This window comes from Megalops cyprinoides, chromosome 15 (assembly GCF_013368585.1).
Source record: "Megalops cyprinoides isolate fMegCyp1 chromosome 15, fMegCyp1.pri, whole genome shotgun sequence".
Lineage (NCBI taxonomy): Eukaryota > Metazoa > Chordata > Actinopteri > Elopiformes > Megalopidae > Megalops > Megalops cyprinoides.
Window position 1 is genome coordinate 12,007,404 of NC_050597.1, and position 102,355 is coordinate 12,109,758.

Genomic DNA, 102,355 nt, shown 5'->3' on the forward strand with positions numbered 1-102,355 from the left:
TGCACTTACCCAGGACAACTTAGATAGCTTATGTTTGACATATGCTTTATCCCGCCAGATATTTAATGAGGCAATTTAAAAGTAAGTACCTTTCTCACAGCTGTTTCCAAATGAGGATTCAAACCTACAGCCTCCTGGTTATGAATCCAGTTTTCCTAACAATTACTCCACACCTGTGTGTTTTAAATAGAATGGGAGAACGGACCTGGCTTGACTTGGTGACCACATCTGCAGCCCAATGTCTTGCTCACAGCCCACTGCCTGTGACCCGCAGCTACTGTGCAGCGTGTGGGTTTTCACCTTGCATGGTTCAACTTACTAAAGGTTCAGGAGAGGACAATGCAATAAATTATTGTGTCTTTGCACTCCAGATCTATGATGTCTACATGTGTTCCCTTTATCACATTTATATCTCTTTTATGGTATAATGTTGAGATGGACTGCATGTTTCTTTCAACTGAAAGAAAAAAAATTCTTTTTTGCACAGCAGAATCTGTCTTGGTAGCTCTTAGCTTTCCTCCACTGGCCCCATTCTGCCCACATCTGAGAATCACATTTAGTCTTGAATTGCAAAAGGACAGTTGCAGCCTTCAAAATCATTGCCAAGATAAAAAGTAAACTTCTGATGAACATGACCTTCAATATAATGTCTTATAATTTTATATGTTTGTCAAAGCAATGCTATTTTGTCTTCTGGTCAAACAATGACATTTTACCTTTACAGTCTTCATAAAACAATCAGTAAACAAGTTAGGAAAGAAATATCTCCATAAATTGTCACATTGTGTTTCAAAGGAATACTGACTATGACTGTCTCATTTCAGAGATATTCAAGAGACATAGGATGCGACTCATTCTTAAATTCAGTTGTGGAGCAGATATCAGGAGGAGATTTACAATGACAAGTATTACAGAAAATGAATATTGCAGAAAGACAATTTCAAGGAGAAAGGACTGGGAAAAAAAGTCTTGCACAAAGAGTTTTTCACTTTTTCACAAAGTCATCGTGCAAGATCCCAATGTTCCATCATTGCTTCTCAGAAAATGTCGGCACCGCAGGGCCTGAGTGGATGGGGGTGGTTTATTTTTTTAAAATATATATTACCCTGAAGAACTTCTGTTTCAGGCCCGGTGCTGGAATTCATGTATAAATAAATATTCCACAAATATTAAACAATGGTAAATGGGCAGCTACATTACAATTACTATAAACTCCACATTCACTTTGTATTAGATCACAGTCATCTGTCAACACCCCTCTCTGCAGAGCCTTGCTTGGATCCATACATAGGCTGAGCGCATATTTAATAATAATTAGAGACCTAACATATGTGCACTTATTATGAGAGAGATCAGGCTCATCCTAACTCCAGTGTCTTCTTTCACCTGTTAAATAAGCAATCCCATAATCCTTGCCTTGATAGTAGCAAGTGGAGGCAACCAGCAGATGCCTTCTTAGTGAAGTTATCTCCACCAACTCTGCTTCTCCGCTCATTGAACCATGGTGCACCTTGCTATGGACAGAACTGTGCCATGCTGAGCCATGACATCTTTCCACCGATGGAATCATGGCAAGCAGTGTCATCCTGGAACTGAGATGAGCTTTCCTGATCTGGCTGATTTGGGTTTCCATTTCTGTGCCTTGACTATGATCAAAGACTTAACAGAAATTTGATTGATGACAGTTATAGACTGTAGGTGAACTACATTGCAAAGTAGACACCACTACAAACCACGTACCTTCTTTTTACTTGGTTGACAAATAGCACTGCATCACTGCAATCCCCTGACAAGCCTTTTCTGCCAATTTTAGAAAACATTTCTGCCCCTTTGGTTCAAGAAAAAACTGAAGACATGTATAAAATGGATAAAAGTGTCTGCCAAAGGAATAAATGTAATGTAAATGCAATGGTTGTATACTGTGTGGATGTGTAACTGTACATCTAAGTGCATGTTCATTCTTTTTCACTTAATTGTATATTGTATTTTCTGCATGTCCCCAACTGTTCTTTAGCATGGTTCAAGATCAGCTTCCAAAATGATATCAATTAATCAGCAGCCATATTGGGATTTGGGTTTAAGATCATAAACTGAGCACAAATAAAGCCTGCCCTAGTAAGACCCATTACTCTTGTGTCCAAGGATTCAGGTCTCATCAATACACCAAGTGGCCACATCCTCTTTATCCATATGACATCTCCTCCATTGCTTGTCCCTTTCACTCACACACTCTTTTTCTTATAAAAAAGCCACAAAATCCCAAGAGAATCTGCACTGCTCTGAATGGTGCTGGGGCGGTTTCTTAGGGTTAGGGGCTAGGTTTGGGGTTGGGGTTTGGCACTGGAGTGTCCCCCCCAGGTGCTTGTGCTTGTGCAGCAGCAGAAGCAGCAGCAGCAGCGAGAGACCCGCCCTGTGAGGAGATGAGTGGCCGCAGTGTTTTCAGCTGGACGGCGACGGAGGGAGAGGGTCAGGGGTTCATGCCCACAGTGCAGGCTCTCACAGGGTGCCAGCGCTCAATAGCGGCCTGATGCGGAGTCAGGAAGCCGGGGGAGCAGCTGGCAGGGGCCCCGTCCGCATCCTGTGAGGCTCAGGGCCCCCGAACAAGGTGAGCACTGTGAGCTGGACTCAAGTTACTCCGTCAGAAGGTGTCCTCCACAGAGCGGCTCAGTCTGGGACCCACAAGCAAGGGGGGTATGCACTGCTCCACCAGCAAGAGTGCCTGGGCAGGCCCTGTCCCTACGTATTTACAAAAGTTGTTGAAAATGAATTCAGAATGCACAAACAATTTTCAAACCCTTCCTAAAAATCATTGTTCTCCAAATGTTTGACTCAAAAGCCACCCATTTTGGCATTTTCCTCTTTTAATGTGGTGAATGCGTCAGTATTGTTGTGCCATAAATTAAACAGGGCCATTTCACAGGATGTCATGAAATATTTATGCAGTTGTGCGATGGCTTTCAAAACACATTTTTATTATTTTCATTACAAAGGATGCATTTATCTTTGATGCATACCCCCAAAAATCACACAAAAGGAAACATGCATGACTTGTTAAATTAATGAAACAACAGAAGACTGCCTCTCTCTGTGTAAACTGGAAAAGCTGAAACATTGCTGAATTCCATGTGTCAACATTTAAGTTTGGAACCAGGAGGTTTATAATTGTAAATTCAGCAACAACAAGCTACTGCTAGAAACCAACACACTTACAGCCAGCACACAGTCCTTAGGGGGCATGCAAAGGGGGAGAGAAATACCTCAGGGATTTCTAAAAGGAGAAAGGAAATAGTTTGTCGTCTCATTTCACTTTAATGGATTCCAAACCAATTATTACAAAACCACAGGTAGTTCATTGTTAACTGCAAAACAAAAAAGGTTCTTATTTTTATTTCTGTTCTCTCTGAAGCAAGAGTTAGGGCTCTGTTTGGAGATACAGTTATCCCTAAAGTATTTTTTCTAACAAACCTCCTGTTTGTCTTTCACATTGTCAACATGTTCTCATAATATTAAGGAACAATCAATACTATTTGATTTGTACTAAATGTTTTAATGGCAACTAAAATTTTAGTGTGGCGTCAATGCATTAAAATAAAATATAGAAAATATGAAATAGGTTTCTTGTATGGTTTGCTGTTCCCTCTTTTCCATCCAACCAAAAAGGAGGTCCCCAGCTTGAAATCCCCATTGAGCTATCCACTGAGCTATTAATGTTAGGAGTCAGGTTTTCATGTTATACCATCCATAGTGATAAATAATGATGACCGCTGGGAAGGCAGGTTATTTACAGTAAGGGAGTCAGGGGCTATCTCTCTGAGATCCTATCCCTTAGGGATGGCACTTTGGCCAGAACTTATACTCTTATTCACTAACTCTATCTGCCATGCCCCAACTCAAAGGTTATACATTCATGAAGTTAACAGCAGCAGCATGGGACCTTATGGCTGAAAAGAGACAGCTCCCAAAATGGAGTTTAGCCAAAACTCCCTATCCCTAATTTATATACATGCACAGTCTAGTGGGCTGGATTGTTCTGAATTAATCTGACACATAGCTTACATTACATGACATTATACTCATTTAGCAGACACTCTTATCCAGAGTGACTTCCAGAACAAAAGAACAGAAGTGTATCCATTCAAGCTGAACAGGTGACAGTTTCAGACCAGGCTAACAACACTCCCAGGCCAGTGAGTGTGAGCATAACACTATTTAAGCCCTACCACAAGTTAACTTGTGCAACCTGACTAGACAGCCTACAAACTAAGTACACACACTACCATACAATGACATACACATAGACGTGGTTCTTTATGTGATCAAAGGGGAAATCCCAACTCAGGATGGTGAGGACTTTGACTTGTGACAAATGTAGTAGATATCCCTTCACTCTCAACCTATGTGCATTTGCTTTACATGCCCAGTATTAACTACAATGAGGAGCCCGAGAGTTATAACGCTGTTGTTTGAGCTCACACCAGAAATGGTCAGGTGCTGAAAAGTGACGATGCAGAATACACTGAATACAGGCCCGTTTTATCACCCATTTTATGTCCAGCTGACAGAATCCTGATTTTCAGAGCACCAGAGTCATAGTGACATTTCATTTGTGACACTATGGGCCAGAACACAACAGCTACTACAGTCAGGGAATTTAATGTTGTTTTGCTTGTTATCTCGGTTTCTCAAACTGCGGCAGTACCTGGGCCACAGACACTTTCTCCAAAGGAGGCTTCTATGGGGTGGCAGTGTAGCATAGTGTTGAGGAGCAGGACTCATAACTCAAAGGTTGCCAGTTCAATTCCTTGCCGGGGCACTGCTGTTGTACCCTTGGGCAAGGTGCTTAACCCAGAATTGCCTCAGTAATTAGTGTCTGCTAAATGCCAATAATGTAATGTGATGTAAAAGGCTAGCTGGATGTTGCATGAATCCCACCACCCAGATCCCCATGGGCAGAGTAGAGGAATGCATGGATTCTGACATAGAAATGATACAGACACAAGAATATACCAATTCACTATTTTATCACACCAATGTTCTCAGATTTTCATCAGTTCTACAGGCCACTGTGGACAGAGCTCATGTTAAAGAACAATAAAAAGTTCTCAGTATTGTAAACCTCAGGACCCCAACATTTGTGCAGTGAACAGCACTGATAACAAGAATAACTGTTTATGGTAAACCTTTAAGAAAACAATCAGTGAACACATTACAATGCTTCATTAGCTTCCAGGGCTTATTGAGAATGGTCTCGTATCTTGATGACACAGAATATCGATTTGCATCCGACATTGAATGCCTTTGTCCTCATTGGACGGTAAAAGAGGTATACACCAGTGCTACTGTCTGATTAAGTTCTTGTTAGTGTTCTTTAAATATTGGTTTCTTTCAAAATATCTACCTAAATTATGAGAGGAATGGAAAATCGCTTAAGATCTAGAACAAGAGGAAGCACGGAAAGGAAATGTACGTATAGACCTGTGCGGCAATCTGCATGATAATATTGTAATGGGATTACAAGACCAAGTGGCTGTCAGCCACTAAGTCTATAACCATTTCTCTCAGCTCATCGAGGGGTAATTACATATAACGAAATTTGAGACCCGTTGGCAAACAAAACATGCTTGTGTACAATTGATTCAGTCGAGGCAGCTGGGGTGTATTTGTAAAAATGTCGTCTGGCTCCGTTCTATCTTTTGATTTTTTTAACAAATACCTCCCCCATACACAATTTTATTACACACGTTGTGTCATTTTAATTAACTCCATACATTTATAGAAAAAAACAGATAGGTGCATACAGATGCTAAATAAAAGAATATAAGGGACTCATTTATTTGCAGAACCGATTGTGTACTGGTTATACTGGGATAAACAACTGTTAGCTTGAAGCACATGTGATAGAGAAAAAACTCAACAGAATAAGTAACGGACGTTATGGATATTATGGTCGACGCTGTGATGATGGCGGTCATTACCAAAAACAAAATTAACATCATACTGAAATAATATGGTGCATTGTCCTCGAACGCGCCTTGTATTTCAGCACCTTGGACAGTCCAAAGGCGCTGGTAAATGTAGTTCAACACTAGTAGAATTATGGTGCCTAGGCTCTCAAACTGAATCCAATAACCGTATGCCTTGGGAGAAGTAAAATTTTATGATTGCATTTACGTTAGTCTTAAATGAGATGTTATTTGAACGTTATAAGGTGTGAATCAATCACATTAAATTACAAGATCATCATTCCGAGTCCAAATAAAAGAAGGGGGTGAAAATGCATTTAAGTGCGTGCCGTCTTTTGCATTCAGTTTGGTTTCATTATCGCTGTCTCAGTTTGCGGCTGTTATTATTAATAGTAGTAGTAGGCGTCATGGTAATAGTAGTAGTGGTAATAGTAAGTTTTTTTTTTTTTTTTTGTCTTGCAGACAAAAAAATTGGATTACAGACACGTCACCATTACGGACAGCAATGGTGTAGTGTTGGATATATTTAGACAGGCTTTAACCATTAAGAAGTGGTCTAGAGCGTCTCTTTTCACATGAAGCGCCTCCGTGTGTTCTCTGAACAACAGCTCCTCGGGAACAACAACGATTAATGTCGTGGCAGCTACAATCAGGAAATAGCCATGTCAATGAAGGAGCCTCTACAAGTAGTAAATATCCCATGGAGGAACAATAATTTCAGCCTCATGGAGAAAGACGCACCACTGTCGGAACAAGGAGAAACCATCATAGGAGCATACCTGTTGATCCTAGGTGGGTGCACGATTAGTTTACTTGTTTCTCCATTCACTTAGAGAACATCCGGTTTCTGTATTCAGCTAGAATGTTTTAACTCGTAGAAATAACTACGACAAAATATCTGGATTAGATTTTTGATACCATCTTAAATCTTTTGCAAAAGCCTTTTAAGAGCAGAATACTCGCAATCAGTAAGATTTTGCAGTAAGTATGGTCGTCTAAATAATAAATTATCCCTTTTCGAGTTGTTTTCTCACGTTATCAAGAGAGCCAGATTCGTTAAAAAGTTAAAAGTAATTACTGTAAACAAAATAGACGAAACCATTTTAATTATTCCCGGTTTTCGTAATATATAGGCTATGTAATAAAACGCAAGACGTTCTTTTAATTGCGTTTTGCTGTTAAGAGTATGACAGTTAATTACAGTTAATGATAACAGCAGAGGAAAAATCTGGCATGGTTACAAATCGAGTTACAGCGAGTATTCGCAGATTCACTTCCATCCATATTCTGTCCAAGTATCCATCCGCGCTTTTGAAATGGTTGGAAATATGTAAGACTCTCGGTGAGAACGGCCGTCTTGCCCTGAGAGGAAAAAGGTATTTAATATGGAATCCTTTTACTGTTAGCGGGAACAGATGTCAGAACGACTGCTTTTCAGATCCTTTCCATAACTTCCATAACGTTTCTGCTTCCAATCATTCACGAACCCCCATCTCATATACTAACAGAAAAACCTCAGGCTCTGGAATCAATGTGGTTCAGGATATTTGAACTATCCATTCATGATTCAGAATAGAAAAGAAACAGGTCATAACTATGCATGTTGACACTGTGGTCTGCTGCCTCTGCGCCTAGTGACTTCACATAAGAATTGAGTACTGCTCATGCAAATTAATTTTTAGGTTTTTACTAGTTCTTAAGCTCCTAAAATTTTGTCCATGAAGGGCCCCTCTTTTTGGTGTGCTACCAAACTCGTGATTGAGTAGCGATAATATAGGGGCAGCCACTAGTGCCATGGCAACAGACACCTGAACAATGCAGTTTGGATTTGATCCTGAAAAGGGCAGTGCATTGACTGATATGATCAGAATCATATTTTAAGTGAGCAAGGGGGATGCCAACCCCAGTGAAGGATGCTGATACCGCAGAACTTTTCAGGCAGGTACAGTAACACTGACGCTAGATTTCTCCCATCTGAAATTTGCAAGACAATTTCTTTGAAAATAACCATGAGAAATTTTTTTAAATAAGAGGGCTCAGGAACTGTTCTGGCATTTATAATACATTCTGAAGACCCTAGTATCCTCTGCTTATTAGCTTATGAAACACCCTCATCCAAGGTAATTGGCCTAGATTATAATCTTGCATTTATCAAGATGGATATTTTCCAAGATCAGTCTGAGTTACATTATTAGTAGTGGCCCATCCAAGATTTAACCCTGAAACCCTATGGTTACATAGAGAAGCTGGAAAATACTTCTCCCATAAACAAGGAGAAAAGAACAAAGGTTAAAATAAACAAAAAATTGCTTTAAAAACCAAAAGACAAAGAACCCAGCCTACACAACCCAACAGCAGGGACAAAATGAGCCTTCCTCCTGCTTGCCAGCCACACCTGTATTTAATCAGCCTTCAATTAGGCAGGTGTGGCTTGTTAGCCAATAGGCTGGTTCCCTGACAAATTACACACATGTGAACACACTTAACATTTAGTTCCTAGGGAGAGGTGAAGGCTCCCCTTCCCAGGTTACAAGTCCCATTTCCCAAACACCAATTGACAAATGTTGCATTTCACACATTTGGAATCAGTTTCTTGAATTGCTGCTTTCAGTGTGGGTACTACACAGATTACTTGTGGATTTTTCACTCACCTCATAAAGTCTGCTAACACATATGGGTCAGATGACTTTAATCAATTCACTTGCTGTCCAGGCAGGAGATTTTAAGGCACTTGACCAGGAAGAGGTGGCTGCAAGCCAACAACCCCAGCTCACAGACAGAAAATCCCTCCCAGCCACTCTCAGGACTCAGTACCAAGTACTCAGCACTTTATCTGTTCAACCTCAGAAACCAACTTAAATATGAAGCTTGCAATCACACCCAAATAAATGAGACAGAGCAAGCCATCACCAGGGTACTCTGGGAAAATTTAAGGTTCATCTGACTGTGCCTTTCTGTCCATGCACGTGATTGATTTTCAACACATTTTGTTAATGCTACACTGGAATAGAAAATTTGCACATAGATCAATGGCTCTGGACAGGCTAATGAAATACCTTTCCCCTGCCTGAAAGCAGTTTCATTCTCAGGCCACTGCCCACAGCTTCTCAGCTGCCCCTGATATACAGCCTGTGCTAGCCCCCATCGTGGCGTGCTGGCAGCCGCTGGCATATCGCTCAGGGTTTCCCAGACGTCTGGGCAGGGCTCCCCTCATGGGGAGCATCTCCAAGGCTGGACGGCTCTGTGCCTGCAATGCACATAGAACATGCTGGAGAAGGGGACATTAAGTAAAGAGGGCAGTAAAAAGGCGCTAAATGAAATCTGGGAGGGCTGCTATCAATTGAGTGGAGTAAAAAGAACTAAAAAGCCTAGAAATTATAAAGTTAAAGAGCAATGCACATAACCAAGAGGTTGCTGGCTTGATTCCCTGCTGGGGGACTGCTGCTGTACCTTTGGGCCAGGTACTTATCCCAGATTTGCCTCAGAAAATATGCAGCTGTATAAATGGATAACATGTAAAAATTGAAACCTGTGTAGGTCACTAAGGATAAGAGCATCTGCTAAATGCTGGTAATGTAATGTAATGTAAAGTCCTGAGCAGAATGTCTCTGTGTGTCTGCTGGTGCAGGTTGGCTCTCCTGGTTTGGGAACAGCATTGTGATCTTCGTCCTCTACAAGCAGAGGGCCTCTCTCCAGCCCACTGACTACCTTACATTTAACCTGGCCATATCTGATGCCAGCATCTCTGTGTTTGGATACTCCCGCGGGATCCTGGAGATCTTCAACATATTCCGGGATAATGGGTTCTTGATCACCGCAATCTGGACATGCCAGGTAAGGGTGAGGCTGGGTGCTAGTTCTGTTTGCCTCGGGTGGTTCAAGTTTTATAGAAGTAACTGGGAACAGAACAAAGGAAAGTATGGGCCAGAAACGCAAAGGTCAATGCTTTGACCGAGAATGCCAGAAAATGAATCCAAAAGCTATTCATTTAAAACTACAGTGCACTCTCACTTAAAACAGCTATGCATTTGAGCTTTCAATCCCCAGCCACTTAACCTTCATTTAAGTCAGAGATTGAGGAACTTTTCTGTTTTGGGAAGGAAAGCATACAAATAAGGGCAGCTAGCAGGGAGAATAACATCTAGAAAAACTGTAAACTCCTCTAAAGGACTGCATCTACCAAGTCTACTAACAACTGACCCCGTGATTCAGTCAATATTTATCAATTTTTTATGTATAAAGTACCATTTTTTCAATACAAACCATTTTTCTTCTGCCATTTAGGTGGGTTCAGAAGTGTTTCTGGGAAAAAAGTAACACTTTGACATGTGAGTCAGTTGAGGATAAATATTAATTGAATGCAGGAATAAATCTGACAAAATATGAAAAAAATAGTTTATTAGTTAAGAGCATTACTGTCTACATGAATTACAGGGAAAGTCCAGCAGCAGCAATGGAATTCCAGGATTTCACTCTAGCATGCCATTAACCTGAAAAGACAAACTATGTGGCACATAATCAAATTAGCAGTCACATTAGTATCACATCACCGCATTAACAGCCAGATTTCACAACAAATCTACAATTTGCTTTTGACTCTGAGTTAAGGTTTAATCATTTGCTCTGAGTGGTTACTTTTCTCAGAGACAAAAATATTCTTTGTAATAAAATACCAGACATATATGATGCACTTTTGCACTTTTTTCACCGTATTGCTTGTATGGAGATGTAGCTCACAATAGCATCATACCTATTGTGGAATATACTGATTAGCAGTCTCTCCCAATTAATCTTCTATTAAGATTCTATTAATAGCTTTTTACAGAACTAGAGTGAACTAGAGTGTTGCCATTTGGTTCTTTCTTTGAATAGTGCTAATTTCACAAAGTAGTTAATGCCAAAGAATGCCACAGAGGTACAGTAAGTAGGTTTTTTCAGTGATTTAAGTGATTACATGAGTATCCATGTGGGGTGAAGGTTAATCCATAATCAGCTTACAACAACTGGCCCCTTCAAGAGGGAAAACCATCTCCAGAGCTCCAGCCTGCAAAGAGAATCACAGTTTCACAGGATACCACCAAGAATCTTCCTGGTTTGCCAAAGAAACAACGGAAGAATTATGCCTGTGGTGAATTCTCTGACTGTTATCGAATGTAAAAAGAAAACAAGAATGGCATGGTAAGGCTTTGACTGACCAGCCCTGTGAAAGGGAAACAATGTTCATGGATTGTGTACACCACCATATTGCTACCTCAGAGAGTGTTAATTCCAGTGACACCCTTCAGGCGACTGAAGTTCAGCATCTCTTTAGATAATAATCTTTAATAAGATCTGCCTCAGTATAGCGCACAATGACTACGATGACCTGAGATCTCCGTCCTCTCTCCATGTAGATTTGTGGTTAAAGCAACAACATTCTTGGTAATCTGTGTGAGTTCTCACAGTGCTGTGCCGTAGATTCTAAGGTCACAACGCTGACACTCTACACAATTAGTGTGTGAGGAAGAAATCGCTGCAGAGTGGCAGGAGGTCATCTTTGCCTCATGGCAGCAAGATTCCAGGGTGAGGGGATGTCCATGACCATGGGCCACAGAGGGCCAATGACAGTGTTGCATGCTGGATTTTTATCTTTTCTGTTTCCGTCACATCACTCACCACCACATACCACTGTGTCACGTTTGTGTTCACCTCGGTCTTATCTCCCATGTAAAACCGAGCTCCTCTGTAATAATATATCTTTAGGATGTTTTCACACCTGGAGGGCTTTGTGCAAACTTCCTGACCATTTGTATGACTTTGCTGCAAACAATCTGCAGGTGTACATTACAGCAATGCTATTCTGTATTTTGAGGAGTGTTTTTTTTTTTTTCTTTGTGTGTGTGCCTTAACGTATGAGCATGGACTTCTTTATCAAGGTTTTCTCATGTTGTGAAGTGGCTGGCGCCTTGATATGCATTTTTTTATATTTGTTTGGAATTTTCCCTAAATTGTTTGGATTTGTGTTTCCTGCGTATCTTCTTCTGCTTGCCAAAGGCTGCCATTATGCTTCCCTCCCCATGAAAGCCTGACCTGAAGTCTCTCACAGGCACCAGAGTTTCATTAGCAATAACAATCCTCACTCAGGTATACCCCACGCTGTATTTCAACAGTGCCATGAATATAATATTTCAGATTTAGTTTCAGGAATTAAATTTGATTTGTCTATTTCAATTGTTGCAGAGGCATGGAACATTTATATATATATATATATATATATATATATATATATATTTTTTTTTTTTTTTTTTGCTCAATTCACAGTCTACATCCAGCTGTATGTTTCGTGATGTTGCTTTATCATCAAGCACATTGCTATAATTGTGGAGCTGCTTCTGGTGTGCATCTGATTTCCCCTAAAGGCATAAATACAGTTCATTCCAAACAATTCATCCTCTGTTGCACTAATATCAGATAAAGAGGTATGAGACTCATATGTTTTACATTATAGGCATGAGCACACCCTATAGACATTTCTGTTCTTCTGCCTTGTCTGAGTTGATGTGGAATTGTGTGATATCCTCTCCAAACACACAGGCACATGCCCACACGTCTACACACACACACGCACGCACACACACACACACACACACACCGAGCCCCTCCCTCTCTGCCCCTAAGAGACTGACTGGTGCGCATTCCGCGGGCCCAAGACCACGGCAGGCATGTGAGACGCATTAACAGATTACAGCATTGGCTTGATGAGACACGAACAGGTACACAACGGGCTGCACCCAGGAACCCCGCCAGCTTCCCATGGGGCTCCCCAGCCGGATGGCCCGCCACAGGACTAGACAGAGAAGCCCAATATGGGGGGGGGGGGGGGGGGGGATCACAGTGTGTCGGGCTAACAGGGGCAGAATTATATCAGACACGTTCAGTAAAATTCAAAATTAATATGAGTTTTGCTCACTAAAAAATATAAAAAAAACTCTTGGGATGACTTCTTCGATCTCCTTGCAGATCCTTCGATCCGTGCGCTTTAGGGTTTTATGATGTTTCTGGAACCTGTTTGATGGTCTTGTAAAAACACGGCGAGAGACTTGTTAAACACACCTCTCTGATCCACCTGAACCGTATCCTGTACATTCCTGATCTTTGACCTCACATTTACCATCAACAGCAGCCATATATGGTGATCCCACTTTGAGTTTAAAGCAGGAATGTATCCTGCAAAACAACTTTTAATGGCTTGCAAATCTTTATAGCATTTGTCTTTTATTTAATGTTTTTTTTTTTTCTGCCAGGTTGGCAATGTTTATGAATCAATGTAATCACAGTACATTACAGGAGTATTGGCAAAGGGCAAATTTAAGATTCCCTCAAATGAAAAGCATGTAGTGATTGTGGAAAGCAGTGGCTGTCTATGAGTTCCTCGACATTCTTATGCATCTGACTGTGATGTTTGTCAGTAATGGACACAGGGGCTGGCTTTATGCCCCAGATTGCCACCAGAGACAGGATTTAAAGGCCATAATGGGATTACCAAAAGCCGATCAAGGGCAATCTTTAAAACATGCTGTGTGGTGCTCCACACAGCATGGTCCAAAGAAATGCAGTCTGGGAGATTATTTTGTGATGGGTGCAAACAACAGACTGGCACCATGCCCGTATTTTATCATGAATGTAGAGGTCTCATAGGTTTGTGTGGATGAATCTACAGGCAGGTCAGAGGCAACTCAGCAAATGTAATTTCGGTACAATGCTCTGTTCCCTTCCAGCAGTGGCTGGAAAAATGTTCCCTCTCTGTCAGCTGGGCTCCACATGACTTGCCAGAGAGGAGAGCTACTCCTGAAAGCTACCCGATACACAGGTGAAAACAAACAACTAGATGAAGGTGCTCTGCAAGGACAAGCAGGAACTGCCTAAAGTGAAAGGCCCTTCCCTGTTACTTGTCCATTTTACAATGTGATCTCTGACAACGATGTCCTTTGTTCTCAGGTGGACGGCTTCTTCACCTTGCTGTTTGGCCTGGCCAGCATTAACACCTTGACCGTCATCAGTGTCACCAGATATATCAAGGGGTGCCATCCGAACAGAGGTAAAATCTTGTGCAATCTCTATGCAAAGCAATGAATTTACCTTAAATGAAGCACAATCCATAATAGTAATCTATAATCAAGTTTGTAACAACTGATAAAAACCAAGCCAGAAAGTTACTAAATAAACAGATAACTCACAAACTGTTACCAAAGAAAACTCATGACAAATACATTAGAAACATTTTAATCTAATGTTAAATTCAACAAACCACGCCAGAAAAAGCTAATCCATTTAACTTTGTCTTTGTAGAAAGATCCTTATAAGGAGAAAAAGTGGGAGTTGCAAAACAAATTTTAGCAAATGGATAAAATATCAGTCACTGCCAAGTAACATTCTTGGCATATGTAAAACCAAAAATACAAACCTTAATACTGTCTAGAAGGAGTAAATCTCACAAAGTCAAAAGGATTTGCCCTAAAGGAGGCATAGCATTTTTGATCTGGAACCCTTTCACATACATTTGAGCTCAATTACACATAATATAAATGACTAATAAATCATAATGTGCCGAGAATGAGCACATTACAACAATTGTCCACCGCTCTCCTAAATAGAACATTATAGACCTTCTGTCAACAAAAGGTTCTTTTCATTGCAAGAAGTTTGCAGGGTTTGCCTTGCTGAAAAAGAACTCTTTGTGTATAACAAGTCCTCAATCTAACATTCATTACTATACAACAATACTGCGCCTTTGTGTCCCCCCTAAATGATGGACTTTGCACAGAGTAATAACATTTACTGTACAAAGGCTGACCTCTTAAACAAGAGGAAATTCATCGCTCTCAGCTCAGAAATACCACCATGTTTATATTGCAGTCAATAGAAAACAAATTATTTTAATCAGCTTTCTCAACAGCACTGATTACATGCCCTACAATGCTCTGTTGTGAGAATGAGAATGTGCCATTCTCACCTTTTTGCACTGTCTGAGTATATTGACCACATTTCTCCATCAAACGTCTGGATTAATGAGGTAGACGGAGAAGACAGATGGGGGATGCTAGGAGATATTGATCATCTGCTACTTGTTCAGACTGGTTTAGACACGGGCTGAAGGTGTAAGTTTGAGTTTTTGGCAGTTGCCTCAAGCAATACAGACCCATAAAATGAAGTTCCCTACAACTTGAATATATATATATATATAAACAGCATAATAGATCCAGCACAATGCTATAACATTTATGGGGATTTTGTTTATCTTGTGGGTGCAATCACCATTTTGCAAGATGCTAATTGCGTTTTGTTTTTGTGTGTTTTTGTTGCAGCACACTGTATTGGCAAAAGCACCATCTCCATATCCCTGGTCTTCATCTGGATTGGAGCACTGTTCTGGTCAGTGGCTCCTCTGCTTGGCTGGGGGAGCTATACAGGTCAGATTACAAAATTAGAGCAAAACCCAGACATTATATTGAGTACATATACTCATTACATTTAGTGATGTCATTTAATGATGTCATTCACTTCTCACGAATCAGAAACTTTCAAATGATGAAAAGGCTGCAAGTTAATGGGAGCAGGTCAATTAAATTTCACTTTTCACTCAATGTCTCTGACTCAGTGTTGCAGGTGTATTTTGTGCACACAGATGTGCATTACAAGACATGGTAAATGTTTTAAAATTCACATTCACTTCTGCTAAGTTTCTTCTTAGTCTCATTGGTTTACTCTACATCCTAGAGGTCCTAGTGCACAAATAAAGAGCAAGAGAAAGAGAGAGAAAAAAAACAAAGAAGAAAGAAGAAGAAGGGATGCACATAACCCATCCTCTCTCATCTCTCACTTCCTACAGACCGTGGGTACGGGACCTGTGAGGTGGACTGGTCCAAGGCCAACTACTCCACCATCTACAAGTCATACATTATCTCCATCCTCATCTCCTGCTTCTTCATTCCTGTGCTTGTGATGCTCTTCTCCTATGTGTCCATCATCAAAACAGTCAAGACCAGCAATGCCATGTCAGCCGAGGGCTACTTAACTGACAGGCAGAGGAAAATTGAGAGGGACGTCACACGGGTGAGTGTAGCATCATATATCGTTCCTAAGGCAGGATAACCTACATGAGTTATACAAATACATACAGGCAGCTATGAATATCATACAATAAGGCACTGTATTTCTAGCTGACCTCTTAACAAATGTTGCCCATCACTATTAACACAGTATATCCACCAAAAAATCAGGGCTGTATTCTGAAGACCTGGCTTTAGTATTATTTTTTTGTCATATATGATAGTATCCAGTATTGCTTTGAAAAATATTCACTTCTCTGACTAGTGGCCAATATAAATGTCAAAAAATGTTGAGCAATGCCATAGAAAATTAAGTGTTAGGAGCTCCTCTAAAGTGTCAGAAATTGCTTACCGGAGAAAAACTGGAGAGCTGGAAAAGTGAAAAATGTATTTTTATGCATGTCTGACAGTTACCTTGTAATAAAATTCACAGCTCAGCAATTCTGGGCTTAGTAGGACAGCAATAAATAATGTTAAGGATGAGCTGGAGCTCATACCTGCAGTGTGTTATGATCTCCTGCACAAGCCTGTTTATTAGGGAGCATTCTGGAACATGTAACAGGATACAGGAGATAATTCAGCGGTGGTAGCGCCTCGCGGAAAACCTACCTGCTGTATATTTCAATGAGGAACAACAGTTTAATCTTCAGTTTCAACACTAATGATGACGGGGTTAAAAACACTTATGGTTTTACTAAAAAACAGCTTATGACAGTTAATATATGTTATGTTATCTCATAAATAAAAGTGACTGACTTTTGAAGCTATTTTTGCAAGACTGGCTTAACTTAATAAACAGAAACCATCAGCAATCAGGCAACCAGGTTTTAAAATAAAGTTACTAAAGTAACTGTTTCATTTTTATGGCTCCCTAAACTCAAAATGTTGATGTACCATCAGGTCAGGTAACCCCTTGCTCAGTGATCTGTGACCATCCAGTGTGGCATAGTGGTTAAAGAGCAGGACTGAACTGAAAAGGTTGCCAGTTTGATTCCCCACTGGAGCACTGCTGCTGTACCCTTCAGCAAGGTACTCAGTAAATATCCAGCTGTATAAATTGATAACAATGTAAAAAAAAAAACTGTAAATGATGCAAGTTGCTTTGGATAAGAGCATCTGCTAAATGCCAATGATTTCATGTAATGTAATGTCATGTAATTCTTGACATCCTATTCTGCTCCAGGTGTCCATCGTTATTTGCACTGCCTTCATCATGGCCTGGTCACCCTACGCCGTGGTGTCCATGTGGTCAGCCTGGGGCTACCACGTGCCCACTATGACCAGCATCTTCACCCGCCTCTTTGCCAAGTCGGCCAGCTTCTACAACCCACTCATCTACTTCGGTATGAGCTCCAAGTTCCGCCGGGACGTTAGCGTGCTGCTGCCCTGCGCGCGCCCAGGCAAGGATGTCGTCAAGCTCAAGCGCTTCAAGCACCTCAAGCCCAAAGCCGAGGCCGCGCCCCCCCAGCAGCCGGGAGCGCCACCACCGCCCCCCCGCCACAAGGAGGCAAAGTACGCCCCAGGGGCCCTGCTCCATCCCTCCCCCAGCCCGGACTCAGGGGTGGGCAGTCCGCTGGCCACCCCGCCCCCTGTCAACAAGGAGGTGTACAGCATCCCCGCCCCTTCGACCACTGAGACACCCGAATACCAAAGCGTCAGACTGTAAAGATGTGTTTGTTTTAATGAGTCATTCATGTTGTTTTTCCTTAATGACAAATGGAACCTTACTTGATGAAAAACCTACTTGAACTGTAAGGAAAAATGTATACACTTTAAACTGTGAATGTCTTTGTACGTTACAGCCTATTATTTACTGTGTTATTCTTCATGACTGGTGCTTACAGTGCTGTGGTTAATGCATATTTTTTTGTCAATAAATCATCCGCATTTGCTGCATGCCTGCATGATAGCTATGTAATCCCTCATGCGTGTAGTTATGTTATTGTCAAGACCAATATCAGTTGAGTGTACGCTGGGCCTACTTGTGAGGACAGTACTTCAGAGTACATAATTGATGTACTGAATATGCTTTAGTGTTGTCTGCTGAGCACATTGGCAAAATAGAAGACTTCCTCTGCTATAGACGGCCTTGTGAGTGCCAGCATGTCTCAAGTGTTCCCTTTTCTATTTGCTCCTCTTCACTGCAGCCACTGACAGCGTGGCCCTCCGTGCCTGTGCACGAGGGCCACTCATACCCCCCGTGACGAGACGCGACAGGTTAGATTGCGGTTAGCTCCGCGGTAATGAGGGACGCGCTGCATCAAAGAGGCTGGCGCATGCCTGCACAATGGGGACCTTGTAGAGGGGCGATCTGTGCTCAGAGGGCTTCGGTGGGCCTGGGGAAGGTATCCCCTGGGGAGTCTGGCTGATGCTATCAGCTGGATGCCCCGCATTCCCCAGTGGATGCCAACTGCTCCGCGGCTCCACGATCCAGCAAGCTGCAGAAATGAGCTACCTCACCTCACTGTCCCGGTATGAGCCATGGAGTCAGGGTCACCCACGTGTCACACACCGTCCTCCGAACTGCCATGGCATTTCTGTTTCCAAACTGAAAAATACAACATGGCTTGTATGGCATGGCTTGGCAACAAGGTCCAGACGGCCATACAACCAGGAACTACAGTAACGAAAAGAAACAGGTACTTTCTAAAGGGGCTAGATGAATGTAGATTATATGCAATTATATGGCTCCTATATCAGTTTTCAGTCATCTGTCTCTCAGAGCCTCGCTTGTTAACAGCAAGTGAAATTCCATGGAAAGGCACCTGCTTTGTACTTAAATGAGGAGGGTGGGGCTTCTGCTCCAGACATAAAACTGCAATTTAAAGTGCCTCAGGGGGGTGCTATGCTGGCTGCAGTCTCCATAATGACTGTACAATAATATCCTGACCTGGAACCCATGAGATCATTGAATTAAAATCAGATGGACCTAACACATTCCCCCACACACTTCCCACCCCTCACTGACTTTCCCTTGTGCCACCCTTATTGCATGTCACTGTGCAGTGATGGTCAGAAGAATTCTTTCAGCAGTTAATTTAGGAGAGAGGTGACTGAGGGGTCGTCAGGGGAAGTGTGTCTGTCTCCAGGCAAGGAGCATCCTTCCCAGCCTGCACGCTTGCACCTGGGTGCGGGAGAGATTACCGCTGATGCCTCACACAGGTGCCTGTGTTTATCTGGTGTTTTCACACTTGTGTGGGACTGCAGCGGGGTGTAGTCCAAACAGGGAATGCCCCTAGCATGCTTGTCCACACCTACGCGGCACCCTTTGAACCCATGGACAATAGTCAGGGCGCTTTGTTAGGCCCCCCGTGGGACTGGATGACTCAGAGCAAACAACCGACATTAGATGATCAGAGTGGAAAAATTGCACCCCCCCAAACACATAAAGACACCAGTGCTAGTGAGCCTGCCTCTGCGCACTCCCCCATAAAAATCTGCACTCTGGGGATAAAGACCTCTTTGCTGGGACTCGTTTCAACGTTACAGCCAAAATTCTGGCATTTCCCATGTGTCAATCAAACCATAATGTCACAGTTCACCCGCACAAAGGACAAAATGCCTGCTGGAAAATCTGGGGTCACCTACAATGTCTGTCTCACGATGGCCCCTTTCATTAAAATGTCACCATCATCAGTTTAATAATTAGGTAATTTGTATTATTATTATTACTAGCATCATCATCAAATACTATTATTACTACTACTAATAATAATAATATACATTTTATATAGTTGCCTTCATACATGTTTTACAGCCCAAGGTAAGAACACAATGCTATAGGTGACCTGTGTACATGGCACCCTTATTTTACAAGCGCTTACGTACAAAGCACTATCCAGTGGAGAACCTCTTTACCTATTACGAAGAAGTATTTAAAATATACACGCAAAACAAAACTGAGCGAGCTGGACGACCATGGGCATACTGTCTATTGTACATTGCTGAAAACCAAACTCAACAAATTGTGTATTGTATATTGAATTTGTAGTTTAGTATGTTCATACAACCAAGAGCTTCATTACGTTTTACTCTGATAGTGGCACACTTAAAATCGTCTGTGTCAACTTTTGTCGCGAATAAAACGTTTATCAGACCAATGAGAGCACTACAACAGATCAAAAAAAGAACAGGCTTCCGGATGGAAACAGGCTTTAGAGAGACTTTCAATGGCCTCTGAGAAACGGGCTGAATACCTAGGTCTCTGTGTCCGATTGCTAAAGTGTAGTCACAATGCACTAGCATCTATTCGCTTGGTGCACTTGAAGGCGAATGCACTTGAGGAAAGTTTTGGAGTTCCGAGTGGGACGGGCGAAGAGGAGTTACTTCTTGCTCCATCCTATATCCCCTTCATAGCGCGCTCAGCTGCAACCCAGCGCACGCAGAGGGAATGCTGAAGGTGTGTTAGCATTGTCGCTTTAGGGATCCCGCGGCACCTTTCACCTCCACTGCGACTTGGATTATTACACATAAATTTCCCGGGAGCATTTGAGCAACGGGGATTTTTGACACGCATTCAACTGCAAGGATCGAAAAACAGAGTGCAATACTTTCAGTCTCTCAAAGTAAGTTTACTTTATTTCTCTTCAGCTACTATGGTAACCGGCTGACTACTGTTTTGGCGAATCCGTTTGGATTCTCAAAGTGCGTGCCTTAGCTATTACGCATATTTTCAATTTGTTTATTGACATTGGTGATGATTGCGGCAAAGTTGGGATTTGTTTGTCAAAATGCCTGGTTGCCACTGCAACATAGTTATTGTTATAAGACTGTGATTTGTTCGTTTACGTCATCCCTACCTTAGTTATTAAATATTTGAATGAGAGCGGAAACTCCGTGGAGGATATTGTTATGTGATTGACGCAAGTATATATTTTCTAAACTTTGCTGTGCATTGCTGTATATTATGTGGTTAACACCTGGCCTGGGGAAAAGTAAAAACAAACTTTAAAAAAAAAAAGCAAATTGATTTTTTTACCGCAACAGGTTAAATACAAGCAACAGGTATAACCCGTTTTCAAACTTTGTTTTTCGGCTTGGTTTATGAGCGTTTTGACCAGATTTATGATAGTGACTTAATTCTACATTATGGAAGACTAGTGCAGACTTGAACCAATTGCCCAAGGGTATACATTTTCTACCGTCAACCACAGCAGCTCCCTATGGGTTTTCCGAAATCAATACTGTGGAAATCGCACCCCCTTCAGATTATACCAGAAACTACAGGGCAACAATGCGACTTGTGATCATATTTAAAACGTTTGCTGTACATATTTCATGGTACTAACATGATTTATTTATCGACGTCTGTACAGTTGGTAAGTATGTTAAGTTTTTAAATGTACATTTTCCTTATTTATTTCATTTTAATTTTGTATGTTTTTTGCACTTGACATGCCGAATTCATAGGTAAGATGGATAAAAGCAGCCCCGATACTTGCAGAACAGACAACGTGAAGTTCCATGTAAACTTTGTCTGAGGGCATCCATGAAAGAGCTTGAACAGACTTGTATGGTATAGCTGGAAAACTCCAAGGATTTAACATCTGGGCTTGCTCTAAACAAACAGAAGTCTTCGTGTCTCTTCAGGACAAAATGCGCACTACCTGGCATTGCGACATGTCAGCTTTTATGTCGAAGTGCTCTGGAGGTACTTAGCTGTCTTTGTTACAACGTTATTGCCAGTGGCTACGTGGGGACATTACCCTCCTTACAACACATTCAAAAGCGATTCATCTGTAGCTTAAGGTTCTTACCAGCTTTGTTCAGAGCTTTGATATCTCAGTCTATTGAATTTGGTTGTATCCTTTTGATTTTTCTTTTTGTTGCCCTTTTAATTGAGTCCAGAGTTCAGACTGTTCAGTTGAATTCAGTACTTGACAAAGAGCATGATTGGAATTGGTCTTTGCATGTCAAAGCTTGCATAATTGTCTGGATGTTTCCTCCATTAATTTATCAACAGACTATTTTTATCGTCAGACCGTTTTTTTCCACTCTAAACACAAGGGTCTCTCTCACAACATGCACCTTTTAGTAACTTTGGTAGGTGTGCTTCCTTGGCTTACAGTATATGGGAGAGATATAGTGCCTGTCCAGGCGTCTCATCTCTCATCATCCCCACTCCATCTGGGACTTTCGTCATATCAGCGGAGAAGGTTCAGACATTGTCCATGATGTATTGCTCAAAGCAGTATGTTTCAGCCTGTGATATTGTGCAGAATGCCCGTTCAGAAAATTGGCCACTGTTCAAACCACTGATCCCACGGGAATGCCTCACATGTAGTTTAGCCAGGGTATGATAATAGTGAAAGTTGTATTTGCTCTTTTTTTCAGTTTCTTTGGAATCGTCAGTGAGACTTTCCAATGGAATTTCCCGTGAGCCTACTCTCAGTGATTTAACAATAGGTTACCAGTTATGGATTTCAGAACTTAATAAGAAATTCATAAGAATAGCTGGGATATCCCACCCGGACATCTGGCATAATACCCATCATTGTCTGATTGGAATAGAAGTTTTTGCAAGTGTGTCTCCAGTTGATGATGAGTGCTGACCTGTCTGAAATATCAGATCAAGGTTACTGAGTCTCATTTGAGTGTTTTAGATTTACTGTTCTTTTGTTCAGTCCAGGCTTCATGTCTAAACAAGGAGACAATGAAGCATCCTATTTAGTAGCATGGTAAAAATGAATACATCTCCTGAAGTAGAAACTCCATTGCATAGTGCTTTCAGTTTCTCGTGTCTCCTCATTCCTGCTAAAATACCCACCTCATCTTTTGGGACAGACCATCTAAAAGATCATCAAACGTAGCTCATGTGTTGCTAATCACCAAAAATATTTAAAACTCCATTTTAAATTGTGTGCAATCACATACAAACAGGCTACAGATACTTTCTGTGTGCCCTACATTTATATACTTATCAGAATTGACCACTGTAGCACATAGGTAGGGGTGGCTATGATAGGGTACTATGGCTGCAGTATACTCTATAGGGCTTTCGGTGTAGAGCAACCATGTTAAAGCATGAGTTATTAAGAGATCAGGTACTCACAATGTGACACTTTTTTTCTGATAGTGACAGGCTCCCTGCTGTAGTTCTGGTGATCTGTCCCTGGGACTACTCTCCAGTGCTAACAGAGACTCTAACAGGAAGTTGCCAGAGGTGGACCCAGGAAGGTGATAACATGGCTCTCTATTTGACTCTCTGCCAACAGCAATGTTTACTGCAGAATTCTTCGCACCCTCTACCCTAAGGACATCATATATGTACATCCCACAAAGTGTCCTAATATTTCATGATCTGTCACGCAAAGTAAAAAGTGATTATGTAATCATGATGCTTAAAAAGGTGAAACTGTCCTACCTGATCTGATGCAGATTGATTCAGAAAGAGTTCAAAATGTGAAACAATTTCAAAAGTCATTGGGTCCAAACTCATCCCTTGTGCTAGTGTTGCAGTACTGACACTTCAAAGTGTGCTGGATTAAAGATGGCATCTTTCTGAGTGGCTGGGAAATTGTTTAAAGTTGGCCTCACCCTGTCTAAGTTAGTGAGATCTGTTGGTAAAATCCTTCAGCATGGTGGATTTGTTCACAGATACTGAAAACCAGTGCCCATCCATGAGTTGGAGGAGAGCACAAACAGGAGATAAAGTCCTTGAAGGAAAAACTCATAAACTCATGAGTTATGGAAAAAATTTCTATGTAAAACTTTAACCATTCTGCAGAGTGGCAACAAGCAGCAACAAGTCATTTTGTGAACAAGTCAAGTGATTTTCAGAAACAGTCATCCAAAGTATCACTTTTATCACAAACTATCTTGCATTTATTCAGCTTCCTCTGGTTGTATAGGGAAGGTGGAAGCTGAACAGGCCAACGACAAAGGAAACCGAGCTTGCCATTATCCCATTTGAAACCACAACTGTGAGAGGAGCCATAATTTCTTATTGTCCTCCAGAGTGTACCAGCATTGTGACTGCAGATGCAGTATCAGGTGTGTGGGGAAGGTAGTGTGATGGAACCACAGCAGCAGTGAGGAAGACCTGCCACCATGAGGATCCTGTTCACTTGAGACGGTTAGGAGCAAATGAGTCATCTGTGGCATGTCTTGCTTTTTAAACCTTCGCCTTATCTATTAATGACCGATAGACGCACACAGGAAACGTGACAGATTTACCAGGGGAACCAAGGAGAAGTGAGCTGGAAATCTGCATCCTGTGATCACCGTTTACATACGCGCTTTACATAATAGGGGAAATCCTGTAAGGAATTGTGAAACACAAGTCAGACTCCTTTAGAGATTACAACCTATTAGCACAATGGTGGTATTTAAGACACAAAGTAGTGTGCCGAAGCAAATCATAACAAGTCTGGTAGTGTGAGATTTCAGAGGAAACCCCCCTTGAAGTGAAAAATTCTCTTAATCTGTTTCTCTGTAGGCTGGTTATCTCTTCCATGAGCTGAAGGCACATACATCTTTCATTGCGTTCAAGAATCACTCATAAGTTATTGTACTGCATACTTACTGTGATGAATGCAGTGTAGAGATAAGCCCCTGTTTTACTATAGGATGTAATTTTATCAAGTGGTATGTAGAAAATGTGAGTGTTTAGGCAGTCTGTGGTTATCAATGACTAGATGGCCATGCCACTTAAATTTAATAACCTGGACCTTTAACTGGCTGGGGACAATATTTCTAAGTGAGGAAATGCAATTTTTCATTTCAAACCAAGCACTTAAACTAATTTAATTGTTTCGGTAATTGTCCAGCAAATAGACAAGTAAGGATACTGCACTGTGAGGAAAAGGGTCTCAAAGGGAGTTGTCTCTCCGAGCTATGACACCACTGGAGATGCACTGCATTAAAACTCACAGATTGTTAGGGCTTCCAGAGGGGGATGCTATGGGGCAGGGCTTCACAAGGATTCTGAAGCTCTTGAAGCAAATCGGAAGATCGCTTTCCCTTGACATGATCTGGAATTTGTGGAATTGCACCTACATTCAAAACTCAAATGCAGGCCTGGATTCTGTGGAGTTTATCTGCTCCAGCTTGTCTCGAGTCTTCGATATGCATGGTTGCTGGAGGCTTATGGGGGGAGGTTGGCCGTCAAAGCAAAACATTTTGGAGGAATGGTGTTAAGGAGTTCTAGGAGAAATTTAAGAACCTCTAGGGTGAATCAGTTAGGTATTCTAAAGTTAAGACACTCTTAATTCAGATTTTACTGGTGCTTCCATTTTATTGAAGTTACCAGAGCGTAAATGATTAAATTAAATGCTGACCTGTGGGGCTTATAATATGACTTGCTCTGTGAGGGAAGTTCAGAGTTTGTGTTTCTGCCTTTAATTGATTTTTGTAAACTGAGGACTGTGAAATCTTCCATTTCCCTAGGAGGATTAGTTTATAGCTGAAGTTGATCTTTTGCATTGGCTTCAGTCAGCTCAGTATTTTTCATGCCAGCACGTCCTCCTGCTGTTCTGCAGTTTCTGTTAGAGTCTTCGTGAGGAGGGTTCAACCGCCTATTGCTATTTGCCATTGCTTTATTTGCTGTTAATTTATTGCTTTATTTCATAGTACTGTGCTTATGATTTGATTGTTGTGTCTACTCTTAGCCTAACCTTTTTTTGTATGGACTTTTGTAATTCACTCTGATTGAGCATTTGCCAAATGAATAAATATAAATGTAAATGTGAATTGCAGTCGCCAGAAAGTGCAACATTATACCCAGGTTTCCTGTGAGTCATGCTTTAGAAATCCTGTAAGTGGGAGTGAATGGCTAAGCGTGCATGTGATGCTGCAGGCATGCACATAAACTGTATAATCAATTTCTCTTTGCGATGGGATACAGCAGTAATAACACCCCGTGTGATGGCTGTGTGCTCCTGTAGAAGACCTAGTAGCCTTGAGACCATTTTCCCTAAAGAAACATTTCAGAACTCTGCAGGTAGTCTGCCTCTTTAAAGAAGTGGTTACCTCCTGTTGATTCAGACTGGCCTGCTCTTCATCTCCATGGATATTGTAAAGGGAGTGCACCAATATATCATACAGTCAGCAGGCTGTGCTGAGCAGCATTAAGACAGAGGTCAATTTCATACCAGCATTCCCTCACAAATTCACCCACCTCCTCTGGATGCCTGGCGTGGTCATATTCGCTCTTGTATGTTTCACATCACGGTGCCATCATGAAATATATACTGCCCTTCCCATAACACACACACACACACAATCAATAAAAAGAATAATAAAAAAAACATTTCAAAGGACGCTGAGCATGCTTTTTGTAGTGGGACTCTTCAAAGGGGCCTTCACACTGGCACAATGAAAGTAGCTTGAGTAGGAAAGTTCATAAATCCTACAGAGGAACTAGTTTGATGCCAGGTCTCCTCTGAAGCTGGCCTGGGTGTGGGGGAACCAGCATGGCCAGTGAAGTACATATGTTCTACAGTATGCACGCCAAAATTGTATGTTTATTCCTAGCAACTAGTACCACTGCAACACCACTGTGCGGTACAATAATGGTAGCGCAATTATAGTAAAAGTAGTAGTAGACTTATTAATTCATAAAGTGATTTATAAAATTGTTTCATAAAGTGAAATTGGAAAAATAATCACTGTACTGGGATTTGCTACACATTACATTGAACAACCTTTGACAGCATTTGTTTAACGAGGAACGCTCTGCACATGTGCCTTCGATCCCACTGCAAGTCCTCTAAGAAAGTAAAGTGAAGCTAAGGAAGCAAACAAGATACTGAATCTGACACACATCCTCGCTTCAACGAGGCTGGAGTGTGAACAGGCCTGAAGGTCTCTTCATTGGATGAAACATGGTCCAGCCCCTCCCACCTGATCTCAGGGAGGACGAGACACCCAGGTCCTGAAATCTGACTCCCATTGTAATCATATGTGATGCGTGAAGGTGCAGCTGAGGTGGGAGCCATTAAACTCGTTTTTGACATGCATCCTAGCCGTGGCATTTACGATTAGTAATTAGACCCAAATGAAGTGTATAGGCTGCTTTAATAGCATGATCAATTAGGCTGTTGAACATTCTCTTTATTGCTATCTGTATTATTACTAGGAGACAACAACTGTCTCTGGCACTAGCTCCTGGAAAAAAAAAAAAAAAAAAAACCTTGATGGTATTCCTGTTAATACAGGCCTGACTATTGTACCACTCACATACTCAGGGCATCGGGATCACAGCAAGACGCTCACAGCCTATGTACAGTAAACGTTCCTGTCATCACAGATGTGGGGATCTGCCTCGGCGGCGTGACTGTGCATGTTGTGTGGGAGGACGCCAGCAAACGAGTACTGCACACTACGAGGGAAACTTATTTTCCATTCAGCGTCCTGTGCACAAGGAGCAAATGTGTCTGCAGCGTGCAGCAGGATGTAGCAGATTCTAGAACAGCAGGGTAAAACGAACCTTCCTGAAGGGCTGTAGTGCATGCTGGTTTTTGTTCCAACTAATTACCCAAGCTGAATTAGTCCAATTTGTTGATTACCTGTATGTATTAAAACTGCTGCATTTTCCAAATTTAGCTGTTGCAACTTGCCTGAAAGCAGGACACAAAATAAAATAAAATAAAATACAAATCATTTTATGTAAAAATGCCAAACCGGGCCAATGATGACGCTAAATAAGAAGGTAATAAGAAACGGGGTAAAACAACGTGCAGCACGCTTGCTGATGCTCCAGGTTTTGAGTTCCGGTTCCAGGTTCCATGGTAATTCCGCTGATTCTCTCTCATCAGGTGTGACTGAGGACAGGCCTGGGAACACATCAGCCCGAACGCCTGAACCAGCGAGACCCCCGACATGTACCCTGCATCCCTCACCGCCGTTTTTGTCGGTAAGATTTTTATGCATTCCGAACCGAGACCTGCATCCATAGGGGTGACATCTCAGTTGTAAACACAGAGGAATATCTGCCTCGCCATGATCCACCCCAGTTTTGACGTGAAGGACATGTTACCCATGTTACAAACCTTGGAAGTGTGCCTCATTTGAAACACACTTTTTGGCAAAATAACTGACAGTGTATTCATTTTATTCATTTGCCTCAAGGGTTTCCTGCACAATTGTTGTTATTTTTGCCCAGGAAGCACCACTCCTTGTGAGAGTAACCTGGGAAGAGCCTCTCTTGAGAGCATCTCATCAGTGCCATTATTGAACCCGTGTCACCCTCCAGAGGCTCAGAGCCCTGGACCTGACCACATTATCATTCTGCTCAAATACACACCGGATTAGTGACATCTCTGAAATGACATTCAAAGAGAGCCAGAGCCCAGCACAGCAAGGGCCACATGTCTGTGGGACTCTTTGCCTGCTGTTGTGTGACATAAGATAAGAAAAATAAGCCTAATTATCCAGGGTTGCAGTGAACCGTTGGCACTGAACTGCCGCTGAACTTGCAGAGCTCATTGCCTAGAGGGGAAGAAACGGTGGGAGGTGGCACTCATCAGTACTTGGCATAAAAATAGCTTGCACATACTAATCAGACCACAACTGTAGGGGTTCTCATATTTCCAAAATACTCAACTTGACGTATGTCATTATCTAAAGTTTATTTCGTGCGTGTTTATTCTGTAAACCCAAAGTTACCATGTCCCTTCTTTAGCCACACCCACAACTCTTTGCTTACAGTAATCTCCTAGTTAATGCTATAGTGTGTACTGTAAATTCATGCCATATGCTCCAGCGCTAAAAGCCATAGGCAGAGAATGTCTGTGATCTTTAGTCAAGCTCTTGCTCTCATCCTTTATCTGTCTTCTCCATCCCACCAGCTTTGCTGCTTACCTGTGGCAATGAGGCTAAGCCAAATGGACAGAAAAACAAGAAGCCGAAACAAGGTAAAAAAGAAAATAAGTAATGGGTAGATTAAAGTTTGGAAGCTGTTTGTTTGGACCCACCCAGAGTAACATTGCTGTGTACCTCTCCCACTTTCTTTTCCCTAGTTGTTCCCTCTATAGAGTGTGATGTAAGGGCAGGAAAGATCAATCTCCCAGAATTCATTGCAAAGTGCCCATCTCACTGCCGGGAGACGAAGCAGCCAGTGTATGGGACAGGCGTCTTTGCCTCGATCTCCAGCATCTGCAATGCTGCCATCCATGGGTAAGATTAGGCCAAGCAGAGGGGCCCTTGGGCTGATATATGACTCAAAACATCTGTTCATGTCCCTTTGTCTAATGTGAAACATAAGTTCCCATTTGAATCTGTCAAAAAATACTTGACGTACAGCTCAGCTTGCAGTAACCTACAGATACTTTAATGACAGCATTCATGCCGATGGCGCCATAGTTTTGTGAGGAATACTTAACTTTGGGATTGTTTTGCAGTGGAATCATCACCAATTCTGGAGGCAAGGTGATCGTCAGGAAGATGGCAGGACAGTCCGTCTACAAGGGCAGCTTTGCCAATGGCGTGCGCTCCTTGTCCCTGCCAAAGTGGAGGGAGTCCTTCATTGTCTCTGGTTAGCTCCTTTCTGCTCCCTACTGATTTCTCCATCCTTAAGACCGAGTTTCACACAAAACCTAGTCTGGTGACTCCTCTCTGCAGATTACATTACATTACATTATTGGTATTTAGCAGACGCTCTTATCCAGAGCAACATACATCAGTTACAGTGTTTTACAATGTTATCCATTTATACAGCTTTTATTTACAGAAGGTTACAATTCTGGGTTAAGTACCTTGCCCATGGGTACAGCAGCAGTGCCCCAGTGGGGAATCGAACCGGCAAACTTTCGGTTACGAGTCCTGCTCCTTAACCAGCATGCTACACTGCCAACCTGAGTCAGTCAGTTGACACTGAGGAACTGGGAACAGGCTTGCCAGGGTGTGCGATCACTGTGTTAAGGTCTGTGCTCATCTTTCTCAGTGGGCAAGCCGAAGAAGGGCGTGCTCTACCCATCCACTCTGGACTACACTCCAACAAGAGCCGACACAGTAAAAACAGGTGAGAGAGGCAGACGGGTTTATCAAAGGAATGGCACCCAGGGTAAAGTGTATGGTGAGAGCATGTGAAATATTATTGCATGAACTTTTTGGCCACTGGAACATTGAGTGGATATTTGACAAGGAAGGAGAGTTTTATCTCTTTTTTTTCAGCGTTGTAGCTTGGAGGGATTTATATTCTTGCTCAGCTCTGTGGCTGTGCTGATTGTAGCGTGCACTCTGCCGTGAGGGTTTCTGCTGAAGAATGTGAAAGCGGCCCGTGTCTGACGGCCTCGCTCGCTCTCAACACATCCCGGCCCGCCCGCCAGCAGCTGCCCGCTTCAGGAATGCAGTAAAAAGACTGCAGTTTCTGTAAAAGTTATTTTTCCTCTCCTGCCTCCATCCCTCCTCCTCCTCCCACAGGTCAGAAGGAAGTGAAGGCCTCCCAGGCCACCACTGTTCTGCCAATGACAGCCATCCCGGAGCCAACAACAACTCCCCCAGAGCCAGCCACCACCACTACCACCCTGCCCCCCACCCTGCCCCCCAGCACCACCCAGCCCACCACGACCGTAGCAAAGTCCCGCGCCGTGGTCCACAAGGTCAGGGATGCTGGTAAGTGTTTTACAGTCCAGTACAAGGAAGGGCTTCATTTGTTTCATTTCAAATGTTTTTCAGGAGAGCAAGGAGAACATCCGAAGGTCAATTTAGGATGACCTTCCGTTCCGATCAGAACAATGGATCTGTTTTTGAGGATTGTGCTATTACTGGAACTGACAAAGTGGCATGAATCACCGCTGTGATGCCTCATCCACTTTGCCTCCATTTAACCTGGAGGGATCTCAGCTTCCAACTCCCCACTTTGTAATACCAATCTCCATAATGATCCATTCTGGGTGCAGTGTATAAGTGATAAAACAGGGGGCACACTGGAGCCTTCCTGTTGGCAGGAACTTGGGAGGCATGCTCCATCGGCACACTGACCCTGCTGGGAAAGCTGAAGCCTCTGATGCAACCCTGGTAAAACCCAGTTCTGTGTTTCTGATCCAGGCAGCAGTCACCCGTACTTAGTGGTCGCCTCCAGTTCCAGTAAGTGCAGTCGGGCATGGTGTTGTCAGGGATTCTCAAGCATGTTGGGTGATGGGTAGTTGCTTGTGTCTTCAGCCTGTGTTAACTCTTGCTTGGGTCGTCCTACGCGACTAGCCACGTCTCTGTGTCTCTGTGTCCATCAGGATAACTCTGAATGCTTCCGAAATTTCACCATAACACAAATTTTTACTGTGCATCAAAGAACAAGTTAAAATATAACTTTCAGATCATATTAAATAGAAAAGAAATGCATTTTAAATTTACTTTACTAGGTGCATGTAAACATATACTGTATGTAGAGACATACAGGCATAGGATAGATACATCCACTTGTTTTAAGCAAAAACAAATTCTCAAAACCAATTCTTCTTTATCAGTATTAAACCACATTAACAGCGTTGCTAAAGTGGTTTACAAAACGTATAAACTATTTTCTCATTCTCAACATTGGCTGTAGGGCAAACACAGAACGCTCAAGGGAAGGGGTCCACTCAAGGTACGGTAATGTTACATGTTTAATGTTCTCTATAACCTGAGAAAGAGTACACCTAACTGTGCGGAATAAATCCACTAACTGGCCATACATTTTTCCCAAAGCATTCAGAAGCAGCTCTACCTTTGCCAGTAGATTTTCTCCTCGCACCAACCCAGGTAATTCACACTTCAATCATCCTGATGCACCTTGTTGCTCCCTGCCTCACCCTAGAACTTTTTCATGCTGCGGATGCTTGACACACAAAGCTGGAATCTATAATTCCCTGTTTCCTGCTCTTTCCTTGCAATCCCTCCCATCACCTCCTCCCATATTTCAATGTGTCTCAGATTTGTATGTGCACAGCTGTTTGCAAGAAGCCTCTCCGACCAATCACAAGGACACAGGCATCTTGGAACATCTGGGAGCGGCCCAGTTTGCTTGTCGCTGTGTCAGTCGTTTTGTCTGGGCTGTCACTAAACTGAATCAAAGCCACTCCCAAACTGGACCTTACAGTTTGTCTTCATGTGCCCTTATGTTTTCCTGGTGTAACCTAGTGCCAGAAATTTAGTCAAGTTAAGAAGCAGCAGTAATGTTTATTTATTAATTTTTCATCTCTTGTTATCTAGAGCATCTTCCTAGCCTAATATAGAATGGCACATTGAATATCAGAGGAGCAACGAGATCAACAACAGCATTGATACAGAAAGGACAGAGTTCCTGGACTAAAGTGGCCTGCAGTCATGGTTGCCAGATGTACACTGTGCCCCTGTTAGATCTTACCGTGACTGATGATAGATACTGTCATGCACTGTGTGGGATTTGTGAGAAGTGTATCAGGCAAGATTAAGTGGGTGGGCTCAGGGTTACTCCAGGTCATTGTCAGCATGCAGTCCCAAACTTAAAGCATTGAAACCTTCATCAGAGCTATTTCTTATCCACTCAGGACTGCGTCTCAGCCATGCAGGGATCAAAGAGTAGCCTGGTTTATTGTCCATTGGGCTAGCTTCAAGCCCTGCTTCTATTTCTTATGAGACAAGATGAAAGGGCAAAAAAATGCACAGTATGAAGGTTGCACGACGTATGTTAAGTTGCTTTGAAAATCACTACCAGGCAGAGGAGCCTCCATCAGAGGTAAGCACACTGTGGGCTGTGCTGCACCCGCCTCTGTGTCTCTAATGTCTTCACTGCTTCGTACAGGTGTACGCAGGCAGGAGACAGGGTCTACCATCAGGCGACAGCCAGGATCCCCCCCCATGCCAGGTCAGCCTCTCTGTCACCCACATCCTGTCTGTCACTGATCTGTAAAATGTGACAAAAATAAGGGTGGGGGGCATGGAGTGTCTTCAGTGTGGGTTAAGGGTAAGGGGTACAAAGGAGGCAGATGGATCAGGGAGAAGTGAATTGCCCAGGCAAAATTAAGCAAATGCCCTGTATGTCGCCATAGGTCGCGTTGAGTGGAGCTGCATATTGAATCTATGAACCATTGTGAACCACATGTAATGGTTAAATGATAGTCCAGTTTATCATCCATTGCGCTAACATCCATGGATGTTTGCATTTCTTACAAGGCAAGATGAAAGTGCAAACACACACGGTATGTAGCACGGCGTAGGGCGCTTTGAAAATCAATACCAGGCAGTCGGGGCCCCTATTGAAACAGCTGCACCGCAGTCAAGATGTGAACGGAAGAACTGAACTTTCCTCTCCGCCTGTTCCCCATTGTGAACCAGCTTTGAACAGGGTGCAGCCCTCACCACCAGAAAGGAGTCAGCAGCCTGCCCAGGCGAACCCCAGTAAGTAGTGTGCTGTCCAGGTGTGGCTGAAGGCCCCGCGTGCCACCGGCACATCAAAACACATCAAAACCTCATGTCAGCGCTCTCATCCTGCACCAAAATAAAGAGGTTAACCCACCATGAGTTCTTTTAAACATGGCTATAACTTAGGTGGTAAAGTCTATTTCAAATATTTTACAGAGCAGCGCTGAAATCAATCTTGTATGAGGTCCAGGGTAGTCAGAATGTTAATGTCCCGGTCTGGAGATCTTATTTAATGACAGGCTCTTTTGAGGGACAATCAAAAATAAAAATCTAAAATAATAAAATAAAAGATCATGAATTTTGGAATACTTCATGAAAAATGCATAAGCCTGTTTTTTTGTTTTGGTCACCGCCTAAAAATGTATCATGGATAAGTTTTGCTAATATAGGATCCTGGAAGATATCATGATCATATTGAATGCCTTTCCCAAATAACAGAAATACCCATGGTTCTCCTTCTAATGAGGAAACCAAGACTGTATAAGGCAAGCTTGCATGTAGTCCAAGTGCTGTGTTCTGAGTGTACATTGTAACACAAATCATGAATGGCAATATAGTTTGTGTTCAGTGTCCAGGGAAGATCAAGGCCCACAAGCAGCATTGTCCAATGAGAAATGTGTTTTTATCCTCCTGTCAAATAAACTTGAGGGATCACTTCAAATCCAAGCACTGGGCGTACTACGTTATGTGAACCCTCTTGTCAATATGGCAGAGAGGTCTGGACCAGTGTTTACCAGAAAAGATTCCCACACCTTATAAAACACATAATTTTTCATTAGAGTATCACAAAGTTATTAAGGCAAAGAGTAGCTTGCTAGGATTTGTACAGGAATAAGAGACTCTGGGGTCCTTTAAGGATCAAATTATAGGCCAAGATAGGCAGAATGCCTCATGAATGTAGTGTCTTAAGGCATTAGGATTGGTTAATGGGCCTAAGGATTCATTCAGTCTGAACTTGGTATTGGCGCGCGTCCAGCTCTCCTTGCGGCCCTTGGCACTCGACTACCCCTCCAGGCGCACTGTGTATACTGTCCTTGGATGGCACTGTGGTCTTGGAAAGGCCACAGCGGTCCTCCCACGCCTGACCGGCTGTGATTGTGACTACATGCCTCTCTGTGGGATGGCTGCTGACACTCGCAGTCAACACAAGCATGGATGACTAGCTGCTGGTGTATGGGAGTCCAAGGCTTGTGTTGTTGTAAGCCCCGGTTGAACGAGACTCCTGTCTTCCTCTATGAATGCGGGCAGCTCTGATACAGCAGATAGCGGATCTGCGCTGGGGCAACTGCAAAGCCCCTTGTTTTGTTTCGCTGGGTCATATGGCTCCTTGGGGCTCACCACAGCTTTTCATGCTTTGGCGCGGAGTGACCGGCGAATGTTTGCCTTAATCTCTGCTGAAATCGGAGGAATTTGAAGGATCACTGCCCCTTGATAATGCACTGTCTTTGAGTCGCATGTGAGGAGAAACGTGTAGACAGCTTTTGACATCTTCGTGATGGCCATTCAAGGAGATGGGACATGTGGGTCTAAGCTATGATTAGTGGCATTAGGGTCAGTTAATGCCCAGCTGATCAGTGGAGCAAAAAAACACATTTCTCATTGACCTGAATGCTTCTATGTCTAGCCAGCACTTTCAGTCTGACAGTAATTGCCCTTGAAGATAATGCTTCGTGCAGTGCATATAAGAATATAAAAAGACCCTGATTCTGCAAATTGAAACCAAGTTTGACATTTCCCTGTAACTTTTCAAGCATGCCTGCCCTGTGTGTTTGAGTGGCACAAGCAGACAGCATTTCTTGGTCGCCTTGATCTACCACCCAAAGCCTGTGAAATGCAGCTGAAGCTTCTGTGTGGGTCGGCTGAGGCCTCTGCCCCCGGCCACTGCAGCAGCCTGTAACAGATGCTTGTTCTTGCATATTTTGCTTCAAAAGCAGCTCTTAATCTCCCATGCAGCTTTTGGTAGGAGGGACTGGCCGCCTCCCTCATACCCGCACCCTGATTGGTTTTCTGGACTACGACGGCCCACAGGTACCAGAGCTGGTGATAAAGTCACTCCATTAAAACATCAGTGAGCTAAACTTGCATATAAATATGTTAAAATTCAAACCAGTCTCGGGGAAATGTACCATAAAATTCAACATGAATGATGAAGATTAACAAGGCTATTTAAATGCAACATAATTATGTTTTAAATAATAAGCAGTTGTAATGTATTTTGCCTGAACCTTAATTAAATTACTATAAACTTAAAAAAATTGATGATTGACCCAGTAGCTCCTGTATGCTTGCTCAGCTTCAAATCAGAGGGACCTCAAAACAAATGAGGGTGTCTAGTGTTACCTAATAATGTTAGCATTAATGAACACAAATTTAAATGTTAATTTAAAATATATTACATTACGTTACATTTATTCATATATGAAATCCATCTAAAGCCAGACCTAACTGTATTCTGACAGCAAGCTCCTGATCCCTCTCTCTGTATGCAGACAATAGTCATGCTGTTCCTGATTCCGGGTACACATGGAGTGAGGCTGAGACCCACGAGACAGCAGGTAAGCCAGCAAACAGTGGCACTTTCAGAGACAGGATGCACCCACAAGTGCCGCGTCCTGCTGAAAAAGTGTGGTCACTGCATGAAGTAGGGTTTAATGCTACATCTGGTGGCTGACATCAACAGTTTAATACATTGGACTGAATTAGACTCGCCCGCATATGTGGAAAAACAAGTCACGCCTGAATGACTTTGATACTCATAGGTGTAGGCTGTTCACATGTGTTCAATTTGTATCGTGGGCATGTTCAACGTGTCAATATGTTTTTAATATTTTTCTCTTAAATCCGTGGCCTATTTATGTCCAAAATGTGTGATGGTATATCTAAAACACATGTATATGCGGAACACATGGCCATGCACTTTTCTCTGGGCATTAACAGAAAAGACAGGAGAGGCAAAGCCGAGGTATGCATTAAAAGCTACTGGCATCGGGGCATGAGGTTCTGTGATTGGCAATGGATGTTTGAATGTCAAGCATAGCCAATCATAGAGATGGAGATATCTACATGCAGCAAGAATCTCCATACCGTGCACCACGATGACAGTGCTTTTGCATCCAAAATGACCTGCTGTTTCTCTCCAGCACGGGACCCCAGGCCTGACGTCTCTGAGTATGAGCGCTGGTATTATAATTTTGGACAGTACCGTAAGTACACTTTTGTTTCATTTAAGGGGGAACTGTGATGCTGTATTGGTGGGTAGCCTCTAGAATTACATGTATGAAAGATAAAACAAAGAATTTAGATTTGCATGCCAAAGTATTATAATCATTTAACTGTTTTTTAATGTATGTACAGCTGTACAAATATACATATTATGACTGTAAACATGTTTTTTTGGATTTTTGTGAGACTTTCAAGGTGAGAGAAATAATGACATTAGTTTGGAGGCACCCTTATGTAGGACAAGTTACATAGATTACATTTTTAAATAATATCCAGTACTGGTGGATAACCCTCTAGTTATATGCCAAATTCCCTCACTGTTACTAATAACTGCCACTCAGAAAGTTCCCCAAATCTGAAATGAAACAAAAACCTGCATTAGGACCCATGTCTTCTCATCTAATGAAAGTCTCTGAGTAATGGGTAAGGAGAAGAAGAGTGCTCCACACATGCCCACTGAAGAAAAAAAAAACACAATGGAAGCATACCTGGTACATTTTTTCGGCACGTCTGTACACACAAACTGTATAATGTGTGAGTCAGCGCTGGTTTTCTGTCAGCCAGCTACATTACAAAGTAGGGTGGCATGAGAATTCATGTCCTGAGGCCCACTCTGCCATGCCACTTGCATTTTGTGGGCTGATCGTAGAGTAGAACGTTTTTAGCATCACATTTATGATACCACTGAATAGGCTATAAATCATGAAACCAGAGGAAAAAACTAAGCATGGACCAGTGACAAGACACCAAATGGCATCTGCTTGCTGTTTATTTTTATTTTTATGAAAATTACAGGGCGTGCAGGGCAGCTTGTTTGTGACATTGCTGAAGCATGTAAATTAAAGAAAGCTCGTTTGGGATCCACTGAAGCAGATGCCTTGTGAGGGATACGCCTTCTCAAATAAAACGTGCAACAATGTAATTTGGAGTGCCATCTATCACGTCTGCCTGACCAGGAATGCTGCAGTGTTTTTGTCTGAGGCATGCTTGTGTCTTTTATCAGCTTCCTGTGGCTTTTTAATCACGCGCGAGATTACAGACCTGTATGAGGCTCTCACTGCCATGTGCGTTATTTCGCAGTGCCCAGAGCAGGAGAACCAGATAATGGTCGAAAGCCTGGTCCTGAGACGACACATACCAGGGGTAGGTACCAAACAGACCACCCACTCAGCACTGCTAGTCCACTGTGTTCCACAGAACTGAGGTCTGTTTTATTTAGCTTCAAATTCAGACCAGTTCAGCTCATTTTACTGCCATTTGATTTCATGCTCATCCTTAACAAAATGTCTGGCCCAACACCAACCCAGTTGCCTTTTAGGACTGCCCAGTAAGTTGCAGTAGGCTTTTTGGCTTGTTTGCGTGCTTCTACAGGTACTAAATCATTTAACAAGACATCCATCAGTGCAGCAGCTTGGCATTACCAGCTTGCTTCTGGAAAAAGGCCATGAGAGAACCAGTCAGGCAATTTTAATGGTGTCTACTACAACGCAGCCCCAGTATTCACAGAGGCGAGGGATAATCCCTCTTCTTGGAGCTTTATAATGACCCCAGTCTTTGCTAATACATTGCTCAATATAATATCTTCAACACAGTCGAGCCTGTTGATGTCTGGAAGCCAGAAGTTAACCCTTTTGATTCAGGTAAGGTAGCTTGCACTGCCACTCGCTTTTGCTCACATTGCACAAACTCCAGTATCCCATGAGATGGAGAGTTCCTGGCCTGTACTGCATCCATATGTGAATATCTGTGCATTTGTTTTATTGGAATATAAGGTTTGTTGTGGTTGAACATTTAGTTGGAATGTATTAATTTTGTACCAGGTAAGTGCAATATTTTGCTGACAAAAAGTTTCCAACCTAGAACCTGTGAAAGAGGAGGGCTGAACCTGTGAAACCTAGCTCTGAGCAGGTTTGCAATCTTTGAGAAATGTCAAATGGTGTTACTGTAGCCTAATATGAAAAACAGTAATTTCAGCAAATTTGGAACCCCAGCAAACACGAAAGTTACAGAATACTTACATACTCTCACAGGTACATCATGTGTGCTCTAGGTCACATGTAGTTAGAGCCCAATGTACATACAGTACCAGAATCTACCACAGGAGGCCTCAGGCTACATTGCTGCCCGGTCCTGTTCACTCCCACCCCAATCACCCTTTAACTCACTAATTAACACTCATTTGCCAAGTGTCAGCTGTCGCTTCCATTGGTGACTGTCACTAAAGTGCATGTCAGTGAAGAGACTGTGCTGTCCACGTTATGTCCTGGCAGGTGTCATGACATTGTGTTCACAGGTAAATCCAGCTATGCTGTGCTCTCTGGTTGCGTCTGTCTGTGCTGTGTCTGTTTGTAATGCTGCGTCCCCTCTCCCAGCCCTCAGTGTCCGAGAGCAGGACTCCCTGCCAAGAGTCCAGGAGACCGTCTCCCAGGGAGATCCAAGTATGTCCATAAACAGCACACAGCAAAAATGTCCTCCTTTCACAGCAATGACATCACAGCCTCCTCACTTATTTCACAATGCCTGCATTCCCCTGGCCAATGCCCTTCTGTGGCCTCTGAGTAAAAGGAGAGTACAGTACCTGGCGGTAACGGGGATGGTTTGGTCCTGCAGACTGCAAGGTGGACATCGCCTTCCTGATGGACGGCAGCTGGAGCATCGGGAAGAGGCGCTTCAAGATCCAGAAAGACTTCCTGGTGGAGGTGTCCCAGGTCATCAACGTGGGCATAGCAGGCCCCATGATGGGTGTCATCCAATACGGGTAAAGGTGCCGGCACCTGCAGTCAGTCACACTGAGCACTCCTGACTCCCAGTCACTGTCCACCTACAATTCTTCAGCTTAATTGGCAAACGACAGCGGAATTCTTGCACACTACATGTGAAGCATTTGTACCTATTTGTTATTCTGTTATCCTGAATGCTGACATTTCAGTCGTGGGCCTTCGCCAGCATTAGAATCAATGCATAATGATACAGTTCGAAGCTTAGAATAGCCATACAGGTCTTGCTATTACAAAACCTCCTTTGAAAAAAGATCCCCATTCTTAACGGGCTTTTTATCCTCTAGATAGATTTCTAATGAGAACAGGTGATTTCAGTTAATTAATATAGAAATCGATTGGTGGCAACAACTGATATACTTGCAACAATCAAAGAGCAAAAGGTGAAGGCCCGGTCTCAGCTAAAGGATACCAAATGTGCCACAACACACTGACCCTTGAGATGAGCTGATCCCAGAGTGTTCAAGACAAAGGACATGCAGACAGTGGAGACCACTCATGTCGTTCATATCACCATTGATAAAGGATCACCTTTGTACATACAGTGTGTGGATTCCACATAGTGTGCATTAATAATGCTGTGATGTGAGGTGTCCCATTTTTCATGGTCACACTTTGTTAGACCAATAAAGCACAGCATTTAATAATTTGGAACAGGATATTGTGTAAGTGCACCGTATTTAAAGCACTCAGTTTCAACACATTTTTCTACTGAATAGTGTGAGGACTGGAGACGCATACTGTATGCATTACCAGCAGAGGACTCTTAAATTATGATGGAAGAATAACATTGAGCAGCCCCTCCCTGCCTTTAGGAACTGTCTGGACCTGCACTGCTGAGGTCTCATGGTCTGTGGCTCTGCTGTCAGGGTGCAGGGAGCCAAACAAACAAAGCCGACAGGTCTCAGCACAGCTTCTGAGAGATGGGGCCTGTAGGGGGGATGGGGGGGGTGAGTAATGGGGTCTGTGTGGTTCCATCATGGCCTGGAAAAAGGAGCTGGCACACCTGTGTCCTCCACTGTAGGCGCTGATTCGCCAAGCGCATCTTCTCCGCGGTGTACCTGCATATCCTGTGATGGATGCTTTTCCTCTCAGGCTGTAATGGACAGCTTCTGTCAGTTTTATATGCGTCTGTTCAGAGCCGGCCAGTAAGCTCCAAACAGCAGAAGTGGAGTGTTTACCTAAGAGTGATAACAATCCTGAACTTTTTTTTTTTTTTTTTTTACTTTTTGCCAGCTGATTTTTTTGCCAGCAAGGGTGGTTGCCATTTTTAGACAGGGTAACCCAATAGTATCCATTTTCTTTTTTATTTGTGTCTAAAGCACTTAGGTAAAAAAAAGAAACAGCTGGTAATGAGTAATGCCTATAGGAGTGGTTACGCTTGCTTTTGGCAACAGTTCCCTGCCTCTGTTTGTTGCTTACCGGTCACCATTGACTCACTGTTCGTCAGAAAGAAAGTCATGGGTCAATTAAAAAATAATGACTGAGATGGAAACCACACATCTGATGGATGAGTATTTAAGGGTGGATATAGACAGAAAGGAAGGTGCTTAATGTTCCTTTTGTTTCTTTATGACAGAGATGATGCCGTGACAGAGATTAGTCTGAAGGCCCACTCCAGCTCCAGAGACCTGAAACCTGCTATAGACAAGATCATCCAGAAGGGGGGGCTGTCTAATGTTGGTGAGTGGCAGACACCGCTGTACGGTGCCAACGAGACATGTGGCACTCAGCATTCCACCAGTAATCACACACACCACTTCCGTGTGAAAGCAAAAAAAAATATATATATACACAATTATCACTTTGGGTTTCAATTTTAACTGCAGTTTAGCGTGTGGGTAGGAAGTAAATCTAAATTTGACTTACTCACTACTTGCAAATTACAGAGGTGGTACCATAGCAAAGTTTGCTTTTCTTTACAACATGACTAAGGGTTTTTGTTTTTTCCTCTTCTTCAGTGTTTATATTAATTTCATACTTCAATACTTCAGTTTCAAAGTGTTTTGATAGAATCCATGTGTGCTTTCATCAGAGCAGTGCTACACAAATAAAAGTTGCCCACATTCTGATGCTCTGTTCGTATTCTGTGGTTCCTCACATAGATTAAAATTTCCTCAGACAATAAGTTGAAACTACGTCACAGGATGCCAAATGAAAAATTATGAAAATGTACATTTATGAAACTGTTGTGACAAAATCTTGGGATTTTCAGAGAACGCCAATTTTCTTTCCAAATCATGTTGTGCTTTCACATATTGGGAACAGAAATGCATTTACAGTCACATTTTACAACACATAACCAAAATACTTTTCTGGGCGTTTTTCATACATGCCAGCATTCCCATAAACTCAGACTGTCCTGAGTGTGCTTGGGCCCAGATCTGACTTTACAGTTTCATGGCAGAACTGGGGGTCTGACTCCTGAGCAGTCAAAGCTGTTAGTGCCCAGAGCCAAAGATACTCACGTGGAGACATCGGACTTGAGCTCAATCAGCTCTGTTCGTCTGTGGGGGCCCTCATCATCTGTGCTTAAAAGGCCTCAGCTGTCAGACAGAGGAATCCAGGAGCCTTGTTTCTGAGGTTGATCCCATCCCTGTGTGTGCTGGGACATAGCCGCTGGCAGTCAGATTGAGAGACGGCACTTCTCACTCCCTGCTATTTTGTGGGCACCTCTGTCTTTAATTGAAAATCCTCTGCAGTTTCACAAAACCAGAGAGTTCAGCTGAGGTTAATCAAAGAGAAATTCAGGCAAGGAGTTTTTTGGAATTGGTTGTTTTTTGTAACAAAATGTATGGGTCATATGCAGTCAACATTGTATTAACACAGCAACAACCAAATACATTCATTTAAGTGGTTTGCTGTTTTTTGAAATCAAGACAAAGATGGGTTAGATGAATGCTTCTGACGAATCCAAAGGACATCTCCACCTACATGTGTATGCATGCATTATTCTTTTTTTTCCATGTTATACTTGTTGTTTCCCAGCATGCTCTGACAGGAAGACAAAGCAGAAAATGAGATTGGAGGGTGTGGAGGGTGTCTAGTTTCACTCCTTAAGCACATGCTTATGAATATGGGTGTTTGTGTGCACCATATGTAGCATTAGTATAGGATGGATGTATCCACATTAGTGGGACTACTTCTCCATAGATGTTGTCACATGGTTGTCTCTTGGCTGCCCCCATGTGGCCCCACAGGCAAGGCCCTCTACTACATCAACAAGCACTACTTCAGTGATGCCAATGGGAACAGGGGTGGGGCACCCAACGTGGCCGTGGTGCTGGTAGACGGCTGGCCCACTGATCGGGTGGAGGAAGCATCTCGACTGGCCAGGGAATCTGGCATCAACATCTTCTTTGTCACCATTGAGGGCCCTGATGAAAATGAGAAGGCAAATGTGGTAGAGGCCAACTTTGTGGACAAGGTACAAGGTCACTCAATTTGTGTGTGTGTGTGTGTGTGTGTGTGTGTGTGTGTATGATGACTCAAATTCATTAGCTGAACACTTCATATTACATAGGCATCCCATTTGTTAAGGAGGTTTTAATCTCTCACAGTATTTATCTGTCAGTGGAACTCTGCATTACTGTTCACATGTTCAGTAAGAATTTAATAATAATTATAAAAAACTTAATAATGTTCAATATTCATATATTTTTGTAGCATGTACCTGAAATACCATGCTACATGCAGGAGTGTAATGACTTCACTTGTTTCAACAACAGTTATTTGACAGAAATATATTCAGGATAATATCGTTTATTATTTTGAGATAATACTATGCCTCTGGAACATGGGATATGTGAATTGGCTGAATAAGTTATGTCTGGAACGAGAAAGTAATCCTCTCTGTGCTCCCCCCCTCGCCCTTTCTCCCTCTGCCACTTCCCCACGTGGAGGCGGTTTGCCGGACGAACGGCTTCTTCTCGCTGCCGGTGTCCAGCTGGTTCGGGCTGCGGAAGGCGGTGCAGCCGCTGGTGAAGCGGGTGTGCGACACCGACCGCCTGGTGTGCAGCAAGACCTGCCTGAACGCCAACGACATCGCCTTTGTCATCGACGGCTCCAGCAGTGTGGGCACCGGCAACTTCCGCACCGTCCTGCAGTTCGTGGCCAACATCACGCGAGAGTTCGAGATCTCCGACACGGACACACGGGTCGGGGCCGTGCAGTACACCTACGAGCAGCGGCTGGAGTTCGCCTTCGGCCAGCACAACAGCAAGTCCGAGCTGCTCAACGCCATCAAGCGCATCAACTACTGGAGTGGCGGCACGAGCACAGGCGCCGCCATCACCTACGCCTCCGAGCAGCTCTTTAGCAAGTCCAAGCCCAACAAGCGCAAAATCATGATCGTCATCACCGACGGCCGCTCCTACGATGACGTCAGGGAGCCTGCACTGGCCGTGCATCGCACCGGTGAGTGGGCATGGCCAGAGAGCTAGGGGGGGCTGCTATTCTTTGATGAACGAAATCTATCCCATAATTCTCAGTCTTCAAAGTGATGACTAGTTGCCGTAAAGTAAAAATGAAAACTTTAAGTGAATAAACTTTCCTCAGCTGAAGCACTTGCTTTAGTGCACAGTACATAGTAAGACACGTGGGGGACTCACAAGTAAGATGTGCCACACTGATTCTCACAGTGAGGTCATAACTGCAGACCACCAATTCTTTAAATGTAACATTGCAGCTCAGATGGCTACTACTTCATTGAGTCTGATATTTGTCCAGCCAAGTTTGACAGTGATATATGCACTATGGAGAAGTTCAGTTACTCACCAGCTTCATGCATCTCTCTCCGTGTCCAGGGGTGATCGCCTACTCCGTTGGCATCGCCTGGGCTGCCCAGGATGAGCTGGAGTACATCGCCACTGACCCAGACAAGGACCACTCCTTCTTCGTTGACGAGTTCGACAATCTCTACAAGTTTGTGCCCAAGATCATCCACAACATCTGCCAGGAGTTTAACTCCCAGCCACGGAACTGAGCAGGGCTCAGGGACTCCCTACTGCGGGGGCGGGGCAGCTGGGGAAATCTGGGAGGGGGTGGGTCACCATGGTGCTGCACCACCAAGAATCTGGGGTGGCGATAGTCTTTTACCAGAGAAAAGTATGCTAACACCAACCTTCTCCTTTCTCATTCGTGGCATTAGCCTCACTTCTGAAATACGTAGGCAAATGGTTTTGAAAGATTTCAGCTGGGATTGGTTAAAAAGCCTGTGGGTGTGGCTCTAAAAAAAGAATTTCTGCAGGAAAGGAAGGAAATGTTTATAAATCAATAATGGCGTATGATAATCAGGTTGGGTATGAAACTCACCTTTTGGGCGCTGCGGCAGCTCATCAGAATCATTGCTGAGAGAGAAAACGTGGACAGTGTGTATCTGTGGCCTGAACACTGCGCAGGGTTTTAGTGTGGGCAGGGTGTTTTAATGTAAAAAGTCCCTACAAATATTTTGTCTTGATATGTTTGAATAATTACTATAATTCCTATATATCGATGATATTTTCCTTGCAGTTGCAGGTTGCTTATTTGTTAAATGTTATCAGAGTGATGGGCAGGTTGTCAAGCTTTATCAAAAAGCAGGCAGAGAAGGCAACCAAATTCAAAAACTCAACACAGAGAATAGGGTCTGTTCAATGTAAGTTGTTAACAAGAATTTGTTCATTAAAGCAAAAAATATATGAATGGGATATCACAATATTCCAGTTATGCTGCTCTATAAACATTAATAGCACTTCTGACAGTTTCATCTGAGTTGAACAAAATCCGTTCCAGAGGGAAGATTTGAGGTACAGGTGCCCAATCGTCAGTTTTGTGAAGACAAAGGTTAAGAAGTGGTCATACTCTAAGCTCTTTCTTTTGCTGAATTAATACAGAAACAGTGCTGTAACCGTAAAAAAAACTGACTATGGTAAGATACTCTTTACATGACCTACATACCTGTACTTTAAATGCTTTTTTCTTTCTAGAGTTAGATACACACTTCAGGGTGTACCATGTGTACAGTTAACTATGCATGCTAACGGATTGCTTGAAGTATAAGGCATATGAAATATTCTGTCATGTATGGTCAAATGAGACCAGCTTTCAAACTATGGTGCCAAGAGCTGTAGTAAAGAGAGGACAGGCTGGGACTTCAGTAGGTTTCTAATGATAAACACATCCTCCTTATCCAACAGTGTTCATTGCCGAAACCAAACAGGTTCATGTTCTTTCTTGCTGTCCTTTTCCCCCCAATCTGTCACTGAGACTCCTGTTAGCTTTTGTTAATGTTGTAGTCAATGCATTTACATAACGCTCCACCTGTTCCTCATGTTTGTACATATAGATCCTCAAAATCTTTTTGCTTGTTTTTTATGCTAAACATATTTGATCAATATTTTATTGCGATTTTTAATAAAAGTTACTGAAAATGTTGTGTGCATCGCATGGCTTTTTTTCCATTTCTGAAATTGAACAAAATTAGCTTTCTGTGCAGCGTGGTAATCAAGAAAAAATAAATGCTTTAAAATAGAGGAAGCACTCCCCCCAATGATTAAAAGATGTAACTACACTTGTGTGAAATACAACTTCATTTTTTATTATTGTTATTGATAAATCTATCACTCAACCATCTGGAAAAATTATACATCAAGGAAAAAAGAATACACTATAAGGACTGTACAAGAAAATTAGCATATTTATCAAATACACATTATCTTTAAGAACTCTATACAATTGTACTTTAAAAGAGCACTGATGCTAGTTTTCAGGCAGATGTGGCATATCCCAGAACTGTTTTATTGTTATTGTTTATAATTTTGAATGCATCATTCTGTTATTTCACAGGCTTATACAGTACCAGTGAGCAGCACTGCTTCGTGACTCTACATGCCATGAATTCTGGACTTCTGTATGGGTTAGGACTGTATGCCTACGCTTCAGACTGCCTCCTAACTGTGCTGTGTGGTCGGTCATGTCAGTGGATCAGTGGGGGATGCCGATGCTGAGAAAGAGGCCTGTTTGGGGATATCTGACCTAGACATGCCAGGTTTCCTTCAGGTGGAATGCCACCTGTGAACAAAAACAATTCTTTCCTGTATGATTAGAGATGTTGCAGCTAGTTCTTGGTCTTGATTTATTCAGGCCAGGAAAGAACAAGAAGGGGATAACACCATGGCCGGACTAAAGAACAGCGGAAGCCATTCTGTCAGGTCCTCCATTCAAAGCCGTACAGCTTGCTTTTCATTACACCTGAAGTGAAAATTAGTGAGTAACATCAGAGACTTTTTTGGGGGTGTTGTTTTATACATGTTGAGCCTAAACCAGATTCAGGCTTCTGACAAGCATGACTGGACACTGCTTTGTCATTCCCCTGGTCTGCCTCTGACCAGCAGGGGGCTCCGCGCTTCCTCTGGACATAAAACATGGTATCAAGCAAGAAACAACCTTTACAAGATGCACATCCAACCGAAACCATTTTCACATCTTTTGTGTGTTATTATACATATTATGTGTATGTATATATATATATACACAGACACACACAAACACGTTTTCTTAATACATTAAATCTATACTTTTTCAATTTCCTTTTTCCCCATTAAGAAAACATATTCTCTAAAATTAAGGAATGATGCACCATACACTTTTGAAAAGATGTTTTACTATGCAAACAAACACACGTTCACAGTTCCCCCAGACATCTCCTGAGCCAGAGGCTTGAAGACGCCTCACAATTAATAGACCGTTTCAGCGAACAGCCAAGCCCCTCTGTCATTCACGGTCAACTGCCCACTGCACAAATCAAATCGGCTGGAAACCAAACTGTCTTAGTCTCTGCGGATCTGCTTTTATAGACATATACAGTGAGTCATGAGAATGACAACTCTTCAACTCTTCAACCATACAGCAATCACAACTAGCATCTGAAATATTTACTTTGTGTGTGTTCAAGTAATCACAGAAAAAAATATATTTTTAAATCAATCTGTATTAAACTTTACATGAAGAGCAACTTGTAATTGCTGCTTGTCCCTTTACCCTCTCTGTGGCTCTCTGAATGTGCCAACTGATCAGCAAGACACTGATGACTTCGGAGACACACAGGAGAGAATAATGGAACTAAATATTGCCATTTTGTAATAAACAAGACAAACAACAACACAGATGAATGGGCACATACTTTGTGACAATTAAAATAAAACAGGAAATATCCTTAAAATAAGTAATATGCACCCAATCACTGCATACAATACATATTCAAATAACTTCAGAATGGCACGATAAAAACAGACTTTTGATTCAGGGGTGCAGTTCTATGTGGCATCAGTGTTGTTCAGGTGTAGGAATGACTGAGACATTGCTAGATTCTGCATGGAGAGCAGATGATTGTGCCTCCTCAGAAGGACATGGATGTAGTTTTTACACATTCAGGTTGTATTTGTTACAAGCTTATGCCAGAGATGATCCTTTTTGGCTTAAAACAGTAGCAAGGACACAAACACAGACACAGAAAAAAACTTGCTCTGATGCAGTGGCTGAGGAGGGGAAACTGATTGTAGATTATTTCTTGCAATAAGTACATTGTGATGTAATCCAAAGTGATTGTAAGCTAGGCGACAATATGCTGATTTTTATTCCAAATAAATTACTTTTATTTTAAAAAAAAAGATCACTTAAAAATAAAATCACCTGGATAATCTACTTTGGGCTTAATGCTGCATGACTACACGTTTATTTGAGTTCAAGTCACTGACCCCAGCATGTAGCAGGCATTTTATAGGTGAAATTTGCAGTCATAGGTGTACTTTATAAATGACATATCACCAATTTACTTTAGCTGATAGCCACCTGTGAGTAAAGACAGGTGCAAACTGTGTGATAAGGCGGGATGGCTACAGCAGCTCTTACAGCATCCATGCTAAAGAATAGCTTGTGCAATAAAGAGCAGACATAGAGCAGATGCTAAGGCTACATTTTTTTTTTGCTCCATCAGGGAATGCAGAAGTGTTTGCAAGGACCAAAAAAGGCGAATGCACTTTTTTTTGTTCTCAGAGTCAAACACTGGATGCGCAAGAGCTGTGACCAATATCGCAAAAAAGAACAATCGCCACCAAAAGATGTGCTGTGTATGTTCCGCAGATTTCACTGCACAAAGGAGGTTTTGTGATGCCCCCGTGTTGCACTGCAGGTCAGTGGTGTAAGAACACACTAAAACGTCTAACAGTACGGTTACGTTTCGGTCTGCACTCCCTGCTTTCTGAAGCCCTGACACAGACACACTCCCTCCACTCCGACAGCCAGTGGACAACCCTGCCACACTAAACCTTCCACGTCGACAGTACACTTACACAGTCAAATTAAAACTGAAAATGAGCTCAGACTTAAGTTTAAGCTTTAAGACTGAGTATAGCAAACACTTTTCATTTATCTGAAGTTTTTTTTTTGCAAATTTACATCTGGCATTTTTTGTGGCAGCCCTACTCTCCCCCCCAGAAAAAAAAACGCTTGGTAAAAGATTGTTTAGCAAACCCTTTTGAAGCAAAGGCACATTTTCATTAAGTGTTTAAAAGTAAAAGCAAAGGCAAGCGAAAGTGGGTCTGAAGCAGGGGGAGAGGGGAGCTCCACAGTACACCTGACCCTCTCCCGGTTCCGTCGTGACTCAAGTCCTGCTTGAAAAGTTCCTGTTGTGGGGTAACTGAGAAACCTGACACTGAGAAGAGAAGACTAACATGACAGGCACCCATAATGGGGCTTGGAGGGGTCCTACCTTTTTTTCCAAAACATTTATTTAAGTTAGTCTTAAGTTACAGAGACACCACAGACCTTGCCTTTCCCCCTTCATTAACAGCGAACATCATCAGCCAGTCTGAGAGCGTGCCCAGTCGCACCCAGGCCAGCCTGGATGGACAGGCCCCATGCTGGAGTGGACTCTCTCCTCCTCCAATACAGCTCGCCCCTTCCGTCAGCCAAGGCCAGTCCAGGGCACCAACAGAGCCTGCCAGGCCAATGGAAAGCTAAGAGGGAGCAGGGCGGATTGGCTTGAGCAGGTGTCACTCATCCTGTCAGCCCCGCCCCTTCGCCAGCTCTGCGAATGTTGAGCAGTGACAGGGGCGGGCTGGAGGCTGGCGGGGAAGAGAGGCTCCACATCATACGAAGACTTTGGCCAGGGCGTCGGCACCAGCGCTGGCGATGTAGCACTTGGATGGGTGGAACGCGACATCATGGATGGACTCCTCGAACTTCTTGCGGTGTGCAGTGAACTCCTGGATGCAGGTCTTACTTTCCAGATTCCACAGACGGATGGAGCAGTCATGGCCTGCAGAGAGAGGAAGAAAGATAAAGAGGGAGAACAAAAAGAGAGGAAGTGAAGAGGAGACAAAGCAATGGGACTATTACACCATAAATACTTTCAATTTAAAATTACCTCTTTAAAGAACACATTTGAGGGTACACTGGAGATACATTTGTACCTGATTTATTAAGACTACCTGAGGTTCACAAAATACGAAGACTTAATCAATGATGATTAATAACGATTGTCAGGAAAGAGATTCTAGCTGAGAAAAGTTCTCATTATATGGCCACACTCAGGATCAGGCTCATTTTTTTCACCAAACTCAAAATAAGACACAATTCTCAGTCACAGCACATCTTTGGAACCCCAACAGACTGTGTGACCGCTGCTGCCACATCTACCATAAATCTGCTGCAAGCTCTGATATCCTCAACTGCTCCTGTGGTCACAGCTGTGATGCTATATTGTTCGATACCTTCAAAAAGCTATTTCAACACATGTTAATGAATTGACTGGAAAAGGCTTGTTGAACTACAAGTTGAGCTTTTAGTTGATTGAACAAAACACAGCCATCCCCATGGCCCTGTGCCTGACACGTACGCGCACGTGCAGCTAGTCAGCTTCAGAAAGGCTATAGGAACAAAGAATTCCAGCTGATCTGGTACTTACTGCCAGACATCAGGTACAGTCCATTGGGGTCCACAGCTAAACATGTGACTGCATCCAAATGGGCAACCATGGATTGGATCAGCTTTCCTGTAACAAGAAGAAAAAAGTGACACAGTCATTCAGGACCTAATGAGGATTGCTGTGTTCACTGCAGTTACATTTTTGAGAGCTTGAGGGTATTCACTGTTTTAGAAATGATACAAATGCCTTTTTTTCTGTGGCCCTTAAACCTTGATTACTAATGACAGATGAGTGAAGCTTCATGAAGGAGCCCCAGAACTGGGGGACTTCACACATGGTAATCAATGATGTGTACAAACCTATCAAAAGACCTTGCTCTCCACAACAAAACAATATGACTGGTTCAAAGTAATAAGTAAAAGACAGCACATGATCGCCCTCCTAGTTCTGACATTCATGGAGCCTCACTCTCATTACTACTGATTACTCAGTCTGAGCTTCTGCAGTGAAAACCACTGCAGATTCAAGCGCCCCCTGCTGGTGAGATTCAGGGAGAAGGTAGTTTACCTGTGTTGTTGTCAAAGAACTTTATGGTGCGGTCCTCCTGTGCTGTGATGGTGATGGGGAGCGTGGGGTGACTCAGCACTTTGTTAATCTGGCAGGGAGAGCCTGAGAGACAGAGGAACAGTGCTGTTACTAGAGTGACTTAAACAGGTTACAGTTTTACACATTATCCGTTTATACAGCTGGACATTTAATGAAGCAACTTTGGGTTAAGTACCTTGCCCAAGGGTACAGCAGCAGCGCCCCGGTGGAGGATCGAACCAACAACCTTTTGGTTACAAGCCCTGTTCCTTACCACTATGCTACACTGCCATCCCCTATAAATATGCATTCTGCGGAACACCGACACAACTGTAATTGAAACTCATTTCTGGAATGTCTGATGGACACAATGAGGGGACCTGATGAGGCACAAGGGAGTAAGTCGAAGGTGGTGAAGAGATTCGGCAGAGCCTGCTGTACCTGGCTCTGCAGCAGACTCCAGGTTGAGGACGAGCTGGCGCGTCTCCATGTTGAAGAGGCCCGTCCGGCCGGTGCTGAAGGAGCTGACCATGTAGGCTGGGTCACTGCTCACCAGGTCCACTGAGGAGGGGAGGCCCAGCTCTGGAACAGAAACACAGGCTTCTCCTTACAGACCTTCCCAATGCTCATTTACCACAGCAGAGCTGCGGCTTAGTTACACCCAAACTCAGCACAAATGTTAACTGTGAAGCTTTGGCAGACCAAGCCTTGTCCTTTTCTACACAAACAACTGCTGTTTAAAACATCAATTTATCCTTTTAAAAAAAGTAGCCAAGTGTGCATGGTGGGTTTTCTCAAGACAACTGGTGGCAAACTCCATACATTCTAAATCTAATTCTACCAGCATTGCCCTGGTAAATCTGTAGACAATAGCTACAGCTACAGCTACAGTTAAAAAACTGTAAACTTAGCCTAATCCTTCCAATTCCAAGCCAACAGTGAACAGAAGCAGAAGGAAACAAAAAAGTTCTTGGAAAAGCTCCTGGAAAGTTCTTCAGCATCTTCTAGAAAGAGGGTGTGCAGATGCTGCTTACTTAGTGCTTTATTCAGCACGGCCTCACCTCTGTTCTCATTGAAGATGGCGAGTGCTGGGGAGATGTTGGTGGCGTTCCAGAGCCGCACTGTGCCATCAGCAGAGCAGGAGAGGAGCCTCTGGTGAGCACTGCTGTACACCAGGCCCCAGACAGCATCCAAGTGGCCAGACAGTGCTCCCCGTAGCACGGAGGGCTCTATGACAGGAAAGAGAAAGAGCTCTTACTTTCCCTCTCTTCTCACTTTCATAACTGCAGTTTTTAGGAAATAACTGGCTGTGCTGACAAAATTAGATCTGACAACATATTCATAATTTTACAGTACAACACTAAGCAGATTAAAAAAAAAAACCCATGCACAAATATAACATTCCAAATGTGTTAAAAAAAAAACCCCACATAATTTCCGCATATGCTGCACACTAACAGGATCATATCATATCACGACTTCTGGAGACGAGTCTGTTGTCTGGCCTCACTTCCCCCACAGTGTGGGTAGAACAGGCAGTGCGTACCGTAGGAGTCGTAGGGGTCGATGTTGGGGCTGGGTGTGTTCCAGCTCTGGATGGTTCCGTCGACACCGCCACTGAAGCACTGGTCCCCTGAGGAGCTCATCACCACACACAGCACCGGGCCCCTACAAAGGAGGACTCCATGAGACACCCCCACACTCCTAAGCCAAACACGTGGTCTCTTACCTAATCCATACTACTGTATGTGAATGGCTGAGTTTTCTCACCCAGAGATTACAAATAAGCCTTGGTTAAAGTTTGGTGTTTGCATTTGGATCCGCATTTATCAAATTTAAGTATATATTTGAGATGGTCGCGACAAAATCAGGTTGATTCCATATAGACTGTCCCATTTGCATTTCTGTGTGCAACCTGTATGCTGGAATTCACCCTACAGTTGCAAAGGGTATCTTCTGAGAGACTTTATATTAAGAGGGAGAATAAGGCAAAGAATACTTTGGCAAAAGCTGATGTCTAGCATAGAAATCAGTCAGGTTCTGCCCAACCCTCTGTCAAATGGCCTGTATTGTTGTGCTTACCGGTGGGCCCTGAAAGTGTACACAGGCTCCACGTCTAAAGAGGCGCTCCTGCTAACAGAGAAACAGAGTGTAAGACAGTGTTGACCAGGCGTGTCAGTCAAATACTTTTCACAGGCATGCTCAAATATGTTGCAGCGTACGGCTTCCAGTTTCCTCTTGTTTCAGTTCAGCTTGGTCTGTGGCTCACCTGGCCTCAAAACAAGCCCTATAATACCCCTGTTGCAACGCTGGGACCAGGATAGTGTGAAGTAGAACTTAACTGGAGCTGACTGATCCGATATAGCATTTTTTTGCACTGCATTAACCACAAGACCCTCAGGAGATAGGAAAGCAAGGCGGAGGAGTTTTACTTTTTGGCCGGCGCAGTCTTCTGCAGGTTCCACATCTTGAGCGTGTGGTCCTCGGACGCGGTCACCAGCACCGGTTCCACCGGGTGGAAGGCCAGGCCGCGGATCCCGTCAAAGTGGCTCCGCAACGTGAACTTGGGGTTCCAGGTCTTCCTCAGCGCATCCTTGTTATTGGTGATCTAGGAGTGGGAACGACCAATAACGCTGAATTGCTTACTGAACAAGACATAGGGGTCTGAAGTCTTCATCAACAAAAGCATACTGGTATGCTGTAGATTAGGTCTGAAAACAAGTTGTCTAGGGATAAGCATGTGCTATGCATGGTGCAGCATTGGCGTAAGGAAGCCTTTAGCCTCTAGGCCCATAACCCAATACAGAAATATGAGACTACTGTCACAGCAAAGTTTTTCAGTGCTGTAAGTCACTGCTGTTGAATAATATGACACCACAATTTAGCTGTGACCCATCCGACTGCATGCATCAGTACACATTCAACTAATTCTGAAATAAAAAAACAAATTAGTATGATCTAAGCTTATGGGCATTGCAAACATTAAGCTGGTGAAATTAAGTCTACTAACACAGCCGCAGGCTCTCTGATGCAATTTTGCATGTAAGAAAGGTTGTTGCTTCTCTGCGAATTGCTGCTCGCAAGCCGTTTGTTGGCCTGGTGCATTCCAGGCTTTGATTAATTAGTAATAAATAATTAATCAGTCTTCCAACTGCTGTGCAACAGGTTTTGTTCACAATAACCACCATTTTCAGTGTTTTTTCCCTTATGCCTTTTGTTGAGCAGGAGGGAACAATTATAAAATTTAAAGAATTGTCTGTTTACTCAGCATGCATTTCACAGGTCATGACCTCAACAGACAGACTGCAGAGGACAGTGCTGTGTTTGGGATCTGTGCCTCTCAGCACTACATCATCAGGAACATGAGGCTGTGCTGAGTAATTAAGGCATGATTTTAATCAACTGCACAATATCCCATCGATGTCTCCATGGGAAAAATATGCTCACTAATCAGTTTATCCTCTTATACTATTCCATTACTGAAATACGTTTTGTTGCACTTTATTAATACATCGGTCAATCAGATGTGAAATTAACTTAAAATGCATACTTCTGCAGGACAGGTATGTATGAGTGAGTAGCACTTCCATGGGTATGCTGTGTAGGAAAGACTCCAGAGAGACACTCCCACTGACCAGCCCCCTCAGGACTCACGTCATAGGCCAGGTTATCCGCCTCGTTGGCCACGGTCAGCCCCGCCAGCTCCCCCAGGCCAAGCTCACTCTCCATGGCCTCGTCCGCACCCATGATGAAGGACTTCCCTGATGAGGGCGGGAAGGTCAGCGCCTCCACTGCAAAACACCGCAGCCAGACGTCAGTCAGATGCCCCTACACCCCGCCACCGGGGACACTGTGTAACAGGCCATCCCCCCTCACCCAAGACAGCATTACGTTACATTACATTGTCATTTAGCAGACACTCTTATCCAGGGCGACTTACATGGGTTTCAGTTTTTTTTTTTACATGTTTCTACATCTATACAAATTCTACAATTGCTGAGACAACTGTGGGATGTCCAAGGGTATAGCAGCAGTGCCCCAGCAGGAACTTGAACCAGCAACCTTTCAGTTATGAGCCATGGTCCTTACCACTATGCTACACTGCCGCCGCAGCAGATGAGGAAAGAGACACACATCCAGCATTTGCAAGGCTGACACAACGACCTAGGGTATGAGGCACCTGGAGCTCATAACATGGTGCTGTTGGGGAACAGGGGTAATGTTGCTGGAGTGTAAGGTGCTGTTAGGGGTGGGGGTGAGGGGTACCTTCATCAGGGCGGCCCGCCTCATGCTCGTTAACCCTGGCCATGCTGGGCCGCGCGGGGGGTGTGATGGACGGCTGCACAGGAGGCAGGTCCTCAGTGTCCCTCAGGTTGGCCAGCATGTCCTGCAGCTTGGACCGGTTGGGCCCTAAAGATGTAGGTGGGAGGAATAACGAAAAAAGAACACTGAAATACAGAACTGAGAGGAGAGGGCTGCCTTTCAATCGCAACAAATGGTAGCACTGAAAAAAAATGGCATTGGAAAAACAGAGGCCAGGAACCCAAAAAAAAAAAGAAAAGAAAAAAGTATGAGACCATGAGATAAAGAGAAGCCCTGGGCTGAAAGAGGAGGAGTTACGCCCTTGGAGTTTGGCACAGAACCCAAGAGCAAGCGACAGAAGGAAACCATGATAAGGGGATGAGCGTGAGGGCAGAGCTGATCCAGGACCTGTGAGGAGGGTGTCCCGCGCTGGGATAGCAGGCTGGGCAGCGCGGCAGGGCGTCTGAGGGGGAGCAGACAGGCCCCCAGCGTCCCCCACTCAGAGAAACCACACGTCTCACACAGTGAGAGAATTAACTAAAATAAAGTTTTAAGGTGTCGACACTGAGCATGTGCAACTTGAATGAAAACACAGGAAAAATCCAAAGAAAAAAAAAAATGATGACCCCACAATCGTAACACCTGAGGGGTGTTAACAACACACAGGGACAGACTTCAGATATGGCCATGAGGCATGGTGGGAATGTAGGTTATGTATTACACACATTGTGGGTGAGCTGGAGCACTGGAGAACAAGAGAGTGAGAATGAGAGACATTCCCAGTCAGTTTTAAAGACTAAAATACTGACAAGACACAATCAGAAATGAGTGGGTTTCTATCTGACTACAGCAACAGGAATGTCTTGAACAAATCACAAGCTGCTGGAGTAAATGTGTAATCCTTTGTAGGGTATGTTTATATGCAGCAGAGTCCAACAGAACTGAACTGACATGGTGCAATTGTGCTGTATACATCTTTAAAATTGTATAGACGAGATGTTGTTGGATTTGCCTGATGGAAACATTTCCAGTGTGATCAAACACAGTTCAGCTGAGTAAGCAGAGATTTGTACAGACAGGGTGTGACTGTCTGAAGGCAGTGTACTGACTAAATCTAAATTAAGATAGATGGGTATAGATGAGTGTGCATGTGGATGAATGATGCCAGTGTCTGAACGTGAATCCCCAGAGAGACTCATTCATAAAGGAACAAAAACAGACGCAAATAAAATCCTCAACATTTAGGCAGAGCAGAAATGGAGCTGGGAGAGGACACTGCCAGGTGTAGCGGCAGGTGGCTGATGGGTACACAACCCTGGCAGTGACACCAGAGCATAGAGGAGAAAGCAGAGAAAAGGAAGCATTGCACATAGGCCTACATAGAGAAAGGGAAAACACATCAGCACAGACAGCCAAGGAGAGAGGAGGGGAATGAAGAAACAGCCATGTGTGATGGAGGAACACGGAAACATATACACACGCGCACGCACACACATGCTAACAGGCGCACACACACGCGCACACACACACACACACACACACACACACACACACACACACACACACACACACACACGTGCTAACACACACAGAGCTGTGGAGCCAGAGCTATCAGAAGGAAGGGCAGAAGAGGAAATGGTGAGAGAAGGCTTGCTTGTGCTCGATCATCCTTTTTTTTTTTTGATGCGTTTAGCTCGTCTGAGGAAAGGGAGGCGGTGCCGCCCACGTGGACTTACTCTTCACCCCCTTTTTGCCCTTGCGCTCCTTTCTGTACTGCTCCTTGAGTTTGGTTATCAAGCCCTGGTCCACATCCCAGGCCTCAGACATGGGACACTGATCTTCCTTCTCTAAACAGGGGAGACAAACCAACAAGCTGGTTCAGGCTGCGTGCTTCTGCATGGCTGAGCCGGAGAGTTCTCTCTTCACCACAATATGAAGAGACCATCATTTAAAAAAAAAAAAAAAAAAAAACTGAAAAACATCCCCCGTCTTCTTCTCAAAGCCTGCATGTGCCCGAATACAGGGGCATGCAGTGGCTGTCACGCCACGCAAGAATCGCTGTGGCAACAGTGTCAGTGCGTCAGAGGTATTACTTGTCAGGAGCATGTCTTTTTTTTCTAGAGCCCACACACCACCATTAAAGCTGGAGGCCAGGTTAAGTCATGAGGACAACATCACTATGTATAACCGTGAAGAAAATTGTTCAATTCTCTTCAGACACAAACGGAAGGATGGAACAAAAGGTCTCAGTGCAGAGAGCCGCACCGAGCGCCACATGGAACACAGGCACACAACACAAAACCAAACAAAGGGAGGAGGGGGGGGGGGGAATGAACCTGAACTTCATTTCACAAAAATAATCCACTGAGTCACATACTAATTTCAACCGGGCCGTAAACTGCATTCTGAAAAGGAAAGCATTCAGTGGAAAGTGAGCCGTTTTCATTAGACCATAAAAAGAACATTACAAGAAAAACCGATGAGACAGGAACCATCATGTTGTGGTTTCCAAGTCAAAAAAATTCTATTTCTCACAGCACCTGCAGTACGATAGAACTGTGATAAACCTGACCCTCGATGTGAAGCCACAACAATTGTATAGTTTGACATCTAATGCTTTCTTGCAACTTTTGTGCCTTAGGAGACCATATAGGGTAAGAATAATTCATGATAGTACAATGTTACGGTACATTATGGCTAACAGATTTTAAGTTCATGAATAAAGTTCCCTTCACCAAGTTTGATAGTGTGGGCAGTGTGTGCCATTATATTACAGTGTGTGTTAACACATTCTGATTAGTTCCACAGATGTTTGAACATGAGGTTTTAGGACTGGTAGACTGGAAAATCACTTCTTGAAGGCAATAGGGCAGTGACCAAATAAAGGATTTAAACCCTTTTAACAATCACTGCAACCTTAATAACAAAACAAGTATTGAAACTCCTAATCTGCTACGCAACTTGACTTCTGTTCTGTATAGCCATATTTCTGAATGTTACTGTTTCTCAAAAGAAAACTGCTAATCTGACAGTACTCTACAAGGCACCCTTGAATTAGTGATATTAATGCATTAAGTATTGTAATATGCTGACGGTTCTTTGTCCTTCTGTTCTCTTACCTAAAAGATGATGTTATTGATGTCGAATGTCAGAAAAGGTGAAAATTAATCCACACACCAGATAACATAATGCAAAAAATTTAACACTAATACTAATGGTATAACATTTATGCATACTGATATTAACACATCTACGACTACTAACAACAATAATAATAATAGAATCAATAGACATATAAATATAAGCACATAGATGTTCCAGTGACTCTCAGAGACAGCAATAGAGCAGGAGTAGGACTGCATTAAAAGCCACTTAGCTTGTTGGTCATTCTTCACTGAGTACAGATATCACTGCTGAGTCAGAGCAGAGCAGATGTGCCTCTGATGACAGCCTTATTGGCTAAACCTCATGCAATTCAGCCCCTGATGGCTAATCAGGTTAATAACACGCTTAATGGACTGTCTCAGAGAAAAAAAAAATCTAATCTGTGGCACAAAGCCTTCCTTTTAACCAGAAGCTTTTGAAGTTTGTCCTTTCCACTGGCTACTTTCTCGGAAGCTGCCTATCAATTTTCCTCATTGATTTTCCAATATTCATTTAAAAGAGTAAAATAATTTACTCAAAATTCATATCAAAGCAACACAGACCTGTCCGAATCTGTTTACTTCTGTAGATTAAAATCAATACAACCAATAAGCGTACCTAGAGCTAAGCACTAAATATTTTGGACTTTGCCTTTGAACCAGACAAATTAATTCATCTTGCTGCACGGCATCAGTACCACTTTGAGCGTGAGAGGCTGTCCTTTTTTTAAAAGAGGAGGATAAACAAAATGAGCTTGTTGCTAGGCGATGGTGCTGGGGACTTGATGCATGTATATAGAGCAGTCCATTCCAGGCTATTGTACTGAGGCTGGTCTGTTACAGAGGTGGAGGCATCACCGACAAATGAAGAGTAGCATGGCTTCACAATATTTAAAAGTGATCTGCTCATTTGGTTCTTTTACTGGGTGCTAAAGACAGTTACTCTCCGCACTGTGAAGATTCTGGCATGCAGTCTGAAGCACCACAGCAAAAAGCCTCAGTTCCCACTAGCCTTATATTACACTAAATCTCTGAATTTATAGTAAAGTCTTCAATCCAATGGCTTTCCTCTGAAAGTTTGCTGAGAGCCAGAATAAAAAAATGATTGAAATAAGTGATTAGAAAATTAAAATGTAACTGTATGTGAGTGTGTCAACAGCTTGTATTTTTATATATCAAACACTCCTCTCCTATTTAAGCACGGAACACAATGATCACACAATTAGCAGGTATGTTCTTCAACAAGTGTGATGCTCCGACATACTAAAAGAGCTTTCCAAGGGTGATGCATTTGACCTCAGCGTATTTGGCCCCACTGTCTCCTCCCTGTCTCACCCAGGTCAGTGCCATCCCCAGAGCCCCTGGAATCCGGAGAGCTGTCCATCTCCTCGGGCATGGCCAGAAAGTCGAAGCCCTTCAGGGCTTCCTCCGTGTCGGGGTCATCGCTGATGTCAGAGGAGGAGGGCGATGGCGAGGACGACACCTTCTTCCTCTTAATCTGCAGGAAAGACAGGGGTTCGGTCACCAAAGGCCTTGAGTCTCTGTGTATCAGTGGTGCAAGCGGCTGCATGTTTAAGCCTTGACGTGCATTTGACATGAATCCCGCGTGAACAGTGAGTGCACTCAACATCAGCGACGAAGAGCCACACTTCAGCGCAGCACAGAGTGGACTGTGGGTAGCAAACAGGGCATGCCCACTGCGCAGATGCAGCCGGTGCACGTCTACATGCAGCGTTTTGCACTGATGCTGGACAGGTGCTGCGCAGATGCTGTCTGCATTCACTGATCTTTTTTTTGGTCTGTGGATGAGCTGATAAAGTAGGCTCACTGAACAGGATGAACCATCTGGATTATTTAAAGGTAAATATGGATCTTCACAGCATCTGCTTTGCACTCAGCCAAATAACATGTAAAGTAATCTTTATATATAGCCAGGAAGGTCAAATGAAAAATCTTCTCTCTCACATTCCCCACCTGAAGAAACAATAAAGGTGGGGGAGAGTGCAGTCAGCTGTAGGGAGATGAGTAGACATTCCAGTTTAAGACAATCATACCGGGAATATGGCCAGTATGCTGGGGAATACTCCAGTGCTCTTTGAGAAATACTACAGAGGCTTTAATGCCCAAAATGGGTCAGGACCTCTGTTTCACATCATCCAAAAGAGGGACCCTTTAAAGTGCAGTGCCTCCATCACTGCCAATACACAGTTCAGAGGAAGCGGGCCCCCTACTGGTTCACCAACACCCCTACCAGTAGCAGCCTAAGAATCTCAGGAGGGCTAGCACACAGCGGGTATAACTCGGCACCATTCTATCGCATGTGTAGGGGTCAGCCATTGGTGGCTGATTAGGGCACAGAAGGTCATACTCTGTAAATATGAGCCTGTTGCAGTATGATGGCAGCAGGCTTTATGTTCCAGACCGTAAGTTCACCCATGAGTTTTTAAGTTCACGCTGGATATTTCAGCAAGGGCTTTTTTTCTCCTGGGAAGGTCCCCCGTTGAGAGCGTTTACATATGCGAATAAATCTGAACTGAACTGAGGTTTGAGATATGTGGATCACACGCAGCTCAACAGAAAAATTGGACTGCAGAAAGCTCTAGCTCCCAGCTCAGGTGATCTGAGAACACATGGCTCACACCAGCACCACATCGCCTCCCTCCTCACCGTTACGGAGTCGATAATCGTCTTGTCCTTCCCTTCGCTGTCATCGTCCTCGTCTTCGTCGCTGAACTCGGCCGCAGCGCTTTCGATGAATTTGAAGGCCTCAAGCACGGAGGTGGAATCTGTCAGGTCAGGTTTCCTAATCGCACACAGAGAGGGAGAGAGACCTCGATCCATCAAACTGCACTCGGCTGCAAGCCCTGACCGGTGCCTCTTTGCTCCTCCCCAGTTTTACAGACAGATTGACGGTGACGGTCGTTCGGCGTGAACATGAACCTCATCCAAATTTACACACTGGAAGGGCTATTCACAGGGCAGCACAACCTTTGTTACACTCAGGCTCCTGTGCTTCTACCCAGCAGAATGTGCCTTATCCAGCACTCTGTGAGGAGCAGGAAGTATGTGAAAGAGAGGAGTACTGAGTCTGCCCCTAGGAGCCAGAACAGAACATTAAATCTCAGCAGGGAACGATAAATCTGCCGTTCTACGTCTGCAAAACTAGCAATTAAACCTCTCTCAAGACACCAGCAACAGACTATTAAACTATTACAAACCATTAGCATATTTGACAACAGACAGTACATTAAACGAGATCTCTTAACAGGACTGCATAAAGCCCTTTACACAGGATGCGAGTCTAAAGTGACGGGAAAGGAGAAATCTAATCAAACTGTTTTTTTTGTGTGGAGAATGTCTAAGCATTTCTGAAGTGCACAAGTCATTGGTTTTGGCACCATAAAACTGACCAAACACGTTTTGTTTGATATAGCCTGCTTCACAAATACAATTGTCAGAGGGCTTAACACGTACAGACACAGTACATTTCCCTTTTTTTCCCATCCGAGATGGTGAGAAAGTACATTCTCTGCTCTGTGCATTGTGGGTATGGGGTAGTGCTACTCACCCGATAATGACGCTGCCTGTCATCATTGGCTCAGCGCCGTTCACCATGGGCTCCGCGTTTTTGTGGGCAGGTCTCTCGCCTGTGTCTCCAGCCAATCCCAGCAGAGCCTTCACCCGTTGGGACTTGACATCCAGGATGGTGTCCGTGTAGCCCACCTCCTGCAGGTACCTGGGCAGAGGTGTGACAGTTCATCAGGAAGGGAGGGTGGGGGTCACATCTCTCTCTGCTTTGAAGGGTAAATATGGTTCTGGGAGACTCAGGCCTCAGGCAGGTGTCACTGAATAAGGTGTTGAACCCGCATTGCTTCACTGCTTAGGGCCTGCAGTGTAGTGCTAAAGTGCTTTAAATGTGTCACCCAACTTTAAAAAATCACGGCTGATTTTCACCATAATGTTAAAAATAATTGATCACACTGAAGGAGTGGTTAAGGAACAAGGCAAATAATCTTGAGGCTGACATAAGAGTTCCTGTTGCATGCTATCCTGTTGAACAAAGCACTCATCCTGAATTGCTTCAGTAAAAACATACTGGATAACATTACGTATTTAAGAGTGTAAACTATTCAAATAGATCTAAATACTATATTATTAATGTAATTATATCTTTTTTTATAATACCCAAACCCAGTCAAACTGAACCCTTCACCTCAGCTTTAAACATCACTCATACCACTCATGAAAAAAATACATAAATAATAATAATAATAATAAATCACAATTTTGTTAAGTTATCCTGTAAAATGATCGACTTCACCATTACCGCATGTCAACATTTCACAAATGAAGAAAGAGAATTACTGTACACCGGTGGGCTGCTTGGTAACATGTACCTGCTACACAGTCTAAAATTGGTGTGAACAGAATCAGGAGGAGCTGCAAGCTGAATGTCTCGTTAAATCTCATATGGAGATGAGCAGAGACAGGACAAAGACAGACGTGTTTGACAAGGCTGTCAGGTGCTGCTGGGTTCAGATGTGCGTGGAGAGGATGCTGAATTTACGCTGATAGATTCCACATCTGTGAGAGGACAGTTATGGCTAATTGTGGGCCAGTCCACAGCCAGGAAGAGTAGCATCTCTTTCACACTGCAGTGAGAATGTCTGTCCAGGAAGAAAAATCAATTCTCGCATGCTGACAGCGGGAATCCAGTCCTCTGGGCTGCCCTGTCTCGGGTGACACAGACTGAAGCTCCATAATCGTGCATCAAGATTGGGTGTGACAGAGATGAATATAAATGCCACTAAGAGAAAAATCAAAAGCCCATTTCAAGAGAAAATAGCATTTATGTCTGACAACCTGAAGTCTACTGAAGCACGTACATTCAGGTTGTTAAATGCGTCTCCTCGAGGCATGCCATATAATTAAGCTAGATGTCAAAATGGTCAGTTAGCCATTAACTACAAATGTGTCGCCTTTTCTTAAATGCACAGTATTGAGAACTTAATTGCGGCTTTATCTACTGAGCTCAATACACCAAAGCAACACATCCAAACACCAAAAAACACCTCTCTTCCAAGAAAGATCTGGAGTCAAATACAAAGAAATCTATGGGGGATGACCTCCCTGAACAGCACTCTAAGCTAAAAGTAGCCACTCTGAGAACCTTCCCTTCAAATACTGTCATTAGAGGAAGTGAATCACCTGAGAGAGGGGGGAAGATGGATGGAGAGAGATAAAGGCTGCAGGTCATATCTGGAGCAGAGAGAAGGAAAGAGGCAGAGGAGTAGAGTGGGAAGTTATGCACTCTCTCTGTCAGTCTCGGTATCACCTTGCATACTGAGGGCACAGAGAGGTCCGTGGCGGCCTTGGGCAGTACTGCCAGAGACCATTAGAAAAAGAGTCTGTCAGCTGTGCTTCCATGTCGAGGGTGGTGCAGTAACAGGAGGCTCTGGTGCTTTTCCAATCACTATCTGTCAGTATTCTTTCCCCATTACGAATATTCATTAATGAGGCAGCAAATCAGAACACTCTCAGCAGAAACCGAATACACTGATTTTTTTTTTTTATGATAACACAGAAGTAAATATCAGGTGTGCATAACAGGCAATATAGAACACTGTTCCATGGCAGCCAGCTGCCTGAATGGGGTACAGGGTTCATATCACTGGTCACCCCACCACAACAGATTTACCACCAACCCCACCATCTTCCCTAATTCATGTAAAGATACCCCCTTGCTGTCCCCCCAGCACTTGAAATCAACCAGTACTGAAGCAGTATAAGTCAGTGGTGAAGCAATATAAGTCCAGACCAGAAAGCGCTGCATTGGACCTGGACCATACTGTGCTGCTAATGAGAGAAAGTGACGTCTCATTCACCACCATGTCCTCAGAGACCGTGGACTATTTACCCTTCGCCTGCTGCATTAGGTAAAGGAACCTGTCCTTTAGTCCTTTATCTGCAGGGCCTGTGTGACATACAGACAAAAAGGAACCGGACAGTACAAAGACTAAATGAGGTGGAAAAAACCTGTTCTTATTGGGACTGATAAAGCAGATGCTGCCGTCCTGAAACATGGGAAATCTTTCATTTGATTCGAATAGCACGGAGTGTGCAGTGCTTTCATTATGGCACGCAATAGGAGCTGCCATGAGGCCTGCTGGGAAATCCCTTTCCCCGTCTTTCAGAATGCACAAGGGAAGAACATTCTGTCAGCACATTACTAGGAAAAGTCCCTGTGTGTTCCTGCCCACAGAAACAATCTCATCTCTGCCCAGGAGTGACGTGGCTCCCGCCACACGGCCCAGCAGTCACATTACACCCCTGCTGCCAGCCGGCACTCAGCACAACACTGCAAAATCAAAGAAATGAATGTACAGCAACATATTCAGATGATTTCTGATTTAGGGAGGGAAAAACAGCCTAACAGACATGAAGGCAGAAGACTAATTAAACATTCCTGCAAACATTTACACTCACAAGTGCCTCATCCTTTTCTGGTTTTATGCATATAGACAATACTACGCCATATGCATTCTAAGACATTTAGAGGCGAAGCGTTTACCTAATTAAAGTTCCGCTGTTGCCCTCAGGAGGCCGCTCTTTCCCATCTTTCTTGCTTCTGTTAGGCTGCCTCTGTGAGCTGCTGGCCTGAATCCTCAACAACTAGGTCTGGCACAAATCTGGCATCGTTCCGCAGAACAGCTGACCCACGCATGTTATGATCGCTCATTAGATTCTTTCCCTCACAAACAGCAGCATTTGCATCAGAGTGGAACAGATGCCGTGGGACCGCAGTGTGAGCACGTAGCCGTGTTTTTCTGGCTGTTTTCAGAGGCTGCACTCAGAATGATCAGTACAGGGCATTCCTGCTTTGGATGTGTAGATACAGTGGGCTATTTCCACCCTATACTAGCTGGCTTAGCGGAACATACACACTCTGACCCTGACAGAAGTGGACACTGCTCCTAGAAGTAAAGCATCGCGAGGGAGGCCCGTGGAGACCAGCGGGATCCAAGCTCTACTCACTGTCTCAGGAGCTGCCGGCCCTGTTTCCATGACAGCTGGCTGTTCTGTGGGCCTTGGGCCTCCTTCTCGTTCTCGTTCGCCTCATCTGAAAGGAAAGCAGAGGAGAATCACACAGGGGCATCGCACAGGGGCTCACCTGCAGAATCCTCATAAAGCCCACAGTGGGGGGGGTGGGGGGGGCCACAGGCACACCACTGCAGGCTAATTCTGCACAGTATAATGATGGCCATAATGTGAGCAACACAAAGACAATAAATGAACCACAGGTCACTGCTGAATACTGATACAGACGAGAAAAGAATGTCAGAAATGGGCTTGTGCTGTCAGCTTGGGGCATTTCATTACACTGAGAATCTGGACAGCCGCGCTTCATAGTTTTCAAATAAGCTCAGCCCTGAAGACATCCATTTATTGCACCCACAGGAAGACATCTGACCACGGCACACAAACGCCAGAGCACATGAACCATATTGTGAAAAAGGTAACTGAAGTATTTTGGGATTCATTATTATTTCCAGCAATCACATCTAGATTCAGGTAAGGCAACTGGGCCACACAAGAGCAGAACTGCATACAGAGAAACTGATGAACTGATGAATAAAATATATAAGTGGCTATACTGTGAGCAGCTCATAACTTGCATCTTCTTCCCCTTTAATCCCCCCTGTGCTGCAAATCAATATTTAATGGCAACAGAAATGTCTGACGCATTGAAACACAAATGGATTTACATGCAAATCAGGCTCCTTGACATTCTCGATGGTGCTGACAAAGTACAGACTCAGACAGCCAGTACTTCCCACTGCCCATATGGTAACCATCCCCAAGTCCCCTCTCTAGCACTGCCTTCCCATGAGGTTTTGCTCATCCGCACAATAACCCAAATGGGAGTTGCCTATTCACAGAGGGCTGCTGAGAAGGTCAGTGCTCTGCTGATGTGCTACAGACGGAGGGTACAGGGCTGCCACAGGGATGCTGGGAAGGGGCAAGGGTCAGCGGAGGACTGACTCAGAGCTGATTCAGAGCATGAGTACAAAGGGTATGCAAGCACACAGGCGCACACACGCAAGCACATATATGCACATACACACACACACATATGCGCACGCTACAAGATCAAGGAGTATGAAACAGCCAGACGACAGGGAATATTCATATAAAGGTGAATTATGCAGCCCTGGCTTTCCCCCAGTATAAACCACAAAGGCGGCTGTCAGTGGCAGGGAGCTGTTGAATATGGAGATTTTTCATATGCTCCCTAACAAAGGAGACGCAAAGGCTATGGGGCTGTGTGAAGAGTGCAGCGTGCAGATGTTGGGATCGAGAGCAATGCTGCGAATGAGCGGAGATGTGCTGCTGAAAGACCTTGCGCAGGGGACACGACACGCTCAAATACGCTGGCGCTTCTCACAACACACTCACACCGCCCATCTGCACACACACTGGCAGGAGCTGGCGCTTGGTGACACACTCCATTGCCTCGGACACCAACTGAGCCTTTTCATGGTGTGTGATGACTGAAACGCAGCCTCACTGAGGCACTGAGGTGCTAGGTAGGGCGCAGGACCACCTACACCCAACGGTCCTCCAGAAAACCCTGTCAACAGCTGGGAGCGAGGCTGCTCCGGGGTTTGCAATGTTGTGACAACGTTCGGGAGAAAGAGCCGGAGAGAGCTGGTCCTACCAACCCTCCTCCCACTCGAGCAGACCCGCAGAGCGGTTTCCACTCGCTCGGAAAGCAGGGCAATTAGACCCCTGTGGGCAGAATAGAGGCTGTCCATGTGAGGGGCTGTCACGCAGGCCCTATAGCGCGTTGCCGCGCGAGGAACTTACGGCCTGCTTGTTCTGAGGCACAAGAGACTCATTCATACAAATGTGCCTTTGATAATTTACACTTGGGGTGTGGAATCTCGGTGAACTTACCAGAGTCATAGCTCGGAGGCTTCATGTCTCCCTGATTCAGTTCCGTTCCGTATTTTAATTTGTGGTACTTTGCCCTGGAAAAGACAGAAAGAAGGATTTAATGGTGAGCTCCCCATACCAATTCTATGGCTTATTTGCACAACCATGACCTCCCAGCTGCGTACATTTTCAACCATTAATGATGAGCAAGGAAAACGGGAAAGAGAAAGACAGATTATCCAGTGACGTGCCCACTATTCGGCTGTGGACTGTGCACTAAGATGCTTTATGTGAAGGAAAAAAAAAAGTCATGTTCAGATGCAAATACTGACATTCACAGATATAACCCTAACATGTAAACATATTACCCCAAATTCATCTTCTTCAATATTCTAATAATTAAGGCAAGCTAAAGACATTATATTCCCAATCAGGACTTCCTGTTACAAGACTGGTTAAACTGGTTTAACTGGTGACTATTCCATGCTCTGCATTTAAAGATCTGAAGATTTATTCATTTAAAGATCTCACTGACATATAGAAAACAATCTTAAAAGACATGACTAGTTTCTAGGCAACCAAAGGCCTCTGATGATATCCTGAAAATATACTGTTTTATGACTTTATTTTCATTATTGGCACAGGAGTGTAAACAAAATTAAAAGATTTTAATAAGCCTTATTTTTTCTTGCAAAGACACCCATCCAAAAGCAGTCTGCTTTTGACAGGGTCTTATGGAAATAGGAGAAGTACATTTATTTCCACCATCATCATATAAGAAATGCTCTTAGACCAATTTCCATGATCTCCAACTGTTCAAAAGGAAAGGATTAATTTTGAATTTCTGAGCCATTCCCTGGTGCTGAATTCAAAGTGCCATCAAACCCCTTTCGCAACAGGACTTCAAACGCCGCATCCTTAACTTCTGAGTGTTTCCTAACCTCTCAACTGTCCTGTGCGCTAGAGCACAGCAGCACACACCGAGCTATCCTGAATTAACTTATGGCTTCATTTTGATAGTAGGCTGCCAGGTCGAATTTTACTTCCTGCAGTTTGATGTCCAGAGGGACAACAGACTAGCCCTGCACTTTTGTCACATACCAAATGACATTCTTAAAGAAAACTTTCCATAATCGCAAAGAACACTTGAGCTCAATAAAAGTAAAATAAAATTTAGTTACAAGTAAACAGATAAAAGCACAGAAGTTGTATGATTTTTGTGCCTATGTATATCTTAAATACTTCACCTAGGCCTCTTACGTTATTCAGTACTAAGTTTGTGAAGATGATGTAATACTAAATTACAATTCCCAGTGAGTTCAAAGGGTGACAAGCTGCAGTAGCTTATGGTCTCTAAAACAACTTGCAATGTCCAAACAGCACTGTGATATGACTGGCACTGATATGACTGAGTGTGAGCTAAACTTTCTGCTGCATTCAGCAGCATGCTATCATTTGTGAGTTGAATTTGCATGATTGGTTGGTTGATGAGGTCATTCCGGTTGCAAGCTTTCACAATATGAACAATATGAACAATATGAACATGTTTAACATATTGTCAGGGGTGATGAAAAATTCATCTCTCCATCAGTCACTTTGTGTCCCTGGCTTCAGAAGGCTTCAAGCTTCAGACACTAACTGAGGGTGAATCTCTGAAAACCAGATGTGCTTGTTGACATCAATGCTGAAAAAAATGGCTTGTGCGATCTGGGCTCCTTAACCCAGCAGCCATCTCTTTATCCCTCTGCAATATCCTTTCAGGAAAACAAAAACAACCTCAAGTAGAAAAGTGCTGGAGTTTTAGCTTCAAGGAGCATTTCTGCAACGCCCAAGAAACGCCACCAAACGGTTAACTCTGCCACAGGAGGGCAGGCCGAGGCCTTCTCACAGCCCATTTGCGATGTGCACGTTACATTGCTCCCTGCGCTTAATGCTGTTCTACTCAAGGCAGCCTCTGTCCCACAGATCAATGCTCCTGTCACCACGGCAGCCCACAGGCACGGCTAAAGACAGGAAGCTGGGGATATTTCAAGGGCTCCGGCGCCGGGTGAGCAAAACACAGGGGCCAGCATTAGAATAATGATTAGGCCTTTCATCCAGCCAGCCCCCCTCCCCAATCTTCCTCTCCCTCTCCCTCTCTTTCCCTCACATTCCAACTCCTCCTCCCTCTCATTCTCACCCTCCTTGGCAGAGAGGGTGACTGTGCACTGTGGGATGAGCAGGACAGAATCACTTCCTGACTCTTGATGGTGCGGTTCAGATGTTCTGAAACTGTCTCCCCTCTCGTTTCTTGGCTACGGGAGGATTTGCCTCTGCGTGCTGCTGTTCCATAATAAACACAATCCATGAAACTTTTCTGGTTGGGGCCAGTGCAAATGCTTCGTGAGCCTCGTGAAGCGGCCCGATGCTTCTGAACTGCGTAGCAAAAACAACAAGCACTGACAATTTCAGCCGAGAAAATGAATTTCCTACTGCTCTAATCCTAGTAATACCAATCCAATTTAGAAACAAGTGCCAGTAGATTAGTGCTTTGGTACACATAAACACAAACATTTCTGCTAACTCTCAGCACTTAGCTGTGCAGTGGTGGAAAGTTCAGCTGCATGAAAGAGATATCATCACCGTACCACTGCACCTGCCAAAGAGTTACACGTCTGGAGAGGGCCAGGTGACATCTCCACTCCTCTCCAAAAAAAAAAAAAAAAAACAGTCATGCTAAGAGTCGGGGAGACACCGGTCGTTACAGTTACCATGGAGACCAGCACCGCAGCCATGGAAGCGTGCCGATGAGTGGGCGATATATAAATAATTCTGTAGCTTCACCAGAAATAGAATGGTGACCTTGTCATTTTCGCATGCATTGAATTGCCCTGCAGTTGGGAGACTCTATATGAACCAAGGACAGATTTTTTTCCCCTTTCCTCTCTGTGAAGGGGAAACTGTGCAATGTCATCAGTATCACTTTACAAGACAAGGTAGATAGGACAGCGAGGGTACTTTCAGATTCTTTTAAAGGCAGAGAAGACCCAGTGTTGCCCAGGAGAAAAAAAATGGTTTTACTGTAGTTACAAAGCCTGGATCAAGAGGTTTTGTGTTTTTCACTTTACAGAAACCCTTGCTGATATCCTTGTATATTTATCTCTGAGGCATTCAATTCAAAGTCAGTCATTAGTCATCACTGGAGCACTGAAATGAAGGCTCCTTATAGGTCAATTATGTGCTGTATATGAAAAATGTTTTTCACTGCACAATAAGAGTGACTAAGCCTTCTGCAATTGGAATGTCTTGATTTAATGATGTACTTTTCATGAATCACTGAGTTACACAACAGTACACTACCTATGCAAAATAGGTCAAAAATCTGCAAAATGGGACAAAAGAAATAGTTCTGGATAGCTGATGAAAGTGTGCTCATTGTGCTTACTGAAAAGAAGCTGTCAGAATAAAACATATATGGCATGCATAATAGAGTCGACAACTGAGAAAGAATGCCACAATACTAGGTTTGCAGTGTGGTGTAGTGGTAAGGAGCAGGGCTTGTAACTGACAGGTTGCCAGTTCAATTCCCCGCTGGGGCACTGCTGCTGTACCTTCAGCCAAGGTACTTAACCTACAATTGCCAAAGTAAATATTCAGCTGAATGAATGGATAATATGAAAAAAAAACTAACCTGTGTAAGTCACTCTGGATAAGAACATCTGTTAAATGACAATAATGTAATGTGATGAAACCCCTTGGCTACTTCCTGTCACATGACCCTGTCAGTCTGATGTGTACTGAAGATGTGGCCCATACCTCTCCTGCTTCAGCGCATACTCCAGCATCTTGATCCTCCTCACCAGGTCCTTCTTCAGGTTCTCCTGGCCCCTGCGCTCGCCCTGCAGGAAGGCGATCTGTGCCTGCAGAAACACACAGTTAATAGCGTTAGCACCAACTGACCCACTGCCCACTGTCTACTGCCCACCCAGATCCCAGCCCCCTTGGCTGCACTCACTCGCAGCCAATAAATAGCAACTTTGCCCATTCCAGAGAAGAAAGCACTCACTCACTATGCTGAGAGAGAGCTTTAAGCAAGGCAGAGGGTGATTATGGGTCGGCCATGGATTTGTTTCACTTCCGATTTTCAAATGAGGCCATTCAGTGGCCATTCATCTGGAAGATGAAGGCCAACCATTTTTCCTAGCTGAAGGAATCTTCAATTAAATTTGACCCCCATTCAAAAATCAGTATCACCATTCAGCAAAACACCATGGTTTTTAAACAACATTTTAACTTTATGTATGTTATGTAACATGTATCACCTTGAGGAGTAGCACATAAAACCCCTTTGAAAGATGGCACAACATTTCTACCCTCCAAACCTTCAAATCTCCAATCCTCTCCTGGAAAATCAGCGGCATTAATGGATCACTGAATCACATGACTGCACTGAGGTGTGCAATGACAGAGCTGAAAATCAGCGCTTTCTGCATGGAGCTGTCACCTGTTCCTTTTTATCATCCGGTGCTTCAGAGAGACAGAGGAACAGAAGTCAGGGTGGCCACCCACACTGCCGTAACCTCCACCTTCAGCTCTCCTTAAGTAACAACCCTGGCACCAGGGGGAGACACTGCCCTCTACACTGTATATATACCCACACATAACAGGAAGGACTACAGATCCACTCTGGGCGTGAATCTTCCAGTAGACAATCAAATCCCCTTTGATTTAACTCTAGGGAAGGTCAGCAAACGATTTAGCAAGGATTTTCATTGATTGCCATAAGTCAGCTGAATTACTGTAGCAGCTGAAGCAGCGGGAGGCTGTCAGAACAATGCTGTCACCGCTGGAGGGACATGAAAAGACTTCTGATGCCTTCAATAAACAAACATACCTCTTCTGCTATGTGCGGTAGTTTATTTTATATTTTCACCTCACAGCCTGAAAAAAAGCGAACAATTTCCATAAAAGCAGAAGCTAAGTGGGGAGAAACCCCCCCCCCCCCCTCTCACCCTTAGACTCACCCTGCAGTAACGCTACAGCACATGGTATGGGGGTAACAGTATGGACAAGCATGAAACAGTATGTGACCATCTAAAAAGCAAACCATAAGCATAAATAGCTAGTCTTACAGAGGTGGCCGAGTTGTGCTCTTCTACCCACGCTCAGAGAAGACATAAGAAGGCGTGACTCACCACTGAGGCCACAAAACAGCGAACCAAAGCCCCCCTACCCAGTAAAAACTTGCTGAGAATGTCAAGCTAAGCTCCTCACAAGAGGTGCAGTCACAAAGAACAACCATTCAGTGAGCTATCTAATTTGCAGGACAGCCAAAACATTCCCTGAAAAAAAAAAAAAAAAAAAAAAGCTAGAGTACAAAGTATCCCCAAGGACACTGGCAGCTCCTATCTTACAAAAAAAAAGAAAAAGAAAACAAAGAAAGACCAGTATCTTTCAATCAAGTTTTTTTTTCTTTAGGTTGTTTCAATTTGATGCAGGTATGATTTATATAGAAAAATATCATGTTGACATTTACCACAGAATTGATTTATAAAGCTGATTATCAACTGAAATTGCTCATTTTAAGAAGCTCAAATGGCTATTCTAAGGACACAAGCGCAGCACTCCAAACCGAGAATCAGACCAGTGACCCCCCTGCCCCACCCCTTCACATCCCACTGCTGCGGAATTATTCTGGAAGTCAGTAAAAACGGGATCCTTCGCATTGCATTTCGACCCCTGTGTCTTTTTTAGAAAACTGGCAGCTGCCTGTGATGCGTGCCTGCCGAGTTACATCACCCAATCCCACACACCCGCGCAGCTGTCGGGCGGTCGAACAGCGAGCGGAGTGCGACCCTGTCCGAAAGAAGAAAAAAAAAAAAAAAAAAAACACAACAACAGACACGACGGTCGTTTGAACCAACTGTGGGAGACTGCCACTTCCCTACGTGACTTCCGCAAAACCGTTTGCGGTTACACTACGCTACTTTCGCTGCTTGGTAATCATGGTGTGACACTTTCAAAACAGCCACGAAGTTTATTTTAGCACATTCACATAAAGTCATTACAATATTCAGACTCCTATCTATGATCACACCAGCCCTCAATACTGAACATCCTAATTCAACTGCCTGCAATGTAAAACAGAAAAATTTTACACCCTAAAAGCAACAATGAGTTAAGGCAGAGTCCTCCTGCATTTAGTTAAGTGGTGAACATTTGTGCAGGTCCTCATGCAATGGGGTGAGAGAGTGCATGGACGTCATAAAGTACGCATTGTTCGAAGGGTCAGATCTGATGACCAGGGCTTTCCTGAAATACGAGGTGCTCCAACAATGAAGCCGGCCACACCCCGGCCAAAGAATCTGCCTAACGGCAACACCAAATACGGAAGCGAATGGCTCGCTAGGTCAGGAGCCTGTCCACAGGGCTTACAGTGCGTTCAGCAATCCGGCGCATGTTGCAGTACGCATGCCTCAAGCGGCCGTGACACTGCAGCTCCGCTGCATTGCCTAACCTGCCCAGTAAGGCAAGGCCCGTGCTTTCTGTGGTTTATAATGTCATCATTTGGTGGCATGCTGTTCGACAGTTACAGGATTTCTCCAATTTCACACCACTTACAAGGGACTAGGACATAAACCAGAAACACAGGGAGGGAGTGCATGCACAGAGGCATCATGGTTATGAAGACGACTGGCAAAGAGCGCTCGAAATTGACTCCAAACCACAGGACAGATGGGGAAATGGAGTAAAGGCTAAAATACAGCTTTCTGATTCCTCCCCTCTTCCCAATCTATTACATGTCACTTTAGAGTTCATGGCCATAAATCTCCTGGGAGCTTTGGACTGGGTCCCCACTGAATTTCAGATCAGAACCAGGAGATTGTGGACTGTGGTATGAATGCTACAGGTGGGCTGTAATCCTTGTAGAAACAAGTCTTCACCTCAGTGGGTGGTCCACATGTACACTTGCGTGCACTTTACACCTCAGAATTATTGCTGGTTCTCTTTGATTTTACATAACTCAACATAAACTGAAACCAAACCATCAACAAGGCTATCTTTGCAATTTTACTATTAGGTTCTAACAAGCCAGTACTAGACAGTGCCAGCTGTTTTTCCTTGCCAAATCTTGGCCGATCAAGCACCAGTGACATGATATTTTGCTGTTTCTGACTGAGTAAACAATTAGAGCAGACAGCACTGGGAGCACAGACCATCAAGCTGGGCAGATTACTACTGCTGAGTACAAACAATGTCCCTAATTACCACTCTGAAGCAGGAGAAGAAAATAATTAAAAAAAAAAAAAAAAAAAAAACAGACTGTTAGGGGTGCTGTCTAATGAGTCTGGCTGATCTGGCCGATTTGAGTAACTTTATCTTAACCGCCTGCCCTATGCCAATCCCACAATCCCCTCTTCAACCCACATATGCTGCTCCTCAGAGTTCAGAAACTTTGATACACAACAAAAACACCTGACAATAGGATAAATAACCTACCACACTCTCTCTCCAGCGCACGACTTGATAAAAGCTACTAGCACATTTTTATTTTATTTTTTTTTCACTAGTCAGCTGAGCATAAATCAAAGCAGGATGGTTAGTCCATGGGAATCTTGGGAAAACTAGCAGACAGAAAATAAAGGGACTTCCATACGTTTGGATGCATTCGTGTCTTCATGAAGTCCATTGAGAATCACCTTGATTAACTTCCACCACAGAAATGCATGCTGGAAATGTGGGTACTCTCAGATGTCACCATCACGGAACACCATGAGGCATTCCTGAGCGTCTGAAAATGGCTGTGGTGAAGGTTCTCGTGGGAAGAGAAAAGGCGACAGCAGAGTCTGAGAGTGGCCATGACTGAAGTGCAGGCCAACATTAAAAAGCTTTCACTTGGTAGAAGAACTTGGCCCTATAGTTGGATACTGAAGTAACCTAATGACTACACAAACACACACAGACAAGCATATATGGAGACAGGAATACACACACACACACACACACGTACACGCACACAGAGACAGTGGAAGTCATATGAGTGTTTTTGTATTTTTGAATGTACACTTAAGACGGATAAAAGGAGCCATCATTTCTTTGAAATGTTCCAGTTTCTGTTGGTTTATTTTTTTGGTGGAACACAGGTAATGGTCATCATAAAATGGTAAGTCCTCATTTGACTCTAGTGTTGTGGCATTAGCTCTCTGGGTTTGAGGAGACAGGAGTCTGTAAACAGACATTCTGCACATTCCATGGGAATAATAATGTTTCCCTTGGGCCACTGTTCCTGATGTTCTTATGCAAACACATTTGTGCTTCTTGGACATCATGGTTTAACATCATACAGACAGCGGCACTGACGATTCTGCCCGTCGATTACTTTCACAGACCTCTCTTACAATTCATATTTGCTGCTTGCCTTTCCATGTATCTGCTTATAGATGAGCAGAAACATAACAAAGAGTTCAAGGTTTTCCAGGTGATTCGCTGTGGGGAGAAAAACACATCAGTCCACTCCTCTGCGATCGATGACAAATTCCTCCATCAAAATGAGACCGACAGTATCCTCTTCAGAACGAGACTGAGAACGTGTTTGAGAGCATCCTCTGTAGAACGAGTTTGAGAGTATCCTCTTCAGAGTGAGCGTTATCTTTTTCCAGCATTAGCCAGTCTGCTCTCTTCAGGATGAGGATACCACTTTCAGAGTGAGTTTGAGGGTATCCTCCTCATAAGAACAATATCAAGATTCCCCCTTCTCAGTGTAAGATTTAAAGTATCTGCTTTAGATAGTGATTGAGAACATTCCCCTCAAAATGATAGAACAAAATGCCACAAAAGAACATCTGAAAACTGACAGCTGGCTTCAGAAGTCAACATAAAGGTGTGTTGTGTGTAAATGAAGGACTATGACTAGTGGATTTGAATAGAGCCTGCCTCAAACTGATGTCCATAAACAAACAGGGCAAGTCTTACTCAGAGTTTACTTATGCAGTCACTGATCTTTGGCATATTAATTAATTTTCCATTCAGTTAAACGTTAGCTCTCTGAAGTATTCCTCCTTATGGCCTCAGAGACAAAAACCAGTGATCACCCCCCCCCCCCCCCCCTCCACCCAAGGTGAAACAGCACAGAACCCAAAGGCACAATTTCCTTAGCACATGGATGAGACACAGGCCAGTTTGTTATTACTGTGGATAGGAACATCTCAGACTAGTCTGATCGGAGGAGTGACTGTTATAAAGACTCGCCCTGGCTTGGTTTGTGACTCAGGGCAGGACTAGCCATCATGTAGTTTGATGAGTGTCCCTCATGAAAAAAACATGAGCATCAATACAGCCCCTGTTCTGAAGTGGGAGCCTTTGGAGCAGAGCTTATACTGGATAATGACCTTCCACAGTAGCCAGGGTCTACTTTGTGACTGAGAATTTTCACTCAACTCTCTCTCTCATGCTGCCACAAAATTCCTGCAGATGCACATTTCCTTGGTATTATCAGCAATCCACTGAATCAAAGACCACTGTCAGTCTGGAACACTTTCTGAAGCCGTGGAGAGGGAGTTTAACAGTGTTCAGAAAGTGTTCCAGGTGCTGAATTAGCACTGAATGTTAAAGCACAACTCAATCGTGAGTAACAACAGGCAGCTCGGCGCCATTAATCAAGGAGAGGCCGAGCTCTCAGGCAGTCTGCCTTTGGCCACTTCTAGAAGACACCGCATTCACCATCACACTTAAAGTTTCAGTTAAAGGTAGTTGTTTCCTTTAGTGGTGTTCATGCCAAAAAAAGTGGACTATTTGCAGCATTGGAGAAGCAGGTATACTGTTGTAAGGCATTACGTATCGCATAATGCAAGATTGCTGTTTTCGACCTGTGCAATATGGTAGAGCTGCTGTTGCATGTTTTAATCTGACGTGGATGTGTACTGCAGTAGTTGATGTATAATGGCGTAACTCAACAGTGCATAACATGCATTTAACAATGTGCATTCTTTTTATCATAGTAACAGGCAGCGCTTTTTCTTGGGAGCAGCAAATCTACTGTTCACTGCACAGTAGTGTAGAGAGAAAGGCCATTAGCAAATGGAGCTATACTATAACAAATGCAGCCTTTGGTCTCAGTCATTTTTTTCCATTGCATTTCATTGTCCCTCCAATTATCAGCCATTCGGTAATACTGCAAAAACAAAAATTCCTAGAGTGAGATGGCCATTGGACTGAGCATCTATTGATTAGTGCACTCATGGGTGAATATGTCAACAACTTGGTCTCAACCTTGGATTCTACAAAAATTTCTTCAAAAAATGTATACACAAGAGAATAACAGCAATCCACAATACTGTAATACTGTACCACATTGAACATACAACAGCAAGCATTGTCTCTCCTGGTCACTTGTAGGAGAAGGAACAAGCCATACTCAGGGTCACGTGTGAACAACTGTGGTTTACTTCAAAGAGGAAACAGGGCAAATCATACTGAGGTAAAATACAGTATATAATTCAAACATATTTCCTTTAAATCATATGCCCCCCTTTTAGTCTGGGGAAGGATTGAGTGCACATGGTCACGTGATAAATCCAGAGAGGATGTGAGCTTTATGTTTGTTCATGTTGTGCCGACATAGAGGAATTACTCTGCTTCCCTTTGTCTTGATGAATTACTGTAGTGAGCGCTAAAGATGTCCACAACTCCGCATTCCGTAGCTCCAAACCCCTAGTCTCATCATACAATCGACTCTAATGGCCAACGTTGTTTCCAGTTGAGTTAAAAGTAATTTTCCCCTAGCTCCATCTAGGCAACAACACAAACCAACAGGGAGTGACACCGCTGAAAGTGCTCTGCTACCTGCTACCTTAACACTGACAGCCTAACGCATGACTCAAAGAAGCTAATGCACTCAACTCTGCTCAACACAGAACAATCTGGCCAGTCAGACGCTCCAAATACAGCCCATGAACTTCAGTAGGAATCCCTGATTAGACTGTGGCACACTCTCTTCGGTGAAACATTCCCCATCCCACACGCAGCCACAATCTGAACTGATAAAACACAGAGTGGATCTCAAAGTCAGAACACAGAAGAGATGAAAGCGGGACCTGGAAAGAGTTCAGCACGACATATTTTCAACGAGGGCCAAGACTCGAAATAGCGCCACTTTCCCCAGAGGTTTATCATCGCGCTGTTATCGAAAACACGAAGGAGCACAAGGGGGACCGCAGGGCCGAGAACCTGCCAAGTCCATCCACGCCCTCCTCCAGTGCGCACCAGGACAGGCACAGCGAGGCTTTACCAGCCGACATAGCTCCTCCTCTCAATCCCCGCGGTAACCTCGCATCCACTCAGTAACTCCTTCCTTACCCGCATCCCACTTTGAACTCTGTTGGCCGCACACACACAAACACAAAGACACATGCACTCACACATACAGATATGCAAAGAAGCACACAGAAAGCTACACCCCATCCCTCTCCCAAAACTTAGCGGACAAAATCTAAGTCAAAAAATTAAAATGAGACAGTTACAGACAGAGACAGACACAGACAGCCTTGTAAATCATCTTCTAATACAGCCCAGCACGTTCCTCTGCAAATGTGTTTTGACTGCAAGCAGAGGAAAAAAAAGACAGCAGCAGACTTGTCCTTGGTGTATAGCATTAAAATAGCAAATGTGGTTAACCACATTTTCCATCTCTATGGAGAGTTGATAGACCAAATTACTCTCAATTCATGTAACAACAGTCAGCACCCTGTTTGATCTGAAACTAAGCTCCCCTGTACAGACCATATACATCTCTCTGTCATTATTGGGTGTTAAGAGATCTCATTGGTTTGTTCCATATCTTGAGACCCACAACGATGAACCACTGGACAGTAGACGCTAGCTGTGAGGGTGTTCCAACAATGTCCAGATGACATGATACTATCTCCACCCATCCCTTCTGCAGCCTTCTGATTGGCTGCTCCTGCTTCTGTGGGCATGAGAATGGTTTCAGGATCTCAGAATCTAAACAGTCATCAGACCACGGAATGCAATGTGGGAGTGTGATGAGACACAAACAACTATGGTCAAAAAACGCTTCCATCACATTTACAATTGTCATACTTAAGAGGCAGCCATGACCCAGCCAGTCAGTTAATTTTGCGGCTGTTACCTTTGTTGAGTTCTTCAGCGGAGGCTACTGTACTGTTAATGTTATTAGTCAATTTACATGCCAATGCACAGCCTAGCCAATCATCCTCTGCCTAGCTTGCAAGGCCAGAATTTCCTACACTATACATAGACCGCAACAAATCGACCGAATCACGCAATCACATTAGCGACGGGATTCTTCGTGCTAGCGAGATATTTCAATAATGTAAAAAATGATGCCCACTCAGAACGTGAAGCTGCACTGATGACACGCAGGGTTTAACAAACGCTTTCAAGCTGCTGGGAGATATATTTAGATAGTCTGGCCCCTCAGCCTTCTCTCTGGCTTTTGAGCAAGACCGCTGGTAGTAAAAATACCGACAAGGTTACCGCTAATTGGGTGACAAATACCTTGCCTCTTCAGCCTCAGGCCGGGCAGGGCTCTGGCTGTCGCCGTCGGCCGGCGGAGGCTGGAGTGAGGCCAGCGCCGCTGTACCCCGCGGTGCGTTAGCCGAGACGCAGCGCGCCGACAGAGCCGCAGGCCCAAACAGAACACCAAGGCGCTGCTGCCTCGCTCAGCCCCCGGTAAACAGCATCGCCGCACGGGAATGCGCTGCCTTCTCAGAGTGATCGCTGTGGGCTGTGGAGGAGCTGAGGGACTCGGCCAGAATCCCTGGAACTCTCAGCTAACGTACAGGGGGCCAATACCGCAGTGCCCCCTCTCTGGTTCAGCTAGCTTTGCTCAGCCCGCACCAAGAAGCCAATGGAAATGACAGCTAAGCCTTGCACAGAGGCACAGAGACTGAAGGGCAGACAGATATGATAATATTCAGGTCACTGGCATTAACAACTTCTTCAAATGACAGAATCAGATAATTGTTGTATAAAAAACCATCATTATAAAATACCCAGAGTAAACTATATAATCTAATCTACCAACAGGGAACACATTTTCCTGATGTTTCAGGAAAGCAAACTATTTTAAGAAAGAAAACTCCAATTGTCTCAAAGCGTTTATTTTCTCATTTGTCTTTTCAATAATTTCCAATGTGTGATCCTTCCCCTCCATCTCAGGTATGAGATGGTTGCATCCATACAGGGTTCAGTTCTAGGAGGTTCCAAAATGCATGTGTCAGTTTCAAAGAAATCTGGGGTGGGAATCGAGTTTCCATGGACAAATGGAACACAGAGCTGATTCTATTTAGGCCAGGTGTAGCCATATTAGATTGTGGATTCCTTCAGCAAGGCACATCTCTTCCATTTTAACCCTTTTCTCTGGAATTTGACTTATGTTCTGGATAGTGTGTTCTGTACAATGAGAAAACTCTACACTCCCTCACGTAAAACAGTAATATCTATGATTACAATCTAACTCTCTGTACACTAACATAAAAGATAGTGATTGAAATCTCACAGCATGCCTTCAATTCTGAATTAGGCTAGTTCTTACTGAAGAACTCAGCAGACCTCAAGGCTTAAAGTTTGGCCTTATGAGACCTCATTGCTCTGATAACCCAATTTCAGGAGATGGGAATCAGAAATGGGTTAAGCAGTTAAATACCAGGGCAAACCACAGCGAGCACGAGGATTCATTTGGGGCCTAGCCATGATTCTTTAAGACATTCCAATCATGGTGAGTAGGGAAACATTAAAAAGAAAAGATTCATAATTTAATGAACTTTCCCTTCTGTTTTCTAGAGGAGCACCTTTCCAAAATACAGCGTGTCCTGCAAGCTCAGTCTCACAGGCTTATTTATTTCAAATTAAATATGCAAAAGTAATACATTATTAATAAAACATATGTTCAGATTTATGTTCCTCTTGTGCATTCATGCTCCAAATGCACACATGCCACATTCTGAAAGCATCAGACCCAACAACCTGTTATTTTCTTCTGTTGGAAATTACTTACAGTAGACTTCTACATTAGCTTTAAGGAATAAAGCTAACAATGTAATTCAGTCCTGCTGGGCCCTTTCAAGCCAACATAATTACTCTTCATCGCCCAACAAGCCCACGCATGTGTCTTTCTGCACAGCATGTAAACCCCAGAGAGACATTTCCAATAAAGTTAGCTCTTTAGGACCATAGGGAAAGTGCTGATAAATTACTGTCCCAGGTCAGTGGTAGGGTCCAGCAAACTATGGGGAAATGTGTACGGGGAAATAGATACTGTTGATACTCAATTCCTGCTTAGGACCAAATCAACACAGCCTGCCCACTCTCCAGCTCAGAGAAAGAGAGAAGAATACTCACTGCTATTCATCCTGCTCAATCATCTGGTAAGTAGGATAAATAAATGCATCTTTCTCTGACTGTCAGATACTATTAGCGTGTGAAGCTTGAAAGACTACATATCAGAAAATTCATAAAATAATCTACAAAGGTGAAATTCAATTATTCAGGCCTGTCAACCTTCATCTGAGATCAAAATAGGTACAACATTGCCAATTTCACTGGTGCTTAATATAAAAATTACTCAGTACTGCCAAGTTAATCATGAGATAAAATATTAGGCTAAACAAAAGAATGAGATACCAAAAACCATTTCATCAGCATGTACTTTCACAAAAGACAAAAATCCATTAGACTCTTATCAGGATTTCAAGGCAAGTCATTTCCAGAGGGTAATCCATCTCCCTTTTCTTCAATCGCACACACTAACACATCTGCCATAAGCCAATATAAACATTACTACCTGCCTTTCACAGGCATTGCAGATCCATATTCAAAACCTGGTTTCTGATGTGCTCCATTCCCCCATATCAGGAATCAGCCTGATGCATTTTGTCCAGCTTTGCAGCTGCCGTCACCCCGGGTACCCCGGCAGAGGTGCGGGAGCAGGTGGCAGATGGGGGCGGGTGGTAGCACGGTGACGTCATTGGCACCAACAGGACCGAAGAGCTGTGCGGAGGGGTGAGGGGAGCAGGGGCCTCCCTCTGTGATTCTGACTGGCAACCACAACCATTACACAGTACTAAAGAGCCAGCCACAGCAGGGCGTCTCAAGCTCTGCAATGCACTGCAAAAAAAAAAAAAAAACACGGCCATTTTCTAAATTTGAGATTGCACTCGTCTCATGATGAAAAATTAAAACCTCGGGTGAATGCAGTGCTGTGTTTCATCTGACGCTAGTGGGGCAGTTTTTCACCTCGTTTTTGAATGCTGAGGTTTCTCTGAGCCCACACAGCTGCTCTGTTTGAGGAGCCATGAACTCATGACCATTCTTTCATACCTTCAACATCTTAAATTAAGCAGTTAATATTCTGTAACAATACATATATCCCTTATTCCCTGTAAATCTCCTTCTGAGAAAATGTAAAAGCCATATAAATTCAGTACCACAATTATTTGCAATGAATTATGGATATGCTTAATAGGTCAGCAGTGGAGCCGACTGAGGAGCTGAATGAAGGTAATGGAGCAGTGCTCTGGGGTTGCTGTCTGATTTCAGAAAGAATGACCCCCTGACGCCAGGGAGGTTGGGATGACGCTGCAGTACATTACACCCAGCTGACGGCAGCCAAGACACCCTCTCACTGATTCAGGGTCTTCAATCATTAATAACCCTCTCTCTTCCCATCGGGGCTTCTCAAAACCACTGTGATGTCATAAAGCGGGTCCTTGGCCACGGGTATGATTATTTACAGCCTGCTCCAGATACTCTACAATCGGTCCATGGTTTGCAGATCAGAAAATAAACCTCTTTCTCTGCAGTCTGAGAACTGCTAAAATTGGAGCTCTTTCGAAAGCCTGTTTGGGTGTCTGGCACAGAGCGACATCTCTCCCTACAATATGTCAGGTTGACTGCTTTTCAGACAAATCGGCTTTCGGGCTGCTCTTCGGGACCGTTCTCTCCAATGCTGCTTTATGAGACTGCACAATTAAAATGTTTATCAAATCCTGGTTAACAGTGAACCAACCTGCCCCTGGGCTGAGCCTCCTCTTCAAAGGTCATCTTGTTCACCTGCCTTGGAAAACGAGACTGAATCGTACCAGCCAGCTGAGCAGCACCAGACATAGAGCATCATGAAAATGTTCACAGCAATCTTAATGGGTGCTTTTTAAACATTATTTTTTATTCCAACAGCGCCAATTTCCTGTGAAATGTAACATGAAGTATACTTACATATCAAATAAACATCTTGTAGTGATATCATTTTATTGCCAGACCATTTAATGCAAATTGCCTCAGTATGTACCCAGCTGTGTTTATAGATAGTGTGTGAAAATGTAAACTGTGCAAGTCGTTCTGAGCGCCTGTCAAACAAATAATGTAGGAGATTAGCTGTATAATTTGTTGATGCTTGTTGCAGTTTTTTCGGGGAACCACTGAAAACCTCTGAAAGAGGCCCTCTTGGAGCTGTTTCAGCACTTGTCAACAAGAAAAATGAGCCATGCTGTACTGCTGAATTAGGCAGTGTTTGTGTGGGTGGATGTGTGTGTGCATGTAAGTCCATGGGTAGGTCCTCATCATGCTCATTTTCCAGCATAGCCGCTTCATTTTGCAACTGAAAAAGTATGACGACAACAACAACAAAGTAATAATCACAGATGCACTAGACAATAGCAAAACATATTTAACTGAAGGTGAAATTTATCCAAAAAACAAGAATGACAGGCAAAGGACCCACTGACTCCTCCATGGCCTCTCTACCACTGCAAAAAACACAGTAACAGAACCCACATCACTAGGCATCACCCAAACAAGAGCAGAGGAAAGCCTGACCCTTATAACGCCCCCAATGGCGGTAACCCACCAATAACAACCAAAAATAACAAGAACTGTAACATTTGCATGCCTGTGTTAACATAAATTAATTTAATAGTGGAGCTGTGCTTACATGCAGAATTCACCCTCTGTGGGAGGAGAACAGGGCTGGACAAGCCTGACTTCTTGCAATGCAGCTGGCTAAGAATTTGAAAAGGTTTTATACAATTTCTAAAAACATGGGGGACTAAAAAATACACATTAGTTACATTATGCTGTTTGAATACGGGGTGCAGGGTAAAAGTGCAACAGGCCTACAGGTTACACTAGCATAATAAGAATGTTTTTTTTTTTTTTTTTTACACCATTAAAGGAACAAATAAATAAAACATGCATTCTTGGAATGCAACCCCCTCATTTCATAAATAGATCCCATCTTCCTTTCCTCCTCCATGTAAAAGCAAAGTTAGTCCTCAATATTAACAAGTATGAGCCCATTAACCACTTATCAGCTATTATAAGCCACTAAAAGTCAATCCTAATGGTTTACTAATCTACTTTTTACTGTCAAGCAGCCAATGGCTAAGATAACTTTTACTGAAAAAGGCTTGAAAATGAATGATGATACAGGCAAACTACACTTCAGGAAATCCAATTCCATACATAATTTTTTCCTCTCCGTGAGCACAATTTTTAAACTAGACTTTAACATCCAGTATTGTTCCCGTTTTTATGCATATAGCAGTGTTCCAATTTACATATGTTTGTTGTCTTATACTGTCATATCACAGTCATCAGCTGTTTTTACTTTCATGTACTTTGATCTTTGCTCGAATGTTCTGCCATACATGCTGTTTGTTATGAATATGTTCCATTGGCTGTGCGTTGTGCATGGCCGTTGCCTTACGTACACCACCCTTGTGTGCATAAAAAGGCAATTTATGAATAATTCATTCAGACTACTACTGTTATTATTACTGTAGGGACAAAGCCAACATTTTCATTCTCCTAAATGAAACCCAGCATAGAATTCTGCTGAGCTTTTTGCTCATTTCATGAGTTTGTTTTTGCTTTCATTCACTGTCACACACCGATGGTAACAAGTGGTCTTTAAAACAGATTAATATTTACGCAGTGACTCCCTTTTGGTCTAGAACTACTTTTGCGAGAAGAGGTCATTTGGACATAAAATAAATAAACAAATAAATAAAAATATATGATGGGCAGACTTAAATGACTGTAGCAGAACCCATAAATAAGTGTAACAAACTGTATATTAAGAAAGTAAAGCCCTTTTATCTACTGCAAGCATCTGAACTACACAGTAATCTTGTTAAAGGTTACTAATGCTTTCAATTTCACTACTCCATTCCACATCTTATTGCCCTACTTAAATGTATTAGTCCATTTTTTTTTTACCTTATGGAAATTACCTCATAAAAAGAGGGATGGGATCATTTTTTGGAAGATTGTGTCCTTCTGCATCTAGGATATTTTTTAAGGGAACCTATATTCTGTGCCACTTTCACAGTGAAATGCAGAGCTTGATTGGCTCCTCTAGCATATTATAGAGGCTGCTTGTCTTCTCCTCAGCAGGGCAACATGCAGGGCAGAAATGAATAAAGGCCATAAAACAGCAGCGAGGCGCTGGCACTGGCCAGCCCGCAAAGATCCGCTACAGTCAGAGATTTACAGCCAGTGCCTACCAGATTGCAGACAGAGAGACTGCAGCTTCTGCACTCACATACAGAGAGAGAGAGACCGAGAGAGGAGGAGACTCAGACAGCAAGGCAATGAGAAAGAGAGAGACGGAAGACAGAGAGAGAGACAAAGAGAGACAGGGTGGACAGGGAAGTTACCCGTGGCAGAGACAGAAAGACTGACTCAGGGAGTCGGACACAGCGGGTGAGTCACCAAAACAGAAGGGAGGCACCAAGGCAGCAAGAGGCAGAGACAGCAAGAGACACAGAGGCAGAAGGTGCCAACAGACTTTCTTCTCACTGGCCGTGTTACCAAGGTAACCCTCAAAGGTCTCTTAAGTTTGTGTGAGGTTACCCAGTGCAGTCATACTGTATCAGGTGGTGACCAGCCAATCTGCCAAGAGTACTCTATAAAAGGTTTTAGAATAGGCAGAGGTGCAGATATTGAAATGTGACCTTGCTAAAATATGCATCAATATGCAGTGTGACAGAGTGCTTCAGGAAATGGTTTTGTAACCGTAATGTTTCTGGTTAAATTCCCTGTGGGGGCAATGCCATTATACCCTTAAGCATGGTGCTGAAATTGAATTTATTCAGAGAATATCCAGCAGTGGAAATGGATGATATGTCAAAAGGGTAAGACATGTACTGCCAGTTGATATAGATAGTGTGATCTGCCAAAGATATAATAGCCTGTGGTGAGGAACATAACAGAGTCAGTATAGTGCGACACACCAATTTCACAGTGAAATGCTGTGTGTGAATGTTGGTTTAATGTCTTTTTAATCAGTGAAGGGGCAGCCATTACACTCCAGACAGTGCAAGGGGGTATACTGGAGACATTCTCCTCACTGGCTGTTAGCACAGACAACTCGCCCCAAGGATTCCTCTGGAAAACACTCTCAGGTGTCTTGTGTTTGACAGGAAGTGTTTTGGTACAAACCCAAATACGAGGATGCCACCAGCTCTGAGGATATCGCCCTAGATGAAGGTAAATTGGGTAACCTACTTGTCCACAAGTCAATTCGTCTCTCGTCCTTCCAAGGCTATTTTTTGGGTCCTTAATGAAGAGAGGGATTTGGCTCCCCGACACCTCCCTTGTCATTTGAGCTGAGGATGAATCGGTGTGTGCAACAGTCCGCTGAGAGAGGGGGACCAAAATAGGTACAGCCAACGAAGGTGGGCTGCCCTTCAGTCTTTTGTAATGCAAGCCAGCGATTGACAAGTAGCTTCACTGCTGTACGCTTGAGCAAGGAGCTTAACTCACATTGCTGTGTAAAGGGAATGTAAGCTATGTAAATTACTCTGAATGAGAGTGTCTGGTAAGCAAATAATGTAATGTCTAATGTTTAAACATTTTCAACTGTATTTAAAATATGTCAACTTAACTGATCAACATACCAGATCTTAAGGAAAGGTGACAGAGAAAACAGGAAAAAGGCAAAGAGATAGACACAGAAAGGGGGAGGGAGCGGGAGTGCTGTGAGAGAGAGAGAAAGAAAGAGGAGTGACGATACCTCATGCGGTGCTCAGTAAGCGCTGTGGACTATGGCAGCAAAGCACAGAAGCAGCTCACAGAAGCTGGTGCAACTGGATCAGCACACAATGCATCCACTTCCAGCTTCCAGACCAAGTGCTGTGTGTCCTGTTTTTCACTGTTCAACAAGTCTGCCTTGCTTATTCCTCTAATTAAAAAATGAACACAGTTACATCCCCGATAATCAGTCGCTGGCTAAAAGCAAGATGCTGGAGAGCTAAAATCTGTCACAAATTAAAAGCATCCTCCCCACTGGCATGGATTATGGAGACTACAAAGGGTTGAACTCTCGGCCGGGTTTCACTCTGTCATTACCCTTAATTCTGTGCCATTCCCCCAAACACTCAACTTTCAAAAGCACAACTTACCAATGCCCACCCACTGCTGGATGAATCCTGCCCTTTGTCTCTGACATATGCTTCTCTTGTCTCACTTAGCCGACTGGTAGCTCTGCCTTGTTCAGCCAGACTTAGCTAAACATTGTGCTAAACGCTAAACTGAGGTAACTACACAGAGACTGCTCCTAATTGCAGGGAGGGCCTTTCTTGTTTACGGCTTGTCCCTTATGTAATGAGCTGAGGTGATACAGAAAACAGATACTGAAAGCATGAGGAAAATAAATGGGGGAAAAATATTGTCCTTGGGAATTTTTTAACTGAAACATACATCAAATAAAAGAGTTTGTTTTAGACATATATTCATTCATTTAATAAACAATCAAGAGCATTTAAAACAGGTGCAAACATCCCATGGGTTCCTCACAATAAACTCATTAATATAGAGGATACTTCACTTGTGTGATATAACAGACATGATGAGGTGACCAAAGACAACACGTCTTCACTCCATTTTAATGAGCTCATTGAAAATCGGGGTCTAATGCGAGAATGCAGTGCTACTTCATCAGCTGCCATTAGTGAACCTGAAGCCGGTTGCAGCATTGACTCGCAGCGGCACCATGTCACTTCCTGTTTAAAACAAAACACGCTCGAGGCGGAACCTCGATGTACCGACCCTGCCCCCTAACCGCTGGGGCACAGGAGCCGCCTCACAACGCACAGAGCGGTCTTTATTCACATGCGCAGCTCGGGAGAAAAACAGAGAGGCACTGAACGTGATAAACGAGGAGATAACGCACACAGGTTCCCTGAGGGCCCGTGATAAATGAAGCTCCATTTTCAGGTTTCTGCCCGCTGATTACGGTGGGAAAGGGGCACGTGAGCGTTCAGACGGAATCGCGGTCGACCTGCAGCCGCATTTCCCATCACTGATGCAGCTCTGGGTTAACCTCTCCGATCATGTGCTAAAAGATTTGGGCATTGGGGGGGGGGGGAGGGGCGCGGATGGGGCTGTGGCACGGGGCTCAATCTCGCACCCGCTGACAGCTTACACTTGCACCAGGAGACGCTCTGGCGGGTGCACGCATCTGAGGGGAAACTCCTTTAATTACAGCCGGGGCCCCGTTCTTTTCTGCTGAGGGAAGCCCCTAGACACACACCGGAGATGTGAACCGCTGCCAATGAGGTTGTGAGGGGAAACAATTATACAGACGATCTGTGACAGGGGAATAAATCATGCCTCCCAGCACTGGGTGGCTTTCAGCGGTAATCAAGTGGAGGTGACTGGAATAAAGTGGGTTATGGGGGGAAAGGGAAAACCAGCCTGCGCCAGTGAGACAACAGGGCTCCAGCAGTGGGTTTCTGCACTGTAGGGTACGGTAGCTATGACTGCTCGGGGAAGTGCACACACGATGGCCTGGGAGCCACACAAGACATATTATAGCATATCAGAGGAGGTTGCAGTGCCACCTCCTAGGTACCAATATGGGAGTAGCACATGAGCACAACAGAACAAATCATTCAAACGTAGTGTGCTGCTGTTCTGAGTTCCATTCGAGACGAAGTACAGCAGCTAAATGTAACTGGCTTTCAGAATGTCAATGTTGCAATGGCTATGTTTTGAGAGGTGGTTTCCCCAGACCTGAGGGACTAAAATCTTGGACTAGCTCATGCAGATAACCTCCAATCCCAGTGTGCTCTGGGGATAATCGTGGTACCCCAAGCTGTAAACACAGGGATATATACACTGTGGTATTTTTAACAACAAAAACACGAGGGCACAGGGGAAATCGGCTTACATAAGAAGAGTACACAGATGTATGCAGTGTGGCGAGGACAGTGAATGCAGCGTGGTGAGCGGTGTGAACACAGTGTGGCATGAACTGTGAACGCAGCGTGCGCATCATGAACGCAGTGGCACTGACCATGAACCCAGCGTGTTATGAGCAGCGTGACAGCGTAGAACAAAAAGATGAAAAGTTAAAGGTTTGTTTCCAAATGCCAACAGAGATGACCGCCTAGCTGTTTCCACAGCTGTAGTGCCTGATCTCCCTGTTCCAGAAGACCTGCTGACAGATGCTGCTGCAGGGAGGATTTTAAATTCTTTCAGAAAATGTTGATCTGGTTGGTAGGCAGTGTGGCACAGTGATTAGGGAACCTGGCTGGAGCCAGAATGATGCAGGTCTGTGGGGCACAGCTGTTGTACCTTTGAGGAAGGTAATTAAAGTTGAGTTGCTTCCTTAACACAGCTAATTTGGACAATATGGAAAATGTAAGTTACACAACCTAAGTCACCCAGGATGAAAGGATCTGTGAACTCTTCATATCCAATCAAATGAAGATCCACATGCTCTTAACATTGCAACTTGCTTCTTTTTGCAATACAACTTACCTGAAAGCATTAAAAGCTGTTTTTTTTCCACTGCCTCTCACACTGAGGGGGGGATTTGGGGAGGCTGTGAAACTGTGGGGAGAGCAGGCTCACAGCAGCACTCTGCTCACTACAGACAGAGGGGGAGTATGGGGGGACCAGGTGATCCACAGCCTCCCTTCTCCCTGAGCTCAGCATCACAGCACACATCCCCTTCCCAGCCGATGCCTTTGGCTGACCGAGTGTCATGACAGAGGCCCAGACCTCTTCTCCCAAGCTCCCATGACAGACGCCATGGGCAGTAGAATTGTAAGTGTTTGTGTATGTGTGTATATGTGTATCTGTATATTACCAGTCAAAAGTTTGGACACACCTGATTAAGATAATGGGAAACTTGCATTCAAAGATATTTTAAAGACTTATGCTTAAATACTTGAAATTCAGACAAATAAAAATACTGAAGCTGATGCCTATGTATGAATTTCTTTAAAAAATATATACATAGTATTGAAAAATATTTTTTTTTGGCTATTCTGAAGAATCCAAGATAGAAGACAGCTTTGATCTGTTTAACATTTTTTGGTCACTGCATAATTCCATTTGTGTTAATTGCACAGTTTTGATGTCTTTACCATTATTCTAAAATGTGGAAAATAGTAAAAATAAAGAAATAAAATAAAGAAGTCTGAACTTATACTATATGTGTGTGTGCGCGCACGTGCGTGTGTGTGTGCGCATGTGTGTATGTGTGTACGTGTGTGTGCGTGGTGTGTGAGAGAGAGAGAGAGAGAGAGAGAGAGAGAGAGAGAGAGAGAGAGGGAGAGAGAGATCCTTCTTCATTTCTTCTACAAAGGCTTGACGCGGCCTGCCACAGAAGGCCTTTGAGCAGCCCACACAGCTAACCACACCAGCAGCTTCCTGTAGAATGAGGAAGAGCAGGACCGCACTTTCTATAGAGAGCATTACTAATTTATCATCGCACTCCTCTGGCAGCCTCCATAATGCACTGGGCTTAGCCAAGCATAGCAAGAGAGCGAAAGAGCCGGAAGCGAAGGCAATCTGACTCCCAGCGTGGCATACGTGCATGTGTGCATTATAATTGTATTTTCTATTCTTAATCAACAGGCTGTCAGTCACTGGTTTCCCAGTCAGGAGCACTGCGGTGGTGTAAGCAACTGCAAGCAGCTCCACACTACGAGTGGGCAGGCCCCTTAAACACACAGTGTGGGCTGAACTACTATCCAACAAAGAGCTAAAACACACATCATCACAAGCACTGTACAAAGACAGAAAACTCAGCTGGATCTGCCTACTTTCGGTTTCCGCAGACCAGATCATCAAAGGCTTTTTCGGAGAGGAATAGAGTGCAGAGCAGCGAGAGCTCATGAGGGTTCGGTGGTTAAACTTGAGAGCGTGATGCAGTTGAGTTCATCATGTGTAAGGAGAGACTGAAAGTGGGTTACTGCAAACCAGGGTTGATGTGGGAGGTACGAAAAAACAGTCAACGGTCCAAAGTGGCGCCAAAACTGCGCCACCAATCACCTCTCTGTGCCCACGATGCTTTGCTGATGGTAACGCTCTGCACAACCACTGATAAAGCAGACTGCTGCACACTTCACCACGCCCGACACAGGCTTGTCATGTTACATTAAAGTATGACAACAACCACATGTCAAGGGAATCAAATTACACCATTTCACTGCTACCACAACAGAGAATCTTTTAAGATGAACTGCTACAGATAATGGCCATTACACAGCTCCTGTGTAGGAGACCTGCAACTGCATTAGTTCCAGGAATCTTGATAAAGTGTCTGATGTCATAGTTCTGCAAATGTCATTTACAAAAGAAAAAAAAAGTAACATTTCAATAGAGGTAATAAATAGCAATGATGATGTCAGCGAATGGCCTTGGCCAGAACCCTGTGCACTGCTATTCCTTTGGGGGGTTGGGGGGAGGGGCTGGTATCTCAGGGAACAGGAGGGGGAAGGAGTCTGTGACTGGCAACTGGGCCAAGGTGGAGCAGAAGACAACTTCCTTTGTGCTCCACTGTGACAGATAAAAGCGTCACACAAAAGGGCCGTGGGGGCAAGGGGGCCGACAGCATGCCACCAGACAGCGCTTCTTGGTTCTTAATGACCTGGATGTCAATCAGACAGCCGAGGAGCAAAGCGACACGATTTGCTGTTTAATGACCTACACACCAGCAGCTTCTATTAACTGTGTGTTTCAGAGCTTCAGTTTGACAAGGAAAAAGGTCTAATTGGAAAGAGCAGGATAAACCAGCCGTGCCAGAAAGTGAGAGGCCAAAAGCAGCCCTGCTGTCAGTCCTTGGGCAGCGCGTGAAGGTGGACATGTCTTTCCAGAGGACAGCTCTATAGTGCAGACTGCACCACAATACCAGAGGATCAAACCAGGAGAGACAGATACTGGGGTCACTTCAGAAAAGTCAATCATTCTCATATCACTTGCCATGTTCTCTTGGTAAACAGTGCACATGTAGTTGACAGGATCAAGTCCAGTAGGCAAATTAATGGAAATGGCCAAATAAGGACCACTTTTTCCCCAAAAACAGGCCATTGCATTTGAACTGTAAGGATGTACATCGTGGAATATAATAGACTATTAAATTGTTCAAATATTTGCCAGTGAGATCAGCAATTGATTACTTGGGCCTATATTTAAAGCCTTGTTAATTCACAGAAAATTCAAGAATTATACACATTTGTAGCGTTTCTCATCAAAATTCAGAAAGAGAACATAAGAACCATGTATACAGTAACAGATAAAAATGCAGAGGGGTGTAAGCAGATCTCAGTTAGTCACTATTTGTACAGAAAAGCTGAAGCTTTTCAAAGTAAGCAGGTGAAAAAAAGGAGTTTGATTATTGAAAATTCAAGCTTGAAACCCACTGGGTATTCATATTCAGAGTTCCATGACATGCACATACCCAGTAAAAATGCTAATGTTTCAAACAGAACCTGGGTAGGAAAATACATCAGAAATGTTCTAGCTAATGAGCAAATGCAGAAGTTAGCAGTTCCTTTGACAAGACAAAGGCATACATACATACATTAACATACAAGAGGGCCTTGTCTGTGCTCACGTAGCTTTGACATGAAACAACTCACATCATCCTGTGTGCTTCAAAACCAGACAGGCATTTCCTCTACTGATCCCACATGTACAGTCAGAGTAGGTACCAAGACAGTGTGGCCCACATATTCACTATAATTGTGTCCAGATATGGTGACAAAATGGCTAAGTGACACACATGTATATATATACACTCCAACTGCCATGTTCACATTTCCTCTATAGGTTGTCAAATAATCAAGCTACAGCTTATGTTTTTCATATTAAAGGTTGCAACACTGGCAAAAGAAGCTGAGAGTGTGGGAGAGAAGCGGTGGGATTACAGGCAGGAAACCCCACTTACATGTGAAAAACAAGCTGCAACAGCCAGGGCTTCCCAGTACATTCTCTGCAGACAAAGGGCCACTTTAGGGCCACGCTGTTCTGTTCTCTCCAAACAGTAGATTGCATTACCATTTTTCGTTTTACATATCTAATTGGAGGCTGAATTTATTATTTTAACTTGGGTATTCCAGAGGCCATTGCTCAGTTGCTGGACATACAAACAAATAAGAACAATGTCCTTCATACTCATCATGTGGGCACATTATAGTATTTTTTACGTGCTGAATAGAGAAGACATATTGTGTATAAAGTGAAATTTTAGTATAATAACACTGAGACATTTCATCACATTGTTATTTTAACTGGACTAACTGCAGTGGAAATTTGTCACTTATAATCTTCCATTCCAGATTACTACTAATCCAACCACATGACCTTCAAAAATAATTATTGTACTTCAAAAAAAGGCCAATACGGCCAAAAGTAGACACCAACTGTTGTACTACAGATGAAAAAGATCACAGAAACATGAATTCCTGTCTTAAGAGAGGCACCTTGATGACAAATTGACATTTATAAGGAGCGCAAAGGGAGGCATTCCTTCCATCAAGCGTATTCTCTCAGGGCTGGGAAAACCTGCTGACTCCATGCTCCCTGAATGTCTGTTTTCAGCGCACAGACACCGCTGGGGTCACTTTAATGGTGAGGCTTTAGATTACAGAGCAAATGCAAACCACAAATGCGCCCCCTCTCCCACCGCTGCCCGGTCTCAGGTTCTTCACTCAAGCAGGCTAATTATCAGAGTAACTTGAAGTGCTGCACGATCCTCAGGGCTTTGCAGTTTCCACACCGGCTCTTCAAAGATCTCCGAGGTCAAAACGGCCTGCGTGGTTCTGCATGCATATTTAGCTTCGTCTGTCATCCTGAATCAGGTTTTCTGAGGTCCATCTGTGTGGCGCTCTTTTAAATTAACAGGGGAACGAGGGAGGCACAAAGATCAAGGCATCACATCTGTCCGAACGAGAACGAGAAACAAAACTGACCATGGTCCTATCACTTTAGAGAACAGAGGGGTCCCTGGCCCCACTGCATTACTATCGCCAATTTGTCAGTCACCACTGGGCTGGCTTGCCTTATCCCTATTCCTACAATCAGAAGACAGCTTTGGCGTGATGCACTTCAGAGCCCCCTGTCCACTAAGGCACACCGCTGATGAGAGATGGAGTCTGTGTCTGGATCACTTCGGCCCACTGATAAGGCGTTCCGCTGCGCTAAGAGGACCGCAGGCTCTGCCCCAGGCGCGGGACAGCCGAGGTCGGCTTCCTCAGGCAGGGATCTGACAGGGATAGTACTGAAGTCCTGTACTCAACGCCACGACCACAAGGTCATTATTTCAGCCAGTGGAAAAGCACCAAAAGTTTGATTTTGATAAACTGCATTTCTCCTGGACGGCACCTGCATACTTTAGGTCTTTATCACTGCAGAGGGGGTGAAAGCAATATCCTGCAGCTCTCAGGACACTGTTTGTGCAGATTCCCTCTGCATGTCACTTTAGGAGTTTTTTTGCAATATTGTGTGAGTGTTACCAGTTGTGACCAAGGACATTATCCTGTTTCTCTGACTATTACCATGGCTACTCTCTGGCTCTGCCACCATGCTCCACAGGTGTGCTAGAGAAACAGGAATTTTCCAGTTCGGCAGGCGACTGCTCGGCCCTGTTGAGGAAATGCGGCAAAGGGTTTGTTTGTTGTCGATGAGGTCATTTTCTTTTCTTAAAATACACCAACCCCATTTACAGGGTGTTTCCAGTCTTACTTGCCTTTGTCACCACAAGAAAACTAAACACTGTCATCTACCTACACCTGGAAAAGGGACACACATTTCTTTGAAATCACTCTCTGCCACATCTATGGATTGCAGGAATTCTGTGTTAACCCCTGTGTGTGACAGGAAGCTACAGAAGCTCCTTGGGATCTTCAGACAAGACACACCAGTATAAATTGTATAAATTAAGCACTCCTCCTTCACTCTTTTCCAGGCTTCCAATACCACTTTTTCAGGAGCTGACCACAAGGCTGAACCTTTACCCTTCAGAGCACGAATGATGACAGAAAAATCAATGCAGCATAAAGTACAGTGGAAAGACTGAGAGAGGCTGCCACCACTTCTGCATGACTTTGTATAGTCTTGGGGAGCCAAAGCCCAAGCTGAGTTTGTTCATGACCCCAGGTGCTGCATACGTGGCCACCTGTCAAATACTGGGATCTGCCTCTGATAGTATAGTACCTGCAGACTGAACCCTCACTGGGGTCTCCCCACATGCTTCCAAGCACTCTGCTGATTCTAACACACGAAAGGCCAATACTTGACACAGTGGGCCACGTATTCAACTATAAACTAAGATTCAAAGAGGCACAGGCTGTACAGCAGATTTAACTAGGGTTCAAACAAATTCAGACAGGTCCCCTTACGCCACAAAATTCACAAAACTTGACCACATCCCACTCAACAACTTAACACCTTGGAGAGCCTTTTCTCTGAACAAACTATGGATAATATACAGTAAGCTGCACTGCTTTCCAACAGTTCAATATAATCAGCTCAGGAAAAACAACAACAGTGACAGTGCCATTCCCCTAAAACCAGGAAATGTTTTCAGGTAAAACACCACAACACGCCACACTATTTGACTACCTGGGTGATGAAAGGCTGAGGAAACCCAATACTGACACAAACAAAGCATGTTGAAAAGACTCTTTCCCACAGAAACACCTTCCCAACAAATATGTGGCATGAGACCATGTGTCCGTGTTTCTCTATCCCTCTCTCTATCTCTATCGCTCGGCCTCTATATCCCCCTATATCCCCTATCCCCTGAATCTCTATCAGTATTACAGCACTTTTCACGGGGAACTGGGAATGTATGCTGAGTCCAGACACACGCTCCACAATGCAGCTGAGAGGTGTTAAACTACAGGTGTTAAGCCACCAGGCTCCTCACAACAGGCTGTTCAAAACCCCTTCAGATACCAAGCTAACAAGACCAGACTGGGACTGCATTCAAACTATAGAGACATGCAGGACAAAAGACCAGTACCTGGCCAAACACACCTGGTGCTATTGTGCAGGTCACTGTATGTACAGAACTCTCTGGAACATAAAGCCATCTCCTCCACTCTTCACTCCCATGGCTCCATTCCTACTCTTATTACCCATTCCTTGATATTCACCTTAGTTATTGGTAGGTGGCATGGAGGTTATGGAATCCCCCCCACTCTGCCTTTTCACAAACAGGACATGTAAAGAGATTGCTGTAAGATTTTGAGTGAAACTTGCAACATTGATTAATGATACTTTTGATATCACTTCTGATGATATTTTTGGGCAGTCAGCACAACTGTTAAGAATGATGGAGGTATGCACTCTGTTGCCTGCAAATCAAGTTTTATACTGTTGTGTGAGAAAAATAACAATCAAAGTGCAAAAAAATCCTCTAAAAACTGGAAGAGGGACAAGGAAAAGGCAACAAACCTGACAAACTCACTCTTATTCATCCAACAGTCTTTCTGCCTGTTTTCAGGTCAACAACAGGGATATGTAATAGATATGTTTCAAAAGTACACTTCAATTGTGGTTCAGAGACACAACAAAGAGAATTTGTAACTCAAGGTTATGGTGAGACTATAATAAAACTGGGGTAGACTACATTATATCTGACCCCATATGCATACAGAACTAAATAAACAACCAACAAGAGAAAGAGAAGCACAGTGGGAATGAATTTATTGCAAAATGCAGGGTTTCTTACACACACACAACTAATGACAGACCAGGAAACCTACAGAGTGAAGAACCTCAGGCAGGAAAGGGCCCTGAAAGGATACATTGTTGACTGTCCTTTTACTAGATTTAGGACACACACTACAAAGACTATAACACCACTACTGGTGTGAGTGCCTCCCGTGAACACACACACCTGGCTGCTAAATATACCTCGTTTTACACTGCATTCTCACAAAACAAGTGATGGCAGCTGCACAAGCGAGCTCAGTGCTAGGATTTTGGTTTTGTTTTGCACCTAGACAGGGCAACCAACTGGAAAACACACAAAATTTGAATACCCCTTTGCACTCTACAACTGGAACCAGACTGACTCACTGAGCTTCCGTTTTCTGTTGAGACCAACAAGAAATACAGTGTCCTCCTGGAAAACCGTTTTCACACAGCCTGTCTGTGGGACTATAATTTCAGCACCTAAACCCCCCAGTTTAACTTAACGATAACTTGGTATCCTCAGAGCTCACCTTTGATGCCTTACAAACTCAGGGATGCTCACAGATATGCCTAGTATTGTAGACAGGAGCAATTTACAGTAACTGAGGATGACACAGGTGAGAACATTCACTGCCCCCTTAAATTTCCTGCAAGCTAACTCCTCTCCCCTTACAAGAAGAAGCTTAAGAGACCCCTTCACTCCAAATGTTGAGATGTGTTTGTTTTTCATGTAAAATACAAGATCTACTCCCAGATTATGGTGCACTGACTGGTGCACCATCAATAGCAGACAATCTAATGAACAGGTAGCAAAAGCCAACAAAGCAAACATTTTTCCTTGCAAGTAGTATTCATCCATTTGTTTACAGCAAAGACAAGTACTCATAAATCAAAACTGAATTCTACACACAATACAAAGAAGAAAAATAAGAAAAAAAGAAAACAAGAAAAGAAATTAAATTGTCAAGCTCCACTGGACCACTCCCCAGGAGAAGACCGCAAACGAGCATCCGTCATACTTCCCTGAAATTTGTATTCATTTATTTATTTCAAATATGATACAACTGGAATTTTGCAAAATAAATTTCTCTTCAATGCTATACTGTTGCATCAAGACAGGCATGAAGGTCATTAGTTCATGTAGGGAGGTGGTCAAATACTTAATAAATCCAAGGAAATGTTGTCCCTTTAAATCTAAATGCCAGTCATCCATAGACACAGCAATTCAGTGGCCGGCAGCAGGAGGTATGGCGCGATAAACAGATCTATCAGCGCACACATTTCCTTTTCTGTGGGCTAGAGCTGGACTCAGCTGTTGTCACTGTGAAATTATACGCCATGTTAATATCCTTACGGTATTTACTGGAGAAGCATATTTCTTTCATTCAAATTCAACACTGTGACAGTCGCCAAGGGTTTAAATACCTCGGCCTACTGTTTGCGACTTCATTTAAACAAAACATTCAGAACGATTTGTATCAGGTAAGTTTTCCTGCCGTTTGCAAAATGCGTTAATTGGGTCAAACTGCTTTGACTGCTGTGATTCTCCCGGCCCGCAGCGCATAAAATACAAATTCGAGGGCCTGTCACCGGGGTTACAAACACCTCCTGAATGTTAGATATTTTAAAGAACTTTTTAGACACGGTTTTCAATGAACAGTTTAAATAACCATGTTTTATTCACCATGGCAAGACTATAATTGTTAAGGAAAATCTGTCTTACAGTTTTCGTGTTTTTCCAGGTAACCGGTGTGAGACACATTGGAAATACTATCATCGTAAACTGCTGGCTCTATTTATTCTTCGGTGAAGACCTCGGAGAGGCTGAGAAGCACTGCACCAAAGCTGAGGATTCCCAAGGAGGGAATATAAAAAACGCTGCGCACCACAAATGCTCTACAGTATCTGAAGGGATTGACGAACGGGGTCAGGTTTCATTCCATGTTGGAGCAGCACAGCTGCTTGCCAAGTGCACCGCAAAAGGGTATTTACACTAGCCTGGTCTTAAGTCACACTTCGTTTTGAATTTGTTTGGCCACCTGGCGTCTAACTAAATGAAGCTGGTTTCAAAAAATACTTTAAAAAAATCAAACTTTAAAAAAAAAAAAATACTGTAGATGTAGCGTGATAATTACATTGCTCTTCAACTGCAGCGTGGTAAACAACCGTAACGGATGCGACGGAATGAGGCTTGAAAAAAGTACACCACGATCAAAGCCTGGTTAGCAACCGAGCAAGCTAACGTTGGCTATGTCTATAGGGACGTGCAACGGAATGCAAGAAGCAACTGTAACGTTAACCGGCTAGTTAGCTACACCTACGCGTAGCTCTTGCCCACGTTATATTAAGTCAACCCTTTCACGCTCGTAGCAGCAGTCAGGTGAGTTAGCGATCTTGCGATTGGACCAGGCGACAGTAGGTAGTTGCGGTTTGTTAATCCCTCGCAGTTCCCCCAAATTAACACCCGGACTGCTACCCAGATTTCTCACACATGTAAACTACTGAAATACAAAATCTGGGCTCACATTTTCTCGCACGCGGTTTGGTTTCCAGGGAGACGAAAACCCCAGAGAGAAGTTAGCTAACGTTAGCTAGCTAACACAGACAACGCATCCTGTTCAAAATGTTGCCAGCAGCGAGAGCACGATTCTGCATTCCTGTACTCTTCGCTGTTTGATCACTGCATTCAAGAAGACTTTTGATGTCTTTTTGTTTAATCCACTCCAGCATGCCCTTCCTTATCCTCTCAAAACGTGCTCAAACACAAAACGAAAACCCAATCGAAAAACCTGAACGGAAGCTGGTAGTTTAACGAGATGTCACTGACTGCCAGATTTTAAAAAAATCTAACGTATATACGTTACCAGACTTGCACTGTAGCCAGCTAGTCAACTGGGTACCGAGCTAACGATGGCTAGCGACAGTCGAGTCATCTATATGACATTAACCAGTACACCTAGCAAGCTATCTTAAATTGCTCTGCCTCTCGTCACATTTAGCTAGCTAGCTAGCTAGCACGATTAGGTCTGATGTCCATGGTTGCTTACCTGTAATTCGGCCCGTTCCACATCCCATTGCGCTCTTTCCACTTCAAAACGGGCCCATTCGTGCTGCAGGAAGTGCAAGATCCCCGGGATACTGTACTGAGCCCTGACCGCCTCTCCTCCGTTGCCTTCGTGCAGCGGTCCTTTTCCACCGCCAGGCAATACCGGATTATTATTATTGTTGAAAAAGACGCCGGGCCCTGCCTGTTCATCCATGGCCAGGCCAGGAAAGAGGGCTCGGTCTACGGGAGGTTGGCACTTCTCTTCTTTCGAGGGACCTTTGGTGCGTCTTCGATGACCGTGATCTCTGCCTGAGCACGAAATCGACGAAAATATCTCGGGCTCTCTCTACTGGGGAGCGAGCTAACTCATTTCTGACAGCCAGCTGTCATTAGGTGACGTCAAACCCAGTCCTGGCCCACAACGTGTGTCGTAGACATGGCTTCCTGCACTATGCATGATGGGATTTGTAGTGTAATTACAGTAATGGTTAGCGTTCATATTTTAGTGTAGATTTATATTTTTACAACACAAATGTTTGGTGAACAGTAACGCTTTTTTCTTGACACAATAAAAATGGAAGTATATTGTCTGTTTGGTATGCCTGTCTGATAAAGTAATCCATTCTGTTTCTAATTTGCATTCTGTGCAATACCACAGTCTTTCTACATCCTTCTCCAGTAATTGTGAATATATACCTGAGGACCATTGGCAATAGCGAAGCCTCTCCAAAATGGCTGTTGGCAACAAATATTAATTGATAAGAATATGCAACTACATTTCTTGTCTTCGGATTCAACCTTGCTACCTAACTTGCTTGGTTCTTCTGAGGTGCTCTTGTAGTAAGTGTAAAAATATGTTTGATGTGATTTTACCCTGTTCCCTGTTTAATTATTACCGTGCATTCTGTATGATGCTTTGTATTCAATGTCAACCTCAGTAATTTTCACTGTGGATTTTCCTCTGACTGATCTGTCTGCAGACAGAAAGAGATGAGTATCAGAGTCTGACTGGTACACTCCCTCTACGCTACAGCTATTTAAATGGCTGCACATCACAAACAAAATTGGTCTACGCTCCCATTTTGCTGATGTTGGGGGATTTTAGTTTCTGTCATAACCTTGGCAACAATCTTTATTTCCTAGCTCCATGACATCGTCAGAGCACAGGTGTCCTTACAGAGGTGAAACTCCTGGTCCTGGTCCTGTAAACCATGGGTCAGTCAGGCATCCTTCAACTCAGAACACGGACCTACGTGACGAGAGAGTGAAAACCATTGTCAACCTTCATCTTCTCAAGTGTGTGAACTCTCATGATAGTAAACAAATTCAGTAGGAATTTAAAATGAATATTCATTAGTCTTTTATGAAACTTCCCCTCACAGTGCCTTCATTGCAACACAACCAAAGAACACAACCTGAATCTGAGTAGACTCCTTTTCTTTATTCATTTCATATTACATTAATAAGTACTCACAATGTCATTTTAACAATTCCATGGATCATGTGGGCCAATTCAGAAATGACAGACTGATAAGATTCATATTTTATTTTGTTGTGCAGTTTTGTACTTGATAAACATTTTGGAACATCAGTAATAATGTAGTAAAGTTTCAGAGAACAAATTACACACCAACAAATGAAAATGTAACTTTTAATGCTTTGCATGTGGTTATTAACCTCTTCACATGATACACATTTGTATAATTTTGACTGTGAGATTATATTTGTGTCTTTTACAGGTATTTTACCTTTACTTGATATTGGTCAAAGCCAATATAGTGCAAGTCTTTTTTTCTTTTTGTCCAATATTCTTGTTATTTACACAAACCGTTTAAGTTCAAACATACGTACATTTGAAAAGGCAGACAGTGAGGACAACCATTTACAAAACACACATGACATTCTGATAAGACAATACATCAAATAAATCTATTTATACATCCACACTCCAACCGATGTGTCTGAGGGGGTTCCATGATAGCGCACAAAGACAAAGACAGCAGCAGTGGGTAGGAAAGAACAGGCTCCTCAAAATACATTGGACCAAAAAAAGCAAAGGAATGCCACAGTTAAGACACCAACCCACTTTCAAAATAAAAGTATCCTATGTAG

General features: G+C 43.6%; 3 protein-coding genes across 8 annotated transcripts; 2 read left to right on the plus strand and 1 right to left on the minus strand.

Annotated features, from left to right (window-relative positions):
- Positions 1 to 6,622: 6,622 nt before the first annotated feature.
- Positions 6,623 to 17,717, plus strand: LOC118790531 (opsin-5-like). The gene is made up of 6 exons (XM_036547477.1): positions 6,623 to 6,755; positions 9,592 to 9,797; positions 13,941 to 14,040; positions 15,308 to 15,412; positions 15,832 to 16,055; positions 17,235 to 17,717. The coding sequence occupies exons 1-6, from the start codon at positions 6,626 to 6,628 to the stop codon at positions 17,715 to 17,717; spliced, it is 1,248 nt and encodes a 415-aa protein (XP_036403370.1). The 5' UTR covers positions 6,623 to 6,625.
- A 2,611-nt stretch (positions 17,718 to 20,328) lies between these two features.
- On the plus strand, positions 20,329 to 44,353 carry vit (vitrin). 3 transcript variants are annotated; one of them, XM_036546676.1, is made up of 20 exons: positions 20,329 to 20,616; positions 27,808 to 27,905; positions 28,840 to 28,905; positions 29,011 to 29,167; positions 29,392 to 29,525; positions 29,934 to 30,011; positions 30,413 to 30,604; positions 32,751 to 32,813; positions 33,284 to 33,346; positions 35,324 to 35,398; positions 35,860 to 35,925; positions 36,511 to 36,573; positions 37,673 to 37,735; positions 38,185 to 38,232; positions 38,965 to 39,030; positions 39,203 to 39,350; positions 40,949 to 41,052; positions 42,570 to 42,796; positions 43,272 to 43,785; positions 44,175 to 44,353. In XM_036546676.1, exons 2-20 carry the CDS (start codon positions 27,872 to 27,874, stop codon positions 44,351 to 44,353), a joined length of 2,340 nt encoding a protein of 779 aa, XP_036402569.1. In that variant the 5' UTR covers positions 20,329 to 20,616; positions 27,808 to 27,871. The 3 variants fall into 3 exon arrangements, with proteins under 3 accessions (XP_036402569.1, XP_036402570.1, XP_036402571.1); XM_036546677.1 differs by lacking the exon at positions 38,185 to 38,232; XM_036546678.1 differs by lacking the exons at positions 38,185 to 38,232; positions 38,965 to 39,030.
- Positions 44,354 to 46,130: 1,777 nt separating this feature from the next.
- On the minus strand, positions 46,131 to 100,609 carry LOC118789830 (striatin-like). Of its 4 annotated transcripts, none has more exons than XM_036546496.1 (18): positions 100,245 to 100,609; positions 71,038 to 71,141; positions 67,264 to 67,337; positions 65,341 to 65,425; positions 61,874 to 62,041; positions 60,973 to 61,108; positions 59,641 to 59,803; positions 56,899 to 57,009; positions 55,127 to 55,270; positions 54,515 to 54,651; positions 53,293 to 53,468; positions 52,943 to 52,990; positions 52,407 to 52,528; positions 51,922 to 52,089; positions 51,302 to 51,442; positions 50,843 to 50,944; positions 50,315 to 50,401; positions 46,131 to 49,666 (listed from the first exon to the last, which is right to left on the minus strand). In XM_036546496.1, the coding sequence occupies exons 1-18, from the start codon at positions 100,455 to 100,457 to the stop codon at positions 49,497 to 49,499; spliced, it is 2,349 nt and encodes a 782-aa protein (XP_036402389.1). In that variant the 5' UTR covers positions 100,458 to 100,609; the 3' UTR covers positions 46,131 to 49,496. The 4 variants fall into 4 exon arrangements, with proteins under 4 accessions (XP_036402389.1, XP_036402388.1, XP_036402391.1 ...); XM_036546495.1 differs by having other exon boundaries at positions 52,943 to 52,993; XM_036546498.1 differs by lacking the exon at positions 56,899 to 57,009.
- Positions 100,610 to 102,355: the final 1,746 nt, after the last annotated feature.

What these genes read in the sequence shown, in the direction of transcription:
- LOC118790531 (XM_036547477.1), top strand. Translation starts at nt 6,626, where the DNA reads ATGTCAATGAAGGAGCCTCTACAAGTAGTAAATATCCCATGGAGGAAC. An exon ending in TGGCTGGGGGAGCTATACAG is followed by an intron (nt 15,413 to 15,831) that starts GTCAGATTACAA and finishes CACTTCCTACAG; the next exon opens with ACCGTGGGTACGGGACCTGT. An exon ending in TTGAGAGGGACGTCACACGG is followed by an intron (nt 16,056 to 17,234) that starts GTGAGTGTAGCA and finishes ATTCTGCTCCAG; the next exon opens with GTGTCCATCGTTATTTGCAC.
- vit (XM_036546676.1), top strand. Translation starts at nt 27,872, where the DNA reads ATGTACCCTGCATCCCTCACCGCCGTTTTTGTCG. An exon ending in TGAGACCCACGAGACAGCAG is followed by an intron (nt 35,926 to 36,510) that starts GTAAGCCAGCAA and finishes GTTTCTCTCCAG; the next exon opens with CACGGGACCCCAGGCCTGAC. An exon ending in AGTTAACCCTTTTGATTCAG is followed by an intron (nt 38,233 to 38,964) that starts GTAAGGTAGCTT and finishes CCCCTCTCCCAG; the next exon opens with CCCTCAGTGTCCGAGAGCAG.
- LOC118789830 (XM_036546495.1), bottom strand. Translation starts at nt 100,457, where the DNA reads ATGGATGAACAGGCAGGGCCCGGCGTCTTTTTCAACAATAATAATAAT. An exon ending in GCCTCCGAGCTATGACTCTG is followed by an intron (nt 65,426 to 67,263) that starts GTAAGTTCACCG and finishes CTTTCCTTTCAG; the next exon opens with ATGAGGCGAACGAGAACGAG. An exon ending in AAGACTGCGCCGGCCAAAAA is followed by an intron (nt 52,994 to 53,292) that starts GTAAAACTCCTC and finishes TTTCTCTGTTAG; the next exon opens with CAGGAGCGCCTCTTTAGACG.